The sequence below is a fragment of the Leptosomus discolor genome, chromosome 12 (genome assembly GCF_034619465.1).
Source record: "Leptosomus discolor isolate bLepDis1 chromosome 12, bLepDis1.hap2, whole genome shotgun sequence".
NCBI lineage: Eukaryota > Metazoa > Chordata > Aves > Leptosomiformes > Leptosomidae > Leptosomus > Leptosomus discolor.
The window spans coordinates 5860171-6000302 of record NC_141402.1 but is presented as its reverse complement, the minus strand read 5'-3'; the positions used below and the strand labels follow the sequence as shown (position 1 = coordinate 6000302).

The 140132-nt window shown below is 37.7% G+C and overlaps 2 protein-coding genes and 1 long non-coding RNA gene across 3 annotated transcripts; 1 reads left to right on the top strand and 2 right to left on the bottom strand.

The window, feature by feature from the left end:
* Positions 1–928: 928 nt before the first annotated feature.
* LOC147414603 (uncharacterized) lies at positions 929–5871 on the bottom strand. The gene is made up of 2 exons (XR_015183844.1): positions 5697–5871; positions 929–1101 (listed from the first exon to the last, which is right to left on the bottom strand). It is a non-coding gene; the product is annotated as an uncharacterized LOC147414603 (long non-coding RNA).
* A 17081-nt stretch (positions 5872–22952) lies between these two features.
* Positions 22953–112092, top strand: PDE3B (phosphodiesterase 3B). The gene is made up of 16 exons (XM_086471978.1): positions 22953–23981; positions 87768–87818; positions 88689–88937; positions 92838–92980; positions 96045–96151; positions 98476–98686; positions 99231–99304; positions 99830–99933; positions 100708–100842; positions 102983–103094; positions 103886–103999; positions 106621–106820; positions 108584–108787; positions 109160–109321; positions 110527–110776; positions 111106–112092. Exons 1-16 carry the CDS (start codon positions 22953–22955, stop codon positions 111330–111332), a joined length of 3372 nt encoding a protein of 1123 aa, XP_086328104.1. The 3' UTR covers positions 111333–112092.
* A 14493-nt stretch (positions 112093–126585) lies between these two features.
* Positions 126586–135294, bottom strand: CYP2R1 (cytochrome P450 family 2 subfamily R member 1). Its single transcript, XM_086472060.1, has 5 exons — positions 135043–135294; positions 131974–132115; positions 131047–131679; positions 128116–128445; positions 126586–126822 (listed from the first exon to the last, which is right to left on the bottom strand). The coding sequence occupies exons 1-5, from the start codon at positions 135292–135294 to the stop codon at positions 126647–126649; spliced, it is 1533 nt and encodes a 510-aa protein (XP_086328186.1). The 3' UTR covers positions 126586–126646.
* Positions 135295–140132: the final 4838 nt, after the last annotated feature.

Here is a 140132-nt window from a genome sequence, read left to right as displayed (position 1 = left end):
GCGGTATGGTTTAGGTTATACGAAATCCTTTGCTACAGATAGGAGTGCACGTGGATAAATTCAATCCCGCTTCAAAAGCTGATTAAAAAACGCCACACCGCTGCCAACTTGACAAGAGCTGCCTCTAAAACAGCTGTGAGGGTGTGCTCACCAAGCGAGTTTGTGTACAGGTGCACGCAGACACTCGGGTGCTGTAGAACCAATACCAGGTTTGTACTGTTTCTCGCCTCACTTGTTTTTTTCCTCTCTGAGGTAAAATCCGTTGCTGTTGAGAAAAGCGTATCTCTGTAGAGTGTACATGTGTCGCACCAATCCCATGTAGGTGGCAAGCGTACGAATGGCACCTCTTGCTTCAGGAGGCCATGGAGTCAGATCCTACCTGTTCTAAAACCGCTGGAAGAAGGTTTCAAAGCTGCATTTCAGTCATTGTCCCTTTACCACAAGCATGCAGTTTATGAAGTGGTGTGCTTCCCCAAACCGCAGTGGTGTCCGAGCTAACAAAGCTTATGAGCTGAAGCGGTTCAGGGCAAAAAAAAAACAAATGAAAACAGTTTGGAAGGAGTAAAACAGCCACTGTTAATCAGATGTAGCAGACTGGAAATCCTCTTACATTTCTATTTTGGAAAAAAAAGGTACAGGAAGTCTCTGAAAGCTAAACGAGAAGCACTATTATGAATTATATTAGAGAAATATTACTATGTCACAATTACAGCCGAGATGTGATTAAATTTCTAAATGGGTCTTTTTGCTCTCAAAGATAAAAAACTACAAGTGCTTAAGAAAAATTAAGTGCTTACTGGAGCTCTTATTTTGGACAATGTGAAATATTTTTATATAGTTGCAACTGAAAAGTGAGTTAAAAATTACTATGAGAACTCCTCTATAGGATTGCATGCCTCAAGCATTAAGACAAAAGAGAATCAATTAATACTGTATTAATATGGTTTATTGTTTTAAGCAAGTGTCCCATTGCTGAAGTCACAGTCATTAAAATCAAACCAGTATTCTGTCACCTCTTGATTACTGCAGGACCAACGACACATTTCTCTTGCCACTGGAGGATTTTCTGTTTTTTATCCCTGAAGAGGGCTACAGTGTTGGCTAGGAAAAAAAAAAAAAATCTAAACAAAGTGGTTTAAATTATCAGACCTCTTGTGTTATTTTTAAGCTTTCTGATTAATAAAAAATCATTTGATCTGAAATAACTTCCTTTCTTCAACCTTGTTTGGTGTGCGCTGGAACAGGATGTATAAACTTTTTATTAAGTGAGCTGAACAGCTTTCAAGTTTCACTGAACTTTCAGTAAATATTCCCGTAGTCACTGCTGTAATGCTATTCTGTAATAACTTCCTACAGCAATAAGGGACTCCCTGAAGATCGGTTTACTCCACCTACAGTAACAGAACAATAGACAGATATTTCCTCTCTGCCGGCAAAAGTGTGTTAGTTTTGATAGAACGCTAAACTACGCCAAGACTCTACTGTTCTGTATACGTACAGCAAGTAATGTTAGGAACCACGATTTTAGTGATAAAAAGACAGGATTTGTGAACCTTCACACTGAAAATTGGTGAAGGCTGTATAAATGAAGAACTTTTGGAAGCTATATGAACTATTGTAGAGGCTTATTAAATAACAACTCAAGTATTTTCCTGAGTAATCTTTTTTCCTTTATTGCATGGACAGAAAAATATATTCAAAACCAAACTAACCAGATGTCCAGCTATTCAAGATTTATTCTAAAGCAAACCAGTTCAGGCCATGTGACAGCAGGGAGGGTGGCATGGGATGAAGCTCCAGCCACGCTCCAGTGCTTCAGGCAGCTCAGCTGTTACCTATTCCCAAGGCAGCAGCGCAAGAGGATGTCAGAGGCAGGAATAATCTCGAGAAAGGGAAATGCTTACCGTGGAAGGAAGTCATTCACTTCCTTCTGAATGCTCCTGCTGGCCCTTCAGGCTCAGTAGGAGGCCTCTACAGGCAGGGCTAAAGCCAGCGGGTTTGTAACGTATTTCTGATGACATCTCAGTGTTGGTGTTCAAAAGCGCCCAACCTATTCCCCACTGATGTACTTGAACTGAAAGTATAACATGTAAATACAAGACGAGAGAAAGGAGTGAAGAAGGCAAAATCAAATAGCTCATGTTCAGGTTACAAAGGCATCAAATCAGAAAGGAAGCATTTTACATATATATTTCCCGAATATGGCAGTTACTGAAATCAGTGAAGTTAGTGGTTTGTCAGTCATCCAAAGTTGTTAGAAAAATTGAATGAATGCTTTAAATGAGAGTTTCAGTAAAATTGAAGGGATGCATAAGCATTATGTTGACCTCTGCACCTGAGAAAATGTCACCCTGGCTATATTTAATGGTGGTACAGTGGCCTGCACAAAATGAACTGACAGCTTTAGACAGCTTCATAGGAGATAAAAATCCACACGACAAAAGGCTACGGTAAGAGAGCTGCAGTTGACAGACACAGCAGCAAAAACAGTGCTGAGTGGCCAAGATGGTTAAACTGCTGTTTTCTCCAAGCCATGTCATGAGACACATCGATGGGGCAACGTGGGACACAACTTCACATTGATTTTGCCACTGCTGCATCTGATCTATTATTAAATACCTACAAAACTATCCCAACTATCCATATCACAGATACCACTTTTACAATACTAAAAGCTATAGGAAAATGCATCAAACATTTTCTTTGGTAACAGTCCTAACACCAGTATTACGATATGCTTGCATAGTTCTAAAGAACGTTCAAACTAATAGGAAAAGAGGATTAAAGAAATACAAATTTAATTGTAGAGAAAAAAAGTGAATGACAAGCAGCAATCAACATATCACATCAAGAAGTCACAATGTAAAAGACTACAGCACTGAAAAGTAAAACTAAAACTATCCTCATATTTAAATAATCTACTTATAAAACATCTATGTTGGGAGAAAATAGTGGTTTTTCACTTTTAGTTTCACAGTTGGGAATGTGATAATCAGAATCACTTCAGAGAAATGAATACACAGTTGACAGCTCTACGAAAACATGTTCAATGCTCAGTAACAGACAAATTAACTGTTAGGAATTATTAGGAAGGAGAACAAAACGTAAAGCATTACTATGCCACTGTATAAATCTGTACTGCATCTGACACCATTCAGACCTGAGCACTGGCTGTGATTCCTGTTTCCCACCTTAGAACGATGTGGCAGTACTGAAGGCACTGGGAAAAGATTCTGGAAAGAATTATTCAAATTATAGAATAGCTTCAGAGAAAGAATGACAGTAAAGAGTAGAAGTCTTCAGTCTAAATAACAGGTAAAGAAGGAAAGGTGATGAACGCTCGTCAAATCACAACTGGCACAGAGATCCGATCCTTCTCCCCCTCCTCCCCCACTGGTATTGGGCGTCATTAAAAGCAGCAGGTTCAAGCAAAGACAAGGGGCACCTCCTGAGACGTCATACCTGTGCTGTGACAACCTTTGCACCTGAACACGTCGTGGTCTTTTGGTCAAGTATTGAGAGAGCAACTGGACAAATTAGTGGAGAACACAACTTTTCAAGCCACCTTACAATACTGCTGATACAGTGTTTGAACTAAGTGCAGCAGTGAAAAAATAGCTAACCTGAAACATGCATATACAGTCTCAAGAGAAATTAATGATATTATTTTGTTCTATGTTATGTTTCCAGCATGGTTATAAACAGCATCTGACATCTGAGCAATGGCAGGCATTGCTCTGCAGGGATTAATATACAGGAACTAAAAGGCAAGGCCATTATGCTTCCTCTGCTGATGATTCACTAGAGGAAACAACATTCCACCAAGTCCCCTTTTGGGATGCCACTCACCATCAACCTATGTTAACCACTGTGTTGCTGTGTACAATACTCCTGTAGCTGCATGGAGTTTTTGGTAAAAGATTGGCTCCCCTGGGGTCAGGGGTAACACTCCCAGGCACTGCATGTTTTGCGCTACCTAGGCACAGCAGATTGCAAAACAAGAAGAAAACTTGGTTGTGCCAGAGTAAGAGATAGACTGAATGAAGGCAGTGTCTCCATCCCTTTGGAGAAGGGGAAGGACAGGTCCCAGGGAGATCACGGAGCCGCTCCTCTGGTCAGATGGACAAGTGGTTACTTGCGAACAGCAGTGCTGTTCCTGTTGAGCAAGAGGGAACGGGCATATTGCTGTAACACTCAAACATCCTGCTGTAATTTCTTTGACCTGTATTTTATAACTCACGCAGTACAGCTTCCTGCACTAAGTAGCTGTTTACGTATAAGAATAAAAGTGTTATCAGTTAATCTCAGTCTTCCTCAAATTAAAAAAATCCATTTCTTAATATTAGCAATTGTTGGGAGTTTGACTGTGACTATTGGGGGAAAGAAGTGGTCAGTATCAGCCTTAGGAGACTTGAAGGTGCTATTTGTGCTAAAGAGGAAGGATGAAGTAAAGCTCACCAGCCAAGCAGAAGTCAGACTGCTCCTAAAATAAGTGGCGTTGGCAAGAACACATGGTAACAAAGGGAGCTGCATTGGCAAAGTAACTCTCAAAAGGTTTGTAACAATGCTACCCCTATTTAAATGAAATGTGGGACGCTGTAAGAAACTAAGGACAGCAAAATCCTGAGACAGAAAGAATTTAATTTGTATGATGAATGTCCACTTGATGATCAATCATCTAGGCCAACATGACAGGGGGTGGAAGCCTTCTTCTGGAACAGAGTATGAATCTCTTAAAAATCGGGAGAATGAACTACAGAAGAGAGACCTTAAAACAGTGATGTTCTTCCTTCCTCTATTAAAAGGAAAAAACCCCAAAATAGCAAAAAATTGTCTTCTTGTCTGATGTAGTCTACAAATACTGGTGGGCAGAAATGGCAATCACATCTGTTTCAGAAGACTCTTCAATTTGATATGGTGTATTTAGTTGGACTACATTTACATCTAATTTAGTCTCAAGTCACCGCGGGTGATAACCACTTCACATTAAGTGCCTCTTACACTTCTCAAGCAATTGATTTGTGTATTTTGATTTTAACGCCACAAACCCAGATCTTAATCTGTAAAATAAAGCTGTGTTTAAATAATGGCCCAAACACCCTTAGTCCAGACTGATACACATACAAACATTTCAGCTTCGTGTTCATGGGTCGGTTTCATCAAAGTAAGATTACTTAAAATTAGATTAAATTGCATATTGTCATCATACATACATTCAGGACTGAATGTTTTGACCAAGTTTTTTTTTCAGAGCTGTCTGACTTTCTCAACAATGGGAACAGTCTATATTTGGATTTCATGCAGGTAATATATTTACTTTATTACTAGATATTTTATAAGGTGAAAAGACTACTTAATTGTAAGCATTAGATGTATGACGTTGGCCATATTTTCATCAACTGAGGGCAAAAATTTGACAGCTGCTATAAAGGTATATACTTGTCTTTAGAAAAATTTGCTAGTTCTCAGTAGAGGTACAGACATTTCTTTCTCTATGACAGCCCTGCATTCATGTTGCCAAAGGCACTATTTAACATTTTAAAACTACTGACCAATTTAGAACACTGGAATATTTTGTCATGAAAAATGTTAACTACACAAATTTTTAAAGTCTGTTCCTAATTTTTTAAAATCCATAGCTTTTGTGAACTGACATAATTTGTCCTTTTCAGGACAGGCCCTTCAGGGCAACTAACCTTGTTCAATGATCTAAGCTGGCGGGGAAAGACCAGGCAATGCTGAAAGCAGGCTAAAACAATCCCTGTGGAAAGAGAACTGCAGAAAAGGGTCTGGCTCTTTCTGTCCGGTCCTGGAACACAAAAAAGGCTCAAGGTTCAACACAGTAGAGCTGTTGTAGCATATCCTGGTCATGGAAATAGCTTTTATCTGTAATTTCTTGTTTGAACAAAACAAAAATATATTTAGAGGAAAATTCACATGGATATTATTGGTAGTTATTTCTTTGTTCTGAGTGAGGAAGGATTTCTGTATAACATACATTAATTGTACAAGAAAAATATATTTTGAGCTGTAAATTGCTTGCTAGCCTAGAGCTTGTGATTTAAACAGTGTACATAGTATTGTCCGAGTCCTCAAAAGATAACTGAAGAACTATTATAATTTATGGGAGGATTATGAGATACGTGATCGGAGTTTTATCAAAATCTGTTAAGCTTTTTATTTCAATGAAAAAGAATGGCAGTTATTATTTTAAGTTTCTGAGGATAAAAGATCAATTTCAGTGTGCATATAACTGCATAAACTCTTCCAAATATATTAATTGCTACTGTTGATTCATGTTGTTGGCATTATTTTTGACCAAGTATACTTGAATCAAAACCAAAGCATCATCAAACGTTCAGCAGTGGATATTTAACATTTTGAGACATCTATGAATGATGCAAAAGTTCATGAGTGAACACTATATCAGTTATATTAGTGATGAATTTTTTCAAAATTTCTACCTATGAAAGAATTAAGTATAATTGTTAGCACAGATTGGAAGTACCAGATAGAGCGATACAGAAATAAAGCCTCTGTAATCCATGAGACCACTAATGGATCCCATTTCCTTACGAACAGACATTATTGTCATATTAAATTAATGGCTAGACAAAGTATTACCTTCTTAGTTATGCATTTATATTCCATAAATATTTTACAATGAGCACTTATATCTAGATCACACAATAAAAATGTTCACAATGTTTTTGCCACATCTATTATTGCCAAAAGTTTCTGCTTGAAAAATGGAAATACATTCACATACAGAAGTAAATTTGCCAAAGGCTATTAAACTAAGTACTTAAAAATAAAAATAAAAAAAAAAAAGAGGAAAGAAAAGAGAGAGAGAAGACCCTAGGAATTACTATTCCTGGGAAGATATTAAGGATTTCTGTGACACTTCTCTTTACAGGCATTTTCAAGTTCTATGGGGGTGTTAAACTTATTGTAATAGTCAGTTACAATTTAGGCAACAATTCTGGTATTTGTGGACCACACTATTTGAAAAATCACTCAGTCCATTCTTAGCATGGATTCATTTTTTGATTAGGAAAGACTACAATACAGAATTAATATGCAGGAAAAAATAGATGTTTGACTCACTTTTAGTCTTAAGAAGCCTTGCTGCTATCAGCTAGGGTTTTTTTACTGTTTGCCAAGCACCTAATTTTGGACATGATTTTAACAGCTTTGCTGTCACGCATATCTCTGTTTTCATAGTACAGATTTTATTTGGCACTGCCATCTCTATCACACATATTCCTAAACAACAATGCAAGCAGCAATCTAAGCCTGTCCTGACAAATGTGAGAGAGCTTCTGGCAGCGTAATGTCCATTGTCTGCAATTGTTCTGACAGATCATTGAGCTCAGACAGTGCATCATACATGCTGAAATTATGAACAAATTCCACTGATGTAAGGATAATTCTAAATCCAGAGTATTTGGCGCAACCCCTGGCTTCTAAGCCTGGTCTGTGGAAGGATTCAAGTGATGGGCCTGAAGGGCTCTAAATTAATTCCAGACTGCCTCAATATAACCCTGCCTTGAAACTAGCCGAAGAGTATCTAAAAATCTCTGCATTAGATATCAGCATATCATTATATAGTCGACACATCTGCGCATCTGGTTTTGATTTTAAGAAGTATATCTCAAATTTGTGACTACGTATGTCTCATTCACAACAGATTCTGTGGCACCAACATATTTTTAAGCTGTGTTTATCACATCATTAAATGAACAGGAATAATAATTCTTCAGACAAAAGGTATTACGAAATGGAAGATTTCATACTTGGAATAGGGAAAGAACGAAAAAGACTAGAGAGAGCGTGAAATCATAAGACTATCTCAGCACTTGTATAGACCATTTCAACTGTTATAAGTAGTAATAAAATCGGGAAGGTGTTTTCCAGGTTGGAAATGGAATACAAACCGTAGGATTTTGAAAAGTGACCAGTGATAGAGGCTATCGATTTTTTGTCATGCAACTTGAAAAGTATTAAGGCAACATGAGAAATAAAATACCTATTACCTCCTTGTTTCATAGTGAGCAGTGAATATGGATGTATTTGTATTTCTCTTTAACATTGTGCAAAATCACGTAAGTGAAAGGTACAAAATAAGCTACTCTCAAACAGAATGCTCCTTTTATCAAATCCTGTATTCCCACTGTTAACTTTACACTATACTCAACACATGTTATTTAGATTACTTTCAGACAAAAATAGTCTTCTTACCACTAAAGCAAAACATTAAGTTAACTCATTTAGGTTCTTATCCAAAACCCACTTATACAATGTAATTTGAAGTATGCCCTGATACTGCTTCCTTATCAATAATTACCAATCTTCACCCAGGTATACGGCTTGCACTGTCATAATGTAGCTCCCTACTGAAGTGGTATCAATATATATTCCTAATGCACATCAGACTCATTAAACATTTCTTCGAAATATATTCAACCTGAGTTTAAAGATCCAGTTTCTGAGTTACAATCTTCCCGTCATTATCAATGATTTTTTTTCACTGACTTCAGTATAGCCACAGTTTTACTAAGATTTTGAACCTGTAGTCAGTAGTATCAAATCTAAATAAAATTAAGTAAGTATATAGTTTAATTCTGCTTTTATTGAAAGCTGGTGGGTGTGTATATGTCCAATTTTCATATCATAGTATTTTCCTTGTGAATGTAAAGGATTAATCTAGATACTGGGTATCAGCCTGCAGCAACATATTTGTGAATGGTCTTCTGGGTTTTGGCCCAAATCTGATTAGCCACAAAGAAGGAAAAAAATTTAAAAATGTAACAGGAATTGACAGAATAACAACTTTATAATGCATATTTGTATTTTTATGAAAGGTTTCAATAATACAGCATTGTGCAACTGTACAAGTAAAATGATAGCAGGAGTGGTTTACCTCTCCTTTAAGAAACTTTTGAGCATTGGTATCAAATTGACCAGCTTCCTCTGGTTTCTAGCCAGGGCTGAACTCATTATACAATGACTTCTACAAAGTGAAGTGAATGTAAATTTCACAGAATGTTTCTTAGCTCAGGAAATGCCATTTAAGTTCCACTGCTGCACGTACATACATAGCACCATTTTAAGGTCTTTTCTTTAAATACTTCTTTGGTAACAGTTTTAATATATATCTAGCTTTGCATGTGTTCTTCCATACTTTTTGTTTCTTAATGCATACCTCTTTCCAAGATTAGCATGAGTTACGAAGGATCTGTGATGAACATTCACAAGCACTTCAAAGCTCAAGTACCATTTCTGACCACTCAAAAAGTGTTCAGAAATAGACGAAACAACTATGATATTCAGATCCTACCTGAAAACTAGTACAGAAAAGAGTAAAAATATTAACAAACCCTTCAAGATACAATTACTATAGTATCAAGAAAACCAAGGAAGCCACCAGCCTGGAAGTGCAGTGCTGAAACAGCTGTCAAATAGATTGAACTCATAGAGGAACCCAGCGCCATCCAGGAAATAGAGCAAAATTGCAGACAATGAGGCCAAGGAAAGGAAAATTGGCTTTTCTCTGTATCACATGGCAAATTAAGTCTAAATTTGACTAAAAGGCCAACTAAATTTGCCTTTTATTTGTTCTTCTATTAATTAGAGTATTTCTCTGAAGGGGAAAAAAAATTCTCTGGGCATTAAAAAAAAAGGACAGACTTCAATAATGAAGTTGAATAGAGAAGTTCAACAGAAAAGTTGAAATGATGTGAGATCTGCCTTATGTTCATCCTTAGGGATCAGAATGATCATCATTATCCTACCTTATCTTTCCAAACAACTCTGAAGATTAGAAAACATATTCACGGCTGACATGAATGCGGCTGTCTCCTTTAACAGTTGATTACAAAAGGGTCTGGAAGACAGTCTGGAGTAAAAAGGATGGCATTTCCTATTCACGTCCATGGGAAGAATAAGTCTTGGTTAACCACATTCTTGTAGAAAAGTCTCCAGAACATTGTCATGGACTTCCTGCTTGTGATATGGATGCTTGAAATAAGCTAATCTCTTTTCCAGTTCATTCAAGAACCCAGGCAGTTTGCTAGCAGAAACGTCTGATACCTGATATACTATACCTCTGGGGAGGACAGCATACCTCCTTCTGATTTTAAGTCACCCAAGAACAACTTCTAGCTGAGAAAGGAAGCATCTGTTACAGACACCTGGAAAAATGGGTAATTAGAAGAGCATTCCAATCACAATGTTGTTTAGACTCAGCCACAAAAAGTCTATACTTAAAAAAAAAAAAAAGGGCAGACTTCACTGAACAACCAGTAGAAGAGTAAGCTATTCCTACCACTTCTGCTTGCTTCTGGTACGATAATCCAGCTCACACCCCTTTATGATCCATAATGCTCCTTTGGAATGGATGCTAAAGATTTTATAATTGTTTTATTTGACCTGGAAACACAGAAGCCAAAAACAATTGCCTAAGAAATAAGGAGGAGCTGAAAGCAGACTGCTGTCCCTGCTGCATGAAGTGAGGCTTGCAGGATGGTTCTAGATGACATATGACCCTCAATAATTGGAGTGTCAAACTTCTGGCAAAAACTCTTTGGGCAGTAATCTGATAAAGGTCACCAGATGGTCGAAGATCTTGTGGATGTAGTTTGAGAAGCACACAAGGTAGTTCCAAATGTGGAACTGAAGTGAGGCTGAAAAGTCCAGGCTTTTATGGAGCCAGTTCTTAGCAAAGTAGCCTTGGAAACTACTTATGAAGCACTGAGGGGAAGTGAAGATCTAGAGCACGTGGAGATCTTTTCCTTAAGAACATGATAATATGGCAATAGCCTGTGTTAGGGCTCTCTGGAAAACAGGTAGTGCGATGCTGCAGGTCTGACAAGCTTCTCCAATTGCCACAATGGTCATGGAGCTGACCTACTACTAAGGTCTTGATCAGGAATCAGAGGGTCCCAGGTATGGGCTTTTGTCTTTGCCTGGAGTATAGCTCTTTTCCACCCTGACTGAAACAGTGTTCAATTCTCTAGTTGTGTTGATAGGATAATAAGCTATATTTGATGCTGCTTGGTCCTGAAGAACCCACAAACCTTACTGACAAAATCTCCTGAAGCTAGTGCTAATGATCTCAGTGGGCAAAGACAAAGTTGGCCAGCAATATGGGCTATCAAAGCAATGGGAATGATTATCTGAGATTAACAAACAATTGCCAAGATCAATGCACCTCTCAAAACCCCCAAAGCAGAACCTAAACAAAGTAGAATAAAAATACCAGGAGTAGCTAAGACTCTCTTAGCCGTAAAAAATCTGAAAAAGTTTCGAAGTTGGAAGTCAGCTTTCCACACACCACAGATGCTGTATGAAATGAGGAATCATTTTGATTCAGTAGACATTTAAAAGCAACTGAGTAGAAACAGGATTGTGCTTATTGTCACATTGACATTATACAGGCGGTGATACTTGTACATGCTCCTGCTGCTATCAGTAAGATTATCTGGCCTATAGTGCTAGGTACAGATACGCTCTCAGTGTGAATGTAAACACAGATCAGCTGATAAAGAGACTATTGAGTCCTTGCCTAATTCAAACAAAGTATGTTTAGCTTACTATTAATCATCAAGAAAGCTTTTTAAGAAAGCTAGGCTTACAGAGTCCCATAGCCTGTCTATATGGAAAAAAGGAAAAAGGAGGGGGAAAAAAGGAGGGGAAGGAAGAAAACCAGATGACAGATTTCTTATCAAAAGAAACAGCTTTTGACTCTTGGAACATACTGTTTGCATTCCATGTCTAAAAATTTACATTTGAACTACGTTCAGTGATTAAGCAATTAGCAATACATGGGAAGTACCTGGTTCTATTGGCTAAGGTTCACCTAAGTTAAATTTCTGCAAGTCATTTTGTCATTTAAGACTAACTTTCCAAGTAACTGGGAAAGCACGGCCTGACTTCACAAACATCTTACAAGGCATCATGTCCCTTTATAAAAATAGTTTCTATATGTTTCAGATTAACACAAACAGAAAACAAATGTGCTTGTGCATACTGCTCTGGCAACTGGAATCTTGTTACCTTACATACAGTAAAATAAACTATTATATACTCATCTATGTCCCAAGTCAATATATTTTTGTATCTGCTATAAAAGCAAAGACTTTTAGCTAGACCTCTCCTGTTTATAGATCATTATTGCCTAAAGCCTCAGTATAAAAATATATATGCTAAAGTAGCACTCCTGCATATCCTCTCTAAGGCTTTTTTATTTTGCTGGGCAGTGTACAGAATCAGGCCTCTCAATGCAAAACATGAAAATTCCTTAGTTATTTTCATTTATATGCCAGATGAATATATTTTACAGCAACCCAATGTTTTTCTAGTCAGAAATATGTTAATGGCACCATTAGATTTGGTACAGACCTATTTGTGTTGGAGACCTGGCTGGGGAGGTGACTAAATAGGATACAACTCAGGATTTCAATGAACACCCTAACTGCCCCATGTTACAATTCCTGAACTACAAAGTATATACCTTGTGCCTGGAAAACGGCTATCTTTTTTCCCCCAATATATCAGAAAGCATTGAAAGTTTAACTGAACATTTCCTTAAAACTGGAATGCTGTTTTCCTTCTTCCCTCCACCCCTTTCAGAACTTGCACAAAAAATGCATCAATCGTGGGAAGGGGACATGTTGATAAATAAAAGCAAAACTAAATGTATATGTAAAGGACAGATTCTTTGCTTTCAGCATTAAAGAAAGCAACAATGCCAAGTACATAGTATTTTAGCAAATAGGGCTATTTAAGTAACTTCACAGTAAGCAATCAAGGCCAAAACTGAAGAACATAAAATCTTGTTTAAATCCAACCTTTAACAATGCTACCTGACATCTGATGTTCACTTTTTAACATAAAAGTGCCTCAGAATTAATAGCAGCAATTTGAATACATGATGTAAGGAACTTCAGTTAAAGTATGTTACCTAACTTCTTTGGTGTTTGGCTAACCCCCGGGTACACAGCTTTTTTGTAATTTTTGTATATCAGATAATGAAAGCAGTGTGTAGTGTTTTAAATCCCAAAGGTTGCATGCATCTAGGAGACCAACATTTAGGAAACTACTACACTGCAATACACCTTAGAATAATTAAGTACTAAAAACCAGAGTGGCCAGGATTCACAAAATTTCAAGCCATTACCAAGCACACAGCGGTATTAAGCAGTAATTGTTACGAATTTTAGACTCTTTGTAATTTGCAGCAGTCACACAGAAAGAGATTACAAATCAGCAAATTTTACAAATCAGCAAGTAAGTAAACAATAATAAAGGGTAATACAGGTACACGTTCACTTCATTTACTAACTGTACTGTTTGTTGACTATGCTTTTTTCTCTAGCAATATATTTGCATAACAGTCACATTTAATAAACATCCTAATTCCAGTAAAGAAGAAATTTTGGATATAGCAATACAAGTAATCAAGTAAATGTATAGCACTGCAGTGTGTTGTAGATCAGCGCTAGTGAATACTGTATCAGTGAAATTTATTATGCGATATCTATTCCTCTTGAAAAAAGTTATTTGAATGCTAAGTAAATAAAAACCTCTGTAACTCAGTTCGTGGTCAATGTTATGCTAATAGTTCTAATAAGATACATGCATTTTGTGTAACTTGCAATTGATGTAACATTTTTTCCAAATATAATTAAAGTTCCATCAAGGTTGAACTAGACAGATTTTCAGGTCTCAAAAAACCCTCAGGATTTTCTCCCATGCTTCCACAAACTCTTACATAATTTAAACAATGAGAACAGGAATCGTGTGGAATGCTACAAATGGTATTGCAAGTACATGATAAACAAGGAATCAGTTACTGATGTAGATGTCAATGTAGTTCTTCACTGATACGGTGTTTGGAGTTTCTGTTATTAAGCATCAGTCATTGCTATCTATTATTATTAATTGAGCCTAAGTGCAAAGATGATATAATGGAGACTTCTGGGTTTCATTAATCAGCTCTGGTAAAACCTATTGCTGTAGCCAGCTCACTCTCTTTCAAGGTCCTTTCCTCTCAGGTTGTTGTTAATCCAAACACAAAAACTCCAAAGCAACAGAAGAACCCTTCTAGATGTGTTGCTTTTGTTATTGCAGGTCAATTATTACTCTCTCATTGCAAGAGAGACCGAACGGGTGCACAGGGGTGATTGTTTCTGCACCGTTACTTTGTACCCCAGTTTGCTGGACACATTTTAGCTACAAATAAGCACATAAAATTTAATCAACTTAATACATTTGCATTACCTAGATTGAGAAAGTGTAAAATTTCCACAGCATACCCTCATTTTTGCTTATGTAGTCGACTCAGACATGTTAACAATAGGGGAGAGAGGCTTTTTATGATGGACTAATCTTTGCTGCTTAGGTAACCCCCCCATAGATTAGCACTATTTTCTAAAAGATACTATTCATTCTTACTCATAAGGCATATCACCTGACAAAAGCGAACATCTTGGAAACATTGAAATACATTTTCACATCCAGCTGTTCCTCCTTTTACCTTAACATCATGCCTAAAGGTAATAAGCACTAGTTTTGAGCACAAAAATAGCTCAGTTAAATGATCGAGCCACTTATGTCACTCGATCTTGTGGAACTGCTGTCCACTTTACCTATGTTTGTTTGCCTTTGACTAAATACAGGCCCTCAGTGCTTGTAAATAATCATGATGTATCATTATACCATTCAGAGGAGACCAAACCAGCAAACCCATCGGAGCTACCAAACCACTTCAAGTCTTTAGTTGGTGTGCAGTTTCTGACGCAGTAAATTCTGGCTCGGTGCTGTGCTCAGTGGGGACTGAGCAGTGCGGTGGGTACTGCTGTCGGTGAACTGTGAATGGCGAAAGGCAGCGGGGGCTTCCGCGAAGACGCTGAGAGCAGGCCGACACGCTACCGCAACTGCACGCAGTATTGATGCTGAATGCTAGAGTCCTATCGCATTAAATGAGGAAGAAAAGTAACTTTTAGCTACATAGACTTTAATAGGAAAGATTACTGAGACAAGTTGTTTGCAATTGGAACGCTTTCACTGTGTGCCATGACCTCCTGGACAACGCAGAAGGCTCCAGTTAGTACGATGAACAACTTGGTCTTAACAGTTAATAAAAACAACCTAAGAAATGCTGGTGCCATGCTTAGGTTTTAGAGCACACACATAAAACATACCAATTTATCATTTTAAAACCAGATGATGTCTGTCTGCTACCATACTTTATTCCTGTCTGCTTTTTAACTCAGATTAATTCTTTCTGTGGTTAGAATGACAACATTAATGAGTTAATTAGCCTAATTGCATAATTTTGCTATTTTTTAAATCTCATGTTGAATTTCCAGGAGAACTAGTTACTAAGCCACAATTACAGGATTCTGTTACATTTCTCCTTTGAGGGGGCAGGAGGAAGTTACATTTACGTTCTGTTCTGGAGACTTGCTTACACAGCCTGTTGTATTAGACCGTCATTACTTTGAATGCTAAAACCAAATTAATCTCCAAACATTTGAGAAGTCAAGACAATGATATAGTTTATGATAATCTTTGAATGCTTAATATTCCAGATGATAATATTTATTTTTAAATCAAGAGGTAAGATATTGTACATATTTCCACATATTTTCTGTCAAAGCACTATTATTCAGCTATCTGCAGCCTGATACTTCAAGTCAAAGGTTTCAGTTTTACTTAATTATGAACAAAACAAGTAGTGAATATGTTAATACTATTTTCTTGTAGATCCAAGCTTTTACAACACTCACCATAAGAAAGCCTTAACGATGATGAACTTCTGAATACATTAAGGCCTATAAGGGTTTCACACACATAATTGAATGAAATAATACAGCCAAACAAAATACTGGAGATTGTACTCAAGCATGTGCCGAAACACAGGCCAGACCCTGAAGACGTATAACTCAGCACGATTTCTTTACTGGGTTGTTTTATGCCTGCTGACAATATAATGTAATTTTAGCAATTTAACAGAATTTAAATGAATGTTAATTAACAAGGACCTGTCTTAATGATTTAGGGTCAATAAAATGGGTATCTGAAAGACATGGAAATGAGAGAAGCTGACTGAACGATTCAGCTCACTTCCCCCCCCAATAAATGACATGACTTGGATTAATTTTGAACTTTTTCAGAATATATTTATGCATCTGATGCTCATGTGTTAAGTCAGACTTCTATGAAAAAAATCAAACCAGCTCCCTAGTTAGATTTAATCTTTAGTGCTATTAATGAGCAGAGTCCATAAAATGCCTCTATTTCAATTCAAGACAGAAATTTCAATTAGCAAGTTAAGGACTGAATTGCCATCAAAATATTAGTATGTATTCTTAAGTTTAATGCTATTTCACCGAAGGTGTAGATTTTATAACAAAACATGATTCAGCATGAAGTAAACATTTTATAGAGAGATGCTACATGTGAAGAAAGTCACCTATTAGATGCTGGTTTATTATTAATCTTCAGTTTTGCTTATGCCATAGGATGACAAATTGAGCTTAAATAATCAGCTTTGAAAAAGTGAAATCTGGCAAACATTTCACATTTGACAAATTCCTGCATTTTTATTGTCAAAAAATTAAACTGTGCCACTATTCTCCAAACAAGCTTATGTACGAAAATCAGTACCATATACACTTACACAGTTGTCTAATATCTTAAAGCCAGAACTTTGACAGCCCAGTACCTTTATTCTTATTAGGAAATAAGCATCCAAATTCATGGTACCTTGGGGAAAAAAATTCAGCCAAAGACATTCTCATTTATTTAAATGGGTAATTTCTGAATGACTTCTTAATATTATTTTTTAAGTTATACATTATATATTGCATAAAAATGTTTTGAATAGTTATGCAATTCCATTAAAACTTTCCATAAAGCTAATATGAAGTATTAGACCATTAATGTTATTTGAAAGAATGCGCAGATTGTATGTGGCCTGACTATTGAAATCACATCAGCATAAAACATTCTGCTCATAAAACATTAAAAAATCACTGTCTATTGACAATTTCACCTTTATAAGTGAGAGCTAGGGTATGATCAAAGTACATCTCAGCTGTAGAGGTGCGCATCATAACATGCTTATCTGGAGGTGTACATTGGTCCATTTCAGAAGAGTCCAAGTTTGTTCAGATGAGGAGGCTGATTGCTTAGATTTAAAAAGTACAGTAGTAAAAGCATCTGGATACAGTACTAGAAGCCAGCATGCTGCTGCTTCTTTTCATGCAAACAACAATATGGGCACCAGAAAAAACTTCAGAGACCAGATAAAGATGTGTCCTTCTGGTTTCTGAAGACTTAGTGCTTAATCAGGTTGATACAGTATTTCTGCTACTCTGCTCCTCAAAGTTTGTCGCTGCTGAGCTACAGCTTGGTTCATCGCACCGATACTTTATTTTGCAGAAATGGGAAATCTCATCTAACAGTGGCATACCGCAGCAGCTCCATCTTTCTAGTGCTATCACCCACACTTTTTAAACTCACAAGTGGTAGAGCCACTAGAGACATCTTATCATACAAGGACCAACTTTTTTCCACTACTCCTTTCCAGTTTTCTTTGCCATGTGCCTGTTTTTGACAAATTAAACTAAAAGATGTAATTTGTAGTAACTTGGTCTTTGCTGCCACATGATGAAGATCAAAATGTTGTGACTCAGCTTTGAAACTGGCTGCTTTGCTTGATGTGGAATGCAAGCGGATCTCTTTCCCACCCTTAGCCATGACAAATACATTAACACCACCTCACTGCAAGTATACTGACATTGCGCATAGTGAACGAGCACACTTGCACTAGAAGCCTCTTTTACCTCTATTTTTTAATTCCCTTAGTGACACCATCTCGGCATCCTTCAGTCGCTCATTTCCCTTACGTCTGTCTGGTTGCCTATGTACCACCGCAGACCTCTCTTGGCCTCTTGCGCTGAAGACGTACGAACAACTTGGCAGTTGCTACCATCGCCTGCCTTTAAAGGATCGCACATTGCACCCGGATAAACGCGAGCTCATCCCAGCAGCTCGAGCTGCTAGCTGCAGCACGTTCCTACAGTTTACCAAACGGAGCAGCCACAATGTTTGCCACAATACAAACTTAGAAAGATAATATATCATGCTGGTGTTTCTCCAAACATTCATTCAAGTTTGGTCAAGACTTTTGATTTCCCTTAGTGAACCACAGTTGTATGGGTTTTCTGGAGGTGTAGTATTTCTTTTGTTCATTGGGGTTTTTTTGCTAACTGATTATGGGTGTAATAATGCCATTTCTTTATTTATTCAAGCATCTGATGCAAAACTGATAACAAAGTAGAGGTACACACAGACAGGTACTGCCTGCATCATCTTAAAAGTCTTTATATTAATTTACAAATTAATTTCTTACACTGCAATATTCAAAGAAAAAATAATGCAAACCACAGTATTCAGACATTAACTTCCTCATGGATATGAATGAAAGAAAAGCAGTAAATGCATAACATTAACTCAGAGCTCTAACACAAGGTATGTCCTCTGTTCCCACCTTTTTTTTTTTTTTTAACATACACTCTACACTACACCAGTAGTCAGGCAGTAGAACATTGTTCCCTAAACAAGGCACCAATTTACCCGTTCTTCAATCATACACAAGAATTTCTATGCAAATGATCACAGATTATGATTAAAAAGCCAAGCTATTCAAAGCACATAGCTGGTTTAAATTTGTTTGTTTCCACTCTCAAAGGATACTTTGTTTAAAGAACTTGATTACATCTAGGTCATTTTTTAAATGAATCTCAAACAGAACAGATGCATTTTGGACAGGACAAAGTTCAGTCCTTGAGAAAGCTGTCACCCATATCTGAGACAATTTTGTCACAGAAATACACAAAAAAAGGAGACTCCAGAAAGCACTGATGTGTCTCAATTTCCTGAAATATTACCCTGTGAAAGTTTCCAAGATAAGCACCATATTGTTAATCTCTTTCCCCAGATGAAAAAGGCGAGCATTAGTCAGGGCACAATTGCATACAATAATCATTAATCTAATTATTATTACTTTGATGAATACAGTATGGAAGGCTTGAAGAGAAACTTTAAAGAGGACTTCCTAGAATTTGATTAACCTTTTCATGCTGATACAAGAGAAAGCACAAAACGGTTTTCTGAAGTGAAGAGCGGGGAACTACATACAAAGTTATTAAACAGATGCAAAAGTTGTCCACATGGTAAGAAACTGATCAGAATTGCAGGACTAAATTAGAAAGGAATAATCAAATGTTTGCATTTGATGCATCTGAAGAACACGGTACAATAAAGGTACTTTGAGGTGAAAACCACAGCAATTTTGACCAAAGCTGGCCCTGTGCATACCAAGATTACAGGGCAGACAATAGCCAGGGCGCTGACCAAAAAAAAATAAAAATTGGGCAGTGCAGACAGAAGGGAATGATTAAAACTCAGAAATATTCAAGTGGATGTGGTAAGATTTAGACATGTTCTGGATGTGTGGGTCAAAGGAGAAAAACAGGCCAAAGAAGATGCCAGGATTACAGCCTTGAGCTAGGAGAGCCATGGCTATATTCTCTGTTCTTTCTAGTTATTCTGTTTTGGAACAGAGAACAGACAATGAAAACTCTTCAGAAATTTACCAAATAGCAACTGAAGATGTGTTTGTAGGTGGAGGCCGTAGTATCAATATCCACTGTTACACAGGCGCAGGTGTTCTACCATACGGTATCACAAGAATCAACCAACATCACTAAACTACCCCTCTCCCTTTGTTAGCCAAACTGCAAGATGGCGAAAGAATTACATTACCCTGAAATTAATTTCTTCGTTCCAATTTAAATGAAACACTTTATATTTTTCTGTATTTGTTTAAGAAATAGTAAATGAAATTCGAAAAATTATACTGTCACAAGGATAAATTAGTTAATGCTCTTCTAATTTATGATACATGCTACTCAAACCAAGTTTTCTTTGTAGTGAAATTGTTCACGATTAGATTGTAAACTCCTCAGGACAGGGGCCTGGAATATGCAAGGGAAAGCACTGTTAGGCAACAGAGATGCTATTAGAAAACAACTATATTCCCATTACATTTTGGAATGAATTGTGTATACATTTCTTCAGGGTGTTTTTGCAGACATACCACTGAAATAAAAGCCAATTAATTCATGATAAATGATCTGAAAACAAACAAATAGTAAGGTGGTGAAATACACTGTTGATAGTAAGTTAGTAAGAGTAGTAAAAATTGCTGGCTGAGGGAATCTGCGTGCAGCCTCACAACCCTGAGTGCACAGGCAGGTGAAATTTAGTGTAGATAACCATAATGTGAACAGGGCAAAAAACCCTATCCTTACCTCTAAAACTATCTAGTGGATGTAGATGTTAACAGTCAGAAAACAGATCCTGGGATCTATACAGTTAATGCTATGAAAACAACGTCCAATGTTTGTTCAATGTTCAACAGAAGAACATTCAACAGTGCTCAGTTGATCTGCTTTCTCACTTCCCTAACAAAACAAAACAAATAAAAGACTGGAATTATAAGGGAAGAACTGGATAGTGACATGAAAACCATTATTTGACTGCTCTTGTGCCTTGAATACACTAACTCCTCATCTTCAAAAGCACATAGTAGTGCTCAAAAAAAAAAGAAAAAAGATTTTAATAGTAGTGTGAAAAAATCAAATAGAGTAGAACTCTTCAGCTCGGAAAAAACAAGACTGAGAAAATAACGAGACGAAGAGAGAAGGCGACTAGAGAGCAACTGTTCATTGTTTCTACCAAAATGAGAAGAGTATCAGCTAAGACAGAAAGAAACTTAAAAAAAACCAAACCACATTTCACACAATACACAGTCAAGTTGCATTGAGCAAGGACCTCTTCCTGTAGCACACTGCAGATGCCAAAACGCTACATGGACTTAAAAAAAATTACTGATTGGGCAAATTTGGGGAATAAAAATCCACTGAGAATAGTTAAAAATAAGACACCACTTCTGATTCAGAAAGTGCTAAAGCCACAGATGGTTGCACTGAGCGTGTTAAGGGATCAGCTACTTGATCTTTAAGGTCCCTTCCAGCCCAAACCATTCTGTGATTCCATATTACTCTCTCAGGCACTTTCAGTGTCCACTGTTCAAATATGTTGTTTTAATTAAGACTACACTAATTATTTCTAGAATGCATTTATTTATAGCTGAATTCAAGGGAATAAAAAATAAAGGATATGCATAATAACAAGATACATCTCAGCCTTGAAAACATTTACATACATGACTGTGGTCCAACCGACATCATTAACCTATGAAGAGAAATAAATGTAAGAATATAATCCCTAAAGGAACTTCACATTTTCTCTTTTGGAAACTTTTTAACGTTGATTCTGTACCATCATGCTGGCACTAAGCGTATCAAGTCAGGACAGAACTTACTTTTTTGGGAAAGAGCGTAGGAGTGTTTCTAACAGAGGAAGGCGTACGACGGTATTAAAATCCCATCAATTTCGCCTGCCTTTTGAGAAACAAACCATTACTTATTTCCATCTTCTTAGGTACAGAAGTCACTTTCCCACTGCAGACGGTGTTTTCTGTCAGCAATCACGCCGGACATCTCTGCGTGCCGGCAGCTCCCAGGCCCGCACCCCGCAGCAGCACTGCCCGCCGCCCCGCAGCCGCCACCGCTCACACACAGCGGGTCACCGGCACCGCTGGTCGCCATCGGCCCGCAAGAAGGGCCGGCACCGACCGACCCGCCCCGGTTTCTGACCCAAGGTCGGTAACACGGTGCGGAAACACGGCCCGAGGGGCATTTCTGAGTAAACCAGGTGAAGACGCACCGCGGGAGCGCCGAAAGCGCCGGGCGGTTCCTGTGCCCGGGAACCCGCACAGGGTGAGGGCGCAAAGGCGTTACTGAACCCCCGCGGCTGCCCGCTCCCCCCGCGGCAGCCCCTGACCCACTCCGCGGGGGTCAGCTGGGCGAACGACACACCCAGCCGAGCAACGCGATCTGACCCGCACCTTCATTAGCAGAGGCTGGGAAAGAAGTGCCGAAAATGACCGCTCCGTACTTACTTTTCAGGTGTTTTAAAAAAAAAAAAAAAAAAAAAAAAAAGAGGGACGGTCCCAAAAGGTAGATTACTCCGCCGCTCGGCGCGTGCCGCACAGCCCGCACTACCGGCTGTCCCGCGGTGCCTCGTAACAACAGCAAAGTTCTCCGCGGCTCTGCCCCTAAACCTCTCGACCAGCTGCCCCGTCCCTTCCCGCCACGGCGGGGAGGGCGGTGCGCGGCCGCCGAGGCTAGCGGGGGCTCGGCCCGCTCCCCCGCGGCGGCGGCAGAGCGCCGCGCGGCACGCGGACGCGTTTTGAGGCGGCCCGTTCCCCGCACGGGGCCGGCGCGGCCCGCGGGGGGGGTGGGGGGAGCGCGAGCGGGGCCCCGCCCGCCCGCCGCCGGGCACGGGCCGGCGGGAAGGAGCCGGCGGCTCGCGCCGGGCGTGGAGCGCGAGGGCGCCTCCCCCCGCCCCCGCTACCGTGCGGCCGTTAGCGCGTGGCAGTTAGGGCGCAACCGCTCCCGGGGCGCGTGCCGCCGCAGCGGCGAGAGGCAAACGGCGGGCGGGGGCTGTTCCTCGCCTCCCTCCCACCCCCGCCGGGGCTCCGCCAGCGGCCGCCGCTGCCGCCGGTGAGCGCTGGGAGGCGGCAGCGAGCCCCGGCCGCTGGATCCGCTCGGGGAAAGCGAGCGAGCGAGACTTTTACCTCTTCTCTCCCCTCCCGGCTGCACCCACCATGCTGCGGACGCCGCTGCCCGCGGAGGAGAAGCGGCGGCTCGGCCCGGCGCCTTTCTCCTGAGGAGATGAGGGACACGCGGCCGGGTCGGAGCTAGCGCGACCCGCGCCTCTCCCCCCGTCCTCCCGCGTCCCCGACCACCATGAGGGAAGAGAGAGAAGCCGCGGCCGCCTCCCACCACGGACCCAGCAGAGCGCCGCAGCACGGCCAGCCGCCGGACGGCGGCGGGGCGGCTGCCCCCCCGGCGCTCCCCGGCGGCAGCGGCAGCAGCCCGGAGAGCCTGCGGAACGGCTACGTGAGGGGCTGCGCGACCCTCCTGAGGCAGGACCCTCCGAAGAGCTTCCTCTCTCTGCTGCTGTTCCCTGCCGCCGCCGCCGTCTCCTCCTCGCGGGCTCTGCTCAGCCTGGGCGCCGTGGCCGCCGCGCTCCTCTCGCTCCTGGCCTTTCACGGCCGGGGCAGCGCCGGGGGCCAGCAGGACGGGAGCAGCTGGCGGAGCCCCCGGCCGCTGCACGCCTTGGTGTGCCTGTCCCGCTGCCTCAGCCCCCTCTTCAGCATCGCCTGTGCCTTCTTCGTCCTCACCTGCTACCTGACCGGCGGCAGGCGCGGCGAGCGCGGCGGCGGCATGACCGGCTGGTGGCTGCTGGCCCTTCCCGTGTGCTGCTACTCGGGGGACTTCGTGGCGCTGCAGTGGCTGCTGCCCGCGGAGGGGCGCGAAGAGGAGCCCCAGCTCCCCGCCGAGCCGCCGATGGTCCTAGGCAGGCTCCTGACAGTGCTGGGCTCGGTGGCAGCGCTGACCCTGCTGCAGAGCTCCCTGAAGTTGCGCCGGAGCCTCCTCGTCTTGGTCTTCTCCAGCCTGGTGTGGCTGGTGTCGCTCACCAGCCTTCACTCGCTCCCCCCAGCCCTTAGACCGCTGCTGGCCGGCTTGGTCGGGGTGGCAGGCTGCCTCCTGGCACTCTGTGGCGTGGACCACGGCATCTTCTCGGCTCAGAGCCGAGGAGCGCACCACCAGCATCATCACCGCCCACGGCTCCCCAGCGTGGAGGAAAAAGTGCCTGTGATCAGACCCAGGAGGAGATCTAGCTGCGTATCCTTAGGGGAAACTTCGGCCAGCTACTACGGCAGCTGCAAAATGTTTAGGAGACCCTCGTTGCCTTGCATTTCCAGAGAGCAGGTAGGTTTCTCTGAAACCGGAGGGAGAAACTTTTTGAGGAGCGAGCGCCACTCGCTTTTCCTAACTGCCGTAAATGTCTGTGCTGGGTGTCTGCTGTCAAACCCCCCCTTACAGGAGTGAGGGAAAACGTTAGTCCCTTAGCGGGTTTCTCAGCTCGGTTCTGCAGCATCGATATAATCCTTTATGTCTGTATAGAAGCTAAATAATAATAACATGTTTGCTGCAGGACAGAAGGCTCGATCGCTTTTCATAGGATCTTAAATATTAAAAAGTAGTTCTTACTGGTTAAAACAAAACCCCAAACCAAACATCTTCAGCTATCAGCTACCTTGTTCTTTTTATTGCTTCTTTTCCAAAGCCCACCACCTCCTCCGCTTCTGGCAGACTTTATGAGAGACAGAAACCACAGATTTCTAGCTGCTCGGCACCTCTGGTTCTTCCTTCTTTCTATCAACAAAATGATTGCCAAGTGCTAAAGAAATATCAGGTTTTGAGGAATTGTATTTATCAAATGGAGTGCCAGCTGTCCTTCTGCCTTGCAGATTACTTCCTCTTGTTTCTCTCTCCCTCTCCTCCTCGCTCCACGTAAGTTAACATTAAGTTTGGGTTGATGGGATTTGAGAAACTTCTTTTTACTGAAGAGAGAGCTGTTCAGTGGAGTCTGGAGGGCTGCCCGAAACGCTCAGTTTTCTTGAATGGAACTCTGTTGGTTTCTACCTCCCGGAAAACTTTTCAATGCGTCTTATTTTCTGTAGCGCAAACCTCCGCGTGGGCGGCGGGTGTTTTTATTCGGGAACTTGCAGGTGAGCTGCAGGAGCTCCGGGTCGTGTTGCCGGTGGAACTGGCCCGAGGCCGCTGCCAGCGGATCGTCAGCCCGTTATAGCAGGGAGAGCCAGGGGAGCATTCAGTCAGCGTGCCAGTGAACACTTCTGGGAAGTGGTTCTTGGTGCCGGATCCCCCATCTACTGCTGTGGCTGCCGAAGTTCGTGGGTACTAAATGCAATTTTCTTATTTTGCTTTGACATATATTCCGTAATGCACTCCTTGTGACTGACTGTGAAATAGGTTTGAGGAAATACGAGGTGAATCGCAAACGGTGCAGCAGTTTTCGAGCGTTTCTTTCTCTGCATTTGCACAATAGAATAATACAGCGGTAATTGTTTTTGCATAAAAAGTTAAAATGCAGGTGTGCTGTAACAGGCTTCAGAAAGAACTCATTCAGTCAGTTTTAAATTGTCTAATGCATACTATGAAAGAAACATTAAAATATTGCACTAGCAGTTATGTAGGGAATATTGTATAATAATTTACTTTCTCTGTTCCCTTCGGGATAGTAAATGCTTGCTTCGCTCACGTTCGTCTACAAAAACCTCAGAAAATGTGGTTTCATTAACCTTTCTAGATGATAGAAGATATTTGTTCTTGTGCAAGTTACTAAATGCTTCCTTTGATATTCAGCTCGCTTCCTAAAGGCATGCATGTATTTAGAGTTAAGGCATTTATTATTCTTTAAGTAACATCATAAATGTCAACCATAACTAAATGCATAGAATTTATTGGCAGGACTTAAATCATGCGTGTTCGTAATGAAATGTAACTGTTTGGTAGACTTCCAGAATTTGATATCTTTGTTATCACTAGACGTGAACAGAGACAACAAAGAGCTCTGAAGTTCTTTGTTTTCCGAATAGTCTATTATGCTTTACAATAAATATTTGTGCTTTATTAAGCACCGTTTAAATGGGATTCATAGATGTATGTTCTGTGCAGTATTTTATATGTGATTTTATAAGGATAACACAGGTTAAATCCTCCGATCTGTCAGACTTGGAGAGAGATCAGACATTGCAGAGCTGATAAAACATCAATTATTTGGGTAGGAGGAGGGGGCAGAAGTAAGCCCATAATGTGTGACTTGATTTGAATAAACACTGCACGGGTTTTGTATTGCTTCCTTGAGGCAGAAGGAATGTATGCACCTCGTGCTTTTCAGAGAGCACGTATGTGAATTTTCTTTAAGGACTGATTACATGTTTTGTAGATCTTTATAAAATATTGTAATGATTCTTTTCCGATATTAATTTTTAAAGAGCGAGTTTAATGAGCATTCTTAGAAGGAGCAGTGGAGTACAAGGAATGTGCTGCAGGTCTGCCATGACAGGAATACTTTGGATGACAACAAAGTTGCTATTTTGATTCTATTAGATGTATTTCATATGATTGTTATGGACCTCTTATATGTAGAGGTTTGCACTAACTTCCGCAAGCAGGGGCACATAAGAATAAAGAAGGCAGATGTGTTGAATATTAGAATACCAGGTTGGAAGGGACCTCAAGGATCATCTAATACAACCTTTTTGGCAAAAGCGTGGTCTAGACAAGATGGCCCAGCACGCTGTCCACGTTTAGCACCCTGAATCTTAAAAGTGTCCTGTGTTGGGGAGTTCCCTGGCGAGATTATTACAATGACTGATTGTTCTCGTTGTGAAAACTTGTTCTCTTGTGTATATTTTAGTTACTCTCTGAGGACAATAGGGAATGCTAGTATTGACCTGAAGTTTTCAGTTACTTGTTGATTTGAAAATATGCCTGACTCTGGTTAAATACATGAGAAAATAATTACATACAGTTGGCTGTTTTTTCATTAATAGGCTTAAGCCAACAATTCTAAGGGGTCTGTGTGCATGGAGAGTGTGTGTGGGGGAGCAGGTACGTACCACCAGTAGCATGTGCACATTGTAATTGCATGGAGCTATCACTTTTCTGGGGCAGAAGTGGAAAGAGGCCCTGTGAGCAAGATCCTGGAAATGGTTTCTAATTTGAGCAATCATTAGGACAAATACTTCGATTATTGTTTTCTGTACTTGAACAGGTATGGCAACTAGGAGGCTAGAAGGTTGATCAAAATTAATTACCTTTATTCTTACCTTTTATATGAGTGTCCGTGCTTACTTTAGCCACCAAAATCTACAAATTCACGCTGTGTGGCTTTTCTGCAGTACATATGGCTAGCGATGTAGTTTGCTTGAATAGATTATATGTTTAAATTTTTATGTGACTACACTTAAATGCCATTATCAAAATATATAAATACACATAGAAGGAAGCAATATGGCTAAAATTAAGGCTAAAATTGTGCAAATGCAATGTCTTTTCTGAACTCTACTGTATTAACACTTCTGCTCACAGAAATTCATATGATTTTTAGCAGTAAACAGGCTTTTTGTATTCTTACTTCAGTATTCGTCTTGGACCTAGAGAGGAATTCTTTATTAGCAGTATCACTGCAGTGTTGATTTAGATTACAAATTTTGTGTGGATGATATTTTAATTGCATGTATTAGATGCTGATTTGTTATCTGTACTTACTGTTACTGGTATCAAAGGGTTTATCTTCAAGGGCCTCTTGCATGTTTAGCACTTAATTATTTTTATTTTTTTTCCCACATGATAGCCAAATCTGAATTTGGAATCTAAAAGGTGCTTGTCACTGTTGCAGATCTTGTAAACGTTCTATGTCCTGAAAAATGTTGTAGTAAACCTTTTTTTTCCTTTAACATGATGGTGGACATGTATATGAGAGCAAATAACTGTGTAGGAACTCATACATAGGATAGTCTCAGAATCAAAAAAGATTATGTGATTTCTAAAACTCATATTTTTCCTTGAGTAAAGAATAGGCCTTCCTAATTAATTTTACAGGATATAAGTTCAAAACAGTCTGCAGAGCTGATACTTTTCCTAGTTACCTGACTAGGTTCAAACATGTAGGAAGGCTGGGATATTTCATGGATAAAGACTGCTTTCACGTTGCACTCTGTTAATTACAGAAAGACTTGTCTTGTTGTTAGGTTGATGGACTGACCATCACCACTCCCCAGTTCCTGTTCCAAGCTATCTTGTACCTTTGATGCATTCCCTTAGGAAGACCAAGACTTGATTTCAAGAGTCTAAAATATTTATATAACTTGAAATTAATGCAGTTCCTTATCTGCTTAGACAATTTATATCTGTGTCTTTTACCTGTTTGTGAAAGAAATTATACTTTGTCCTTAAGTACTCAGGGTATAAAATTTCTAGTGAAGAAGCTGTCTGTTAATATGTATTTTACAGTGTCATAAAATTGTATTGTAAATTGTAAATTCAGATGCTGTGTGCAGCCTGGAAACATGTAAGCCTTTACCTGTTGATTGCAGCCATGACATAGAAAGTAACTTCTTGATATGCATTTGACTAGCTCTTTGAAATTTTAATGTTTTCCATAATGATTACAGTGACTGTTACCACAAGTGTACCTGCATGTCAAGATTTCTGTCTGTTGTTAACAGAATCTTTGTATTTCTTGGGGTTTTGTTGTTTGTCTTATGGGGAAAATCAAGGCAGAAGTGTGGGTGTGTTGAGCTGTGAATGTAATCAGTTTCAACGGGATGCAACTGAGTGTGGGGCATATACAAAAAGAAAGTCTACGTGGTGAAAGCAAGAGTCTTGGAAAAGTGTTTTTGCGACCATATTTCAGATAGGTAGGATCATATTGTTTCTGTCTGATTCTCTCACTTTGACAAAATGTTTAGCTCTAGATGGAATGTGAAATGAGAAGACGCTCGGTAAGAGTTGCGTCCTTTTTTATTTTCTTTCTTTCTTTTCATCCTGAAACTATGTTCTTGAAGTATTATAGCATTCAGAAAGGATGATTTGAGCATGGTCTGCCGATAGAGACCTGTAGGGAGGTCAGAGTTTAAGATGGTATCCTCTGGCAAAGTGACCACTAGGACCATACAGTGGTTCGCAGAGAATGACAAAGAATGCTATGAGGCAGACTGAGTGCAGTTCAGAACTCCCATTAGCTGAGTTTACCTTAAGCTGGTTTTTAATATCCAAGACAGGGTGGCAGTGCATGTTCTGGACAGAAGTAGTACAATAAAGCAGGGAAACGTGTGCAAGTGGTGAGTGTAGCAAAGTGGGTTGACTGTTTCTGCAGGTGTGGCTTCCTGGAAAGTAAATGTAAAAGAAGAAAGAAAGGAGATCAAAGCCAACTGCTGTGGAAATGCTGGAGAAGTCTGGAGGATGGCGAGGGTGGCATATTACAGGAGTGACCAGAGTAGGAAAAAAATGGGGGAAGATGGGAGAGAAGGTTCCAAGAACTGCGTGATTGACTGTGTCAAAGAAAACTAAGAGGATAAGTTGGATCAAGTACTGATTTTCAGCTTTGACTATGAAGACATTTTAATATTATGAAAGAAAAGTGTAGAGATGAGGAACAAAATGTTCCCAGGAGAGTCTGTAGAATGGCAGAGAGGACAGCCTCCACACTGCGGTTAGTGAGCAGTGTATTCTGTGAGGTTAAATGTGAAAGGGAAGAGAATTACAAGGAGCCAGGTATATTTTCCCAAGGAGAAGACTCACCTTTTGACACAATGTATGTGTGTGCATGTAGATGCCTTACAGTACCATCCTAATAGTTGAACTTGACAAACTGAACTGATTGAATACCATGGCCTTAGAACTTTCAAAGATACCAAATTCAAACAAGTTTTATGAAAAAAGGTGAGTGGGAAGTGGAGAGACCGTATGGAATATGCTCTAACACAGGGCAAGTCTGCAGTGTGAGCTGAACTCGTAAGAATCCACATGAGAGTGTCTCATGTCATGAGTGAATACTAGAACTGGGGCGTGGGAATTCTGTTAAAGCATGGGCCTTATTTCACATTTGGTTGGAAAGTTAGATTTTTAAAAAAACCTTTTTCTTCCTATTTTGGTTTTCTGATACCTAAAAGTGAAAACTTCTTGCAGCCTTACCGTCATTCAAACAGATCACTGAACAAAGCTGGCTCTAATGATCAAGTGTGGTGTTCAGAAACCAGTGGCTGAAGATGGAAAAGGGTAAATCTTGTACTTTTGTGCAAAGGTAAGGATTACAGGCAAGGAAACTGGGAGATGTAGTCCGTTCTGTCCTTGATGCAAAAACTTGTGGAGGAAAACAGGTGAGAAACTTCTGCCTGCCAAATGAGAAGGGAGTGCAGGCAACAGGAGGCTACAGCCATAGAATATTTTGTCGGAATCTCACCCATTTCTCCAGGATAAAACAGCGTAGAGAAAGAGCTGAAAGAATAGTTTAAGATGGGAGTAAAGGGGAGTGAAAGGAAATGTTGAACTTCAACATGACTTTCAGTGGGTGAAAACAATGCTTAGCAAGATGGAATGACACAACAGAATAAATTTTAATGGAAAAAAAAAGGGACTTTTCTGCAACTGAGTAGCAGGAACAAAAGCTTAAGGTAAAAGTGAGGGTTTAGATTGGTCAGGGCAGACTCTGTAAGAGAAGAGTGAATGTTAGTGAAGAACAAAACCAATCAATAACTAAGGATCCAGTGGAAGTAAAAGAGAACTAGAGCCTTCCAAACAGTCAGGAACCATGAATGCTAGTAAATTGGAGTTCACAGGGTAACAAGTAAACTGACAGATGATGGTATTTGGGAATGGGAAGTGTGACAGAAACAGATTGGAGAGATCCGTCCTTAAGGAAGACCAGTTAAGTGAACAGCCTTATTGCTGAGTGTGACAAAATGAAGTGCTCTAGGAACTAGAGATGGCATAAGAATGAAAGACTGCTGAAATAAAATTGTAGTTTCTGGAGCAGTTTTATATTTGAAAATGGATCATACAGCTTTGGGAAAGGTCTTATAAATACAGGCAGCTGGTGACCAGGAGTAAGTTTTGATGTGTTGGGCCATCCCTACTTTTTCATAGCTTTTATATGTAGCTTGTTCCTTTGAAAGAAGTGCAAATTTACTGGGAGAGGGACAGAATAGGACATGAAGATCCAATTTTTTTATATCACTCTATTTGTTTGATAGTTCAGTATTTATGAAAACCAGTGCTGCTATGCAGAACGTTCGTGACTAGCAGTGCTAACCTCACTTTGTACCAGAGGTGTGGGAAAAGCTGACGTATTGCCAATTAAATGACTGATTGAATGGTAATCCTGACAAATTTTCTTACCCAGAGCTGAGTTGCCAACCTTAATGATCCTTTATGCGAAACAAAATACCTTCACTAAGTTAAAAACATATTTGCAGCAAATGTTCCATTTTTTTTTCATTTGATAAATAAATGAATTATGGAATGTTAAAATGATCTTTTCCTGATGTAGTTTACTATTTTTAAGCTATTCAAGATACCATAGAAAATGTACCATGTGAAGCTGTATTTGGGTGCTTTGATTGTGAGAGATCTCCCCTCTTTTATGAGGAACATTCCAGGCTTTTTGGTATGAATTAACAATATAGATACATTGTTTTAGCTATATCCCTGTTGGTAATAGTAATTGAGAAATATACGCAGGCTTTAATTTGGGGTGAGTACTTTCAGTATGCCCGAAACAGTCAGTGCTGCTCTCCTGCCCCAGAGGAACTGTGCCACTGACAGGTAGTGATACAGCAAGCCTGGGTCACACCCACCCTTTTGTATCTATTGTCACTATGGTTTTATCAGCAAAGTTCATAATATGGAATAAACTCTTCTGAAAGTGTGTGAAACTTAAGGTTTGCCGAGGGAAGGTTTATCAGTTTTATTGAAATAACAGCTTAACTATAACTCCCTGCAATAGGCACTATGGTATTGCAGCGTCTCTTTTGACCTTCATTATTGGTCATGTTACGTTTTCTTTCTGATTAGATTAAACCCTTTTAACAGGATAGGAGCTAAACTGAAGGCTAATGAAGTCATTCTTATACTAGGCTTACAGTCTGCATCTTTGGCATGGTTTTTGTTCCAATGTGATCTAAAATTAAAGGCCTGTATTTACATTTAGGGTCTTCTTATTTTTTTATTGGAATTGGTTTAATATTACAGATTCAATCATAATGCATTTTCCATTTTTTTTAAGTTTATTTTTTATTATCCTAGGCATTGCTGGGTGATTACCTGTTTGCCACTTGAGGAATATAATTTTGTTCCTTCTATCTATTAGGATCTCTTAAAGGAATTCTAAATTTCTGGGTACTCTAGGTTACTAATATAGGATAAGAAGTACGGGGTTTTTTTAAGAACGGGTATCAGTGAGTTTTTCTAGTACTTTTGGTTCTCCAGAGGTTTCTGTCCTTTCACACAAATTGCTCGTGCATCTCCTGTTTTTCGACATCTGGTGACTGATAAGCACCGATCCTCAGATATCTCATTATCGTAAGTGTGAGAGATGAGTGGTGGCCAAGGAACCTTACGGCATGTGTGCTTTACGGAAGTGGATGGCCTCTTGGCTGGGCTTGTAACTTTGGAAGTGAACTGACTTTTTGTGAGCTTTCTCTGAGGCAGGGATTGAGCTCTCTATAGGACATCATTAGCAGTTAAAAAAAGTTCAGTGTCATGTGTGTAGCTTAATGATGCTAACTTTAAAAAGAAAGGAATGTTTTTGAGACAAGTCATAAGTGATTTTCTTGATTAATGTCCACACTAGCCTTCATTTCATTTGGTTTGCCAGCTAGACAGTGTAATGTGTAAATGAACTCAAAGGCTCTTTGATACCTGCTCTTGCAATTCCATATATCCTACTAGCATTCTCACTTCCTTAGAATTATACTAATTACGCAGCATGAAATTAAATTTCAGTTAATTTAAACAGCTTTTTTGTAGATACAAGCAGTTATGGTCTTACATGTGGGTAGTAGGGGAGAGAAATTTGTGTTGAAACCTGAAGGTGTGATTAGCAGACTGAAAAGTTTAGATCCTGCTGTGCCTGCGAAATGCCATCTGCCCTGGCACTGCCCTGAAGGAATTGGCTCAGACTGGAAGTAGTGAAGGCACACTAGCACATTTTCCTCCTGACCAGCTGAATCTGTGAGAAGCAGGCTTTATTTTGCTCAGGGAGAGGTGAATGTTGATCTGGGTTATACTGTTTCCATTGAGATTGTCCATACAAAAGTGCACCGAAACACAGATGTACCTGCTGTGTGTTGCTGCTTATAGTCTGGGGTAAACGAACAAAACCATTAGTGGTGACGGGGCTTGGTTCTTCCTAACCTGTTAGTGTAGGGTTGAGCAGTAACTTTCAAATCTTAACTAGAAAACACAAACGAGCTTGTGTTATCCGCCCTGTGCGTGTCCTCTTTCTGTCCTTGTTTCAACTAACTGCATTTTTGGGGCAGTGTAATATCATTTGGGCATCACTGAAGTGTGCTTACAAAGTGAACTTCACATGAAACTTGTAATGAGAGAATTTCAGTTCATTATGCACACAGATGTTTAACTAGGCATCTTCTAGTCCTTTTTTTTTTAATAGTAAAAAGCTGAGAAATGTTACTGAGGATCTTTCCAATGATAAAAGAAGTGGGATGTCTATCTGAAGTTGAAATGAGTGATTACCACGGTGTGAATAACAGCTTTGTGCTGTTACAGCAAAGCGCAGTTGAAAATATTTTGATTACAAGTATCTGTTAACTTATTTTTATGTAGTGATAGAAAAGCATTAATTAGAATCTGTATCAGAGTTTTTTGCTACTTTTTATTCACCATAACAGAATGTTTCCATGCCATGGTAACACTGAAAATCTAATATTTCCTTCTATTTGGAGTTTCTGGTTGAACAAGTTTGATTAAGAAAGAAGAGTTTGGAACAGCCTTTGTGTTAATGACCAGCCTTTTTTTGTCATTGCTTTTAATTAATTTATTTTTCATAAGTGGCATCCTGGTTATTAGATGCCAAAGAATTTTTAAAGAAACTTGAAAATAATAGGTTTGCAAGTGATTTTATGTGATGTCAAGATGAAAATAAGAAAATCGGAATAGGTGAGCAGAGGCAGGTACTGGCTCTTGCTTTTAAGGATGGCCTGTGTTTTAAAACCCTCTGAGATCATGACAGTCGCATCGGAGACATCTGCAGTATGTTCTGAAGAAGAAACTAGTACTTCAGTCTGTGTGAAGGATAACAATTTTTTTATAAAGACTGAAATTCAAAACTAGACCCTAAGCTTCAAACGATCTTGTTAAAACTGAGTAAAACTCTGTGCTGACGTATGATATTTGTGTAACCTATCAATAAGGGTAAACTTTCAGGACAAATTTGTGTAGAAACTGATGTTACATCTGTAAATATGAAATTTATGTCTTATTCAGGACAGTGTCTTTCAACTTTAAAAAAGATTCAAACTGTATTCGTATAATAGAGATGCTCTTTCAGGACTAACTACAAAAGTCAATACAGGTTTAATAATGGACCTATAAACTTACATAGTTAGTCATATAATTTTTCTTGTATGAGACTCGTTGCTGTTAAAATCTCATTGCTAAAGATTTGTGAGTCTTCTGTACTTTATTCTAGTAGGAAGCTCCCTAGAGTCAGCAGAGCACTTAAGCTTTCAAGTGGAAAAGAACACGTGTTTTACAGTGTTTAAGGATTGAGATTATAGTCCTTGTTTAAAAATTTACAGGGTTTAATGTAATTTATAACTTTAGCTCTCTAGTAGCAAGTGTTAACAATGTCAAATGAATACATTCCTAAAGCTATGTTCCTTTCACCTGTCTGGTGGTGGACAGGATTGGTGTGCTTTTAGAAGGCACATCTTTGTTTTTAATTATTTGGTCCTTGAAAGTGCAAGAAAAATAATTTCCCAGGAGATTAATATTCAATAGTAAATTGCTTGCTTACTTGCCTCTGTTGTCTTTTTTGAAACATCATTTTTCTTTCTCTTTCCCTGTCCTTACCTGTTCTTAATTTTACAATAATTTTACCACCTCTTCCTACCAGTGTGTTCTTTCTTTTTCTGTGTGTTACAAGATCAGTAACACAGTTTGGTCCAAAATTACAAGTGTCTTTCAGCAAAGACATAAAAATGTCCTGACTGAAAACATTTCAATTTTTTAGAATCTTAGCAATCAATTATTTAAAAAAATGTGTAGAATATTTGGTAACATGCAACTTATAAAATAAAAGAATTAAATATTTCTTTGCATTTACAGCATGAAAATGTTCCTAAAATCTCTTACTTGAGTACCACATGAATGTCCGTTATTGAAAAATGATACGTCAGTACACTGCATTTGAAAATGCACGTACAGTTATTTTTGACATACGAACCTTATGCTTTACTTTGATGCTATACAATATGGTAAAGTTCTTTTTTTTTTTCACTTTGTTCTTTTAGTTCTGTGAGTTAGATGCAAAGTGCTTACTCACCTGCTTCATTCTCTGTAAGCATAACTCCAAATTCATTTGTAAAATCTGAGCTCTCAATGTGCAGGCTTTTGTAGTTAGGAACTTATTCTTTGCTGCCCAGAGAGAATCTGTATGTCTTTGGTAGTTTCAAAGTTGAAAACAAACCTCTGTTTGTTTATTTCCTGGATAGAGGGGACAAAGGTTTTCTAGGTTGGATTTGTTTTGTTTGTTTGGGTTTGTTTTTTTTTTTTTTTTTTTAAGACCAAGCCTTTAGCTATCTTGTTTATGTTTTGCCTAACTCATTCCTATTGTAAGCAAGTAAGGAGGGAGAAATAGGAGTAGTATTGGCTTAAGTGCTGCAGTTGTAGCAAGAGTAACTGGCTGACTAATTACACTGTGCTTCAAAAAATAAATACTGAACTTCTTACTCCCTTCACTTCTCCTCCATTCAAAACAAAGGGAGACAATTGGAGGATTTGTATTTGTCAATGTACCTTCCTGCAATGTATGAGAGCTATAAGGAAAGTTTGCCTGATCTTTAGAATACTGATGTTCATATACAAATTTGAGGTATTTCATTCTGATTACTGCTTGGGTTGTAACAGGGTCAGTAGGAGGAGGAATAGTTTCTGTCCTGATGTCTTGAGCTTCATTTGCCTCCACAGGGCAAGTAAATTTAATTGGACGTTTGCAGAATTATTTTTTTTAAGGAAATTTTGAGCTTTATTTCCAATTTCTGAGTAATACTTTGGCTCAGTGTGTCTGTTAGATTCCCAGCTGTGTCCCAGGTCTTTCTTTTTCTTCCCATCAGCTCTGCTTCACTTTTTGAGATGTTCTGCTGTGGTACCCCTGCAGATTTCAGGAAGAGGGGTAAGCCAAGAAAAGCTGGAGTCAAAAAGAACAGTGAGTTCCCTGCATCTGTCTTGTTGTGAGCGTCATTTGGGAGGTTATCTAGCTTGGTGGACAGAGCTGTATTTTCCTTCTCATGTCCCAGAGTACAGCAGGAGATAGAGCTGGAGAAAAGCAGTGTATCGTGATAGTGGATCCCATAGTTGGTAGATTGTTATAAGGCAGATAACAATTCTGAGTGGTGCAAAAGTACTAAACCGTTAGTATTTGGATAGACTTCTAAGCCCTAGAGAGGCCAGCTTTCTATGGAAAATGGTCTGGTTATGTGTCAGTTACATAGCAGAAATGGTTTAGTCATTTGGTGCCTGTGTTCATATTTAGATATAAGCACTTTTTTAGTGGCGCTTGGATGTGGATGTTCCTCCGCTTGGTTCTAATCTAGGCATCTAAAACCTCATTTTATCAAAGACATCCTTAGCAACCATTTTATGTTTTAGTTTTGGAGAACCTGTCTGAACCTTGAATCCCATAACCTACAGCCGTCATGTGGCTCATGATTTTTCTCAGGACTCCCTGATCCATTGTTGAGTAGAGCTGGGGTGAGAATCCTTTGTATCCGAGCATAACCCTGCAACAGTAGTTTCACTGATCTGTGCTGGTTTGCTTCCCTCCCCTACAGGGATATTTGGGTTCCTCAACATGCCTTGTGTCGTCACAAGTTTTCTGCCTATCATTACCTCTTCATCCCCGAAACTTTTTGATCTCATTCTGGAATTTCCATAATCACATATCAGGCTACTTCCTTTATTTATTTTTCTGAGCTGGCTTTCCGTTCAGTTGAGGAAAATTGTCTGTTGGTGAAGAAAATATTTCTGTCTTTTTTTCTTCTGCCTTCTCACCTCTTGTGTGGGTACTGCAATATCAGAATGGAGAGGAATGCAGGTGTGTGGGAAGAAGCTAAGAAGTGATGCAGAGGAAAGCTATACTAGTAGATAGAAAAGCCTCCTGACGGAAACGTGCATTTAGAGAAAAACATCACTGAGATGCTAACAAGTGGTTAATTGCTGACTAAACCAGAGCATTGATCATATTGTGTAAAGACGGTAGCCCTTTTTGTGCCTTATTTTTTACATAAGTGTAGTTGCCAGTGCATACCTGTGTACTGCTCGGAGTTTTATTTCAGGCTGCTTGTTTGCCTGTACCCCTGGGTTTTCGGCCTAAAACTTTGTGTTTTGGTTTGGTTTTTTTTTGTTTGTTTGTTTTTTGGTTTGTTTTTTTTGAATATGGGTAAGTTATACTAGATTTGAACAAGGCAGCTTCCCAAGAAACTGCAGAATCCGTGATGTAGATGAAAGAATGAGACTTCCAGTTACTGGAAAATCAGGACTGTTTTAGATTTCCTTTTAGAGCAGTTCTAACTTGATATGAACCTGGCCTCTGCAGTGAGTAGGCTTTTGTGAAAGAAACAGTGAACAGTCCCTAATGTCACCTCCTCCCTGCACCTTCACATTTTCGATACCTAGTTCTCTTTAGTGGTCAGGAAGCTGCTGTGACAGGTTGTTCTGGCTGGTTGTCATCTGTCTAGTTCAGAATGCTTTAGGGGATTTCCCACTGGAAGTTGCCCTGGCTAGATCAGTCAGTGAAGGTGGGAGACTTTTTTCCAGCAGTAAATTTAGTGTGCATTTTGCCTTGGTGAAGCATTGCCCAGAATTTTTAACAAAAAAAATGTTACTTTTGTCTTGCCTTTTTGCTTTCTTTGTGCCCCACAACTATTCCATCGTACAGAGAAACAGTTATGTTTTATACCAGATAAGCATTGATGTCAGCATGTAAAAGCTCTGTGCTGGAAATAGTTTGTTTCATGTTTGTTCGTGTCCTGAAATGACCAAATTCAAATTCACATTTAAAAATAAACTGTAACATTATCGATTTTTTTTTTTTTTTTTTTTGTGCAATATATTGTCAGAAAGGCCAGCATTTGCGTTTTTTTATTAGTGTGCATGATTTTTTTTAATTTGCTCTAGAATCTGCCATTTCCCTGCAAGATAGCTCACTGATGAGATCCATGCTGTCTACATTTTTTTAGATCAAAATGTGGTTTTTGTTTTTCTTTGTGTATATAGTAACTGTTATGTGACACAGTTTAAAACATTCTTTCTAATTATATAAGAATATATATTTATTTGCAGTGAATGAGAAGTAATTTGATAGATTCTCCTGATGTTTGTATCTGATTTACTTTAGGTGTAGTATAAAATTAGGAAAATTCTGGAACTATAAAGTTAAAATCGGAGATACAAATCATTCTATATTTTATGTAAAATCTGCAGACGACTGGTTTTTTTTAAACTTAATTTGTGGCAGAAACTTTCAGTAGTGCAAATGCAAATTAGAAGATATCTGTTACTTTTTAATTTTAGACTTTTTCTGTCTCACTTTTCCTTCTTAATTAAAAAAATGCAGTGTAGGCAGCTACTGCAAAGGTGTGAGAAAATGAAAAATACATCGCTGTAAAAGTTAATTTATAGCTGGGAGAGGTTAACTGTAGAGCTGTTAGTCAAGGGTTAAGCCCAGTATGTTTCGCTGGCTGCCGAGTGAAACAGGATGCAGTGACTACATTGTCAGACTGCTGGTGTGAGTGCAAACAGATGAGGAAATGCTGGATCAGGCACTTCAGCAACTTGGGCTGTTACCGAGGAAACCGCTTGCGTCATACTTGCCAGCAATTAGCTTACAGTTCTTTTATTTTCGATAGTGTTGCAAGCTGAACTCGACTGTTACAGAGGAAAAGACTGGCTTCATCTCAAACTGTTCGGTTGTGACTCTGGCTATGGCGCTCATGAGAGTTTGCAAAGAGCTTCTTTGGATAAATTGGAAAATTATTTAAACTCCCCAGCTGACTTCTCCAAAGAACATTGTAGTTGTGCTTGATTCTGAAAGATGGACAATCAAATTTTTGTGATCTGTACAAAAATGATCTCCCCTAGTTACAAAAATTAAGTACTATACAAGTTTCACCAGTGTTTTGCATAACACCGCTTTTTTCTAGCAATTATATTGAAGTATTCTTGTGTATTACATATTAAAACATAGTTTTCAAAGTTAATGTTACCTGAGGTTTAACCTCTAAAGCAAGGCATTCCTCTTCTAAATACTTTTTCCTGCGTTGATTAAAATTCAGTAACTTCCAGTGGTTACGTAGCCACTAATATAAACCAGTTAGTGTTGAAAGCAGTGTGTGTTTTATCTCAGCAAATCATCATGTCTTCTGCATTTCACTTAAAAACTGTAAACAAATTCACAGCAACTAATTTAATACTACTGTATGTTGTTAGTATGGGCGTTGCCTTATGGCTAGATGTGGCTACTCATTTTTAATTTTTTTTTAGGGAAAAATCTTGCAGTGACCAACAGGTTAAACCAAGAGTGTTTGTGGTTTTACTTTTTTTTTTTTTTTTTCCACATAGGCAAACACATGAATAAACTTAAATTTTAACAAACTACTATTGTAGTCCATAGTTAAAGGCTAAACATGTTAAAATGTCAAGGTTAATACACAATACACTTGTGTTTCTCTCTGTGAAGCTTAAATAGTTAATATATTTTAAATGTTTGAATACTAGGATTTTCAAATTATTTTGGAAGAATTCTTCCATATAAACCCCCTGCCTTTTCTTCCTTGCTAAAAGAATAACTTCTGATAGATCATCAGTTAGAGCTGTGTTAGTATCTGAAGTCTATACACAAAGCTCTTTGGGGGAAGATGATGCCCAAACAACAAAATCACCAAACCTCCCCAACTCCCCTCTTCCCCCCCACCGCTCCAAACACCCCAAACAAAAAAACCCCACCCAACAAAACCCACACAACTCCAAACCAAACTTCCCCCATGCCCCTGAACCCTTGAATACAAGGCTTAGAAAGATTGAGTATCTCTGTTTCTGTACATTTATGACAGATTAACTTGCTGTGGGACTCTGGCAGCCAATATATTTAGGACCTTTTTCACTCTGTAGGCCAGAGCTGTCTATGGCTGGCTGGCACTGAGGCTGCGTTCCAGACCCTGATCACTGTCTAGCCAACCTGAGATCTTCCTACAGGATTCTCTTCAATTTTATTTTATTAAAACAAAACAAAACCAGTGTGTGTGGGTAAAGGTGGCTAAAGCACTGTGATGCCATTCTAAAGGAAGAGCAACCGTTTTTGCTGCTAGTTCAAAAGTTTTTTGACTTGTCCAACCTCACTAACACGTCATGCATGTGGCCACTGCTTGGTATGTGCTTTCTTTGGTACGTATTCATAGTAGCTCGATTGGAAGTCACAAAGTTTTACCATTGAAGTCAATGAGTACTGGGATTTAAATCTCAGTGATTAATAAACAGCTAATGTAGATGTTAACAAAGCAAGATCTGGAAAGCTCAATTTTGAATTATTAATTTTGTACTTAATCTTCTTTATCCCTTCAATTCCAGAAAATAAAATGGAAGTTATGGTGTTGTCAGGTCACTGTTGGGTTCCATGAGTCCAGTAACTTTACCATTTATTGAGGGCAAAGCCTACAAATTACGCAATACATTAAACATACTGAATATTTTGTTTTATACATTAAACATACCGAATATTTTGTTTTATACTCATTTAGTATTTTAACCCTGTAAGCCTTGTCAGTCTTCCTTCAATGAAGGAGATAGGAGTTACGTGATCACATACTTATTTTTCTGTATAACTTTGAATGTTGTTTGATTATCTGAATTTAATCCTCATTCTGGCACTTGTTAGGTATTTTCAAAGTCCTTTTAGGAGCTGACAACATTCAGTTGTTTTCTGAATGTGGTATTCTCAGCCAGACTGTTTGCTATACATGTGTGTTTCAAAAGATAAGTCTGTCATAACAGATGGAACTGCAGCGTAGTGGGACACTACTTGGCTGTTTAATCTTTCAGGCGTTACAGTAAGGGACTGCATTTTTTTGTCAGCAAAGTCTGTGAATTTTTGTACAATTCCTGGGGAAACATTTGGTTTATATCTGTCGTAGTCTCCTGACTTCGTCAGTCCACTTGTCTAATGCTGTACGTTCTGTAACTTTTAGAACCAGATAGGTGGGTGCTATGGAAGAGAAAAGGAATTAAGGTCTCCCGTCTTCTTCTGGTTGTGATTTTTGCTGAGGAAAACAGATCAATAAAATGTTCTTTGCAACTCTTACACTATGAAGTATTTTGTAGAAAATGCCACTGAAAACATCAGGAAAGTGGCTGACAGTCCATCGTTTCTTTATGTATGTAGCTGAAATGGCCGACAGCTGGATCACTGTGCATGGATCGTTTTGTGCATCAGGAATGTTTTCATGCTTTTGTGAGCAACAAGAAGGGGTTTTTTCTTTGTTTTGTTTTCTCATCATATGGTTATGTTCCTAAATGATCGTTAGAATCACCTAAGATGGGCAGGATTTTAAAAAATATTATTATTCCCATTGTCTAGTTTGAATAGCTTTCTTTGAGGTCTTTTTGTTTTCAAACAATCTTTGCCAGTAATGGTTTTTCATTTCCATGTAACCATTAAGATCAATAGAGGAAATGATGTAGACTCACTTCTGTTCACCATACCCTTTCTCCTGATATTAAAATCTTCCACTTTCCTCTGAATAGGAGGTTTCACTACGGCTCCACCCTAGGACGTCACAACTCCAGCCTGCAGTAAACCTGTCGTTGGGCTTTGTTTAGTTTGGATTTTCAGAGGATAAAAGCTAGGGGGAATTACAGAGAGGCATGCTTAGCTGTCACTAAATTTTCCTGACGTGTCACTGGTTTTCCTTTACTGTTTTGTGATTTTTCACTGTTTATTTATTGTCTGTGTCCAAGTAACTTGTTTCCGGTTTCTTCAGTGTCAGACTTTCTCTCAACTAGTTTGGTATCCACGTATATTTTGAGTCCTTAATTACTTGATAGAATGTAACTGTTCCCTAAGATCTTGTGGAATGGAGAGCTCCTTTCTCCTTTTCTTTGCCTTAGATTACAGTTGCAGGTGATTTTTCTCAGTCTTCACATCCCACTACAGTTTTCTTCTGACTTAAAACGTCAGAAGACGTGTGTACTGTAGCTATTTAGATGAAACTTTTTTGCTAAGGTGCACATTGGAGGTTGAGACTTCAAAGGCTTTTAAAGTCAAGTGATGTAGTGAGATCAGTAGCTTTTCTGTATCTCCTTCCTTTTTTTCTTTTAATTTTGTAATGCTGAGCTCTTGTATTTGTCTCTGATATCTTCTATTTATTTTTTTTTTTTCCCGTCCTCCCTCATTGTTCCTTCACATTTTGGTGTTCTTTGATTTGAGGGGGTTTTTTCCCTCTTTTTTTTTTTTTTTTTTAATTATTTTTTGCTGATAATACCAGTGGCAGAACTAACTGAAATGCATGGTGTAACAGCAGCTTTTGTTGACTGGGAGGCACAATTGCAGTGTGAGTCTTGATTAAAATTGTGAGTTCTAAGGTCAGAGCATGATAATTTTCTGATGCCAAGATCTATGTCCAATTTTGATTTATTTTTATGTAGTCACAAACAAGGAGTATATATTTTATTTTTTTACACCTTTGGAAATATCCTTTCTAATCTGAACAGTGCTACTCAAATTTTCCCGTTCCCTGAATGCTCTGTGGCGCTTCCACTGAAAGGAGCGGTCTGCTCGTCCCTGCCCTGGCACCATCCCCCTTTGTGCTGACACAAGCATTCATGAGACTACACAGTGAACTAAATTAGGGAACTAATCCCTGTTAAAAGTAATCAGTTCTTTTTGTAGTTCCTTGCCACGTGTCTGCATGAATGCTTTTGCTGCATAAGGGAGGGAGTGACATAGGGATGGGAATGAGCAGCTGAGGGAGGGCAGGACTGCTCCTTTATTGTGGCAATGCCAAGGTGTGCCGATTTAAGCGAACCAATGGCGCTGCAGTGTAAAGAATGGATGTGTTAGAACTTCCCAACAAATCAGTCAAGATAGCATAACCTCACACCTGAAAGCATCGACATTTTTGCTGTGTCTTGAGTGACCTGTGTATTCTGTGTTTGTCTACTTGAAGTAAAAGGAACAGAATGCTTCAACATTGGATATCTGAAATATGGCAAACAAGTACTTAAAATGTAAGATACTAAGCAATTGCAGTCAGGTGTGGTACCATGCTTGGAACATGTGACATTATACACAAAGTTTTTACAAAGACCTGAGTATTTGGCGTCCATTTAAAACAGTGCTTTAATACTGTTGTGTTTATGTGAAAACTCTTCATTACTTTCAGAGTGAAGTAAAATGAAAACATTAGAAAACTGTAACTGCTTTTGTGAGTCACCTTATGAGTCTTGGACTCTCATCGATCCATCATACTTCCATCTGCAGGACTAAATAAGTAATATGGTAGTGGAGAAAAGCTATTGCGTTAGAATGTAGAATTGGAAATCCTCTCATGCTGAGTCAGGGAGTGTGTCTGTCCCTCTTTGACAATTCTAGGTACTTTGACAACTTTTCTGCCCACTTCTGTGGGTATCTGAAGTTTCCGATAAAGTAAGTTGCTATGGTAAGGAAGCTTCAATCTAGCTCTTAGCAGTAACCTTCATTGGTTCTTCATTTTCATGTTGCCAAAAGTTCACATATATGACATCAAGAAAAAGGAAAATGTGATCAAAATGACAGTTTCTTATTAATAGTTCAAGCCCAGAACTGAACTTGATGGGAGAAATGAGTCCCGTGACATTATTCCTGCCAACTTCAGAGTTCTGTCAGGTTTACAGTTTTTTCTGATATGGAATTGTGCAATCCAGTTGTGTATCACTTATTCCTTTCATACTAACTCTTAGTCTGTAGTATGTTCATTTTATGGATGAGTCTGCTTATATGTTCTGTCCATCATCCCGGTAGAATCACCAGTGTAAAAGGCATTAGCCACAATGGTAATTTTTTACAGAAGGGGTTGGGAGTGGGGAAATGGAAGCAGGTGCACCACATGTCTCGTTTCAGCTTTTGAATGAATTCATCTGTTGAGGAGTACACACAGGTGACTTCAGGTATCTGTTTCTGTTGGGAACTTCTTGAGGTTTTTTTCTACCCTATGCTGGAGGTGATCAAAGAGAAAATCTTGTGAAAACACCTGCAGTCCAGCTGCTTGAGTCATTAGTTCTACCCCTTTATGAAATCCGAAATATTAGATCTTGCAGTGTGCAACTACCAATTCTTTCCTAATAGAAGAACAGTTTTTCATCACCTAATTAATTTTTATTTTTAAAAAATAAATTCAGGAAGATAAAGCAGAAATTTGCCCTTGGTTAAGTTCACATATTTTAGACCAAAACATTAACAAAAATGCTGATTATCTAGATGCTTGACAAAGATTAAACTCAAACACAGGAGAAGTGAGAGAAGTGAAAGGAATGATAAACTGGAGGGAAAGCTTTAATCACATGAAGAAGAAACAAGATTATAGAAGCATAAAGTTTGTAAGTAAAACCTGCTGTCAAGCTGAATTTGCTTGATAATTTTTTTGATCTTCCATACCAATTATTCCTAGCCAGAAGATGGAGTAAGAACGCATTATGATGATGATGATGATGATGTCAAAATAAGGATTTAGCAATTGTTAGGGCTTTATTTGCTAGTGATTGTACAAGATAATCTGTTCTAGACAATGCTGTGTGAAAGATGTGCAGGGTCCTCTTGTCTTTGGAATTCCCAGAATATGGTCTGTAAGATCTTTAATCTGGCTAGTTGGCAGAAATATACTGAAGAGCTAAAACAGTACAAAGACTTTTCAACTGGAAACATTATTAGAAATATATTGTAAGAAGAAGCTGAGGGGAATTATTCATTGCCTGAGACAATTTGGCAGGCACTTTGGGAGAGTGTAGGAGTGGCCCTTAGCAATCACCCACTCTAATGACTGCAAAAAAGTATAATGACCCTGCAACATGTGCGGAAAAGGGGTACAGTGACTACTGCTCGTGATGGCTTTAAAATGGCTATGTCTAATGCTGCCAATGGTACAGCTGAGACAATTTGCAGTGCACTGTGAAACCTGCTCAGGAAATCGGGTGAACATGGGTGGATATTTTGTGTTGAATTCCATTCTGCCATTTATCTATTAGATTAATTGAGCATTTGGAAAGGTAGCCCACAAGACTTAAAAATTTTGCCAAAACTCCTTTTTGTGGCTGATGAGTTGTCAAAGTTGAATGTTCTGTGAAATTTAGCCAATGTTTTCTGTAAATGGTTAGTGCTGACAGGGATATAACCCAAGGCCAGACTAAGCAATTCTAATCTGATTTCCCTCCTTTATTTTCCATGTCACGCTATCTGGGGGCCTCCAGTCAAAACCTGGTCTTTCTTATATGTTAAAGGCTTTGTTCTCAGTGCAAATGTACTGTGTGCTGATTTAATGAATTAATTAGCTTGGTTACGGTCCTCTATGGGTTGGGGAAAATTAAGGATTATGCTTCTATCTGTTGGTCAGAAACATGCATCGAACTGAAGCAATTTCAGAATCTCTTAAGTGTTTGATTGTATTGGTATTTAATATAGCTTGATCCAAAATAAGATTATAGATTTTCTTTCTGTGTTAAAATACTAAAAAGCTGTAATGCATTTGTATTTATTAGATTTCATTATATAGAATAGAGTTTTATTTGCTCTTTTCTTGGAACACTTGTAAAGCAAAGGATTCTTATTTTGTCAAAATGCTTAAAGATAGTACATTTGAAAGATAATATTTTGTCAGAAAATTGCAAGAAAGTATTCAAAGTGTTTCAAATTTTCAATATGAAAATTAGAAATATGGAGTTTATCATGAAAACTCTTCAGTGAACTGATGTGGATTTTTTTTTTTTTCCTGTTCATTCCATGACTACTTCTAAGTGCTTTGTGTAGCTTTGTTGGTTTTATATGATTGAAGAATTGCTGCATTCTGCTGTGCTGGTTACTTAGTAATGATAGAACATTTATACTTCAGAGTTTAAAAAACAAACAAACAAAAAACAAAGAAAAAGCAAATCCATGTACCCCCAAATTCTAAGATTTTATAAAAAAGAAAAAAAGCAGAATGCCAAACATTCACAAAATGTGTTTTACCCACCCCATTTTCGGATCTATGTATTTAATGACTGACTTGTTATAATGTGTCTAAATGTAAAATGTCCTGTATGTTCACAATGAAATCGTGTAACTTCAAAGCAGCTATGCTACTTTATGTTAGCAAAATTATTGTCAATGTCAAAGATATCATCAAAAATGTTTGGAATTAAATTTCAGCTTTTGGATTTTGACATTTGAAACATTATTTAGTATTCTGTCCAGTTTCATAACCTATATGAACTGTACAGTATGGTTTTATTTAAGCAGTTGTAGTCATTTTTAGAAACCATTTATATAAACTGAGAAACTGCATTTTCTAGTTTGCATAGTAGCAGCTCATTTTCTGTGTCCTGAGGCAATTAATTAAAACTGTTTAAGTATGATAGTGAAAGTTAACATTGTTTAAACATAATCCTGTGAGTCAGTTATACGGTGTTTGTAATAACAAGTTTCCACATCACTTTTTTAAGCACCAATATGATTTTTTTTTTTTCATTGAAGAGTAAGTCAATTGAACCGTTCCATTCTGCAAATGAATCAGCATTTCTTTTATAAGTAGCTTTTACTAGTCTTAACCAATTCATTATTGTGAACTCCAAGTTGAGTTTCCTCTGAACACCTTTCATTGTTAAAGCTTTAGTCCTGAACTTGCACTACTTGAAATCATAGTCTTTACAAGAAGCTAAAGGGTCTTTTAGCTATGTAAATGTATCCCTAAAGTTCTAAAGTTTACGTTAAAAGACAAAAAGTGTTTAAGAAATCATTTCCTGTCTCCTATTTCTTCTTCCTGTTAAATACTAATAAAAGGCACTGTCCCATGCTGTAGAATATCTGCACTTGGTGCGGAGTTTTTGTTCCCCTACCACAGATGTCTGTTTTCCAGGTCATCTCCAAAGTGGCAATTGCGACCTTCTTTTTGGGTGTGCTTCTATAGGTTAATTTATTGGCAATATAACCTTGTATTAAATTATGACTGCTACATTTTGTAAATGTATACACATTTATGGATGTGCATGTACATGTGTATGTGTGCACACATCATAGTTTAATTCAAGTTCCCTTTTGTCATGCGATCATCCATCCTTAGGATCTTTGAGTTCATTGGCTTATTTCAGTTAAATTTGACAGAATATGTTCATCTTGAATAATAAATTTCCTGTAATTTTCATGAAAATCAATAGCCAGCAAGAGAAGAGAGCCTGCTAGCGCCCTTGTTACAAAAGAGTCTGAGGAAGCCACAAGATAGGTGGAATGAGTACTGTGAATACAAGAAAATGGCGCATTTAGAACTTGCAACTCCAGGTTGCCAGGTAATCTAGTAGTAAGACAGAAGTTCCAAGGATTTCATCATTTTTGCTCCTCACAGAGCTACGTGCCCCTTTTTCTGAAAAAAATGTGTTTACTATTCTGATCTTCCTTGTTGAGATGTTTTATTCAAGTTTTGGGAAGATGGTCTTCTGTGTAGTGGAACACGGCAGTGTATTTCCTGACATGTTATAGGACTTAATTTACTTTTCTTCAGTCTTTACCAGTTACAGAAACAAACTGTCTAGCGATGACAGCTCCAAGATAAATTAAATGCTCTCTCATTTATTGGTTGATTTATTTATGCTCTGGGCCTTTCTCACAGTAGGCTATAACTTTGTGTAACAGACTAGTAGATGGGAATGGTCATGGCCATTCTTTGACTTGAAGCACTCAAACAGGTTTTTGACTTAGCATGAGGCATGCTTCACTGCCATTGCTGGGATGTGAAAGTGGGTTGTCTCACTGGTATTTTATTTCCTGTTGTACCTATTCAGAAGTAGAACAACAGGTCACAGTCTATTCTTGTGGAGCCCTGAATAGTAAAATGAACAGCAGATAAAAGGATGTAGCAAAGAACCTTGCTTTTCAGGGAAAAGATGAATTTTCATAGAATTTCTTTTCTCAGAATGACCAGAAAGCTTAATTTTGTTAACATTGATTCCCACTCATTTTCCTCACAGTCTTTTCTCATGCTCCAAGTTATTTTTTGCTCCCTTTAAGAAAAGTAACTTACGTGTGAAGTGTTTCTTGTTGTATCTCCAAGTTCATGTTTTGTTTGCAGATCAGATGGTTTGTATGTTTATCATTTATTATATTGTTCATGTGTTGTCTATTACAGCAGTGAGGTGATTTTTTTTTTTTTTTTTTAATTAACTAACATTTATGAAGGTGAGGGTGAACAAGGAAAAAAAGGCACTTAAAACTTGGCCATTTCCAAGACCAGTTATTAGAACAAGCACAACAATCAATCTCCCAGTAAGTCTTACCTCTTTATGGGATGCAAAGCTGGCATTGTAGGAGCATAATTCTAACTAGAATTCTGCAAGTACATTGGCTGCATTTTGCTTCTGGGTCTTTGCTTCCTATCACAAGTTACATTGAAAAGATCATCCAGGTGGCTTCTGATGTCTCTGTATGGGAGGTTTACCAGCAGTGAGCCTCGGACAACAGAGTTTCCTGCTGGTGCTGTCTATTGAAGTACAGTTGAGCTATGTTCTATCCCCTCAAAAATTCTCAAAGTATAGCAGTTTGAACAGCTAGCTGTTCCCTTTGGCACCTTGATTGTTTCCAGATACAGCAGCAGAAAATGATGCTTTGTTTCCCTAGGATATTAGAAAACCGGCAACTGAGCTGTCATGGTGGGAAGTGTGACGGGAACTAAATTGAGAATCCTGGAAAAGTTGACTTAGAGTCCCTGTACAGGAATATAAATCAGAAGGCAAGCTGAAGCAATTTCTGAACTACAACAGAATCAATGAGGAAGGCATGGCTGAGTTTAGTAGAGCCAATTTTTTCTTCAGAGCACTCTGCTTGACTTCCAGATAAACTACTTAGACCTTTGGCTGGTGTTGGAATGTTTCATTTTGGGATCAAAAAGCTGGTTTGGGCCCAAATTACTTCTGGACATTGTCCAGAGACAATATTCTTCAGGACTGCATTAAAATCGCAGAAACAGTTTTCTCCCACTCCTGGTCACAGACTAAGGAAATACCGTGAGGTGAATGAAACCACGCATTATCTGCTTCAGATCAAATTGATGTTACTTGCTCCTTTTCCTTGTCTTTGTTTTATAGAATTTGGGATTGAATTGTGTAATACTGTTTGCATGTCAGGAAGTCAATGTATAAGAGAGCATTAACCTTGTTGACTGTCTTTTATTGTAGTTTTTCCTCTTTGCATATTGATGGTGGGTTTCTTTTGGTAGGGTGAAGGGGGAATATTATTGATTTTGATCACTTCATTTGCTATAGCTTGTGTTCCGCTTAGCCTTCCCAAATTTACAGTAATTCTTATGTTACCTTAAAGGAAGAGGCAGATTTTGTTCTCTTTCTGTGCAGTTTTTTGATTGGAGATATGTACAGCAAAAAAATGTGATAAATGCATAAGCAGCTTCTCGTGTCTGAGTAACTAATTATAGTTCAGGGGTTGAGAGCGACTGTTGAACGTGAGGTTTCATATTGAAAATATGTCAAAAGAGTATGAAAATAAGCATTCTGGTTTTTGTAATATCGACTCATATTATTCAGGTTTTTTTCTCTACAATGTCTTTTTTTTGGGCCATTCTAGTTTTAGCTTCTTCCTTCTTGTTTTCTCAGAGCCAGCAGGAGGAATGTGAGCACACAAGGTACAGACTCTCTCTGTTATGATGTCTGACGTTACAGTGCATTCCTATTAGGCCCAGCTCTAATGAGAAAACTGCTGAATTTCCATAGCCTGAAGCTGGAGAATGCCTACTAGAGGTGTAATACGTAAATCTAGCACTGAACTTTCAATAACATTTTTTGAACTTGTGCGAACTATGCACACTCTTTTTTTCTTCTTCAATAGATTTCCAAAAATGTAACAAGTGCTTAGAAACTTTATAATATTATGTTACAAAATGGAAAGTATCAGGCTACTCAAAATTTGGGCTTTAGTTGTAAATTACTCTGGACCAATAAATACACCTGTACATGCAGTTTTCATACACATTCTTTCTAAATTAAAATTCTGTAACTGTAAAATTAAGTTTATTTGGGAAGCTGTCACAAACAGCTTTGCAGCTATATAGTTTTATGTTGTTTATTCTTGGGAGTTATCAGAATAGTTTTTGTATTGAGTTATTTAAAGTAGAGCACTTCCAAGTTCCTTAAATGCTAGACTTTCTAAACATCTGACTATTTAGATAATAGCGATGGGTTGATTATTTCTACTGGTGCAGGTTGTTTTGTGAGTTCTTTTGTTTTCCTGCTGTGGGAACAACAGGGCTTTGTCCATGTAAACAGTTACCCAGCAAAGTTGTTACTGGATTTGAATTTTTGTTTACAGATTAAACAGAAGTGAAAGAAGCTCAAAGCTTGCATTCCAAAAGTGATGACTATTTTTTTTGGGGGGTGGGTGTGTGTGTGTGCAAATTGTACCATTTAAAATATGGAAAAAGAAATCCGTTACTCTTGGTATTCACTGCAAGATATTTAAGCAGATAAACATTCTTTGAAAATCCCATGAAGTTTTAGAAAATATCTTTTGTAGTTTTTATTTATAAATTTGTATCTCTCTTCCTGAAGCTATGGTGAGCCCTGCGTACTGTCATTCTTTTTCAATTGTAAACATAGTTTCGGTACTACCACTTTTGCACCAAAGGCTGTTCCTAAGCGACCGCTGACGTCAGTTGGTGCAGCACAAGGTTTGTGTGTTTATCTGCTGTGGGCAGACTCTTAGAAAAGACGAAAGTATGTAACTAGATTAGGCCAAAGAGATTGCTACTTTAAATAAGCATACACACTGTTTGCAATGTCATACTTTATTTTTTCTGTATTTTATTTTGATTAGCAGTTGTATCTTCTGTTGCATATGCCACAGTATCTAGTTTGCAGGAGACGATAAGGAGGGGTATGTATTCTCTTTGCTATTGCTTTAAAGGGGTAGCATTTTTTCTTCTTTTCTATAGCAATGAGAATGTAAAAGGAGTATGTGTCATACCATAAAGCTTTCACATACCTGATCTTCAAGGTTAGAAATAGGACTATTAGAAATGAAAGCAGGCATACAATTTCCAGTTCAAGCGAGACGTATTTACTTAGAGATTTTTGGCCAGAGTCTATACATTTGAAAAACTGGAATGGTACTCTTGGAATATTTTACTGCATGCCTTTGTGTCAAACAGAGTTGGTGTGGAGCTGGCTTAATGACTTTAGTGATTTTTTTTTTTTTTTTTTTTTTTTTTTTTGTCCTTGATTATACTTGCAGCACACCCACACTGAATAAAAAGTTACCTGCAGCAAAAAATCTTTGTATGAAAATCTTCTGATGAATGTAAAGGAAATAATAGTGGGACTGCAGTCATAGTAGGCCAAAGAGTGAAACTAAAAGGCTTATAGGAAGTAGTAGTACTGGAGGGTTTAATAAGGCAGGAAGAAAAATTACGAGCATAGAAACTTTTCTTCAGGTTGAAGAATAGAAAGAGCAACTTTCAGAACTCAATAAAAACTGATAACAATTGCTTCAAATTAACTTAGATTAGATTAAAATAAAAGACAGTGCCTGTGGGACAGAAGAGGATATTAGCAAGCATAAAGGTGAAAAGGTCAGGCTAAATAAGGTCCCCTTTGAATGTGGCTGTTGAGATGGTCTTACTGGTCTTGAAGTCCACATCAATCTTTTTGTTTTTCCTGTACTGTTGTGTTGTGCTATCCAGTCTGGCCTTGAAAACCATCAAGGATGGAGACTGCACAGCTTCTCTGGGCACTCTGCTTTACCTTGTCCCACTGCTTGTGTGTCCTCACAGTGTGTGTCCTCATAGTGAGAAATTTTTTCCTTATGGCTAGTCTGAACTCTTGTTTCAACACTGCCTCTAATCTTCCCACTACACTGGGTACAGTCTGGCTTTGTTTTGATGGGCTCCTCTTAGACATTGGCAGGCTGCTGCTAGGTCCCCCTAAAAGCCATGACTTCTCCAGACTGGATGAGCCTTGCTCCCCCAGTCTCTCCCCACAGGGTAGGTTCACCAGTCCTGTAGTCATTTTGGTGGTCTTCTGCTGAACTTGCTCCATTTTATTGGTGTCTTGTATTGGGGAGCCCAAAACTGGATGTACTGTGTAGGTACGGTCTCACAAGAGCTGTACAGAGGGAGCAATCATTTCCCTTGGTCTAATGCCTGTGCTTCTGGGAATATAGACCAGCAAACTCTTGGCTGCCTTTGCTGCCAGGTGACACTGCAGGCTCATGTTCAGCGCCTTCGTCCTTTTCGGAAGAGCAGCTCTCAGCCTGTATCATTGCAGGGGACTCTTCCTTCCCACGTGCAGGGCTTTGTTTATGTCGCTGTTGAATTTAATAAGGCTCCTGTTCACTCGTTCCTCCAGCTTATCTAGGTCCCTCTGGATGGCAGCCCTGCCCCTGCATGTGCTGCCTGGTTCTCCCAATTTGGTATCATCTGTAAGCATGTCTTACAAACTTTCATTGTTCAAAAAACATAGTGGGTTTTATTTCAGGTTAATAGAAGTTAAGTAGCTGCAGGTGCTATTACTCATTTGCCCTTACTGCTGCTTCTTCTAGGTCTTTACGGAGTTTTCATTCCCTTTAACTGTATTTTCTTACTATAAGAATCTTTTCTCCAGTTTTCAATAGCAAAGGTATAGTTAGGAAATTACAGTTAATTCAGTAAACTGTTCTTAAACAAATGGTGAAGTTACTTGTAAGTACACATTAGTATAAAAGCATAAAAATGGCTCAGATTAAGAGTTCATTTAGCTTAATATTCTGTCTCCAATTTTTTATCTTTGTCTCAAGTCAAGTTTGACATCCGTTCTTATCAGTTAAGTATCTTTTACATCCTTGACTTAAAGGTGTCCTATTAAACAAATTTTTGGGATCAAAAGATGGGTTAGAACTTTTTCTGTCTATCCTATCCATCTGCCTGTTATTGCAGTATCTCCAGAAGCAGCACACCAAGGGAAAAATCAATAAACCCAGTAATCATAACTTGCTGCTTATCATCTTCCCATCCATTACAAGGGCTAATGTGCAATTAAGTGCATTAAAGATCATGGGGAGCTGGAGGGGGGGGGGAGAAAGTAGCCATAATCAGAGGCTGATGGAAGGATAAAAACATGATAACATATGATACTCTTTCTCCCCCCTGCCATACCACCCTCCTACACTCTTCCAACTGCCACCTGATTTCAGCTCAGGGGACTTCCTAATGTGTTTTAGCTATTTGGTTACAAGGGCCTGGTCAGCCTCCTCTATGGAGTTTAAACTTCCTACTGACCAGTTCCTTGGGCAGAATGTGCAACAATCATGAGTTCAGTGTAGCAATATACATGACATCTAGCAGTGACAATAACTAACTTGTTTAAAAATTATTTCAAGGTGATTTTAGAGACCAACTTGATATGTCCTAGTTCATGACTTTGTATATTTTTAGACTGAATGTATTGCAGTAATATATATTTTTGCTGTTTCTTGGAGGTTGATGAATGTCTGCTATTAGGATTTTTTGTTGCAGGATGATGCCAATCAAAATTCTGCCCGATGATAGCAGAAGTTCTTGTGCAAAACACCTGGAGACAAAGGAACAGCAGAAAAATCTGCTGACTGAGAAATGATACGATGCTATTACATTCATTTCCTTTTGCAGGGGAAAGTTGTTGATTCTGTGTTGTGTGAGATCAGCTGGAACTACTGTCTTTGCATGCTTACAAAGAAATGGCTGCATCTTGGACATATGGTTTGGGTTTTTACAGGTATTTGTTCTGTAGGTTCTGCCTTTGTTCACAAAGAGAAAAATTTGTATGTTTTTGTAAATAAATTGATTATTCCAAAAATTACCCTTTCAGTGTCACTGACTTCAAAAGGCAGCCACAGCAGAGATCCCAAAATACAGTTTTATAGACAGAGAAAAGGTCACTCTTTCCTTATTAAGTCATGTGTTAACAGTAAAAATAATCATAAGTAGTTGTTTAAAAAGTAACTCATTGTTTATGACTTATGATCTCATAACAATCCTATTTCGAATTTAAAAACCTGTTGCTCTGGGATACTATACAAAACACATTGAATTTCTAGAATGATTTTTTAAAAAATGAACCTGTTTAATTTGTTACACAGTTTAAACAGTTACTATAATCTCTCCTTGAATTGAAGGTATAAAATATTAAAATGAAATTTTCAAGAACACCTGTGGGTTAACCATAATTATCTTAATTTGATACAAAGCAACAGGCTTTTATTACATTTCCTAATTGCAGTACAACCTATAGCAACCATTCTTGTCTCAGGTTTCTTAGTTACCGTCCTGTATGTTCTGTTAGTTTGTGAAACTGTAAATGGGCTCTGATCCAAGAACTTATCTCTGTAAACTTATAATAGACAAACTGAGAAGCATTTCTTTCAGGACTTGCAAGAAATACCTGTGCTGGTTCTTTATAACTTTTTCATACGTTATTTGCTGGATTATTTTTAGCAATCCAATGTTACTTTTCAAAAAATTACATTTTCAGTGCAGCATCATATTATAATAAAGCTGCATTATTTTTATCATCTAGGCTTTTTTATAGGTTTAGAATACATCTTAAACTGGCAACAATTTTAAAATTCTGAAACACAGTGTAAGGTCAACAGAACTTTTCATAATTCTTGCTCATTTATGTAGGAAAATTAACGTTTAATAAGGAAATGGAATAAATTGGGAAAATGTGTGATGTTAGTATGAGATGCTGGAAATGGAGCAGCCTTTCACTGATAATTGACTAACAATAAGTTTTTGTTGTTTTGCTCATTGCTTATACAAATACTATGAAAATATAAATTTGGTCTAACTTTGCTCCTGTAAATCTCTTCTTCCTACTTTTCATTTGACTCTTGCTTATATTCCAGATGTGAAGTTAACAAGTATAAAGCCAGTATCTTCAGAAATATCCTGAAAGGCTAGGAGACTTCAACGATACAGCTTGATTTTGGTCCGCATGTGTTATACAGCAGTTAATAGGAAAGTTGGCTGATAAGGTGCATTTATAAAGTTTCAAATCAAATATATTTGTACATAAGCAGTGATGATGCTTCTTGTATCTGTAGCCCAGAATGAACATTTCTATAATGGATAGTTCACATATGGCTGCCAATAAAAGGAAAGGTTTGTAGATAAACTAGGCATGACGTCTGAAAGAATTAGTTTCAACTCAAATATGGCAACGGCTAATGTAGTCTTTCGAGGCAATTTGGACACATAGGCTTTATTTTGTGATTTCCTTTTGAGTTGTTCTTTTTTGGAGGCAATGACTTAATGTGTTTTTTCCCAGAGTGGATTCATAGTGTATTTTGTGAAATATTAGTTATTCTCTTTCTGCTCTTGGTAGCTTTGCCTCATTGCCTTCTTTCAGAAAATGACCATTCTTTTTGGCCAAATAATTGGTTCCCTTACATGTTGTACAGCAGTGGTCCCCAAACTGCTTAGGATGGTTGGTGCTTACCACTCCACTTTAGGTTATAGCACCTGCAAGGGGATTTCCATCCCTGATGTAAAAACTTAACTGCTTGTTAATATTTGGAGTTCTAACCCTAGCAGAAATGAGGCTTAAAATGGAAATTATCACAACAAGGGAAATAAAATTGGCAACTGTTCCTTTTGGTATGAAGGTAAGATGGGGCTACAGGATAACGTTGATTCTTTCATCGAAAACATCTATTATTAACTTATTATGACTCTATGACCTCTTGAGGTTCCTATCAAATGGAATCATCCTCGAAGGCTATGTATCTGTTGGTGTGAAATTTTATGTAGACATAGCTAACTAGCTCAGGTACTGCGGAGGGCATGTTTGCAGTAGCACATAATTCTTCTCAGGCTGTGAATCCTGGGAAAGGAGCTGAACAAATATTTAAGTACTGGGTCAATGTTGAACTCCAGCCACTGTGGCTAGTGAACTAGTACTACCTAAGTTTTTTAGCTTGTAGTTCTCGGAGTTTTCTAACATACTTCCTGCTAGCTTGTATGAGTGAACTAGAAACATCTCAGTGCCTTTGACTTACTACTCATAACTCTCCTGTCATTGTAAAAATAGACCATGCAACTTTATACGTCCCTTCTTTTCTTGGGATTTAAGATTGCAAAAAACTAGGGAGATCCTTGTTACTTTAACCAGTACCTCAAACAGGTTGTTAGCTTACTGTGTTAATATAAATTTATCAGCATGTATTAAATCTACGTTTCAAAAGGTGGTGGGAGCAGAATAAACGTTTAGTGTTCTGAAACATGTATTTTAGATGCCTGTAATATGTTCTCACTGCATAGCACAGAAGTTATAGCAACTGTGTGTTCAAATCATATTATGCTGTTAAATATCATTGAAGCCTGAAAAATTCTGGTAACATGATGTGTCATAAGTTGCACTGATGTTTAACTTAGCATTTTGGTTAAATCTTGTGAATTTTGGAGGAAAATGTTCATATGCTTTAACGATATGTTGCAATGCTCTCTGACTGCAGTGTTAGTTGCCTTTAATGTCAGTGACCAAACTCTTCAAAAATCAAAACCTCTTGTTGATATTTTTCATTTAGTTCTCTTGTCCCCACAGTGGTGTGGGACCTTTACTGATTTTGGATGCTACTGTTTAGTGCTGCTGAAGTAATTAATGATAGAATTAGCTTCAAAGTACATTTTGCTTAAAAGCTTAAGTCTGTATCTTCCTTTAAAGAAGTGTTCTGTGTGGGAGAATTATCAGAAATTTGCACCTCTTAAACTGGCGAAATAAGTGAGACCATATAATTCTTGTCCTTTATTAGATGACATCAGAAAGTACATAGTACAGAATGAATAAATTCACGTTAGAATTTTTAAACTGTTTTACTCTGTAAGCACAAAATCTGTTTTAAAATCATATAAAATTTTGTTGTCTTAAACAGGTTGCAGGTAGATCTTAAACCCACTGATCTTTAGTTTAACTGCTGGTGCTTTAGCTAAAGAAATAATTCTGAAATCCATCTGTAGACCTGTTCGTGAAGAAAGATTTGATGCATGTTTACCCAATTAATTAATGAATCTTGGGGGTTTTTTGTGAGTGAAGAACCGTGCAGCAGAGGAACCCTGGAGTAGGAAAGGTGCTGGATCACACAGCAAGCTGAGATTTCAGTGCTTAAACAGGTTAGCATCTGGTAAGGCCCTGCTAGATGTCACTCTCCTCCAACAGGTTGAGATGTTACAGTCTCTTTTGATTGAAGCTTGTTAATAGCTTTGTTAACTATTGTAAGGGTTGAAGCAGCTGTTTGATGGACTGGAGCACTGAGAAATCATTAGTAAACATTCTGTAACAGAAAAATGTGCTTCTAAGGTCTACAAGAATTCCTCATTGCATCAGTAGTATACTGGATTTGTGTTATAGGACTTAAAAAATTGGGTAGTCCCTCACACCAGGCTTTAACAAGAAAGTTAGAAATGAATAGTAGTATTATGGGTAGAAATAACACAGTAGAAAAGTTTGCAAAAGCTATCTTACAAACCAGTCTGAACAAAAGAAAGGACAATATTGCTGGTTTGGTTTTTTTTTTACAACTAGTCATCTGTGTGTTTAAGTGAAAATCTCACAAGACTAAAAAATTCAGATAATTGTAAATTGTTGGATATTGAGTGAGTTGGAGTTAATATCAATATTAATTTTAAATGCCTGATGAAGAATGAGTTGCATATCATGGCAGTAAAAAAGAATAAAAATCTTGGAAGCTAGAATGAGTATCTCTTCATGAAGCTGTACTGTGCAACATCAATACTGTCAAGAGTTGTTACCAAATATTGAAGTAGATGGCTTATGTGAGTTAAAACAGTAAATGTTTCATGCAGATAATGTGAATGTGTCTTCAACTGAGGATACGTATGAATAATTATGGAAAGTCTTGCAGGCACTGGTCTCTTCCTCTGCTCTCAGCTAAGAAATCGGATAAATAGCTAAGAATTGTTAAAAACATTTCAAGAAGGCTTTTTCTCCCTTCAGGGATCTTGTATTTTGTGGCACCTTAAGAATTTTAAAACTACATTAATGAAATGTGTCTTTATGTAGATTGTTTAAAATTTGCATGAGGGTGGGGTGCTCAGATTGAATTTTTAGGTACCATCAATGATTGTTTATTGAGGCAGCCAATCGGAGAATCCAGAGAAAGAAAAGCGACTGTTAACTTCATCCTGAGTAATATTTAGGAACTGCTTCAAAACAGCGATCGGAGAGCATGTCTGTAATGATTGCAATGTCAGCGATCATTCAGAATGTATTGGAGCAACAAAACCCAAAAGATCCGTTACACTTCTGTTCAGAATGGTTGTTAAAATAAATGGGGGAAATAAATAAAGTAGAATCCCTGCAGGCGGCATAGAGACTATTCAAAGACATCATACTGGAAACTTAAGAGAAATGCATGACATTTATCAAAAAAACATATAAAGGTAAAAAGAAAGATGCCATGATTAAACAGGATGGTAAAAAAGGCTCATAGGAAAAAGTAAGCATTTTTGAAAAAAGTTGAGCTTGTATCTAGAACAGACAGATTAAATGTAATAGTCCAAGGCAAATCAAAAATTACCTGAAAACCAACTTGTAGAAAATATAAAAAAATTATTGGTAATATTTGTACAAATGCATAAGAAGCTTGATGCCTCCTGGAATGCCTGTAGGTATAGTAGGTTCTCAGAAATAGAAGGAGCATCCATATAACATGATTCTGCAGGAGGAAAACAAAAGATTCTTTTTGATAATGTTCGCTGTGGGAGACCTGGAGAAAATTCCTGTGCTGGAAGTTTACAGGCCGTGTTTCAGACAGTTAAAGTCAAATTTAAGTGTGGTAAAAGAAATTTGTTAAAGGGAAACCAGCAAAATGTGAGGACCAGATAATGCATGTCAAAGGTACTTGAGTAACTTGAGGATGAAACAACCAAATTGATGAATATAATGTGTAGCTTTTGACTTGAAATTGATTAGGTCCCAGCTGACTGCAAATTGGCCGATGTCATGTCACTTTACGAAAGTTCCCAGGAGAGCTCTAAAGAACTGTTGGCCAATAATCATGACTTTCATAGAGGGCAAATTTGTAGAAATCATAACAAACATTAACATTACTCATTTCAGAGAAAGATGATGCTTTGGGGAAGAGTCAACACTGCTTTTGTTAGTGAATCTTGCATCAAACAAACTTTCAAGAATTTTTTTGAAGCAACCACCCAGTTTGTAGATAATAAAGATCTATCTGATAGTCTGCTTGGATTTCTAAAAGGGGAGATTAGAAAAGGGAAGAGAAAGAGGTAACAGGGCTAATCAAAGCTATTGGAAACCCTTTTGTACAAGGCACTACGAGGGCTGTTATGGGGAAAGTTAACTCCGCCCCAGCCAGACTCAATACAATGGGCTGTGACTGCAGCATGGAAAAAGATAGCTGTAGGGAGGATGACAGTGGTCTGTGAAATCGTGAATGGCAGAGAAAGCCATAAGAGGCTAGGAGTATCAGATGTTTGAGTCTGCTTGAGATGGTGTGTGTTTTAAGCTATGAAACTTCTTTTGATAAGACATTGCAGATGCCAGAAGTTAAAGGAAGAATATTTATTGAGAGCTATTACATACAGTACCACTTTGAGGAAGCACTTGAACTGCAGATTGCTGGGTACTAGGAAGGTTCTGGAGAACAGGGTTTTTTTATTTCTTTGTAGGAATCTTCTGTTGACTTGTCAAAGACGGGATACTGGGACAGGGAGGTTTGTGATCTGATCCAGTGTAGCTAGTTTATATTCTTGTTTAAACCAAGTGGACAATGTTTGTTACTTCTGTCGTAATTTAAGTGGGTATTCTTAACTGCAATTGCATATAGAAGAGGAGGGAAGAAATCACAGGTAAATTAACAGTTTTAAAGTCATAATCTGGTTTGGTGGTTTTTCATTTCATCGGAGAGAGATTTTGGTGTCAATAAACTTAATTGTTTTTTTGGTAAATTTACGTAAATGAAAATAACAGTAGCCAAATTCCCAATATAAACCTACCTTCTTTTAACATGATTATGGAGAATCTTCTGGCCCTAATAGTTAATAACTAACTTTCATCTCAGAGCAAACTTGAATTCAAAAGTAGGCTACACAGTTACCCGTTACTGTAAATTTGCTACAGAATCCATTAATGCTTCTACAAAATATTATTCTGTAGATCTGATTTCTAGATCTAATGTTTAATTTTGCCAAATGTCCCCCCCTCTCAATATTTAATCATGGTTTTTCTTTTATCTTCATTGGTTTACAATCTCTGCATAAACTGAACCACAAAGAACTTTTAGGGGGAAAAAAAAATGACTTCTTCCAGTTAGAGTTCTCAGAAATTGATTCTGAGTATTTATACTGTTTGTGCACTTTCCACTTTCTCACTTGAATTACTAGTTATTAGGAGTTTGAGGAGCTGGAAGAATTTGGTTTGATTGGAATGCCAAAGGCAGGGACAGCTGGTATATGTGGCAGCAAGTATTGATACAGGAGTTGCTTTTATTTGATGTATTTAGTTAGGGTGAATGCATGGGGTCCCTCTTGAGGAACTCAAATTACAGGTAAAGCTAATTTTTATATGATGCTGTAGGTCATGAAAATGCAAAACCTGGACTGAATATAAATATATTTGAGCAGAAATTTGTATTGTTTATTTTTTAGCTCTGCACCTGGGAGGTGAACATTTAGGTTAGATACAGGGTTCTGAAATGAAGTTGAATTTTTGTTAAGCCTGTCTAGCCAAAACTGATCAGTAAATTAATTTCTAAATTGTAATCTAACTTATCTTTGTCTCCCTTTTCCAAAATGAAAACTACTAACTTGGCACATAGACTAAACTTACCTTATTCTTTCTTTCCTGTTTTTATTTCATTGGTTTAAGACCAATGTGCTCTCAAACTCCACTGTTGTAGGACAAGACTGGAAGTTGAAGAGAAATGGTCTTGATGGCAAGGATGTGTGTATTGTTATCTTTGTGAAAATTTGCTCTCAGATCAGCTATATTTTTCAAAATTGTATTCCACATGTGCTCAATAAAACTTCTTTTATCTTTATAGCACAGTACCTGAAGATTCCACCATAATGTGTATGATCCTGCCTGAAGTGGACTAGGCCTATAGTTTCAGCTTTGAGCTTGGGCTGTGCCGCAGAGCTGAACAGGAGGATGATTTCTTCTGTGCTTTGTCTCTCCCTTGCCTTGTCTTGCCTGATTTGATTGCAGTAGGGATAAGAACTGGATGTGGGGAAAAAAATAAGTTAAAAAGTTTTGGTAAGCAGAAGGGAAGAAGTTCGGGCTGAAGGAGAGGAGGTTTAAATGGCGGTTTATGTCTGGAGTAATGAGACTGATGTGCTAAACAAGGAGGTTATGATGAGAAGCTTGAGCAGTAAATGTAGCTGGAGATACCTGAAGAATGAAAGTGGAATAAGGAGGTAAGGGAGGGGTCTGGTTTAATGCTGGAAGGGGAAGGCTGTAAATGTTGTATTCAAGAGAACAAAATCTGTGCCTGCTGAGGAGGCACAATCAGGAGCCTGAATGACGCCATCTCCCTCTGCTGCAAGCAAGCACCTGAGAAAGGCTCTTAGTGCTTTCTAATATTCATCTGAATAAAAGATACTAATCTGACTTCTATCATTGCTTGCTCTGATGGGACAGATCTTCTGGTGGCTTGTCACTCTGACAGTGTGATGGCATATGATGAAAATGGGGAGTTTTGGTTTGCGTTCTTGAGAACAATTAGGCAGCACCAATAAAAAAGCTAAAATGTGTTTCTGAAGGAATTAAAAACTTAAATAATTCTGGAAATAAAAGTGCCTATGATTTTGCAAGTTCTAATTACATAATTCCATACACATCTCCTGTCCCCCCCTGCCCCCCAAATCCTGAAATTTGTGGTGCACCACAGTGAATAATGAGAGATTTGTTTTGTTTTGTTTTCCCACTGTAGTTCCCAGTTCTCTGTGCCCCCAAATAAGTGACAAGAATGAGTCGGAGGTCAGAAAAAAAAAAGAGGGATGGGCTTCAGCTTGAGGCAGTTGAACATCACATTGGAGAACTGACTTTTATTTTGACTTTGTCACTGAAATTTCTTTGTGTGTGTGAGATTCTTGGTGAATCACTAAAATCTAACTTTTCCCAAATGGTTACTAGTTGTATGATTATATGTGTGTGTTTTGGTTTGTTCTTCTTTTTTTTTTTTTTTTTTTTAAATCTGATTTGCAGTAATAGTAATCACTCTTTGCTACAGCGAAAGACTAAAACTGTACTTTGAATGCCTAAAATCTATGTAAGTGGCAAAAAGTGAATAGTCAGACATCCAAATTTATCAAGATTATTTTTAATTTTTTTTTTTGAGTTACTAATCAGTAAAATACTCCAACATTTTACAAGCATTTTGAACTAATTTTGTAGCGGTTTGTGAATATTCAGGTGTTGTCATAGTAAGTGCTATACCAAAGTCAGAGGAAGTAAATAAGTAAAAAGAAAAAACTGAGTGGTTTTGGACTGCATTCAGCAAGTATGAGGGCCATGCACTGAACAGTGACGAAGCAGAGTACTGTGCTCTTTCTGTGGACCCGATCCATTGTCTTTCAAGTCTGGCAACTCATACTTGCTATATTCCTTGTTGGACAAAATTTCTATCTCATTTACCCATCTGTAAATCCCTTAAAACTATGTCATCTTAGTATATTGATTGTCTTTCTGTCTTGGTCTGTCTTTAAGATATTTATCACAATGCTTTGATCTGTCTTGGAGAAGATGGGGTTTTATAAATAACACTATAGAAAACTCATTAGAAAATTAATTTGTATTCTGTGCGCAGTTTGGAAGGTCTATGGTAAAGAACATATAGGGTCACACTAAATACATGGAATAGAAAGAAATACTGAATTGTTTCTTTACTTAATATGGTCAAAGTTAACCTTTTATCCCTTAATCATTTAGACGTGTGGGTGAGTGCGTTACTATGGCCTGGTTAGTTTATGATACCTCAGCTGTTCTTCAGTAATTGCTGATGGATTTGCTTTTATTTCCAGTGTAGTAATAAATTCCTAGTGTATTTTCTCTGAGGGGTGATAACTTGAAGTATTTTGTTTTTTAAAAACAGTAAGACGCTTCAGATGGAGCGGCTGAAAAGTAGCAGCTTGCACCACACTATTTGCCTAATGGATGGGTCTGAGAGGGCCTAATGGTTTAGAAAAATGTCCCACTTCACTGGGGTAGATTCAACTGTACATGGAACTGCAGCAATTCTCATGTCTGGAGTTATGCATTATGAACCTGTTTCTACCAGTTGAGAATCCAGGTGATTCACGTTTCCTGGAGTTGAGGCATATGTATCGAGAGCTTCGTTTTTATCAGATTGCTTCAAAAGATGAGAATAATTTCAGTGCTTTTATTACTTTATTCATAACTTCCAAGAGTTTGCTTTGCACTTTCTTTACAATACTGCAAGGAAATTTGGGCTACTGCTTGCACAGCACACATAAGAATGTTAAATGGGTTGATTTAATTTATTATAACATTAATATTAGGAATCTCAGCATTTATATTTGGTTTGAGTACAGGTTCAGTTAACATGATTTCTATCCCCTTGATTTGACCCAACAGTTTCACATGCTGACTGGCAGTTTTAAACTGATGATAAATTTGGACTATTTTACCATTTTACATATATTTTGGAGATTTAGGCTAGAATTACTGCAGTCCAATGAATATCTAGTTGGAGACCTGTCTCCACTGCTGTGGCAGGCAACTTCTGTCATTCATCCAGTGGCATTCAGGTTTTTCTAAATTGTGAGTGAAAAACAGTCTCCCAGCCTTTCACTGCCTATGTTGGTGTAAACCTGGTGTTTAATGACAGATTTTATCTGCTTACTACCTAGTATCCTAATTTTTCCTTTCCCACGAGCCTGCAGCAATTTGGTTCAAGCATTTGCATGTTAATAGTCTAAAAAAAGTCAAATTTGCATCTTTTACTACCAGTAATCGTTTCCTATACAGACTGATGATGCAGTCATGAACCAGTTATGAGAGGGCAACTCATTAATATAAATAGTCCCATTTTACAAGTATTTTGCCAAGGTCAGTGAGAGAGGAGGGAGGTCAGAAGTAGCTCCTTAGTCACAATCACATCTGGAGCTGAAACAAACACTTTCTCTGTCTGTAGAAATTTGGCAGTGTTTTGGGGTTGCCAGAGTTTAGATGCTAAAATCTGGGACAATGGCAGAGAACTAAACTGTGCATACATAGATTAACTCTGAATGGAAAGTACAATTTATCTGCATAATAACCGCTTTTTCTAGATGCCCCCGAAGCCTTGATTTCTGCGTGTTTGGGAAAACAAATGTCACAACAGAAATACAGGAAAAGCCATATGCTATATGCTTTTCATAAGGCGTTGGATTTGACCACTAGAACATAACATCTTAATTATACAAGACATCTGGCAGTCCTGTGAGGTTCAGTCTGCATTTTTCCTTCATCACAGAAGAAATATTAATGCATCAGCAGAGGCATTCTTTGGATACAGTGATTATTGTTCAAGATAGCACTACTGGCACTTGGTTTTGACCTCTAAACTTGTTTCTGCTTGGCAGTGGCTTTTGGTATTGTCCAAGTGCAGACTGGTGTCTTGTCAAAGAAAAAATATTTTTGTTTTCTCTTATCTGTCAATCTGTCCACTTAAGTAGTCTCTGTTGTCATGATATTATAAAATGCAACTCGCAAATTGCCTCTGAGTGGAGAAAAAAAAAAGTATGTCTGCAAGTTCCAAAAAGGGTGGTGCTTATGTGATTCTCTCTGCAGTTTCTCAGTTTAATACTGGATTTTAAGGAAACTGTCTTGGGAGCATAAGCTCTTCGGGGATAGAGGGCACAGGTGGTCTTAAAAAAAATTTAGCAACTCAAGAGGACAAGAAGTTTATATTATTGCCACAAAGAACACAACAGCCAAGGGACATGGTGGTGGGCGCTTTCTGGAAAGTATTTTCCACAATAGTCTTTTTTTCATGTATACAGCAGTTATTTTTCTTCCGTATCCAACATGTCAAACTGATGGAGTACACAAAATTTTCTGTAATTACTGACCAATCTTGTAGTTTCACTGAACACATATTATATATTTGACAGTCATTATACCTAATCAGTCTAGAATAATGCTATAAGGAGGAGTCACTGAATATATGCTTGAGGAGTGAGATCATGGGACCTTAGCTATCAGCTGATGAACAAAACAAATATTGTGTGCTCATGCCACCTGAACCCTTCCCACAGGTTTGAAGTACTGTTTGGATATGGGACTTACCACTTTCCAAATTCAAGGCCCTTTGTTACAGTTCAGTGTAGAATTGTGGTGCCACATAGATTTGGGAAACTTGAAGTACTTTCAGATTACCTAATGGCCATGGTGATGTCCGAAATGACAGACTTGTGGTAAAAGGTTTTAAATGTGTGTATTTTTTTCTGCCACAGCAGATGAGGAGTGGTTCATAATCTGCTGTTATCTGAGCTGGAGTGAAGGCAGGAGCAGCATTAGCTTCCTGTGGGCCTCATCTCCCCAGCGCAGTAGCCTTAGTACATTACTGATGAGTCTGGAGAGAGCATTAAGCTACTTATTTGATTTCTGGTGTCTCAGTTTGTCAGAATGATAATAGGATTGAAAATAGGATACATTCTTAGACCTTTAGAAGTTTCAAATGATACCACTGTTTGAATTTAGTGTTCAATAGTTGTGTAAGGTTGTGACCAGCAGCATGGCACTAGCCTCAGTGGTGTCAGAAGCTCTGGCCATTTTGAAGTGGGAAGGCTTTTCAGGAACTTCTTTGTGAAGGGCATTGTTAGCCTGCTTCCAGAGAGATTCATTCAGTGATGAGAAAGCCATGGTGTCAACCATGTGGATCTAATAACTATAAGCCATCGAGTAATTTTTTTAAAAAACTATTTTGGATCAATGCCACAAATAGTGGAAGAGGAATGGTGGAAGGAGCTGTTGGAATCTTTTATTGAAATTGAGAAATTGGTGATGAAGAAATTTGCCTGTAGGCTTTTTTTGTATATTTTCATACCACTGGAAATATCTATTGGTTGTACTTGTTTTGTATTTTAATAGTATTTATATACTCTCTTTTTTATTTCAAAATGTAATGCCTGGTATAGAAAAGCAAACAAGGCAAAAAGCTGCTATTCAAGCAATATGTGTGTGTGTGTGTATATATATATGAATAAATAAATAAATATATATATCAGTGGTGTGACCTCTTAAGTGGTGTGTCACTATCCCCCAAAAAGTTCATAACCAAGAAATTTATTTCTATTCTAATTCTAAAGCTATTCAACACGTTCAGTTATGGACATACAAGCAAATTGTTATAACTTTTCCACAAAAGGATATGATGAAGGGAAAAAATATTGGAATTTACTCAAAATGTTAAAAATCTGTTGGATCTCATTTGGGACTACAGACTCGTTGTGTGCCAGTCTTAATTGTGCGGTTACTGGTTGGGGTTGGATGGGACCTCTGGAGGTCATCTGTTCCAACTCGCCTGCTCAAGCAGGGCCACCTAGTGCCAGTTGCCCAGGACCATGGCCAGATAGCAAATGAGAGCCTGGATTGAATGTAGCTTTTTGTCTGGGAAAAATAATAATAGGACAGCTATTCTTGTTGCGGATTTTTCTATAATAGACTGAAGTTTTTTATTCTATTCATTATTTCTTATGAAGACCAAACGTAACATAGCTAAAAAACCTAGCAGAATTACTAAGTATTTTCAGTCTTTATTTTAAGAATTAATAATTTTTTGTTGTTGCTGCTCTATTTTAGGAAGATTGTGTAACTCAAAATATACAAAAGATACAGCTAACTTGTAGATTTTTTTAAACTATATTGGCTATTACATTGAAAAAACTGGTAAAATTTATTCAACTGGTTTGAAAGGTGATAGTGAGGCTTAAAATGTGTCATTGTAGAATAAAGTTCATTTCTGACGTAATACTTTTGACCTTCCTCAGTTTGTAGCACTTTGATTTTCCTGCAAATGTCTTTGTCATTGTTTTAACTTCTTTAAACACACAAGGACTCATCATGGAGGGGTGTGTTCATGTTTAATTTTTTTTTTTTTTTTTTTTTAAAAAGGAGCTTGGCATTAGTATACATAAAAAAATATCGGAAAATAATTTTTTAGTCATTTTATACACTTTAGTATTGTTACATGTGAATCATGTAACTTTCTCTTCACTTTTCAAGTTAAACTTGATCCTTGCTCAAACGGACTTCATTACAAAAACTGAAATCTTCCTCTTTTTACCGATTATACAAACCACATTTATATTGTATAAAAATGCATTTTCTTTTCTTTAGTTACTATACAAAATGATTATTTATGGCTTTAAACTGCCCATAAAATCAGAAGTACTGTGAAGTGGAATGGAAAATTCCCTAGGTGTGCCCTGGGATGGCTGACTCAAGATGTTCATATAGCCCTTCAAGCACTTGTGGTGTGTTAGTATCCGACAAATGGCTGCTTGTTTGTTAGATGGTCTGAGATGGTCACTCCTCAGCTTACGGTTCATGATTCTATTACTGCCCATTACTTTGTTAAGTAAATGGCAGGTGTTAATATATGCATTTCTGTCCTGTCCAGTTCACTTGCCGTTCCTGGTGAGTGTTCATACCGTTTGTATAAGTAGTGAAGTAACAGCATGCCTGTAGGAGATTTGTCCAAAGTCAGTTATTAGGCAAATCTTGTGTCCTAAAAGTTGGCAGAGTTATTATCTATTTAAATATTTTTAAAAAAAGTTGTAACTGGTTTTGTTTCATTACTTAAAGGTGGCAAATGTATTTGTAAGTATTGTCAGTGCACCCAGTATCAAAACGTATTAAGACTTACAAAGCTAAATAGAGGATGGTAGAGGTACCACAATTGTGCTATGGCTGCGGTCAGAGATAGCTGTTGTCCTGATCTGAATCTGAGGGGTGACTGCATGGTCTCAGCATTTCTGTGTGATCCGGGAACAGAAAGACGGTGCAGTGGCAGGAGAGAGGCTGCAGGTCCTTTCTAACCCTTAAATGTTCCTCAGGAGCTCGCCTGACACTTCAGTATGTGACTAAAATTTTGACATTCTAGGTTCATGCAATAGATAGATTTAAACTGTTACATTTCATTTTTTAGAAATTAGTAGAGCAGAAAGAACAATCCCTGTAAAGGAAGCAGTATGTTTATTCAGTAAATAGTATTGGAGGTATAACACGTATTTTAGCTCAGTTTCCAGAGGAAGTGAGGCTTATGTGATTCTGTCCTGCAGGCGGAAAGGTGCAGGAGGTTGCTTGTGCTGTCCGTATTGGCCTGTGCATCTGTCCTCTCTTGCCTACTAGCTTTTGAACCTGTTGCATCATTTCAAAAATATTGATAGGGGAGTAGTTATTTTGCTGATGATCCAGATCGTGTAAGTTTTGGGATTGTAAGAACTAAGGATTTCATTGTAAGCTTCTGTGTGAGCTCTACTACTTGATGGGGAAAAAGACCTCACAAACATTTTAAGTGCATGGCAATCTCAGTTTCAATTTAAATTTTTGGTGTGGTTTTTTGACTGTTCCCTTTTGCTTTTTTACCATACAATAGTTCATTAAATGAGTTTTGGGGTATTCGTATTGAATTTTGGGGGTTTTAACTTTCTCACTTCAATAGTGAGCCCTTTCAAAAAGATTTGCTAAAATCATAAGGAACACAGTTCCTTTCTGTAAATCTTTTAACTACGTTGCAGGTACCAGGTAATCAAGCAAGAGTTTCCCTTCTGCCTTGTTATCCTGAGGCTTCTAAAGATGAAAGGTTCTTTATGGTTCTGTCTTACTCCAGCTACTCCTTGTCTATTCTAAACATGTCTTGTTAAACCAAGTAGCTTGTTTGAGTAGGTGTATGACTGTTATGCACCTCTTTGAAGTTGTTTACATTGTTTGAATTAAAATTTACCAAACTAATTTTGATCTTACAGTTTCTAAAACATTACTTCATTAAACATAGTTAAAATTAGTCCTTTTTTTTCCATTTTTTCCCAAATGTGAATAAATTAATAGGCTTTATGAATAATTCTATCTATTTAGGGGGGCAGGGAGAAAGTAAGAAGGTAGAGAGGTGACTGATTTGGGTATCTCCTCATTTTTTGTAGTTTTGAAATCAAAACGTAACTTTTATACACTTATTTGGGGAAGTAATGTTGGGATAGGGCTCGTAACATAGGTGTATAGTTGTATTCTTTGTTTTTAGAGTATCTTCTACTGTAGTGATGGTTGCCAAGCAGTGATACTGTAATAATATTTTGACAAACAACTATTCTGCTATGTTAGGAAACAAAACAGAAAACCACCACCAGTAAGGTATGTTTACATGTTTAATAATGCTTCTGTTTTGATTTTTCGATTATGGCTGTGGATTTGTTTTCTTTATAAACCTGGAGATAGTCTCCTAATACATGGCTCCTCCAGTTAATCTGTCAAAATAGAAAGTGTGGACTAATGTTTTTAACTCTAACATGGTCCGACTTTTTCCTGGTGAAGAGAAGGCCCCCCAGAGATTGAAACATGTGCAAACCTTAGATTTCATACACTTTGACAATCAGTAAAAAAACTGCTGTCAAGAAAAGGGCATTAAAAAAGTTAATTTGATATAATACAACTGTCAAAACTTACTCAGATGTGCTCAGCTTGAATCTTGCTTGCTACCTGCCAAAAAAGTAGCCCTGAATGCTTTTCAGTTCGTGGCTGAGAGAATTTCTTTAATACATTCTTAAATTATTATTTGTTTTAAGAACAAAATACATGAAAGAAGACAATAGAAATAATGTTTATTTTAATTCCCTCACATAAGTAGGGCAAAATAATGTCATTTGGGTAAATACTTGTTGACTCTCTTTTCTTGAATGAATACCCTATGCTTTTTTGAATGAAAGATATGAAAGATAGCGTTGCGTGAGTCTTGGGACTTAAGCAATTATTTAAGATATCTTCCTGCAATTTAAATATTGTAATTTAGTTTCATGTTTTTAAAAAAGCTTGCTAGCTTTTAGGTGAAATTTAATTTCTCACTTTATCTTGTGTGAAAGCTGATAAGGAAAGGTCAGGTGGTGCTGCATCATCCATACACTGTAGTTGAATGCTGAGAGTTCCTTCAGGCTGTCTCATACTCCCTCAGCCCTGTTCTGAGCCCCAAGATTCAAAAATGCTTGCATAATTGGGTACTGTTTTGTGACTTATTAATTGCTCTCTTGGGTATATAATTGCATGTGAGCCAGATTGGCTACTTTCCCAGCTTGCATCACTGGCAGCTGTTTTGCTTGAGGCAGATGGCTTGTAAGAGAAGCACCCATAAATTAGGGTATTGCTACTTTTTTCAACCGTTCTGTGAGATGACGTTTCATAGTGGTTCTTGTACACACTGCTAAACTTCTTTGTAAGTGCCTAAATAGCACATTTTACAGTCATCTCTATTTTTTAAAAAACTGTTAGGGCAGTACAGAGTCTATAATGTAGTCAGCGTGAAAATGTTAAATCATATTAAGAACCATTGGTGATGTTTTTTGTATGAAAGTAAGGTCTGAAAAAAAGAATTCATGTCAGAAAGAGGAAAGAACCTTTATACTCTTTATATAATGAGAGTAAGCATTTTTAATGAGAGTAAGCATTTTTAATGAGAGTAAGCATTTTTAAGGGCAGTAGCTAGAGAGGAAATGGAGTAGTGTCCGACAGGAAAACTTCAATGTCTATTCAAGTGTTTTAGATGTATTTGTGTGTAACGTATTTCTTATTATTATTCTATTATCGTCCTTCTCCATCCATATGTTCATTCTATAGGTGTACATATACTACTGCTTTGGAGACTGGAAAATTTATTGCATGAGCAGGATTTATAGACACACACACACACAAACCTTGCCTTTCTATGTGTCTCCACACCAGCATAAACTAAAAATCTCATCCTAGAATTATCATTTCTTAAAACTACATAGCAATTTTAAGCCAGAGCAGTTTGCTACTTTTGCTGTCTGTTGATTCTTTTGTTTCTTTAGTGCTGTATTTTGTAAATGCAAATTACTTTTGGTCTTTTCTGCACCTCAAAGATTCTTCTTACTGTTGACCATGTGTGCAATCCTCCAGTGAGTTTTAAGAGCTAACTTTGCTATAAAGACTGCTTCTGAAAGTCATGTCTCCGTGTACATCTTTGCAACAAGGCATGTATTTGAGAAATGTTCTATTTGATTTGGACTCATACTCCAGAAAATAGAGGATTATTAGAGGAAACTTCTATCTTCCTCCAGTGAAGTCCTAAGCTGTCATGCTTTGGTGGCAAGTTGGGAAGATTTCTAAATCTAACTCGGGCCCAGTTAGGACCTGCTATAAAAGAGGGAAAAATAAGCTCTGAAAAAGAAAGGGTCTTTAACCAAATTTAGCTCACAGAAAATAGTTTTTCCTTCTTCCCTGGGGAAAAGGTCCTCTGAAGTTGAGCTATGTCAGAGCTTGTGACCTACGATATTGGTCCAAGCTGCCTTCATACATGGACTAGTGTTAAACATCTGTGTTTCGTTGCCTCCTTGCCTTACTGTGAAGGGAGCAGCTCTGCTTACAAACCAGCCACAGAACCAAAGTCTGTCTGTCTGTCTTTATCGTGCTGTTATTTAGAAATTGCTTTTCAGTTGGTAAAACATTAAAATAGTTTAGCTTTTGTGGTTATGACAGGTGTCTGTTGATTCCGCCCTGCCCCCAATATTTTTCATTTTCTTGAAATGCTAGATTTGTTCATTTTACTACTGAGAGGAAGTGCTGACATGTAACGATGGTCTTCTTGCTCTGCTAAACTTGCTAAACTCCACTAAACAAAATTCCTTTTTGTACGTGCAAAAGATATGGTAGGTATGTGCATATTCTTTTCAAGGAGAGAAGGAAGTTGGAATCTGAAGATAGATATGAACTGTCTCTTGCTGTAAGTGTTCAAATCAATTGTGTTTTACAATAACATTAATTTTGGGAGGGTGAGTTGTCTCTGCTCCCACATAGTCCATAGAGATGAGATAATTTAGAGCACTCCTAGTTAGGCCGCATATGACATCATCTATATTGAGATAATCTATAAAATATTTAAAACGTTTATTCACATATATTCTCTTTCAACTAAAATTAGCTTCTGTGAAAAGACCCAGACATTCTCATAAAAAATAGGCTCTAGTGTAAACCAGTTGGTAGTTATGGGATGGATGCAGAAATTACTACAATCTGTTCTGTTCTATGTAAGTAAAGAATAAAAATAGTCCCTTTGGGCCTAATATTTCATAAATTTGACTGTGTATCCTGTTTTATCTTCTACTGTTAAGGCTTAACTTAGCTGCTCTTACTTCTCCAGTGTTAAAAGATACTCTCAGTAGTCAGTGGCATCATCGAAGCACAGGAAACACAGGCAACTGCCATCACAGAGGTCCAAAGTAAGAAGAGTATCCTCCCTGTTTATATTAACCTGGAGTTAGTAATAGGTCTTTAATGAGCGTGACTTTTTCTGACTGATACCTGTGTAACTGCCTTCACTGACCAAGAAAGCACCATTGCATAGGTAGACCTAGAAAGATTCTAGTCATAATGCTCTGAAGGAGAGGGGGGTTGAAATAAAGGCAAACTGTTGTGTGGGTTTGGGTTTTCTTCTTGTGAAAATGTGAAAGCAGGAAAAAAAGAAACAGCAAAGACTGTTGGTAGTTTTCCGGTGAGTTGGGTTTGTTTATTATTTTTTTCTAATAAAGTCTGACTTCCTCAAAATTTGAGGGAGATTTTTATTTTGTTTTCTTTGGTTTTCTTGCTGTCTGCTTCCTACTGACTGATCTCTGGGTCAGAATCCCTGGTAACATGTATGGCAATTAGCCTATGTCTTGCTGATCTAATTGCCCTTATAGGCCAGCTGACTGTCCTTGTCAGAAACAAATATAAGGTTCTATCAATCTGTTTTTGCATTTCTGAGTTTATAGCTGCCTGACTTCAATCTTAGGTTCAAAACATTGATCTGTAAAGCATCTTTGTCTTCAATGGCATCCATGACATATAAACTTACATGTCAGCGTTACATTCGACTAGCATAAACAGAATTTTCTCTCTATAAATTTGGTATATTTCTGTCTTAAATGCAGCTGCTATAATATAGTTGGAGTGAAAAGGCAAATATTCTGTATCTACTTACCACTGCTTTTCAGGGGAATGAGATACTGGTTATTTTGGTTATCCTTACTTCAAAACTTTTGGGCTCGAATGCTATTTGCAGTTGGGCAAAAAAAATGCTATAGGGATAGACATGAAGAAATCTAGCACGGTTCAAAAGCATAAATACCCTTCACTTGAAGATTTGCTGTTCTCCACTTTCCCTGTCATGTGACCATCTTTATTTAAGAAGACATGTAACCTTAAGTTTAAAAACTGCTCTTTCTGGTTATTTGATCCAGTACAGTGGAATGCACTCATGTGATCATCAGCCATCACCATCAAATTGAAAAATAAGCAATTATGTAGATAGAGCAGATCATGGACCTTTGTGTGACAATCTGAGCAGTCTGGAAAATGCATTTAAAATATTAAATAATCCTTTTAAAAGAAAATAACATGTTAAGGAATAGTAATTTAAAATCTCACCAGAATATTAGTCCTCCCTTATTTCTCTTTTCCCCTCCCTCAAGCTGCTGCTCATCTAGTTTCTCTGCAAGCAATAATAGTAAAATTATTGGAGAATAAAGAATGGGAAAATAAATGAACTTGTTTTCATTTAGGATTTAATTAGTAATAAACACCTTTTAATTTAAAATTTCAAATACAGCTTCTGAAGTTCACTAGCTAGTTTTAAGGAAAGTGCTTATCTCCTCAAGAATTCTTAGACATCTTTTCTGAATCTGGTTTCTTTTAAGCTATTCAGTGATAAAATGTTCAGTTAGAGGCATATGTCTTTTGATGCAGGTGTAGTTACGGTACTGACAGTGCCTGTCATCTTCAGATTAGAGTTGCAATTCTGATCTTGAAAAAGTAGGTTCAAATTGGATATGCTGATAGGAGATTCATCAGTGGGTTTGTTTAGTTAAGTATAATTGTAAGCAAGTACTCGGCTTTATTGGCTTGCTATCTGCAGCTTGGTTCAGTTTTGTGTTTAATTTAATATTTGATGTTGCATTCTATTACTGGGAGATCCATGCTGCTGGAAGTGCTGTTCTTCTCCTTATTTGTCACTGTTGAACCTTCCTAATTATTTTTAGTCACATTTTGAAAGTGTAAAGAGAAATAAAGTTGAGATGCATTAAATGAAAAAGAGAAAGTTCTGTAGCTTGCTTTTTTCAATGGATTCTGAGCATTATGCAAGATGATGTTTTAGTGTGTTTCTGCATTTATTTGTTTGCTGATGCTCTAGTATGACAGAGGTGATAATATTGTTAGTGCAAAGGATACATTTTGAGAAACTTTCGTGATGTGATTAGATACTTTATATATCCATTTCTGTAGAGTTTGTGTGTATATACATATATATATAAAAATATTAAAAATCTGAAAAGGAAATGTAATAGAGGTTTCCCAAGCTCTTTGACGTGTCTTATATTTAAGCTTTGAAGAAGGTACACAATTATTGGTGGAGATCATTACTATCAATTATTCTGCAAAAGGAACAAATGGATTAAGTCATATTTGAGCTGTAATATAAACAAATCTGGTGGATAGGTTTTTTTTATATATACTCTAGTTCTTTAAAGGGAATGGCTGGGTCACATGGAACTATCTGGGGGAATCAGGAGACTGCTGCTGCCCTTGGGAGCATTTTGGGTGGGGGGAAGAGAAGCTTCCAGACTACAAGAGTGGAGGAAGAATGAGGTTTACAGAAAGGAGCTGGAGACCTGTAGTTCAAAGACAGAGATGGATGAAAGGGGTGACTTCATAACCAGGCCTCAGAAGCAAACTTCCCAAAGATACAAAAGGATAGTACAGTTTGCTGCAAGTAGGAAATTTGCTAAGATGGGTCCATTTTTATAATTATTTTATGTTAATTGGAGATGATAACAAACTGGTCACTCAGCCCAGGTTTTTATCTTTAATAATAGTCAGTAGTAGCATTTGTTTCAGAAGTGGGTTTTTTTTTTGCCTCTCTGGGGCTCTGCCATGTTTTGTCAAATTACAGTTTGGGCTTTCCTTAGCTAGAGGGTGTGTCTGGGCTGTGGTGAATAGTCATGGATTGATCGGTCTCTGTGAACTTTTTTTAGCATCTTTGTTTACATATAGTTTCTGTAAAAACCTGCAGCAATGACTGCAATAATTTAATTATGTAGTGTGTGAGAAATACCTCCTTTGGCTTGTCTTAGGCCTGCTGCCAGATGATCTGATATTACATGGCCTCATTCATGTGCTTGTGAACACTACTGACTAACCGTTCCGTATTTACCTTCTCCATAACATTGGTAACTATAGAGCGTTGTTACAACCCTCTGTTTTCCTCATGCTTGAGTGATCCTAGTCTGTGTAGCTCCACATAGTAGAAGCTGCTCCATATCTTTGATTTCTATTAGCCTGTCTTTTCTTATTTCTTCCATACTTCTGTATCTACATGCAACACTCAGACTATGGGTGCAGCATGGATTTATGCAGTTACACTGTTTTCTCTGTATTGTTTGATGTTCCTTTTCTAATATGTCATTCAATATTTTTGAGAATTGGGCTGATGCAAATGACTTCAAGATCTCTTTGCTGATTGCTATTGTAATATGAGCACAGCTTTCTATATAAATAATTTAATTTTTTTTTTCTCAGCATTTATTCATTAGTACTGAATTTAAGCAATATCTTACTGCCTATTTACTCGCTATATTAAGATCTTTCGATGCTTTTTCACAATCAACTATTTCTGACTATCCTCAGGAATTTTGTGTCATCGGTGCATGTTGACACTTTTCTATTGCCTTTTCAATTCATTTTGAGTGGGTTGATTAAGATAGATCCCACCTTGAATCTTTGAGGAAATCTTTATTGGCAATTATTTTCTTTTTGTGGATTTTGTACTCTTATTCTTTGCTTTCTGTATTTTAACAAATTGCTAATCCGGAGGAGAGCCATCCCTTTCTCCCCATGTAAATGTGATTTCTTCAGGAGCATTAAGGGGAGACCATGTAAACTTTTCTGTTGTTTTTATTGGTGTTTGTTTTAAAATCGAAGTACACTGGCTGACTGGTTCACTTTTTATTGGTGTGTACAGTCTGTTTCAAAGAGTCCAGTAGATTTGTTGGGCATAGTATCCATGTATTAAAATCCTACTGATTTTTGTCAATGTTACATTTAAATGGTGCGTCTATAAATTCATTTTGTGGGGCTTTCTTTTTATATTCCCCCACCCACTTTTTGTCCATTTCCTTTGACATTTTCACCATGGTCTTCTAGATCCCTTCAAAAGCTGATGTTGGAGGTGCTATTTTCTAGTCCTCTGGTATAAGACGCAACTTCTGATTGGTTATACCACATTGTACGGATTTAGTCCTTTGAAGGTTACTATAATAAAATCTTATCTTTCATGTGTTGGATCAGGCATGATTAAATATTTGATTATTTATTTTGGCCAGCTATCTCCTAGTTTAGTTTGTATGTGCTTTACAAGGGTATTTGATTAATATATACATTTTGAATGTCATAAGTTAACTGGTCAATTAAAAATACTCAAATAGAGAAAAAAATTGCAGTTGCTACATTTCAGTGTAAAGATGGCAATTAAATGCTGTAGAAGATAATTGTTATATATATTGATTTTAGATTGAAATCCATAATGCCTGTAATGGATTACAGTGGTCTGATAGGTGTTGTAAAAGCTTTTCTGCTTGCCTTGTTGGGAGAGTATTTTTCTAGTTAGATATTGCTGGGAATCTTGGCATCCCGTAGTTTTTCTAGGGTTAGTGTTAGCTTTAAATTCTAGATATTTTCCCCTTTTCTGCTTTAAAAAAAGAAATCAAAACACATGCAAGTTCTGGAGATGCTAGTCCAGAGTTGAATTTGTTGATAAGAACATAGAATTAGTCACAGATGAGTGTAGACTTGTTTTTGTTAGGTTCATCTCATTAATAGCTTTTTTGAAAACATAGTCTGAAAGAGACTTCATAGAAAACCATTGAAGGCTATTAGAAAAAGGCTGAGAAATAAAAAAAATTAGTGGTATTGCCCAAGGAAAAGTTACTTTGCATGCATTTATAATATTTGATGGATTTATTGGGCATGCTACACTGCAGCTTTGTTGTAAATAATACTTGTCCCAAATGGCAAATGGTATTTTCACTGCCAATGTTGTTCTCTGTAGGCATTTTTGTAACTTTCATTATTGTGATGATTTTGCTAAAAATGTCTTGAAGTTTAAAAGAACATCCCAATACTTTTCAGCTTGTATAGAAAAGGCTGGCAAGCTATTCTCACAGTCACTGGAAGACACTTGACCCATCTTGACCTCCTTAGTTTCTCTGAGTCATGCTACCAAAATGAAAGGAAAAAAAATAATTGTGTTAAGTGTGGGTGTTTTTAATACCAACTCAACCTGATATATGACAAGGTTTGCTTTTGGGGGGGAATATCAGTTTCACTCATCAAAATCACAGGAAAACCTGTTATAGTTTATACTGTAGAAAAAGTCAGTAGATTACTTAGCGAAGTGACTTGTTCCTTATTCTATTCTTCACAATTCTCATTTGTGCTAGAATTCCATAGGCCTACATTCAGACACCTTTGCAGTAAGAATGTTGGACGTCACTGTAACTTGTGCTCTATGAACAATGTGGCAAAGTGGCTTAGAGAATAAGTTAAAACACTGACGTGAAAACAGGCTTTTGGGTACGGTTTTCTATTACCTTTGCCTGTAGTAGGTTATACACTTATGTCTCCAAGTGCGGGAAAGTCCTGTGATAGTTTGAACATCAGAATGGAACGTAATTTATGAAAAGGCCAATGAAGAAAAGAACCTGTAGTTTTGGAGATCTTGATTGTGGGACAAAGATGATTTTTCTTTCCTGGAAGCATACCTTTAGTTACCATGTTAGCAGAGTGTGAAATTCAGTTTACACCTATATAAAGTGAATAAATTTCAGAAGGATGTGCTATTAAATATTATAAAACCCGTAGCATTTCACGACAAGTTCTAGAGTTTTAGAGTGGTGGAGATTCTTTTTCCCACTTCTAACTGAAATCTGAACCTGTTCATCCACCAGTTTTTTCATAGAGAACTTTTTCAGAACAAGATTAGTAACTGCTAACAGCTACCAGAGGTGTCTAACTGCGTACTCTCTTCCTAGACAGATGAGTTTATGACAAAGCAAGGTGGAATAGTGTGTGTGGCCCTCCCTGTACTGCTCGTCACAACTCCTTTGTTCACTTTGCACGTGGAAGATAAGCACAACATAGACAGCTATCTGTGCAAGACTTGCCATTTGGGGGACAAAGTGGATCTCCCCAAGTAGTTTTGTTTAATCTAGTCATCATCTAATTTTACAACAGGTGGGAAGGCATCACTGTTTTTTTCTTTTTCATTTAGAAGAGCATTACAACATTACTACACAGAAGAAAATTTTCTACATTCTTTCAAATCTGCTGTGGTTTGAGGTTTTTCTCGGCTGCTTACGAAGCTGCGAACTGAAGTACTACTTAACATGAATACATTAGAGAAAAGTAAACTGGTACTTTCTGCAGAATGCAGTGATTTGCATTCCGTTGTTCTCCTCTATTTCTGACAGCAATCTGTATTACATTCTTCAGAGTTTCAATATTTTTTGCCCCAAGAGATCTCATCTTGTATTTTCTGGCACTTTAACGAGAAACTTGTCCATTAAGATATATATATTTTTTTAATACTGATTTAACTTTCACTACCACAATTGCTCTTGTAATCAGACTCATAATTATACTCTCTCATCTGTTTTCAAATTATTGCTTTTAATTCTTTAGCTTGAGCAACTGAGAATCTACTTAGTTCAATCCCTGTGTATAACTTCCAACCACAGCACTGCAGCAATATTTTCTTTCCTTTATGACATAATATCTTCTTTGGCCTCGTGACCATTTTCTTTCAGCTTACTTCCTGAACTTCAGTCCCTGCAATGTTTCTTTTTAGGTCATCATCAAGTTATTGAAAGAAAGCAACACTGATTTGTGTAAAGCTTCTACCTTGTGGTAGTTTTATAAATAAAAATCCTTAAGACAATTAATGTAATCACATAACAGAGTGGTGGTGGTTAGTGAATTAGAGGCTTTGTTATTCTGAAGGTGCTGTGTCTCTGAAAGAACTAGCCTGGGGGATATGAAAATACAGCCTCATAGTCTGAAAAATTTGTGTCTTGTGCCTGAAGTTAGCTGGAGACCAGCTTTAAGCTTTTGCAAAACCAAGTCATTCAGTGGGTAAACTGCATGAAAATGTTGCTGGTTGTTTGCTTCCTCACTGTACGACTTTGGCATTGACAGATTCAGAATGAAAAAGAACTTTGCATAATCTGGGTTTAATTTGTGAAATGCTTTTGTGTGTGACATTGGATCTGTCAGGTTACATGGTTTCTGAAAAGATGAACAGAGAAATGCAAAGGTGAAAAATCTATTGACCTTTCTAACATACAAAGGCATACAACCTATGGCTCCTCGAGCTGTGTTGTAGAGGCTGAAAGAATATTCTGAGAATTAGCACTGCTCACTTAAGAATACACTTATCTTGAGGTGGCTCCTGTTGTCAGTGGCAAGATGCTGAACTAGATAATCGTTTGGTCTTATTCATTTGATCTGAGCCATTCTCACATTCATGTTAGTTTTTGGCTGAGAGAGTTGTACAGCTTAATTTTATGCTGCTTCTTTTAGAGGGGGACTTGGGGAGAGCAGAGAAATGGAAGTATTTTTGTGAGATTTTAAAGAGAAAGTTGTGCTAAAAATCTCTGTGAAAAATTCAGTGTCTCCTTTTCTTCAGCTCAGTGCTGAGAAAATGGTCATATGAAATAGTTTCTCTTTGCTGAAAAGAAAAATATCTGAGATTCATTACTATATAGTGTAATAGGGGGGAAAAACCCCACCTGATTAAGAGATTTAAGTCAAACGGGGAAATTGGTTCGTGTCTAGTAAAGGGTTTTAGTTACTCCATAAAGCATGTATCAGCATACAGTAAAATGCTTCAGCATAAGATTTGTGCACATCCTTCTGTTGCAGAAAGGTAAAACTTCGGGTTGCTCTCCATCTGTTCCAACGCGATACATTCACAGTGTATCAACAGAGCAGAAATGCTTTTATTATGTATAATATAAAATAATGCCAATAGGTAAATGTAAAAAGAATGTTTTAGGAACAATTTCTAGATTTTGCTTTTTGTAAAATAAACACAACTTCAAAAAATGGTTTTAGGTTTTGGATGACAGTAAAAGAAGTACAGAATGCCAGAACACCAGAGCAACTGTACCAGATCAGAGCAGTAATCCACCTAGCAGGATTCTTGTCTTTGATGGTGATTAGAACCACATGCTTTAAAGGAAAATGCTTATAATGGGCAATTAAAGGATCTGCACATAGCAGGCTTTTTTCCTCTGCCCTCCCTCCCCCAGTTGCCATAAATTACTGCGTGGCCTTTACTCTGACGTGCAAGTCTGACAAAACCTAGAAGGAACAGGAAATGACCTCAGTGTGGTTTTAGACAGGTTTTTTTTCATTACCTACATAAGAAGAAGAAAAGCACCTACTTTCCCTTGAGAGACAAAACACCTTTTAGAACCTTTTTGAAACATTTGAAGATCTTAATGTTAAAAGGAAGATCGTAGCAAACATAACAAACAGTAAGAAAACAGAAAGCTTTCTCCGGCAGACAAATTAGAAGCTGACCTGCCCGTATTCCTGGTTACTAAAGCAGAAGTAGCATGTCTTTTTAAAAACAAACAAATGAAACAAACACCCAAAAAAGAAACAAACACCCAACCAAACAAAAAAATATTTTTCCGCTTGCAAGGAGTAATATTAACTTTAAGAATAAGTCTGTTGAAGGCTTATTTCAAACTTTTTTGCTGTGTTTGTGTATCTGTGCTGAGGACAAAGTTGTTGAAGACAGTAACTAAACACATGAAGACTCTAAAGTGACTTGTTAAAGTTTACTTAGGTGCAGCTCTTGTCAAAGATTGGTATTGCAGGGAAGATCAGAATACTGTGGAGTCTGGTGAAAGAGTTATCGTGGCCAGGCACCTGTATGTTCCAGTGTTTTTCTTATGTGTCCAGCCAAATATGTTGCAGGTGCTATTTAATTTATAGAATAGTATTTACTAAAGCAATTAAGTAGAAGCAAGTCTCTTTCCATTGAAGGAAGAGTTTACACTTCTTAAAAAAATAAAGACAATGCCTTTTATGAAAGAGTTCAGGAGAGTCAACGACAGAGTCCAGGGTAGGGAATATGGCGGTTTCCTTCAGTGCATGCATCCAAACCTTGGAACCATGAAAGCACACTCAGTTTCTGTTCAAGATTGTGGCTATCTGCAGACTTCAGAACCTGTTAGCCGTTTTACAACTTTGGATAAATAAATTGTCTAGAGTCAAGAAGTGATAAATATTAGGATTCCAAAAATATCCAAGTTTTTTCATGTCCCACTTATTTTCAGGGGAAGGTTTAGTGGGTGAAGAAACATCATCATGACTCTAAATGCCTTAAGTATCATATTGAATGCTTTTCCAAGTGATGTATTTTGTCTTGATTATAATAATCTACTCAAGTAGTTGTTGTTTTGGCCCGCAAGATTTCACAACAGAATGTTGTCTGTGTTACCTGAATAATGCTACCTCTGCTTTGACAGAGTCATTCTTTGGTTGCATCACCTTTGGTCTCATACTGAATACAACTTAACTACTTAATAACATACTGTTTTTCAAAACCTACCTTTTCTACACAGAGAAGGGAAAAAAACCTAATAAAGAAATAAATAAAACAAGACTTTTAAGTTGTATACTACTGAGTTTGTTTTTCTATCATTAAATTACGTGGGTTTAAAAAGATAATGGATTATAAGCTGTTGCAAAAGACTAATTTAGAAATAAAAGCAATGAATTGAGACGTTAGTCTTGTTTGAAAGGCAGTCCTGAAAATAAATTGATACGTAGTGTAACCTTTTTCATATTTTACAATAAATTAGTTTCTCATCTAGTAGTAGAGTTTTGCTTTTGAATGAGGTGATTTTTTACAGAGTTGATTTTTGAATCAAGTTGCTATGGTGTTGGTTTCGTTGTTTAGTTAATTCTGTGCTTGGTTGCCATGGAAATACTTATTTACGGAGCTAATGCCTAATGGTGTCGAACAGATGCTACTAGCAACTACAAATCTTTTATATTTGATCAATGAAAGACTCGGTCAGAAGTAGAAACTCTGTTTTGTACTCATTTTTTCTCCATTAAAATTTTGGAGCATGGAATGTGAATGGGTGGTGTCAAATAGGACAAGTTTTATTTTCTTAACAAGCGTTAAAGCACATGCTGAATCTCCTGAATAGTATCATCGTTGAAACAAGAACTTCCCACTTACCTAGGTTAGGCAATCAAGCAGCAATGTTACAAATCTTAACACTCTGTATGGCCTTAGCTGGTGTGCACATTTCAGCTTAGGGTATGGAGCATATGTATTAGTTATATTCTAGTTTTAAAATAGATTTTAGATTTTTAAGCTCTGAAATGCTTTTTTTAAGCCATTTGTAAATATTGTCCTTAGTATAACTGTGCAAACAGAACTAATTCTTGAGTAGCTAAGATGATATGATTTTGTGTAAGTAAAATTATGCTGAAAATATCATTACACAGTTATCTAGCCAAAGACAATTTGAGTTGAGCATTAAAGTTTAAAAAAAAAAAAAGTTTAAAAATGCTTAGTGTACTTTTATAGTAATCTTAGTGGTTTATTACTTGACAGAAGTAAAACCCATGGGCTTTTATTGTGCTTAAACTTTTAGAAGTTTAAAATACTCCTCAAACATGGCTTTAGCCAAATGGAGCTGTGGTGCTCATGCAGAGAAGGTCCAGAAGAGCTTCACTCTCTGTGGCATCACCTTGCTCCTGAAAGACACCTCTGTTACAGGCCCTGGAAACACTGGCTGCGCCATGACAGGAAAGGGAACTTTTTATATAGAAAAATCATTAAAAAGTAAAACAAAAAAAACCCTTAAGCTCCACCGGTGTTCATTGTCTGTCTTCTCCCATTTCTCGTCTGTTTTTAGTTTATTTAGATTATAAGCTTCTCAGAGGGGCACTTTTTTCCTTTTTTTTTTTTTGTAAAAGTTAATATTGCTTGTTCCTGTTGCTGTTTGAACTCCAAACTGTATTAGGGCAGGCCTTTATTACTGTTATCTTGTGTATGTTTTTAATAAGTGTTTCTGATGTTGCTAATAACACGTGCTTTGCAAAAGTACCATCATTAAGTTTGGCTAATTTGGGCGTTGGTATTCAACAATTAGGGCCTTCGCGCCTCCCCCCCCCCCCCCCCCCAGTGAATAGATGAATTACAAAGTGTCAGATAAGCTGATTTTAAACATCCATAGAACTGGATATAGTGTTCATTCTTCAGAACAGCAACTTTGTGGAGAATTTGCTGAGCTTTAACTACTTTCTTAGCCTTTAAACATGTATTTCCAGTGGTCTAAATGCCCTCTATTGATACGTTTAGCCTGTTTTGAGTGACATGTTTCAGTTTGACCTAAACCCATTACTGGCTGATGGCAGCCAGATCAGAAAAGGTCACTTGTACTTAAAGGGTTTTTGTAAGCTGGCTTGTCTTTTTAACTGTGTTGAAATTTATTTCATAGGCTAAATAGATTAAATTATTATAGTTAACCGTAATAGAGTCCTTGACTGTTAAGGAACAAGGCATAGTACTGTGTTATGTGTGGGGTTTTGTTTTTTATTAATTGTCCTTCAAAACCCTGGTCGGCTTGACAGGCAATTATATGAAACCAGAAAAGTGTGGTCATTGCCCTTTGGATGGTCTGGGAGACTCTGGGGTTTGAGTCAGACTGATACGAGAACTTCTCCTCCAAGCTGACCAGTCACATACATGGTTATGGGGGGAGGGTGCCATACATTTCTCACCTTTTGGAAGCTCATCTGCAATATCAGAGCCCACTGGAGTTTTATCTTCAGAGGAGCTCACAGATGTGTGATGGCTGCGATGTTGGCACTGACAGTGGATGCTCAAAAGCCAAAGTGTATGAGTTGCTAAGCAGAGGTTTAAGTTGTAGCTTGGAACTTTTCTGATTCAAGGCCCTCCTAGATCAGGTGTTTCTTGTTGGAGGAGGTGAGGAAGAACGTTATGTGCAATGGGTTACAAAATCTTAGTATTACAGAGTACAGATCTTTCTGCAACAAGTCTCGTGGTTGCAAAATCAAAAATTGCTGAGGCTCTGCCTAAGATTTATTTTAAGGTCTGTTGGTCTGTTCATATTAAATCAAAATAAACTGTATTCTTTTTACTCCTGTTGTAAGATTAATGCAACTCTGGGAATACTTGGTTGATGAGCCACAGTAATTAATAAAAGCTTTGACTGTCAGAATCTCAACAAAAATAATGTCCGAAATGCTACTTTTTATAGAATTCCAGTTTTAACTGACAAGGCATGGAGTTAGTTTAATTAGCCTAAGTCTGGTGGGTACTGATAAACAATTTCCTTATACTTAGTATCTGAATAGCATGGGAAAGGAGTAAATTCTTCTTCAAACAGAGAAGTTTTTGCAAAGGAGCAGAATTTATCAACTGTTAACATTATAAACTGTCACCCCCCTTGTTCCTCAAACCATTTCAATTCTGCAGAAGGTCTGTTAAGGAATATGCTGCTGGTTTCTGTTCCTTTCTCCCGAAATTGGTTTTGTGGGGGAGGCTTTCTGAATTTGAGTGCCATCTTGTGGTGTGTTGTGGGATCCAAGGAAAGGTAATAACCCCCCTTTCATTATTAACCTGTTAGGATTGGATTGGTATAGAGATGTACCAAGTTGTAGTCACCAGGGAAAAATATTCATTGTATATTTCTGTGCTTAGAGAAGAGATTGCTACTTTGTGCCTAAAATTTTCATCAGCTCATTTGAATTACTTCAATGTGTGGCACATGGAATAAGCCCTGGAAACTTTACAGCTAATATAGACTGTGGTAGCCTGCTAGCTGTGTTAATTAATTAATGGTGATGTATAGTGAATTTAAAACAAAAAATCTGTTCGCAACATAAAGGTAAACTTAAATTCTGTTTATTTCAAAACTGTTTTAGTTTCTTTGCTGCAAAATTGGTGTCCATGGCAAAGCTGAAATCTGCTTTAAATGATAACAGAAAATTTTCAGTCATGAATCCAAGCTGTGAAATTTTTCATTTAAATAAAATTATGTATGAAATGGTGCTCTGCCATTAAAATATCAAGACGTTATTTGCCTTGGAAGTAGATTTTGTGTGAGCTGTGCTCGTTATTTTGCCTTGTGTATACTGGGTGAGTACAGGACACAAGGTAGAGAGCAGTTACACATTCCACTGAATATTTTCTGCCTCTGCAACTTTGAGCTTATTTCTTTAGCAGGGCTAAAGCCAAAAGGAAGGTTTTGAACTTTTTTAGCTGTATAGATTGACACCCCACATTAGAACAGCATATCTTGTATGAGCGCACATTTGTGTACGTAAGTGTACATGAAAGCTCCCAATGGCTTAAAGGATGAATGAAGGAGGTTGCATCAGTAAAAGCAGTTGCAGCTAAAAGTTTGGTACAGAAATGTTCTGGAGATAGCAAGAGCATAGGTATTTTATTAAGATCTCATTTAGGACAAATAAATAAAATAAGCTAACACACCACATATTTAAAAGAAAAATAAAATATTAGAAGAGCTGGGGGAAGGGAAATCTCTTTTGTGTCCCCTAACGGAGGTTGCAAGATTGCAGGCTGGCTGATGCAACTTTGCAGACCTTTAGTATCAAAGGTTGCTAATACAACTAACAAAACTGATGTGGACATCTGATCTTTGTTGCTGATTGAGTCAAAAGTCAATGAAGCAGATTGATGCAGTCTCTACGTCTGAGCTTAGGAGGACAGAATAAACCCAAAAGATTTACCTAGGTTTGATACAGTAAATAAATGTCAATCTGTGCAGAGAAACCCAAGAATTAAGAAAACCAGAAAAACCCATCTGGCCCAGGTGGACAACTCCTTGTAGTTTGTTACAGAATAAAAACCCTTCATCTTTACAGTGATCATGCTAAAACCAAATGCATCACACAAAATGGGTATGGCCAGACAGCATTGGTCATTATGCTAATACTTGTCACTGACAGGCTAACAGTCACCTCGTGCTTAGGTTTTTGTTTGTTTGTTTTAAAAAAGATGAATGAGGAGATGGTAGCTAGGTTAATCACATAAACCCCAAGAACCTTAAATTCTAAGATTCTTAATTCTTAATTTAGAACTGCTTGCTTTACACAGTATGACTTTCTGATACAGCATAACTTACTCCCAGCTTAAGCTCATGTGTAGTGGTAGATCTCACTTTTCATAGCAAGTGGGTGTCATAACTATTAACTTTAAACATGGTTTAATGGTATCTCTATGAAGATAACAGGAGAGAAAAAGAGCCTTTATGTGCCACCCTTGCCTGGGTACTGCCGACATGTCAGCCTGTGTTTCTTTACCGACACTTTCTGCACCTTCTGCTGGACGAGTGCCAGCCTGGAACATTGTGTTTTCTCCATGAAAGAGCTGTTAGTCTTAGAGGAACAAAACCAAACATAGTTCTTGCCTATAAAAATAAGCAGAAAAACTTATAAGACTGCAGAATATGAACAACCGAATGGAGTATTGGCGCTTTATTTGTGCTCTGTAGCTATGGAAAAGAGAAGAAGAAAAAAAAGGTTATCTTTGTATTTGTTTACCTTGTGAATGCATGTTGTGCAAATGAATTAATTGTCAGAGAATAATTAGAACCTGTCAAGAAGTCATGAAGACTGAACACTTTTGAAACAAAACAGACATCTGAATTTAATTTCTTGTATGTTGTTTCTATTTTTTGTCAGTATAGAAGAAAAATTATGTGAGTGCTGTTGACGTGGTTGAAGCTGATAGTATCTTCAGGTTGTGTTGCTGACGTTCTTTTGTGGGTTTGGTGGTTTTTGTGCAGTTATTCAGAACATGTAGATTTCTAACCATATTCAAGCAAAATATAACAAAAAAAATAGCAAAACCTCCTGCAGGAAAATGCTTTTAAAATTACGAGTTTTAAGCCTGAGATGTTGGGGAGCTTTTTGCCTGTTTTAAAAATAAGTGATGTCAATGTAGTGCTTTCTGCACTGCATTTACGAAATTGCTACTGTTTGAATGGTTCTGGAAAGAAAAAAGTTATGAAGTACACTGGAGGTTTTAGTATAGATTTGCTTTTGTAAGTTGAGTTGAATAGAAACAGGAAAGCACTGTCACCACCTAATCTAGTGTACATGTTAAATGATTTATAAACAATCCAGAAATCTTGGACTAAGACCATATAATTATTCTGTCATCAAAATATCTGTTGCATGCAATTTCTTCAGAATCTTCTTTCAGACTTTTACTGGGGTAGCATTAGCTGAGAAAATGGCTTAAGTTACATATAAAATGCTTCTCTCTCCCTTCATGTTTTTATATTACATCACATAATCAAGATTTATGCCATTGTTGTTTTTCAGAGGATACTTTGGGATTGGGATTTGAAGCAATGGTACAAGCCCTATTACCAGGTCAGTGTATTATGAATCTAATTATTCTTTTGTGAAATGTGATTGAGTGCAGAGTTCACTATAAATGTCAGATTTCAATTTTTCTATTGTTGTTTTATTTACATAAGTTGTCCTAGGACATTCTAGCTCCATGTAGCAGAGGCTTGATATTTAGCAGTTCTGACCAAGTTGACAGAGATCTATGTTCTGTGGTGTATATGACAACAGTCTCGAACCTAAGATGGGAGTGGGTTTTTTTGAAATATCCATTACCATAAGGTTAGGGAGTGATTTCCCCAGCAATGTCACCAAACTCAGGTGTACCACGTTCTCGCCCGTTTTTGTGATTGCTTGTTTCTCCTCCTCTCTCTTCTATCAGTGGTGGCATCTAGTCAGCTATTGCTGTTCCTGTTCAGAGAATTATGCCAAAAACAAACTAACCACTTTTTTGATAGAATTATTAGGATTTGTTTCAGTAGAATCAGATTTAATAAAAGTAGTGAGGCTGTGGAAATTGCACCTCTATAAGGGGCTTATAACAGTTTGGCCACTAAAATTTCTGTTGATACTAATGGAAGAGATAGAATACTAAGTTTAACTCTGAGACAACGTAGTGAAAAATTGAGATTAAAAAATTGGCAGCAGATCTTTATTTTAAATAAACTGAAAGCTAATATTGAATTTGAACTATTTTTTATTGCATGAAAAAATGCGAAAAATGGTGTCTAAATAGGTCAATATGTATATATTTTCTTGAAAAGAAAAATACATTGCATTGGGGTTTTTTATTAATTTTTTAAATTTGCAATAGATAAAATGCTTATTTAAAACTTAGAATACCGTGAAATGTTTTGACATGTTAATAGTTTGCAATATTTCCATCTATTCTAGAATGCTGGCAGTGGAAGTGGAGTTGATCTTTCAGTACTAAATGAGGCTCGGAGCATGCTAACAGACCTCCTGACTGTCCCATCCCTTCCACCACAAGTGATTTCTTCCCTTCGAAGCATTAGTAGTTTGATTGGTGCTTTCTCAGGCACCTGCAGGCCGAAGGCTAGTCCCTTCACACCATTTCCTGGTTTCTTCCTCTGTCCTGAAATAGAGGATCCCGCTGAAAAAGGAGATCGAAAGCTGCTCAAGGTCAAATTACTTTAATTTTCATTCATGTGTGTGTGTTGCAATTTAAAAAAAAAAATAAATCAAGGCAGATTCATCTGGAAAGAATGCTCCTATATGGACAGTAGCTTCTTTACTGAGTACCTGTGACCTACATTTAAGGTTAAAAGAGGGCAGCTGTGAAAACACATTGAAATGTAGATAGGTACCAAACTGCAAATTCACGTGGTTGATGGATAGGCAGGTAAGAGCACTGGTCTGCGCTCTGAACATGATTCCTTCAGGTAAATGCTGTATTAAAAAAGCTGAAAGCAAATGCAAAATAAAGATGTTACATTCTCATGATATGGCACAAACAGGGCTGTTCTTGATTCTCGCACATTTTCTTGATCTAACAATTGCTATCAATGTGGCTTTTTCATTGACTTTTTTTTCCAAGGAAATTTACTCTTGTGAACATCAAACAAGCCATCATACAGAAGCAAATCAGCTCTGCAAAAGAAAAATATCTGTTCTTTCTGTGCAGCCCATCACATTATGGGACCAGTGTGTAAATCTGTGGTCACTTCTCCATTATCTAGGGTAAATAAGTGAAAGCAAGAATGTACTTGTATATGACATGTTAAGGAGGGTGGTGGAAAAACATTCAAATATAGAAACTGAGCTGCAGTGCAGCAGAGCTAATAATTCTAGGGTAGCCCGATATTGACAGCTTGACGCTGTTCATTGTGGAGGCTGGTCTGGGACATCCGTGCCCTGTAGTTGCTTTCATTTCCAGGCAGTGGGCAAATTGATCAACTTGTTGGCTTAGTGTTTTGGAGACAGATAAACTGCCTCAAGCCAGATTCAGCCTGTAAAATGTCTATTGGGAACCATTGTCAAGACTAATGCTTTTGGGGAAAAGCTCAGTGTCTACAGATTACTCTGTAGAAGATCCTGCAGGACCATTGCAGTATGAAATCCCTTGGAATGTCTCACGGATATCTGCAGAAGTTAGTTGCGTGGGGATCATAATCATTCAGCATATGTTTTTCTTTGTGGATTTTTTGAAAAACTGCTGAGGATTAGTATACCAATGTGAAAAATATAATTTATGTGAATGTGAAAATGATTTTTAAAATGTCTATATAGCTAGTCAGAATTGTTTGAAATGAGAATTATTCATTGCTGAAGACTGGCTATAAAGATTATATGAGATTGAAAGATTATATTTTTTCACAGCTGTTCTCTTTTCCTCCTTCCTAAAAGTAACTCTTCCTTTGAGTTTGGTGGGTTTTATGTACATTAATTTACCTGGTGGATAAAATAGCGCTTGTCGCTGTCATTCAATAAATGTTTGACTTTGGTATGTGTTTAGGGATAAACCAAAAGGTCTACCCCTATGTGTGTTACTATAAGATTTCTCTTTCTGTCAAAAACCAGGTAAGTCAGCACAAACTCCAGGTTATGACACATCAAAGGAAATCACAAGAAAGTATTTCTTCAAAATGGGACCTTTCAGACTATATTGAAAGGTTCCCATTCTCTCTTTCCTGAATGTGGAACTTCCTGTTCTCTTTGGTAGAAAAAAAGGAAAAAAAAAAAACAAGGGAAAGAAAGAAGCTGAAACTGGGCTTCAGCCCTTGGGCTAGCCGTAACTGGTTATCTAATGCTAACTCTTCACTCTGAGTTTCTTGATAGTCAACAACTTGGAAAGCATAAACTGCCCAGTTGGTGCTGTTTACTGATCAGTCTCTTTAAATTCCTAAAAAATAAACAGGAAATCTTAGTTAGACAAAAAATATCTCAGGGCTGCTCTGCAATAGAAAGACTTTTCAGTGCCATCGTGACAGAGCTGTCCCCAGATTTACTAGCGTATGACAGTAGACTGCTTGCCAGACTGGTGGATTTCTGATGTTATCAACAGTCACGATTTTAACAGTTTTCACACTTTAGGCAAGTAAAAGTTGTCTAGGCAAGCACTTGAGTGTGTATCCACATTCCTTGTCTCCTGGCCTTGTTATTGCTGGTAACTGAAACTCTTTTCATAACAACTGTGATTTCTGGCACAGTCTAAATTTTGTTTCCAGAGCACCTTTTCCCCTTTCTATAATGATTACCAGGGACTTTGCTAGCATAGAGTGATCCGGAGTTCCCTAATCCTTTGCTGCCCATGTTTTGTTTATTCTCTGCTTCTTTAGTAGGGGAAAGTTCTGGAGATTTGTCATATCCCCAGTGTCCTCTCATTCTTAGAGTAGCCAAGAAGAAGAAAAATTAAGTGCAGGTGTGGGGGCCATCTTTCCATGCTGTGCTAACGTGCACTTGTGTCAGGGAGCAGACCTTTCTTCTCCAACGTCGGGGATTTTCAGCTGCGCTGCCCATGCTGTAGAGAGCAGGCAGGTGAGGCTGATGTGGCCCACTGACAGGGAAGTCCACTGCAGCCCGAGAGCGTTACCCCTGAATGACGGCACGCAGAATACGCTCCGCCGGGTCGCTTTCAGGAGGGCTGGTTAAGGCCTGCTGCATGCTTCTGTGGGCGAGGTGGCGGTCTTACTCGGCCTGTCCAGATCCACCTTTGTGGCTGTGAGTGTGGCTTTGCAGCAAAGCAGAGTGAAGGTACATCCCATCTCAAGGACTCAAAGCAGTCTGATTTTTCAGGGGAAGAGGCTGTGCTCTTTTGTGTCAGCACTGTTTCTTTTTTTTTTTTTTTTTGAAATATGTTGTAGCTTTGTGAGTTAAGTATGATCTTTGACCACCTGATGAAGCTTAAAATTGCAAAGTAATTTCTGCCAGACTTTTGAAGTGGTAGTATCCGAGGGTCACATGTCCTCGCACATGACCCTGCAGACCTTACTCAAGACTGCAAATATTGCTTCGGATTTTTTGTTTTAAACATTTTTTTCCTGGCATCCTTTTTACTTTGCAAGATCTGTTTACGCACATCTGAATTATGCAGAAGAATCTTCCCCCCCCTTCCCCCCTTGAATGGCCAAATCTAGGGCTAAGTAACATGTGGATTGTGGACTGAATGCAGTCAGAGAGGTTTGGGTTTTTTTATTAATTTGTTTGAAATGCAATGTATAGGTTATCTGTGCAATGGATGCAGATATGCCAGAGCTGGCTTTGCAGTTTCAGTCCGGTGATCCTACCCTTTCTATTAGTTAGGTGCTACTAGTTACTGTTTAAACACGGGAATACTTTTCTGGGGGTATTTCGGTAAGGCAGAGTAAGGCAGTCCTGAGTTATTTCCGTACAGCACTGTTCGAGTGCCATCACCCTGCTTTACAGAGGGCTTTGTGTTCAAGTACAGTGGTGATTCCCAGTGTCTGGGCTGCAGTGTGCCTAAACGAACACAGCTTCCAGGCTGGGAGTGGTGAGGTGCCTGGGAAGCTGCCCAGGTGCTGTGGGACTGGTATGGAAGCAGAGAGGGAGGCTTGACGGACCAGAACTGACCCTGTGCATTGTGCATCACTCTTTCCACAGGTTCCACAATGTTGTGGAATATGCCAATATTTAGCTTCTGAGTTACCAAAATTTCAGGCTACCCTGAGAGCTGGAGAGCTGACTATGTAGTCATATGATTGGGATAGGTAGAAAAAAGAATCTATAATCCTATAGCAACTGGCTGTCTCTAGAAGATCTCAATTTTTAAAAGGTCTGAAGAGTAATCATTGGACCACATGGATTTCAGACTACAAGTATCTTTACATAAGTTAATTTGGGGAAAGAAAAAATGAGATATGAAAAACAATTATTCCCAGTAAGCAAAATAATTTGATTGCATCTTTTTTATTTTCTTGAGCAATAAGAGTGAATGTAAGATATCGTACTTACTGATTAGGACTGTAAAAAATTAATAATAAATAGTCTGCACAAACAATAAATAAAATTTTAGTATCTATTTTTAATTATATAGATTTTAACCATGGATAAATTACTCAACAGGGATTAAATAGCAGGAATAGCCTGCCAACACCACAGCTGAGACGAACTTCAGGAGTTTCTGGCATTCAACCTATAGAATCAACATCTTCTAGATGGGACCGGAGTAACAGCAAGAGATCTCATCAGGAATATAACGTGTCAAGGTAAGCACTTAGCCACATTTTAAAGGCAATAATAAATGTTGGAACTTGGCAGCGGAAGTATTTAATGTAAAATCTTGTGAATTAAGTCTCCAAATTCTGCCAACGTAAACTGGAAAATGTTTCAAGTTAATTATATACTATACTTTATAACGCTGTTTGATCTCAAGTATAAATCGGGTCATTCTGAGGCTGAGTGGCATGCTCTGTCATACTAAGTAGGCCTGGATATCAGTTTTAGTAGGAAAGGAAAAAAAAGTCCAACATACATGATTGCAAAACAAACTACTTTAACCTCTAAACCTTTACTGACTTCCTCCCTCTCCCTTTTACTTAAAATATGTATCAGTTTCCAACTTCCACATACCCCAAAATGTGTTTTCTAATGAAAAAGATGATATCACTTTCTTGCTTTTGGTAGCCACTGTTGTGTTTGTTGCAACATTTATTATTCCTACAGTCATCAAGCAAGCAGTAAAGGTAGATCGAGAAAGTCATCTCTCTCTACTTATTTAGTCAATATGGTGCAAATAAAGCTTTTATTTCCAGAATTAAGATTATATTTTAAATTAGGATTAAAATAAATGTACATTTTTTCTTTTTGTTTAATGTTGTACATGAGTTGAACTTCACATATTTATTCAGATGTGTAATAGTGTATGGCTTTCCTCAATATCTTGTAAGAAAAGTACAACAGATGTTTGAAATTGTGTTGCAGCTTAAATCCATAAAAATGTGTGTGGTTTTTCTTTTTTTCTTTTTTCTTTTTTTTTTTTTAATGCTTGGTAGCCATTAAGACTTTAATGGTTTTACATAGGTCATAAGGAAAACATAATATACGTATTTTTTAAATATGACTTAGGCTGATAACCGATTACTAGTAGTGGATGAAACTTTATATACACATGTCTAAGAATTGAAATTAAATATAATATTGATAAATAAAAGTAAACCATTTAAATAATTTAGCCCTTGTCAGTGGCTTTTCCCCCTTGAATAAAATACACTTTTCAGGCTTTTACATAGTAAACCAACTGTTGTTTGTGTATAAAATATAATTGAAGACAGTAATAGTAGCAGTAGTAGTAGGTTAAAGATTGTGTTTTCATGCTGATTTGGTTATCAGTGTTTGGCAGAATCTCGTCATTTGTATCCACTGGAAATAAGCAGAGACTAGAGAAATCACTTTAAACTTACAAACCGTGGGACTTCAGTGTCTGGTGCAGAGGCAGCGTATGTTTACAGAGGATTTCCTCACAGCTCCTGCTGACCAAAGACTCAGGCTCACCCAATTAAAAGCAGTGATATGGAAAACACCCTCGCTCATACTCCATCACATTTAAATTCTCTCTTGACCCTGATGACTGGCACTTCTAGTTAGTCGTGTTCCCCTTCCCTGCTCCTGTCCACCCCCATACAGCCCTAGAACATGTGTTCGCTTTTTCGGGGTTTGTGCCCTGCCCTTCAGAGTTCTTGCCAGTGCTTGCAGTGTCCCTGTCTCCTTGCATCTTCCAGGGGTCGTTCTTATCTGGTTCCCTTGAACTCCTAACCCGTCATCATCTCAACCCCCCCCAGGGGTGCTTACCTTGCAGATAATGTTAGATGAAATAGCTGAACGCTGTTTCTGCTGCTGTAAGAGTCAGTCCTGCGTTCCTTGAGTACTTCCTGCCATTGCCTGTGGCTCTTGAGTCACCCCTGTAAATTGTCAGAAGTCTCAGCAATAAAAAGACAGTTTTCCCTGCCTTGGGGAGCTGATTCAGCCCAATGAAGGACCCAATGAATGTTAGTAAAAAGGGAGAGTGAAACAGCAAACTGTTCACTAGGAGGAAAGCTTATGAAAAATCAAAACTTTTTTTATGTACAATGAGTGCTTTCAACTGAATTCTAGCTGAGTTGAGAAAGGTAAGATATTACATAGATGTACAATAAATTAATGGGGCTACAAAATTTGATTTAATGTTCCAGATTTTTTTTAATCCATCCAGACAGTGTTCAAAAGTAACTCTTGAGAGCTGCTGTTTTATTTGCTTGCAGGTTCTTCATTTGGTTTCTCATTCAAACACTGGTTCAAGATGAACTGTCCTTGCTTAATATATAGTCTTCCTACACTAAATACTGTTGCAGCATTTTTATGTGCTTTAAAAGCATACATGTACGCTATGATAGCTAATAGCGTGAAAAGTTCAATCTAGCCCAGTTGTCAACCCAAACATTTTTTTAAAGTTGACTAACATGTCAACATCAGACTTCAGAAGAATAAATCTGTGTTTATTCTTGAACTTATTTTTTGTATTTATATTTAAACAAATGATGGGAGATCAGGTATTATTTCTGTATTTGACTTTTATTTGACATCTGACTAAACAAGATTAAATCTGTTTCAGTAGATACTGTTTTCCCATAGTGAAATGAAATGATTCGTTTAACATAAACTATTTTCACTTTAAAGTATGCGTATACAGTTATTTTTAATGGCATATCACATTTTTGTTTCATAAAGATGCAATTGGAATTTCGGAGTGCAGTTTCATGCTTAGAACAGCAGATGGCATAATTCAACAATCAAGTTTAACGATTTAGCTACTGATGTGCAGTGACTACGTGAAAAACAGCTTTAGTTTTAAGATTATAATAAATGGAATTATTAATTAACTATAGAAAATTGATTTGAAAAGCAAGCTTGGCTGCCTAAGATTGTAATGGTATTTCCAAAGCAACCAATCTCAGATCTGTTAGAAAATATCCTGCATTGCTAAAACGTTCAAGAACAGCAAATAACATGTTAGAAAGTAAAACCTATGGCACGTCGTCTGAATATACTTATTATATCATTTTAGGGCTGCATAAAGTTTTCTGTTGCTCTCACCCAATACCCAGCAGCTTTTATTCCATATGATTGACATATATTGTCTAGCTGATCTTGAATTTGACTGCTTTTTAGTACTCTCTTTTTGTTGAATGGTGCTGGACCTCTAACAGAGCAGTCTGGCTGCTTTATAAGCATTTTATTTAATAAAAATGGAGGCCAGGTAGGAAAGAAAAAAAATTTTCACTGTTTTATTTTCAGCCAAGGATCTCATTCAAATGGGTCTTTTGGTGCAAACTTGCTGACAATACCAAAACAAAGATCATCTTCTATGACATTGACTCATCATATAGGTCTCAGACGAGCAGGTAAGACCGTGCAATTTCTAGCTTAGTGGCAGAATGTCAAGGTAGTAATTAGTACATCATGTATACAATTGGGGTTTTTTTTTGAAGTAAATGTAGTACTAAAATAACATCAGCATGTTGCATATATTTAAAAAATATTCCATTTTTAATCGGCTTCTAAGAATACTCAAAACTACAGTGAACATCAACTTTGTAGGAATCTCAGCTATTCACCCAATGCTGTGTAGCTGCAAAACGTTATAATTTTGTGTGGTTGGTACCTGTTGAAAATTGCAACATTCACATACATTAAGGGACCATTTTTAGTAATTATGCTTTTTGTAATGGAGCAATGTAACTTCGACACTCCTAAATACCTGATAGTCATCTGAGATTAATATTTACACAAATTTTGGAAGGAGTTGGAGTAGACTTTATTCTAACACTGTCAGTGTAATAAGCTAGTAGATACTATAACAGCAGTGCTGAAATAATGTGTATATCAGTATTTCAGAGATTATAACTAGTCTGTTTGCCCATATTAAGTGAAGACTTGAAAATGACTTCTTTTGACATTTCTACCTATCCGTTTTAGCATGATTTAAAAATAACAACCTCTCTAATTTGTTTTATAAAAGTTGAAATATGTACGTTGGATTGAGAGAGATGAATGCACTTTCAAATTTTTATTTTTTTCTTTTAAAACCCAAAACCTCACCAGTTTTCTCTGTATTACTTATTAATGATTTGGTTGTTTCACTTTCACTCTTCTGAACACCAAGAAACATGAACTCACACCAGATCCTCGTGTGAACACGTTGTTGCGTATTCTCAATGGTTCTCTATTCATAGAAAGCTGGGCTGCCTCCTGCACTTTTCCACTTTGAATCTTGTGGAAAATACAGAGCACAATGAGATGCATTAAAACCTGCTGAATGTGTACATGTGGAAGGGATGAAATTAAGTAACCGACATTAGAGTATTAGTATGTTTTAGTTTTGGGAGGGAGTTTGCAAATTGCTTCTAAACTTTCCAGATCTTTCTTTGCAACAGTGAAGAGACATTTGCTTTCTGAAACTTCTGTCTCTGCACCTAGCAACGTGGACTTCAAAAATGTGTCTTTTATTGTAACAAAACATAATTACATATTACTCTTAGGGTATGTGAGTCAAGTCAGTGTAGCCTATGCCACTGTTGAAAGTGTATAATCTATGCATTCCTTATTTAAGGGCAATACTGTATATGCTCTTAGTAGTTTGTTATCAGGCACTGTACAGTCATAAAACTGATCTTTTGCTTCATAGTTTGCTGCAGAATGAATGATTCAGCTTTGGAAAGTCCAAAGAATACCTCATTATTTTGCTCATACGCACTTTATTCTTTTTGATTCAAGTGTATTTACAATGGCTATAACTTACCTTGGGCACTCATAGATAACCTGTCTTTTGTATATTTTCACAAGGGAAAGAAACGATGTTTTGGCTTAATGCAAAATTTTGTTGTAAGTTCATGTTAGGTACAGAGTAGCCAAAGTCCAGATTTACCAGCTTGCTTTCCTAGATTTCACAGACAGAAGCCTGAAGTAAACCCTAGCTTACTGTTTGAACAGGAATGGGGAATTTCATGGACCTAAGGAAGATGGAGTTTTGTGGTTGGTTTGTTTGTTTGTTTTTTATCTCCAGTTACCCATGAGAAAACTTTAGATTACTTTTTTTTCCCAATCACTCGTTAGGCAGATTTAGCTAGATTATCATGCCAATGAAAAAAAGGTACATCATTGTGAAAAAAGGCCACTATCTGCCCACTTTAATACCTTGCTTCAAAAATACAGTTATAACATTTTGATTTTTGTACTTTGTTTTTGGAAATGTCTCAGGCATGATTTTTCTTTATTGCAAAGCAATGAGGTAAAAGATTTTTTTCTATGAACTGGTTTTGATTTTTGATTTCCCACCCCCCGCCCCCCGCTCCCCCCCCCCCCCTCCCCCCCCGGAAAATTTAAAAAAGCAATCCTGAATCAGGAAGGAATATGGAAAGTTTCGGCTACTGACTAAATTTTCCTAAAGCTGAAACTAAAGCCAAACATTTGAAAGCCAGATGTTACAACACGTTACATAGTTTGCTGTTCAGATGTGTAGCCTAGACTGCTGCATAGTTTTAGATCTCAAAATTTGGAATAGATATAGCTACTTACTTTATATGTGTTTGACAGGGCGAACTATACACTGTGTTTTAAAAACTTGCATATCTTTCACAATTTATAAAGGTTCTTGTAGTTTAATTTCAGTCTTTCTAAACAGTAATATTTTTATTGTAATCTGAATTCATAATGTTTGTTTTGGAAGGTGCTTCTCCTGGCCTGAGTCCTGTGGGTTCACCTACTCATGGATCTGTCTCCAGTGGGGCTTTCAGCAGCTGGTCACCTGTAGAATTTCCTGATACTGCTGATTTTCTTACAAAACCAAGCATTACTATACATAAGCCTCCAGGACACACATTTAGTTCTCCAGATTTTCAGCAGCAAGTTAAAACACCTGTAGGTTATATGTGTAGCAGGTACTGTAAACTCTGTTACATTTTTTAGTAACTTCATATGCATTGAAAAGAATACAATTAAAATGAAAAAAATGTAACAAGACCTATCCATCTACTAGTATTGAAAAAAGGGCATATGATCTCATAATAATCTGTAACTGTATTATCTAGGGGAGACTGAAGAATGCTGTATGTATGCCATTGATTTGAAATGGCTCATCCTTGAAAGCAGCAGTTACTGCAGAGTAACAATATTTTATGGATTTTTAGAAAAGGAGGACTTCCTACCTGGGAATTGAATTCTGTATTTTTGAATACTTTCTAAATAATTAGGTCTACTTTATTAATTCATGGAGGTGAGTCCAGGGTCGATTATTTTCTAAGTACAGTCTAAATCCGTGTATGCAATATTTGGGAGAAAATACTGAAGGTCACTTGGAGGAGGAACCTTCAGAAGGATGCCTTTTTAAGCAAAGTGATTTGCAGTTATTTTTCAGTACAACACAGCAGTAGTAAAAGAAGAAAATTACTGAATATTGTAAATATTTTTCATGTATTCTGTAAGCTGTGGACGTCAGATGCTCAAGCCTGTTCCAACACCAGAACCAGAATTTGCAGAAAATAAAGACAGAAAACCAGGTGGGATTTAAAAATAGACAAATATTTGATACCAACTTGCCTTTTTCTTTTAAAGCAAATTAAAATAAAATTTTTATATTTCTACATGAAAATTTTCCTATACTTAAGGTAACTCATATGCATTTATTTTATTTTCATTTGTGACTCAGGATAATCAGGATAATCTAAAATATTGCCTGCTTCAGAGTGAGGATTTTATAATAGGCTTCCACTTGTAGCTTTATAGTTCTGTACTTCATATGTCAAACGAGTTCTCTGCCATCTCGGCTAAACTAATCACTGAGTCAATTTTTTGCAAGTAAAGTTATGGTTCTAGCTTTTCTCAATCTCCTAATAGGTTTTGTATAATAAATTTTGTCCTTTACAACTTTTTTGTTCTTAAATTCTGAAATAAAAATGGTTTAGAAATAAGTTATCTCTTATATTTCTGTGAAGAATCCCTCTGATCAGTTCAAGAATTATTAACACAGTAGTAACTTAGAAATAAATTATTGATATAGTATTTATGTATGTATTTTCTTTAAGGTGAAACTGGAAGTACTAGTCTTACAAAAGAATCTTTCCACCGTACAGAGAAGAAAAAAGATGAAAGGAAGGAAATGATCGATCAAACACAAAATAATCTGCTTGTAAGCATGTAATTGCAAAAAAACTTGCAATAACTTACCGATACAGTATTTATCATTTCTAACATGCCATCGAGGTCTTTGCATTACTAAGAAATGTAATTTCTGAAGGGAAATGGTGCATCATTGGAATTCCAGTTTTCGTTTAACAATTGTGTATTTCCAGCTTGTATAAATTTCATTAGCAAATTACAAGAAAAATGGTGATTGTATTAATTTTTTGGTGACCAGAATTAATTGGTATAGATTTAATGTTGATAGCATGCTCAAACACTGATTGACTAGTATTTTCTCTTGGAAGGTTATGAAAGATGTGGCAGTTTCAGTGAGACTTACAAATGAATGTTCATACTGTGCAGTATATTGGAAGCACAGGAAGACAAATGGTTTAGGCTTTACTAATGCTTTGGGTTTATATATCAAATTTTTTAAGGCTTGTTCAATTAATGAACTGTTAAAGCTCAGTAAATGTTTTGTTAGTCTGTGCATACTTTTGCTTTGTTTTATTCACTCATCTTGTTTAAAAAGAAATAAGAATGAAAATTTAGCACCATCTCAGAAAGCCCTGGAATCTGCTGCCTCAAAATGTGGAGTCAAGCCCTTAACTGTGCTATTTGTACTATTGATTTATGATTTGTACTATTGATTTATGATTACAGCACCGTTCAAAAACTTCAATAATGATTTATCATTTTCATGTGTTTTTTTTTCAAGACAACTGACAGGTGAGATTTCGTTGTTATTTTAGAGATGATAAAGTACCTTACTCTCATACAGGTGGAGCAGAGTCCTACATTAGAAACAACGTTATTAGACCATGATTCACTGATGGAGAAGATGACCAATTGGAATTTCCAAATTTTTGACCTTGTACAAGAAATGGGAGACCAGTCTGGAAGGATCCTTAGTCAGGTCTGTTGTCTTTCATTATATGAGGGAGGGTGTGTAAAGCTGTCATGCTTATATATTTTATTTAAACTGTGAAGAAATTCTGCAGTCAACATATATGCATGAATGCTAACTTGAAAAGTAGAAATATCGTTTCTCATGTATTCCATTTCATTGTAAACCATAAAAAGTGATATATCTATAGACAACTTGCTCCAAATTTTCTGCATTTTATTCTCAATGTAAAAAATGGTCAGATTCACACTTACTAGGTTTTGTAGTAATATGCCATTTCCTATGAAAAATTGTCTCCTGCATTCAGAATTACTACCTTGTTTGTCAACCATTTCTTTTTTCTTTATTTCAGTAAAATATTTCTGCCAGAGCTACACCTGTGGGGGAAGAGAAGTGATCTTTTAGGCAGTCTTTTGCCTCTTGATCCTACAAACAATGGGATTTTTTTCCATGCTGCTTTCTGCATGTAGTATCCCTTTTATCTCTTTCTGACTTATTACTAAGCTCTTTCGTGCATTTTCGTGTTGTGCTGAAGCCAACCTACTGGCAGGTGCAAAAATATGATCCTGTTTGCTCTTCCCCAGCCTCTCCCATTCATCAATGTCATCTGGAAGCTTCTCTCTCTTTCTTTATACTGGATTTAGCAATCATGAAGCTATAGTATGAGCTGGATTTGCTTCTGATCTGACCACAAAATATTTTTATTGCCAGTACTTTTTTTCCTACCCTGGGGTAGAATGCATGTTACTCTTGTTCAAGGGTAGTGCTAGGAACAATCAGCTGGAGGGAAGGAAACAGGTTAGAAGCACTCTGGTGCAGTGGGAAGCATAGGCCTGTAGCTATACTGAAGAAAGGAGAAAACAGTGGGGATAATTTCATTTTTGTCATTAGATACTGTCTTTTTCTTCACAATACATGGTATTCTGGATGTGGTTTTAAATCTTCAATTAGTTTTGTTTGATCAAACGTTTCAGGTCTCTTGTCACTTCATTTAGTGACGACAGTTAATGTACAGACTAGAATCCACTTCTGAGTGGATTTCACTGCAGCATACTAGTACTCTGTGAGCCACCGTAGCTTGCATTTCGTTTGAGTGCAAGCTAGGGGACAGTTCAAACCTGTAAGTACTTAAGTGTGCAGGTTTCTACGTAACTCTACCAGAATTACTGGATCAGTTCTTCCTGATTCGGTGTGTGTGCGTACTACTCGTCCTTCTCTTCCCACCCTAGTCCTTTTGTCTGTTCTGCTGTAAGGTTCTGATACAGATCTTACTTAAGAGCCAATTAAAAACTGTATTTTGCCATCATCGGTTGTAAGGTTTGCAGATTGGGTATGTGTAAGGGGAATGGCTGGGACAGGTGGAAGTAGGGATGTCCCCTCGGTTTGCCCTCCTGTTCCTTTGAGCACCTCCCACACTTCAGAACTTATTCTTTCTCTCAAGTGTCTGGGAAAGAAGTGACAAAAATGGGTAGCAGGGACTTGTTTTGAAAAGCTTTCTCAGTATTTGCAGCCTTGGAGGGTGTTAGGTCTTTGTAGTAACTAAGTTCTACTTGTAAATGATAATACGTTTGCACAGTATATATGTGTGTGGATGTTCTGAGTGTGTTTTTGAAATATTTTTTCATTTACTAGCTAGCTTTGTTAAAAATATCCAAGATAAGTCATAATGAATGAAAGAAATAGGATTGCTTTGCCAAAGTCTCAAAAATAAATAAAATGTTGGGTTTTTTATCTTAATGGCTCTGCTACTACAGTTAACTAATTTGAATTTTTGCATAATAAATAAGAATATAGATTTCTTCTTTTTAGGTCACTGATGGAATAAAGCATAAGTTCTTTAACACTACGAAAATTTTGGAGAATATTATAAAAAAATAATCAATTGTGCATAGAATTTATCAGTAAAGAAATAAAAGCTTTTCTTATTTTGTATTTGAGAGGATGATAAAAATCCACATTTTTCTGATTAAAAAAATCATTAAATATGTCTCCATGACAATAATTTTCAGATAATCTTTAATGGAATTTCAGTAACTTTCAGCTATGTCAGCAAGCAAAATCTTAAAAGCAGGAATATTTTTAAAGTTTAAAAAGCAGAATATGCTTAGGTATATTTTTCAGACTAAAATTAATTTTAATATGTATTTAGGTAACTTATAACTTGTTTCAAGACACTGGTTTGTTTGAAATTTTCAAAATCCCAACTCAAGAATTCATGAATTACTTCTGTGCACTAGAAAACGGCTACCGAGATATTCCCTGTAAGTACTATCCAATTACAAATGTTTTTCTTTTATATTAGTGTATCTCCTTTTGTGTGTGTATTAGTTTAATATTTAATACAGAGGTAGACAATGTATGAGCTTAGTATATTTTTAATTAATACAAATTTGTCAGAATTTAGAACTGATTTAATGAATTGCAGCAAAAAAAATGGGTGGACTCCAAAACTGAGTGAGTTAATGTGTAGGTTGAATATAACCTTAAAGAATTTGAATGAGTAGTTGAGTCAAACATACTGAAGTCAATGAGAGAATATTTATTGATTTAATAGAAATTTGGTTTAGGCTTGTAATAGAATAATAAGAAAATAAAGAATTTTGACAGTAAATATTCATCTTGCTGTTTAGGGCAGCCAAATTTATTGGGAAAGGAAACAAACAAAAAATACCTCCCCCCCCCCCCAGCAGCACCCCCACCCCACACCCCTAACCATGTCACAGATGTTTGCACCGACCCAGGTACTTGCAGGTATCAGACTAGAAGCAATGCTAGTGGCTCACCATCACTGACTTAAAAGGCTGCTTAATCCCTTCCTGGCTCTCAGGTAGGATGAAGGAAGTATGCTTAGAGGATGTTTGATGTTTAGCTAACTTCTTTCTTAAAAACATTTGGTGATATAGCTACTCTACTAAAAATTTAAATTCAATTTTTCCTTTAATAAAGATCTCCCTTATAGTAAATTGGGTACATTACATTTCTTCATTTTTCTTTTTGTTCCTTTTGATTATATTTCAGATAATATTTTTTATTATATTTTGATAATTTTCAGATCATAATCGTATACATGCCACAGATGTTCTTCACGCAGTATGGTATCTGACAACACGTCCCATTCCTGGATTTCAGCAAATTCTTAATGAGCATATAATGGAAAGTGATATGGGTATGTAATCACATAGGTTATTTTTTTCTTTAGGTGTAAGAATGTTTTAATCAAACTACAATAGGTAAAACAACTTACTTTGGAAGAAAATATCTAATTATTCTTATCACTCAATATTTTTTTGTATTTTAATATAAGGCAGTAGAAATATCACAATGTTAGTACACACCATCAGAAATATCATACAGTAAATTTTTAGAAAGATTATTAGATGAGTAGTGGTTAGTTTTTTAGCCAAGAATACAGGTTCACTTAATAAATTTTCTATGCTGAATGAAACCCCTGTATACTGCTGCAGTCAGTGTATTTTTAGTATTTGAAATACATTAGATTAGTATTTCGTAACTTTATTGGGAAATTGAGTAGAGCAAAGGGAAAATACCAAAGTCAAAACATTTGACTTAAATTAAGTTCTTCTTAATTGTTTCAGTGTAAAAATAAGTATTTCAGAATTCTATATTAGATATCACATGCAGACATTCAGGCGTTGAAGTGACTACCCTATACTGCAAAAGAGCATCCCTGAAAGAGAAATAAAGACTCCAAACTCGAATTTTGTATGACATTAGCTCTAATGAAGCTTGCTTTTTTGTTGTTTGTGACTTCATGGAATTAACTTTTAAACTTAGAGTTGTAGTTTTTACTAAAATGTGTATTGCAAGTAAAGTATAATTATTTTAAATATACACTTTTATACTAAAATGTATGTATTTAAGAAAAATAAAATGGAGAAGTCAAGCACTCCCTAAGAACTCTGTTTTATATGTGCAATAAAAAAAAAAGACAAGACGCTAAGTCATGTGGCTTTTAAAGGGCTGTAATTTTAAGAAGTAATTTGTGAACTCGACAGAACGTCGCACAGTGTATGTTATTTCTTCCTTACTAATTAGCCCCTCTGCTGTAATCGTTCTCTTTTTTTCCAAGTTTGTCCATATCCACTGATTGCATCCTATTGCATTTTCTAAGTGTTAAAAACGTTGGGACTGGAGACTTGACTGGAGGACAGAAAAATTGTAAAAATCCTTTCTTTTCCCTTTACAAAAAAAAGTATAATTAAAATAAGAAATTATAGTCTTTGGGAATTCTTCCAGTATAAATGTTACTGGGATTTTTAATCCTTGCTTATTCTATTAAGCTAAGGAGCCCCTTTTTATTATGCAGTGACAAAATAAGTACTACTGCATTTTTTGGTTTTGGTTTTTTTGGTTTTTTTTGGGTTTTTTGGTTTTTTTTTTTTTTAATTTTTTTAAGTAGTGACTTTGTCCAGGGGAAAGAGGAGAATAAAATTGTGAATCTCCTTATTGTGCAAATATATCTAACTTAGTGGGTTTAGGTCCTTTTGCAGTAGTTTCCACTGTCCCCCAAGATTTTCCTATATGTCTGCAAGTTCAAGAAATGGGCAAATTATAGAAATACTAAGGGAGATGCTGATTGATCCTTTCTTGGCCTTGTTGAGGTTGGAGAGAAACTGTAGAATGCTCTTTTAGTGCTGTCATTTTAAGGAGGAAGTGAAATTCCAGGTCTGCGTAACAGCAGGAGGTCTTTAGCAGCATGACAGTAAGGGGAAGGCAAAGAATTGACAGAGACCTTAACAGGAATGTGTAACCATTGGTATTCCCGTGGATTTTCCAGGATCTGTAGTTCGAGATGCACATCTTTGCTAGTTTTTCTCCTTCTCCTCATTCTCTCCCATGGAACAAATACTTAAAAGTGCATTTTAATAATTAAAAGTTTAGATTGTTATGGTTGGTTTCTCACCTAAGTGACAATTCTACTGCAGTCAAGAGGCACAGACTAGATGGCCGGTGTCCCTTGTTCCACTAGATTGCCTTCTGTGCTTGCTGAAATGTTCCTCAGAACCAGCCTTCTGCAGCACGAGTGAACTGTAGCTGCGAAGAGAGTGACTTCTGCTTTGTGTCTTCTAAGGCACCATACAGTTTCAAGGACCAAGGCAAATCTTTTCTTCTTTCCTCTCCTCTTCTGCTGAGGGCAGTGAGCGGATATGTGCCCCACACATACTGCCAACAGTGTGAAGTCTACATTTTTTCTTCTAAAATTGCGTGGCAAGAGTGAGCTCTGACTGCAGTGAATTAAAAGTATTTCTTTTTATGACTGTTCAAACCTCCTCTGAAAGTCTCCTGTATTTGTGTGAATGATAGTTATCCCTCAGCATTGTGAAGGGAAATCTTGTCTGAAAAAATGGATCCTGAGGTATATCTGTGTGTAGTGCTAGGTAAAGAATCAGTTTTAGAACAGAAACATTCCACTTTCCAGTTTGGGGACACTTACTACAGGCTCCACAATGTCTTGTAGAAAGCTGAAGCTTTCTATGTATTTGTAAAAATGCACCTACCCTTTTGGGCAACTGGTGTGTGGCCATGACGAATTTGCAACTTATTGGCATTTCAACTTTTCTTCAAAATTGCTGGTTTATCTATAAACAACAGTATGAATTTTTTGTTAAAGTATAAGTCTCTTTGCCGATTATTCAGCTCCACAATTACAAGGTTAATTATATTAAGATTATGTTTGCAAAAGTATCTGGCTGAGTAATTTAAAATGTATTAAAAATATAAATGAAATAACGTTCTAAAATATTTTTGTATTTTCAATTTTCTTAGAGGAAGTCAGTGGTATTGCCCCTGTTCAAGTCAGCTATATTTCTTCAAAAAGTTGTTCTATTGCTGATGACAGTTATGGTTGTTTGGCATCAAACATTCCTGCTTTAGAATTGATGGCTTTATATGTAGCAGCTGCCATGCACGATTATGATCATCCTGGTCGTACAAATGCTTTTCTAGTGGCTACAAATGCACCTCAGGTAAGAAATTCTTTAACCAGAATTTTTTTGTCCGTATCTGAAATCAGAATAATGAAATTTTTGCTCTTCTATAACGCTACTGTAGCCTGTTTAGGATGATTTGCCCAATTTAAGAAATGGAGAAATTAATTTGTACTTCACTTGTGTAATACTTTTTTTTCCATGATAAATTCTGATATGTTTTGTACGTATTGGTTGTGTAGGTGTGTAAAAATAATTTTCAATTTAAAAAATAATATTAAATCAATGCAGGTTAGAGTAAAAAATTATTTCATAGAGACCTGGCCCTGGGACTGTCTAAGCAGCTAATTCATGGATGTCTTACGTTTTGGGAGTCCTCTGAAATCATAATGGTGTCTGCAGTTACTGTGAAAACATAGATGGATTTCTCTCATAATCCAATTAACTGCATTGCCTAGTGTCTGTATTTCAACTTAGTCCTTTATGGTAAGTAGCCATTGCCTTTAATGGAGGGTGAGTAAAATAAGAACAAATCAGCAAGGTATCCTGGCTGTTATCTCCCATATTCCACTTTGTTGTTAGAACAGAAAGTAGAAAGAAGGGAGTTGCTGTGCTCTTCAGTGTCTAAAAGGCTGAGATGAAAGAGGTAAAGGAAAGTAAAGCTCAACAAAATAGCAGATACGAAAAAAGATGGGGCAGGGAAGTAAAGCACCCAAGAAAAGATGCCTAAACTGCATGGTGAAATATTTTTATCTAAAGAGTGGAATATTATCTGAGGAAGAATATTTGTGATGGCTATTTGGATCTCTCTTAATAAGTTAGAGACAAGAAACTTAAATAATAACAACATCATCAACAACAATTATCACAGAAAACCAGAAATCAATACAACTTGTCAGGAGATGGAAACTTTAAAAGTGAACTTCCCAGGCAGTTTTCAGGAATTCCTTATTGCAAAAAAATGTTTAGGATGTAGGCAGTTAGGTATTTCTGCTGAAAATAGTGTACAAAGAAGAATAAAATAAACAACACAGACATTGAGCTCCCATTTTCAAGAACATACACATTCATATTGTTAATGATCTCTTTGATTCCTCAAAACATGAAGATTATTTTTGCAGTTTTCCAACAAATTTTTTTCAGGTCCTATTTAATTGATATTCAATTAGTCATTTTCTAGGATGTTTTGTATAAACATGGGAGTTGTAAGTAAAATCTACTACTGTTTTAATATTTTAGTTAACTCATATGCAGTTGAAATGTATTCATCAGCATTAAACTAGCACATTGAAAACTAGTGATACTCCACACCGTTTCCCATTAACCACAGTTTTTAAATGCTTTGGAGTTCTTTTTGTGTTTATGTAAATAATACTGGAACTATGAAGAATTAAAAGCATACATTTAGGTCTGGATTTTTTGTTGTTGGGTTTTTTTGTGCTCCACACATACTGCCAAGAGTGCAAAGTCTACGTTTTAAGTGGCTTGTGTATGTGTGCCTACAGCGTGAATGTAGATGTCACTAGAACATATTTAAGGACTTTCAAGGAAAGAAAAGCTTTGCTAATTGTTTGGGCTTTTTTCCTCGTCTGCTCTTTTTGTTTCACTTTAACCCTCAAGACTAGAAGGCAAAATATAATTTCCAATAGTTGCTTTTTTTTTTTTTTTTAATTGACTTGTTTGTGATTAGCCCTTAAGCTTCAGAATATTTAATTATAGTTTTAAATTGTTACTCTGACATTTACGAATATCTCTCTGTGTGGGTGTTTTTTTTTTTTTCTTTTCTTTTCTTTTTTTGGTAGGCTGTTCTCTACAATGACAGATCAGTCTTAGAAAATCACCATGCTGCTTCTGCCTGGAGTCTTTTTTTATCACGACCGGAATACAACTTTTTATCAAATCTTGATCATGTAGAATTCAAGCGTTTTCGTTTCTTAGTGATTGAAGCAATCCTTGCCACAGATCTCAAGAAGCATTTTGATTTCCTTGCAGAATTTGATGCCAAGGTTTGTTACATTTTATTGTCTGCACTGAGCTGGTCACGGTATACTGATGTTAGTGTGGCTACTCGGTAGTTGTTAGTATTAATACCTTGCATTTAAAGTTTTATATTGTTTAAATTGTATTTACTAAAAAAAATATTGTTTTGTAGATTGCCTAATAAGCCTAGCAGATGTGACCTAGGGATCCACAGGAGACCTTGATCATATCTCACATTTCCATCTTCTGACAGATAGCAGATGACCTTTTTTTAACTATATGAGACAAAAAATTATGTACAAAAATTAATGCAAGTGTCTGTTCTGCAAAGCCTGAAAAAAAAATAAACTGATGAATAGTTTTAACTTAATTTTTAAAAATGTGTGTGCTCAATCCAGGTCAACGATATCAACAGTCATGGTATAGAATGGAGCAATGAAAATGATCGCTTACTGGCCTGTCAAATATGCATCAAACTGGCAGATATTAATGGCCCAGCAAAAGTTAGAGAGCTGCATCTGAAATGGACAGAAGGCATTGTTAATGAATTTTATGAACAGGTGGGTATGGAAAGTGTGATTTACTCTTTTGTTTTGTTTTGTTTTGACAGGCAAATGATAAATTCTTTGCATTACAAAGTGTACAGCTAAATTAAATGTTATGTTACTGATAAACCGAAGTAACTTCTTCCACTTTGGGGAGTTCACTGGTGTGTTTCTGGGTCAAAGAATATGCATAGAATCCATGAGACTGGAAATGTCTATTAAGCTAACAGTGCAAAGACAGAGGGTATTTCAAAACTTTCAAAATTAAATATTAAAAATACTCATTAGTAACTAACAATATTAAAATATAAATACGATTTTTACACAGGAAATAATCCTATCAAGATTAACTGGAAAAAAAGTCTGAAAATTTGTTGCCTATTTTTACATTTACAACTTCTGTAAGCCCCCTCAAATATATTCTACATTTCTACTCTGTTATTTTCCTGTAGTCAGCTTTCTGAGGAGTTAACTATTTTTGAGGCAATAACCAAGGATTGAAAAATATTTTTCAAACTAGGAAGATAAAAGTGAACAACAAAATTGCTAGGGAGATTTAAGCAATAGCAATAATAATCTGAAGCGCTTATGCTTACTGTAAGGTAAGACTTCAGTATTCTAAGTTGCTCCTTAAGGAAAAACTTTTTTGTAAAACTGTCTGGTCTACGGAAGTGCTGAGGTAAGTGATTATAACTCAGAGTTGTGTATGAGCAACGGTTCAATTTTTTCTTCTCCGATTCATAAAATGGGAAAAAAACCAAAACCAAACCACTTTATTCTGAATCTTATAGTTCGTTTCATTCTTCTATGACTCTTGGGGGAAGCCATTTACCAGAGTGCCTTACTCTAGCTGACTGCTTTCCCACTTTCTCTGTTCATCAGCTCAGCAATTGAAGTCAAATCTCTGCCTGCCCTGAAGCCATCCTGTAAAGGCAGAGGAGTAGCAGCTGCAGTAGAACTAGTTCTCCACCCATGCACAAGGGTATCTCACAGCAAAGCTGAAGGGAGGATTATGGGCTGTGCAAGTCTGAGCCATAATGTGTCTTTATTTTAAATTGACCTAATTACATTTTAATTTGCTTAGTCTGTACTATTATTGCCTCTAGTAAAAAGATACAATCCCTGTGATGTTTACTTGGTTTCTTAAAAGTAATCTTTAAAATAAAAACTTGAAGTAATTGCGTGAGAAGTTCTGACAAGTTTTTTCATTTCTTTTTGAGGGTGATGAAGAAGCAAGTCTTGGATTACCGATAAGCCCCTTCATGGATCGTTCTTCCCCACAGCTTGCAAAACTGCAAGAATCTTTCATCACTCACATCGTTGGCCCCCTTTGTAATTCCTATAATGCAGCTGGGTTGCTTCCAGGGCAATGGGTTGATGAAGAGGAGGATGATGCAGAAAGTACTGAAGATGATGATGGAGCACAGTTAGAAAGTGATGATGAACAAATGGAAGATGATCTTATTTTAAGTAAGTTTCTGTATTTCAGTTGACACATACGGTTGTCATTTAAGTTTCAGATATAGCAATGATGGTCGAAATTGCATAGTACAACTGTTGTAGATTTTGCAATTAGGCTGCTTCATAAATTTTACTCTTTTAATATAATTTTTGTTAATACCAGAAGGATTGAAATTTGAAACAGAAACTCATTGTTATCCTTTGCCATGTCACTATTTAAATATTCTGAATAAGCATCCATGCGTTTTGCTCAAATTTACATCTGTCTCGCAATGTGGTTTTGTATGTGTAAAATACAGTTACTTTAATCTTAAACAAATATGCTTATGATTTTACAGAAGCTCAAAGAAAAAAAGGTAGACGGATATTTTGCCAGCTAATACACCATCTCAGTGAAAATCACAAAATATGGAAGAAAGTGATTGAAGAGGAAGAAAAAAATAAAGCTGAAGGAGCTAAACTGCTGACCGAGATCTCATCTTTACCTCAAGCAGACGAAATTCAGGTTATTGAGGAAGCTGATGAAGAAGATGAGCGACAACTAGGAGAAGACAAGACATGCTAAGAAAACTTCTTCAGTGGTGTCCAGTATGATGATAGCCTAATTTTTTTTCCACTGTGCTGACTTTAGCCTGACACAGTTCACATAAAATTGAAAGGCCTTAATACTGTGAGAGGATTCTTTCTACTCTAGTGGAATCCCACTCCTATGCACTTTCGCCGCACAGAATATGAGACTTTATTCAGAGATTGAGTATTGTATACCCTGATGCAAAGTTCTTTATGCCTTAGTTGGTATAAAATATCCTGATATAATGCTGCCTTGCTGAATATGGAACTCTTCTTTTCCTTGAGGTACCTGCAATTTTTAAAAACATTCAGTGACTTCAATTACCAAAGTGGCAAGAACTTTTTGGTAGCAAGGGATGAATCCTAATATTGTCTTGAGTTGTTTATTTCATGTTGTTTTGAACATGAATGAGAAAAAGTCTGTGCCTGTATGAAAACTATGTTACTGTTGCAGTGCAAGCCTGTTGTGGGATGTCTACTTAGTGCCGCAGCGTGCTTAATGTAGTCATCTCAGAGCAACTGTTCAAAGACTGTGACGTAAATGCTGAATTCTGATATTTGTGGTTTAAAAAAGAAAAAAAATCCAGGTGCATCTATTTCTGATGCTTTTTATTATTGTGCATAATCTGATGTTTTATTTTTGCAGAAAATATTCAGGTTTGCAGTGGGTGTTCATGATAATTCATTGAATACAAGGCCATTATCATCTGTTGCCTTGCTGTTTTGTGGTAGAACATTAAAAAACAGTTCAGCTACTTAAATTGTTAAGACATGTTATTCTTGTAGTCATAATGCTATATTTCCTGCCCTTACTCAGGTTCCTGTTTAAAAACAAGTCAGTCACATCATAGATTTTTATCTTGCACCCATTTCGGTATTAAATTTTAAGGAAATAAGAACGTATTTCATTTGTTCTTTGTATGTAAAACTTTAGGAGAATTAAAGATTTTTTTTTTTTAAAAAAAAAAAAAAAAAAAGACATAAACTACTGTTTCAAAATGGCTAGTGCATTTTAATGTGCCCCACATCTTTTCCCCCATCACAGACATAGTTTATATTGCCTTCAAGTTTGGTGTACATCCTGAAATATACCTACAGAAAGCAGAACGTGAAAACTTCGGGTAAAACTTAATAGTAAGATAAACACCACTGTACTATATTGCATTTTAGATTGTTGAGTTTTTAAATAAGAAACATAGACATTCCACAAAAATGTATTTTTAGGAACACTGCCATTGTAGGTCTAATTTAAAAAAAAAAAAAAAAGGCATAAATTAGGTTACAAGTATGTAAGCAAGCCACAAATAGACCTAGTTTTAAAAGTGCACCTTTTAGTACTAAACATTTATATGCTGTGCAGTTGAACTGAATAAAAACAAATGCACACATGTGCAAGTTGCTAAATATATCTTAGCATATTTCTGTTTACATTTATATCAGTTGACTTGAAAAAAGGTAACATTCCTAAGATAACCTTGTGTAAATTTTATTGCACTATTTTACACAAATTTTTATTCTACTCTTTGATTGGCCAGTTTAAATAACTGAAAGGAATTCTTTTTTTATTTTCCACTAATAAGCTTTTTGTTGATCCATTTAGAAGACCACTGAGACATGCTTTTGCTATTTTATATATTCAGTGCCAAATCCCCTTTTGCTGCCATTACTACTATCACTGCATTTTTTGTAACACAAGCAGTGTTAAAAACAGATATTTCTGTGATTAATAAAATATTGCACTGTTGAAGCTGGCACTTATTGATCATTCACTTGTATTTTACATTTGTTGTTCATATATTTTCCTAACAGATAGTTTGAAGACTACAGAAATTACGTTGTTTCAGTATGCTGTATTCTCAGCATTTTGTGTTTAGCCTATGTGTTTGTATATAAAAAAATCACTTCAATGCTGTTTAGTTTCATTTTGCTTTGACTGAAAAAAGCAAACAAGCTCGTCTAAAGTTACTGTTATGTTATTTTAAATGACAGTTTTCCATTTAGTTTCCTTTTAAAAAATTATTATCAAAAACTAATATAAAGAAAGAGTAAGAAAGTAAAAATAATGTTTTTATCTTTTACTAAAGCATTGGCAGCATTTATATCTGGTGACAGCTTTGCCAGCAACTTTATCTCAGGTTTCCCTTAAACTCTTTAGAAATATTGAAGCAATTTTTAAATTCAGAAACAAGTAGTAAACCTCAGTGTTTAATAAACACTAGTTTATTAAACTGTGTTTCCAATTAGATATTTCCAAGTTATAATAGTTTGCTTCAAATATATGTCTAATTATTGATGTATTCAAAATCCACCTGCAAATGTCTGTTATTTATGTATACATAATATGTGACTAATTGTTACTCTAAGAGCAAGGGGAAAAAAATACATAAAGGTCATCCAAGGCTGGTTTAGGGCATGTTTGCAGAAGTGAATGTAACTAACTGAAAGTGTCTTAATCTTTCAAAAACAGTAACAGAAGGACATTTGAATGTTGATTGGGCTGTTGTCAACAATAATATATCTCCATATAAGGCATATCATTCTTTTGCTGGTAACAATCCACTGAGAAATTGGAACAAATGTAAATCTCTGATCACATGTCAATTCACAGCTACCAAGGGATGCTAAGGAGCACAGAAAAGAACATGCTTAAAATATTTCTAAAGCAATGCTTACCACTTTTTTTTTGTCCAGAAGTAGGCCAAATTAGCCTACACTGAAGTTTCTGCTGTTAGAATAGATATACCTTTTATGGATAGTATTCTCAGGTTTAAGTAAAGTCTTCAGCCCCTTTCTTATCAAGAGTCTCCCATCTCCTCATTGCCTTCTTTTACAATGTATGTTGGACTACTTGCTGCTATTCATATAGTGCATACAGAACTAGACCACAAAGTTTTCTGTAAGGACCCAATTCCCTCCATGCCTCTGGAGACCTCTGGATGTTGTGGTGGTACTAAACTAGTCAAAATGAACTACTTGGATCCTCTTCCTATTAGTTCTTCCTCCATGACAAAGTTAGACTTTGATTCAAAGGCTAAGATTCAAAATGAAAGGACTGGTGTAACATGACTTAAGGTAAGTCCAAATTAACAACGTTCATGCAAGACCTGATTTGCTCTGCACCTAGAACCATTTCGTCTCTGTACTTTTTGCATTCAATTTTAACCCCAACCATTGGCAGGTGAATCAACAAAAGGAGTTAGCAGAATTCAAGACCTCACTTATAGCTTTAGTGCTTCCTCCTGGGCAGACATAGCTGAGGCTGGGCTTCTGGTTCCTCTAAAAGTATACACAGAATTTGAGGTAATCCAGTGTGTGACACTAACATTCACAGGGCAGTACTTTCCCTTTTGTCCAAAAAAAACATTTAAGAAGGTGTGAGAGGTGCAGTATTGGAAGTGTCTCGTGATGGTGAGTGTGAGATCAGGGATCCCAGTCTGTGTGACATGCTTTGGAGTAAAAGGATGGAATTAGCTTAGGTGATGAGAATTAGAGACGTAAAGATGGTACACACGCACACATTAAGAGATGTATTCCTATTCAGAAGAGAGACACTGTTTATTGTTTTAAGCCAGTTCATTCTCTTGAAAAGAATACAGAAACAGGCTATCTTTGGTAAGTCAGAATATTTGGATTGTTAAGAAATTAAAATTAAATTACACTACTAATAATGATACAATTATCATAACTTAAGTTTTGATGCAAGTTTAAGAAAATTGATTTTTCTGTGGCCAATAGAGATTAGATGAGAGAAAATAAGTATACAAAGTTGATTAAGGTACAAAAAGTATGATCAAGGCAGTGCTTTATTTTGGTTTTTTTTCCTGCAGCTTTCTTCAGAATTTCTGGACAATGTCTTCTTTGTGTCTGTGTTAAGGCAAATAAGATAATGAATTGCTTTCATTTTTGCAGTGAAGAATTTTTTGATACCTTCTGAAGTAAGCCTTTAACTTGCTATAAGAATCATACTGCAGATTCTTAGAGATGAAGCTGGCAAAAGAACACAACTGTTAACTGGTCCCTATCTTAATTTAATAGGGCCATAAGCAATTAGTACTTTTGTCCTCTGCTAAATGAGAAAGAATAACATTTTGTATTTCAGAGGAAAGAGGAAAGAAAGCTTATGGACTAAGCTGCTACAGGATAAACATTCCAGTGCACTTGAGTTTCTAGTTGGCAGTGACCCTCCTGGCATAGTGTACATCCCCCACGTCCTTATGAATCCAGCTAATAGATACATAACTCTTAACTGGGCAATCTGTCTCAATGGGGTTTTTGCCCACTTGTTACTCTCACTTCTCTTAAGACATTTCTGGCTTGACTGGAAACAGTACTTCTGGTTACTCTCCTCTCTGTTATCTGCAATACTCTAAAAACCAAAAAAAGGGTAACTGGCAATTGCTTGGTTTGTTGCTAATAGCGTTAAGCTATAGCAAGTGGCTCCAGTAAAGAAGAAACTGTTTTCCTTTGGTACTGAGACTGAAACATCTGTCCAGAAATTGGCTGGCTTTAAATGCTATTGTTTTGATACAGTCAGGATACTGAATAATGGATGCTTAATGTATTTAAGTGATTGACACTTATTTGATTCTATGTGACACTACAGACACCCTATAAAAAGGGCACAACACAAGCAGAAATGTTTGGCCGGAAGGTTTCTTTTGGAATCTGTACACTGTGAGTCATCTTTTGATTTCTGTACTTCAGGAGATCATAGGTGATAGCAACTGGTGTCTATGATCAGTTCTGCTACGCAGGCTGTATTACCTGGCAGAATTTTATATGTGAAATCGAAGTAAAGCGAGTAGAAATCTTACACAGAGGAGAAATCTTCTGCCTTCTAGTTTCTGTGAGGTTTCAGAAAAATGGAAATGTGTAACATTAAACCAAGAGCCTTTAAACAATGGTGAGAGCACAGCATTTCAAATAATTCCTAGCATTCACCTTGTGATTTGTCCATGTTCTAAATATCTTGCCAAAAAACAGGTGATGAGTCACTTCTGACTCATCTCTCCAGATCAGCAGAACCCTTTGCACCTTGAATGAGATCAATGGCTTTTCATTTTACTTGCATATAAAACAAAGACTAATGCTTAGCTTAAAATGTATTATACCAAAAATCCAAAGGGTAAGCTTGACCTTACTTACTGTACATGGGGAGCAGGCTGCAGACTGTCACCTGTGCCAGGTAGATACGAAAACTTGCTCCTATATGTGGTCACTCAAAGGGACTTAGTATTACCCCTCTTTCTTTTATCATGACATTCATCCTACTAGAATTTATTAATCTCGGTGGTATTGCTAATTTATCTGGCTCATCTATTAACTAAGCTTTCTGTCAGTCAAAGTGAATGATGAAGCCCTCCTATTTATCTTTGAGAATGGGTTTGTAATCATTTTGTTCTATTCATCATAAATAAGGCATTACCAAAATACTGTTTCTAGTTTCAGATGTCACACCCAGGAAAAATACCTGTCCATTAGACAGATTGCAGAATTCCAGTACAGACCAGTGAGACTGACCAGGAATATGGGTGACATGGCCTAAAGAAAAGGAGAAAGATAAATTAATTTTAAGAGGTTTTTCTGCGTTTAGAGAAAATGAGACTTAAGTGAGATATTCTGAGGTATTTAATACTTTTTAATATGGCTGCTTCAAAGAGCAACATGGTCAGAATAATACTTTCAGTGTTCGTAGTGTTTAGGGCAAGAAGTAACAGCTTTAGATTGTAAGAAGGAAGATTTATGCTCAACTTGCCTAATTGTCTAAGGATTGAGGGGGCTGTGACTGACTGAAATAGATTGTCTTGGAGAATTAAGAACGTCTTTGAAAATAAAAAGTCTGAAAAACAGCTTTCAGAAAAAATGTTGCTGGGTCAGAGGAGTGAACTGCATAACTTACTGAGATCCCTTCTGGACCTATTTTTAAAGTGTGGGTATGGATCACCTTAAATACCAGTAAGAAAACGTGCACAATGATAGAAAATCATCAAATAATTCAAACAACAGGAACTGGATGTGTCAACTGAATCTCTATTTCAGTGACTATTAAAAGCTTTTAATTTACTGAGTATTTAACTGGTAATGCATCTCCCACCAGAAATGGTCTTTTTATTTGTTAAGGGAGAGAGTTAGAGTCCTTTTGAAAAAACAGACATGGTTTGAAGCTCAGCCAGAGTTAAGATTCTGTCTAGTTGTCAGCATATGAATAAATGAGAATGCAGTAGCCAAAATGCTTTAGAAAAAATGATTGTCTGAAGTTAGTTTGCTAAAGCTTATTCTATTTTAAATATTTATCAAGCTACATGATTCCCTCTAGATCTTGAGAAAGTGCATACTTAAGATACTGGGAGGTGTTGGATGCTTTTGAAGATGCTGTAATTCATATACTTACAAAGAGGATTAGTTTAAGCAAGTGGGGATTTTAAAATAAATTTTAGCCCTTAGCACTGAGTTTTATTGCCATCAACAATGAATACTCCATAGAATATATCTACAATTTGTGATGAAGTAAATGCTATATTAAGGTATGTTGCATTTCCCTCTATACCATGACAGTTTAGACTGTACATTCTTAGAGAGAGAAACACTGTGTCTTTATACAGCATAAAATATAATGGAACAAGATCTGAGGATGCCTTGAAGGGGCAACTTTTATGCTTCCAAAAAAGAGCAATTAAATTAACTTCCCATCTTGTGTAGGCACAACAAGGGCCATAAGTACCTACGTTTTTCCTTACGCTTATAAAATACTGCTGTGCTGCACGTTCACCAGCATTATTATTTTAACTTTGCTTATTGTGCAAACTGAGGAGAACCAAAGGGCAATTTGGCTCCTTAAACAGGCGTGTGTGTGGAGAAAGGAAACATAATTACCTGAGAATAACGGAATTCTTTAAGATGCTTTATCCATAGTGATTCTATTAACTGACTTTCATTCCTTATTGGTATGAAACTCTACCTAGATTACCTATATTAGTGAAGGACCTGAACAACAATTGAGCCACCCTTTATTCCCTCATTTTAGTGAGGGTATAAGAAGTGTCTATGGGGCATACAGTGTGGACCCTGTTACCTGGATGCTAATGGTGGGACTAATGTGGTTAAGCATTCTAACAAATTAACTCTAATGTAAAAAGCTCTTTTTTTTTTTTTTTTAATATGTAAGATTTTTTTCATGCTTCTGATAAGTCATAGTTTGTACAAATTAAAAATATTTCTTTTAATATTTTTTGTACGAGCGTAGAGAAGGAAGTCAGCACATGAAAACAGCAAGGGAACAAATAGTAAGTTTATTCTCTTTTCTGGTGTATTACTATAGGTTGGTGTGTATCACATGTAAAATTCTAGGCAAGCAGCCATCTGCTGCGGTAACAGTAAACTATTGGATTAGATTGCACATTCCTGATGTGCTCCATTATTTTAATGGATTTAATCTATTTGGAATGTTACTTATTAATGTCTCCTGAAGTCTGGCAGTCTTCCTAAGAAATGACCACTCTGAGTGTGGGTTCTGCCTAATTCTAATCACATCAACATCGAGATAGTTGACAGTCCTCAAAAATACCTAAAGGGATAATCTAGAAATGGAAGAATCTGCTGATTCTGAAATTGTATTGTATGAAAGGACAGAATAAGCCATAATATTTCCAAAACAGAAGTTTAATTTGATCTCGATTAGACAAAGGGTTTGAATTGTAAGGCCCAATGGCAAAACCATACCTCAGACATCTAGCTGCTATGAAGATGCATGTCTGTACCTTCACGGGCCAACTTATACTAAGAGTTTACCTTTCAAAGGTAAACCTTTCTTATTGAATAGTCCACTGTATTTGGCTCTGTTATCTTGTGTTTTCATTGTTCCATCTATCTCACCTAAAGACAAATTCTCATCTGGCATCTTCACCATTATGATTTCTTTTTTCCCCTGTTTATCCTTAATCCTTATATTTTCCCTTTCAATGCATTGTTGCAAAACTCACATAATCTTATTTTCACCCTTTTTTCAAAGTGATTTGACTATTGTGTTCTCTCTGAACTTAGCATCATAGAACAGTTTCGGTTGGAAGAGATCTTCAAGATCCTCTTTTCAGGTGAATGTGCTATCTTAATGACAAAATCTGCCTCATCTGCTAACTAGTGCTTGTACAAACAGCTAAAATTCAAGCTAAAAAAAAGAAAAGCAGATTAATAGTTTATTTTCACTATTCAAACAGCCTGAATCAGAATTAGATTCAGAATCTAATTGTGCAGCAGAACAACATACTAAATCAAGAAAAGATCTGCTTGCTCTGTGAGTTCAGGCTGCTCTGACACTTGAATAGCTAGCGGAGGTTTGGAGTTCAGGGAGAACAGTAAATTTTATAAGCTGATGATTGAGACAGGAGGGACTACTGTAAACTTCTGTAGTTTACTTCTCATGCTGAAGACAGTGCAAATTAGAACCAGAGCACAGAAGAAAGGTTGATAATTGATTTTAAAATTACGGTAACAATCCAAGAATAACCATCCTCACTGCTAGTTATAACTGATTCTTCATCTAAAGCTGTTCAAAGTATTAACCTGGTTCCAAGTTTAAAGATATTTCACCTTGCCTTCTATTTATAGTCTTGTCTACTTAGTGAAGAGATCTTTTATCAACTTTTTGTTCTCTGTTCAGATAGCTGTAGACTGTAATCAAGTCACTTCATCATGTGTTTGGTAAACCAAGTAACTGAATTGTCTTGAATGTGTCACTAGCCAGTATATTCTACAGTACATTTCTGTGGTGTATATTCTGGAGACATGCTTGAGCCTCCAACTTATCCAAAAAATTTCTAAAAGTGCCAGTGTGTCACCAAGTCTGAAATAATAAATCATTCTGAAATGGAAGCATATTAGCTTGGACATGGTGCTGCCCTGATATGATCACATACTATTCGGTCACCTCATAAATCAGTAGAAATACCTTGCAGCAATCCAGAATATGTGGTCATTTTTACAGCTTTTAGGAACACAACCAATTTTTTTAAATGCTCCTTCAGTTATAGACAACACAACAGACACAGTATTCAAGGAATGCTTGTGCCAGCACCAAAAACACATTTATAGCTTCTGTATCTATTAATGATTGGACTCAATGATCTTAAAGGTCTTTTCCAACCTAAATGATTCTATGATTCTGTGATTCTATACTGACTCAATATTCTGTCAACTCAAGATCATTTGGCTGCACAGATGAAGTTCATGGTTAACAACCCACCACGAATCCCAGGCTCTTTCAGAATTACAGCTTTTCAATATAGATTTCTGTCATCCTATGCCTGTTTTCTGGGTCATCAGCTCATAGGCACCTGAGTTTATAACTGGACAGGTCCAAAAAAGCCAGAGTCCAGAAGTCCTTCTATTGATATTGGATTTGGCCCACAGGAGTTCAAAAACATATTTTGTGAAATGAATAGATTTTAGTGTGAGTGTATGAAATGAATGTAAATCAACTGAATTGTTTTCAGAGTTACAATTTTATAACTTCAGCAACCTTACTAGAAAATAGAGTGATCTTATATTGGAAACTTACCTGCATGATGATGATGCTTAAGGAGGGTTCACCAGAACAAATGCAGAAAGATCCATTTCTTTGCTTCAAGCCCTGGTCAAGTCTAGTTACAGGCAAGGAACATTTGGAGAGAGATGCTGAATAGCACTGAATAGAGACTATGCTAAATTCCTGCAGTGTGAAGTCAGTGCATGTCAGATCATCCTGTGCAGTACTGTCATACTAGCTGCCAACACTGCCTACATTGTGGATGCAGAATTACTCTCCCGCTTGGAGTACACAGAAGTTTCCTTTGCAAGAAAACCTGGTGTAGAGGAAAGGGAGACATGCACATCTGTTCAGCAGTTTTAGATTCAGCAAATATTCATGTCAGTAAGAAGAAAGGGCAATGAGTCCACAAGCGGGTAGGATGCTTGTTAAGGGTAGGTTGAGTTAATAAGCAAAGAAACTGCATTAGCGTGATGGCCATTATACAGCAGGTACCAATTAGGCTTCTCTTCCCTTGCAGTCTGTCTCTGCAGTTCTGCAAGAGCCTGTACGGCTCTACAGCTAACCCCAACATCTCATCTTGGACACTACTAGGAGCTGATTTGATATCCTATCTAGACCATTTGTTTCAACAATCCTTGTTGAATGTGATCTGCAAAGAAATGAGCTCATCTTAAGCACCTTCACACAAAGTTGCCTAGTTTGTCCTTGGCATGCTGAGTAACGTTGGAGGTTTGGACCAGCAAGTAACACGTTATTTTGAATGACATGTTTGTTCTCTCAACGTACACAGAAACTACATAGGGACATATTTCCGTCCCTGTGGTGACAGCTATCCTCAGCAAAAATTTACCTGAAAATTTACCAGCTGTTCAGCCACCCGCAGGCTAAAGATGACATTGCCATGGATCTCCAGGCCCCTCAGCTGATGCCAGGTCATGGGCTCACATAACCTAAATTATTCTGGTCTACAGAGACCATATTCACTTTGCTTTCTTTAAAGATTTCTAGGTCTCCTGGGCACCATGTTTCCCTTTACCCATAAAATAGTGGCATATCCCCATAGCAGAAGAAACTATTGGTTCTGCCCAATGCAAAGGCAATTTTCCTTGCAGGTTCAGTTCGTGTTTCCTGCAGTGATACTCAAACCATGGACAAGGGAGATCACGTCCTCCTGGCATATTCTAGCTCTTAAGTCACTACAGATCTTAAAACATGAGCAACTTTTACTCCTTTCCAACTCTGATTCTGTACAGAGTTAAAAATTACCACAGTTCTTTGATACATTTAGTTTGAGGATGAAAGAAGCAGGCTCTTTGTAAATTCCAATCTGAAATAGCACTTTGACTGATACAGATACAGTGATTTCTGGTAGTTAGTCTGAAAAATTCTGCCAATTCAATCCAGAAATGTCATTGAAGAGCTGTAATTATTTTTCCAGATAAACAACTCATACTTCATAATGATTTGTAAATAATTGCAAAAATTAGAGCACATTGTCTTTTTACTTTCAATCTACTTTTTCTTACTCTATTTATAATTTTTCTCTTTATTTCACTGCCTCTCATTTTCCAGATGATATAACCAATTCTCTGGACAGTTATTAGTTTCCAGTTAAAACATTACACACTTGAAAGTGTGTACATAACATTAAAATACATGCTATATTGTAAGCAAGAGCTATAATGTTCTCCTTTTCCACTATTTCTATTTCATCATTCCATTATTAAGAGAAATTGAGATCTGAGACATGAGAGATTGTTCACTGAAAAAAGACACAGCTACATCCTGGCATATAGTCCAAGTTAGCTGAACTATTTCTAGTATGTACTGGCAAACTAACAAAAAAAGCATTATTATGATTCTCTAGGTCTTTTTCTTACCATGTATTCTAGATATATATAAAAATGTATCACAATAAATTAAAACTATTTACTTCCAGAGAAGCAGTAATTTTTCTGAACTTTTATGAAATCTCACTTTGTATAGTAAATTTCTGAAGGCATAAATTAAGGAACGTTCCTGCATTTATTAGGTTCACACTACGCTTATGTTCACCAATATTATGGAAACTGGTGGAAGATCAGGAAATTAAGTGCTAAAGAGCACGATTTTCTTAGGTGTTCTTGCAGTGTCATATATGGCATGATTGTAGTGTTCTCTTTTCAGTTTCTTGGGTGCTGGCATGGCCACAGTTAACCCAAAACTGTAAGTTTAAGGATAGAGTTTTAGAAAGGAGCATTCAAGATGCTATGATAGTACTGACTGCAGCTCTTCCGTCTGTGTTAAGAAGGGAATCTCCTACTGGATAGCAAGACGAAAGCCCTGGTCCTGGATTTAAGTTTAGGAGTAGATCTAGGACTAGACTGTGTCTGGCAATAGGGCAGAAAACACCCATTCTCATGGTACAGAAATGGCATGAAAGAGCAAAGGCACAGAACCACTTCTAGAGTTTCTGATTTAAGACAAATACACAAAACAGAGCCAAGATGGAGAAAATCAATATAGGAGAAACACAGAGCAGCTCATAATCTTCCTACTGGTAGCTGGCTGTGAAGACCTTTGAATGGGATATAGTAAGTTAATATAATGGTGAGTTGACTATATTTTCCTCCAATTAGCAGAATTTCTGTGATTATACTCAGAAAAGACAACTCATTGCTGCTCAAGGAGAAATTAAAATAACTAAGTAAAGAATATAAAATCAAGCCTTAAACCTAAAATTCTTCTTTCTTAGGAAAAACTAGTTTGCATTTACAAATACTGAACAAGACTGCAAAATAGCGCAAAGAACATTGCAATAATTTCACAGGAAGGGAAAAGCTGAAGTGGATTTTTCCTGGACAAACTAGAAAAAACAATGATTCAAAGCTGTACAGGGATTGAGAGCAGCAAAGGCAAGCTGAATATGCATTTTTAGCTGCATTTACAGCAAAAAGTCCTTCACTGGCTTTGGGAATGGCAATGGAGTTACAGAGAAGGTATGTGGAAGTTTCTTCTTCTGGTTGTGATACACCTGTACGTGGAAACAGTGCTTCTAGTTCTAAACTATCATGAATTCAAAGAGCTAACTCTGCAAAAGACAAAAATTAGAAGACTATAAATACTGGAGGGAATACAACTTAGGCAAATGGTGAATCCAAGAGTGCAATAAATGGCATTAATACACAGAAACAGAGAGGTTATGACTTAAATTTCAAGCAATCTTTCCATCAGTATCTGGACACATAGTTTTATTCCAAAACATTAGGACACTTAAAGCCAGATAGGAAAAACTTCTGCAAATGGGAACGATCTTACCTCGACACATTACTTAATGTCTTTTTTCATCCTTAAAGTCTAAAACCAGGAAAAGATACCAGGTTAATATATCAACCTTTAATCCTAAAACAGAGTTAAATAGCAGCCAGCTATGCTAGATATTTCAGCTGTAGAAAACTCTCCCCAGTAAATTCTGAACATCTGGCTGGCTACTGATGTTCATTACTAATCAATCTTGATCCAACGTAGAAATTCCAGAGGACTGGAAAAAACTATTATTATGTCAGTATTTCAAATTATTAAATGGAATCATTAGGATACTTCTAAGTCAGAGGGAAAATAATGAAAAAGTTTATACAGAATGAAACATGTAAATATAACTAGTACTGATATAGATTTATAGAAAACAGTTTGTCAAATGTATTTAATTGCTTAAACAAGACCATAAGTTGGCAGATAATGGTAAAAGTTTGGATTGATAGTCTGAGGCCTTTATAAGGCATTTTGATTTAGAAACCAGAATGACATCTAATCAATATGGTTCTTATTAAATGGATTAAAGACTAGCTAGGAGTTAGATCTCAAAATACCTCAGCAAAAGGGAATTCGTACTGGCCAGCTGCCTTGAGCATAGCCCCTGCAAGAACTGGTTCTTGATTTTTTTTTTTTTTTAATCCTTCCCCCCCCCCGCCCTTAAATTAGGATTATTTGAATCATATTTTAACCAAAGGATGTCCTAGAGTTCTTGCAACCCAGAAGGCAAGCCTAGATACTAACAAAACTCTGCCTGTCTGATCAAAGAGCACAGGGTGGAATATAGGAATAATTAGCATGAGTCCAGAACTGTAATGCTGAACTCTTCTGTTTGGTATTGCTTCGTGCTGAAGGCACCTAAATTCAGTAGATTCCACAATTTTTACTAAAGCATTTCACAAGCACCCAACAGCTACTTACGCAGGTATCCAGAAAAGCCTCAGTCTTGACTCCTAAGCTCCCCTGTTTGCCACTATCTTGGGAGTGGTTTATTCTGTGCTTTCATGGTGTGCGCAGTGCACACCGGTCAGGCTTACCCCCTTCCTCTCCTTTTTGAATCAAATCTTCTCTACAGAAAGGCAGTTATTCGGCACGAGGAATAGCCTGCCCACCCTCTTCAGAGTACTAGGAACATGTATGAGTGCTGTCTGTTGGACATGGGGGTCTGACTACCCTCAGACCGAGTAAGTAACCTAAAGTGGACCTGCTGCATCTTAAGTCAATAGGCTATTATATAAATGGACTGGTATTAGCTCTGTTTGATCCTTCTCTTTTGCTGCTTCAAAAAAAAAAAAGAAGTATTTCTGCACAGTATAAGCTGAAAACATCAGGTCAGCACAAAACCACCAATTCCTGCCTTTGAAATTTCCTGCGGCTCCAAGTTGAAATATAAGCTGTATAAAGAGCAAGGTCTAATACTCAGCCTTGTCCTTAAGTAGCTGCTTGCTCTGTGTGTGCTTTGTTCTGAACACTGTTCTGAGGCCCTACTTCTCCCCACATGGTGGGAACTGAACATACTGTATTTAGAATATCAGGTTCTCCTGTAGGGCCTGCATGCATAAATCTTTATCTACCAATAACCATAGAGCAACAGCTGCCAAGAATAAAAAACGAAGCTGGCAAAAGACAACAATAGCTGTTTTGCCTAAAACTTGTGCTTAAAATCCATTCAAAACTTTCTCCCCACCCTATGCCACTCCCCCTCCCAAAAATGTCTCTTCTCTGGCCAGACTCATGAGCCACTTGTTTTCTTGATCTGTAGTATAGCTGCATGTGACTTTGGTGACACAAACACTGTTTTTTGCAGACTACTTAGGCAGAGATTAATCATTACATAACGCTTTGTGTTGGGAGGCAATGGTGGACGTGTCTGGAAATGCAATAAACTGGCAAAAACCACTGCTGTACTGGTCAGGAGTACGGCAGTGATTGAACACTTCGTATATGTTACTGCATAAGAAGCCATAAAAGATCTTAAAAGTGAATTCACAGTAATCTGACTCACTAGAAAATTATGACCAACTGGGAAGATGGGGCAAAGAGAAGGAAGGATTAAAATGCTTTAGACAGTTTGTTTGTCAAGGCTGGAAAAGATAGTTTATTCTGAGTTACAGAAATTTAAATAGATACCTTTAAAACCTTTTTAGCTATGTAAATTTAATGGAGAATTATAACGAAGAGCTTAGCTGGAGTAATGTAAATGAGATTTCCACAGATTGAGTATAAACATATTCTCTCCATGCTTATAAAAATAAACTCTCAAAGTAAAATGGCTTGCTAAGTCATTAAAAAGCTTATTTGATTGAAGGGTTTTTTTTTTGTGAAAACCAAGTAAAAAGATACTATTAACTTGTGCACAAATAGTCAGAATTTATCTGCAAGTCCTTTAAATTTTTGTTCTTCTGACACGAACACATTTAGAAATAGAAGGTAAAGTGGATCCTCAGCTGCAACGTGGAGCATTGTGCTCCGCCTGACAATCTAGGCCCTTCTCTTCACCGTCTTTCCGCACAGATAAGGTATGGCTGTGGTTGTAATGTCATGCCTAATCTTGGTTTGAGATCTGGAATCACACCATGAGGAAAACACAGGTGAAATCGTTGTAGTAATGAAGTGAAAAACAAAAACATTTCCATTCGAGCTAGTTGTTCTCCAAGACAATGTCTTCTTCCTGGATTGAAAAGATTTTGAAAAGACATAAAATGTGTTCTATTACATTTTCACTCTTATTATGAATAAGAATGGTCATTTCTGTGTTCTAAGAGGAGCTGTATGAACTTGGTGACAGCATTCTGTAAGAGAGGATAGGTGATAATTTACAGGAAGAAACAGATTTTAGATAATTTGTTCTTCTTACTACACAAGTGCCATTGTAACTAATTCTGTCAAATTATTTAGGTAAAGTATTAGCTGCAATTTATCTTGTCTTGAAGTGCCAATACAGAGAGAAGATGTTTTAAAAAAATTGTATTATGAATTTCAGCCTTTATCCCCTACTGTTTTCTTAATAACATCTACTGTCAGTCATTATTGCAGTCATTATTATAACTTGCTAAGTAGAAAGATATGAAACAGGTCTGGATAATGCTTTTCAATATTAGCTCACATTCCATGTATGACTAGTTACAGGGAGTAAATGTGGTTGTGGAAGACACAGATGAATGGACAACAACATCTGGAACTGGCAAGGTCCAACAGGCAAAAAGAAATGTAATAGAATACACAATAAAGGTGGACTTCATCAAATCTAACTTTGGCCATTTAGATGTTGTGCATCTACTCCACAGGAATTGTCTTGTCTTGTCTCCTTCTATTTTTTGGAGAAAGAGTATCCCAGATAAGTAAACTAAGTCACCCTCCACACAAGGCTATGTCTTTCTATGGAGTACAGAGGTAGCCCTGGCAGTTAGCTTACACAGAACACCTAATTTTTTAGGTTGATAATCATATGTAAGGTAAATTATCCACTCTTACAGGCTTCAAAAGACAAATACATAATGATTTAGGACTGCCAGAATATTTCCTCAGGACAGAAGGCAGTGCTACGTGCTGACCCCCAAGCTAGTTCTGAATAAAATCTGCAATTTCTGGTGGTGATCTAAGTGCTGAAATTCAAAAGCTGGTTGTATAAATCACCTGTATGTAATGGCTTTAGCAGCAAATGACTATTAATTGTGAAACGAGTAACAGTATGCACTGCAATGATAGAAAATGTATAGACTCCTCAGAGAAGAACATATTGTGCTGTCTTTTTTATTAGTTTATATATAATAATGAACTGATTTATATAAAAGATATTATGCTAAAATGTGTTATGTCCAGGGTGCATTATATTGAATATCTTTAAAATACCTGTTTCATCAGAACAGTGGATTTTTTATATCATTCTGTCCTTATTGCCATCACTTACGTGTTATACATCTCTAGATTTATGAAAAGGAACAGCGCAAGGCATCACTCTTACCTAGTGAGAAAGGAATAAATGCATCTTTCTTGACAAACTGCCCACTGTTGTCCAAAAATCTCTCAGGAAAAAACACTTCTGGATTGCTCCAGTATTTTTCATCAAAATGAACGGAGTAGAGGTTTGTAATGACTGTAGTGCCTTCAGGAATAGAGTAACCACGCACAACGGTATCTTTAGAAGTGGCGTGAAAAATCCCTAGTGGAGCTATGTTACAGAACCTTAGAACTTCGTGTAGAACAGCCTCAGTGTACGGCATTTTGCATTTCTCTTCTAAGGCAGGCATTTTGTTTGGGCCGATGACTAAATCGATTTCTTTTTGAACTTGCCCTGTTAGGAACGGGAATAAAAGCTGATGTTTATTGTGTAATATCCTTTTCTTTTTTTAAGCTACAAAGTACATACTTTTAAAAAGATGCTGAGAGATGAAATATATAAAATAACAGTAGCTTACAATCTTTTAAATTTAGACTCTATATTCCTTATCCTGCCAGTAGGAATTATTACTAGCATATATACCAGTAATCTGCATTTCAAACGTACTTGCTCTCAGTAACATCATGTTTTAACATACTTCTCTTTGCTTGTGTATATTTTTATTTCTGGAGCTCTTCAAAACTAAAGAAACAAGCAATACTGCAAAGATGAAGTACATTAAATATTTGAGTGAACACAGATAACACTGAAGTTAGCCACTTGAACTTTCCCTTGTCTAATTCTGCTACAATTCTTTAGAATAGTCACAGTGCAAAATCATTCACCCTAAACAGAAAATATTGTTACAACACAGTGAGAGTTAAGAAGGACAGGAGTCTGAATTTAACTGAAAAGGAACAAATTCAATCGCTGGGTTTTTTAAAGCTATTTTAAAAATTTAGTTCATGGGTTATTTAAATAATCTCAAGGGCATTCAAACTGCCTCTTCATGTTCTTCCTGATACACTTTCTTTGTTGAAACTGCCAAACAGGTCCTGTGTAAAACAAATCTGGACTTTTACAAGTCATATGGAACCAATAATGAAAATCTGGGCAATGGCAGTAAAATTCTACCAGAATCACCAGGTTTTTCAGCCTGAAGTAACAATGTTTCAGATCAAAATAAAGAGATGAAAAGCAGCTCAGTGAAAGTACATTTTGTGATGTAGTGGTGTATTGGTGTATATCGTCATACTTGGAGAGAAAGTCTAAATAAATGAAAGGTAACAGTAATTTTTATTTTTATCCAGATGAATTGATTTTGATTCCAAATTCAGAAACTCATTATATTGCAAGATCTGAGATCAGAAGATTATTTCAGGTGAGTGGATCTCTACAAAATCAGCCAGTGCACAGGAGACACAAAACTACAAAGTTTTCTTGATCTTTACAGAAAAACGGTGTCTTGGTCAGATCTTAATAGAGAAGGAATTAAGGATGTTCTTCTTTTAAGATATGAATATTGTTTGTGAGCCAGGACAGCCTGATCAGAAACTTTGATTTAAGTGGACCTTTTGCATTTTGGCTTTTTATATAATGTAAAGCATAAATATATCCTATTGACTAATTATATTTATATTTAGTACATATTACTAAAATATGCAAGAGGTTATGGCTCTCAGGAGATATTTGAGCGAACTTTGGTTCTGCTTGCTTAGCCAGATATTTTAACCAGCTCAGTGAATATGGGACTTAAAATAACGATAATAGCAGCAGCAAAAGACCTTTGGCATCGACTTCTTTATTTAATCTGAATTACTTTCACTGTTTATAGCATGTCGGGCCTTGACATACATTATCATCATATTTTAATTTTCATTTTTTTCAAGTAAAGCTTCATTTACCTTAAACATTAATATAAAATTTTATCTCTAATTTGAAAATAGTAATTGCTTTTTGTCTACCCAATTTAAATTAAAAATTGTTCTAGCTGAGAAAATCAGAAGGTATAGTCATGCACCTACTACCATCAGAAGAAAATACAATCTTTCGTACATAAACATATCTGGTTCCTATGCAGAGCTTCAGATCTCAACAGCCTTATAGCTACAGGCAGTGTTGTTATCCCCACTCTGAAACGATGATGATGGTGGTGGTGAAATCGATGTTAGAGCAATATTCTTGGTCACAGTATCAGTAGTAACTTTGCAAATTATCTAGGCTGCTGTTTTGCCAAATACCGGCAGTCCCTAGCTGAGCTCAGCACTGCTAAGGTTTGGGTAGGAAAAGCAAAGTGGAGGCAGTGAAACAAAAACCATGACTGTTCACTTCTAAAATCCAAACTTTTGCACAGAATGTCTGGGCTGACACTCAAACATCTATTGCTGTCTTACTTCAGAATGATTGTAACACATCTTTTTATTTTCATTTTTAAATGCTATTTTTGGTTTTCCAGAAGTATAAATATACATGTATATAATATGTAAATCTATTGTGAATTGAGGCACTTCAGGATAAAAAGAAATTGTACCTAAACTGTTAACCACAACCTGATTTATATTTTTGCTTTATATATTTGTTTTTATATTTTTAGTTTATTAATTATTTAATTGCATTTGCTTATTATTTATTAACTACATAGATTAGTAATCTGCCAACCAATATTATGCATCACAACGCTAACTTATTTATCTGATTATATTATAAATACTTTATTAAAAATATTAAAGATCCATAAAAATGTATTCACAAAAGAATACACTAAAATTTTATCCTCATACTTGGCTTTTGATATTCTCTTCATCTGCACATCAAATAAGCTCTTCATATCCACCCATCATATGTTTGTCACATTTTTCACTTGTTCATCATATATTTGGGTAAATGATGCAATAGAATAATATATACAAACCTTCCTTTTTGGTTACAACTATGGATCACTGCACCACTTTAAAAAAGGATTTTAAATTTGCAATAGGAAAGTGGATCAGTTCATCAAAATGTCAAAGTTCTTACCTTGAATGTTTGGATAAAGAGCCATAAATAATACTGCCCATCTTAAAACATTTGTTGTAGTTTCTGTCCCAGCTATGATGAGTTCTCCAACAGAGAAAATTAAGTTTTCTCTTGAATATGTAGATTCCGGATCATTTTCATTGCAATCCATCTCATCTAAATATGCATCTACAAAATGTCGAGGTGACTGAGGCTTCCTGTTTTCAGAGACACGTTCAATGAGCTCATCAAGAAAGTCATAGACTTCAGCTGCATTTTTAAACAGCTGCTGGTGTTTCCCAAATGGCAAGATACCAATCCAAGGAAAAGCATTATATAAAAATACAGAAGCACTAGCAGCTAATTCAATATTTTCACTAAAAATCTCAATCATGTGCTGAAATTCAGTATCTTCGTATGTAAAACGTTCTCCAAAAATAATTAAATTAGTAATGTTTGAAACAGCATTTGTTATCAAGTGCTTAAGATCAAATGGTCTGCCTTTGTATGTGTCAATGGCATCAAGAAAAAACATAGATTCTTCGGAAATTTTGTGTTCAAAGGACTTTTGACCATATCCAAAAATTCGAAAGGTATTTACAGCTAATTTGCGGTGTTCTGTCCATCCTCTGCCATATTTACTGTTCAGTAAGCCTGAAAAAATATTTTGACACAGTATTTTATGCAACGCTTTATTTTTCCTCCATATGATAACAAAATTATTTAACAAGACAAAAAAAAAAGACAAAAAATTACACACATCTTGCTATGCAACATAGTCCAAGAGCGACAATCCTTTCCAAATAATATCTTTAAAGATACACATCAAGTATATTATGAAAGGAGATAGAGAAGTAAAGAAAACAGCTAAAGGGAATGTCTCATGTGATCACAAACCCATCTCTTGGACAAAAATTACATTTTTATATGAAAGACGTTAGCACTTACCTCCCATGTTTGTCAGCTTCTTAAACAAGGGAAGAGACGGTCTGTCTGCAAAAACTTCGCTTTGATGAACAAGGCATTCTTTTACTGCATCATAGCCATTCAGTACAATAGCAGATATACCTCCAAGATCAAGACTGAAGATCTTTGGGGGGGGAAAAAAATTGTAAAATACTACTACAACCAAATCTTAAGAACAAATAATGAAAACGAGTAAAAACAAGTCATGAAAAAGTGAAACAGCACTAAACATCAATGCAAAATACAGACTTGAATAAACTTCAGTAGGGCACCGAGGTGATACAACCACGGCATTACACAGTAGAGTCTGTTGTGAGCTAATTTACTCTGTCAAAAGACAAAGCAAATTAGCCCCGCTGCATTCTGTGCTTTGTTGTGCACCTAAAGTGACCAGCTCTCCGAAGCAAGGACTGGGGATGCTTTCATATAATCATTAAAAAAAAATGTGAATTTGGTACGACAATGCATATTTTTCAGAAAAAATGTGCTGTCCCCTAACAGTAGTGTAGATGTAAGTAGATGTTAGTATAAGTATGCAATTATAAGTATGTAATATAACATCGTTACATGTAAGGTATAGCTTTTATATAAGAACTAGAAATAAAATACATGTATCATCTACTTTCCTAATGCGCTGAGACTATTTCCACAGGAGGGAGGAAAGCGTTACTACTGTAGCTGCTCCTCCTCCCTGCCTGAGCAAAGGTAGGTCCCCAATTCCTTGACTGGGTTAAGGGCACTATGACTGAAGCTGCAAGTTCGTATCACGAAGACTTCCAACATGTCACTTAGTAATGGCAGACATGGAAGTGGTGTCAGTTGTGGAAACAAGCAAGCTGCCCCCAGTCCTTTCTACCTCTGAAACTGGACACCAGCTTACTTTGCACAGGCTCCCAAAGAACCATCAGATGACAGAAGTGAGAGCCAGGATGACAGCCAACAAATGACAGCATAGCCCAGCTAGTCCCATCTCCCGTTTCCAGAAGCGGTTAGCACTAGATGCTTTGGAGAAAGGCGCAATACATCCTGCAGAAGGCACATACAGGATAAACAAAATGAAAATCTTAACCTAAGTTTTAAAATTAAAACCTAGGCTAAACTCAAGATTGAAGTCCTATATCCCGTTCCATACTTTTCTCAGCATTATAAATCTGTATTTTTACCTATACAAATCTCTAGTTTTTCCTTCATCTCAGAGCTGTGGACCCCCACAATATGAAATAATGTTAGCCTAGTTCTACATTCGATGACTGGGTTGTCACTGCAGGGGTCGTCAGGCACTGGAACAGGCTGCCCAGGGAGGTGGTGGAGTCACCATCCCTGGAGGGGTTTAAAAGACACGTAGATGTGGTGCTCAGGGACATGGTTTAGTGGTGGACTTGGCAGTGCTGGGTTAATGATTGGACTTGGTGGTCTTAAGGGTCTTTTCCAACCTGAATGATTCTGTGACTATTTTGTTTTAGCAAACTTGGTATTTTCACTGTTATATTGGCTCTTCTTTTTCATGTGACAAGAAGACACTCCCAATGCATTTCTGCAAACCATTTGTGAGTTTTGTATACTTTGATCATAGCTTATTTATCTTTCTTCCTATGTCATACATAATTCTTAAAAAAATCCTTTCATTGTATTTTTCCAGAGCCCTCCAAATCCTGATACGCCTCAAATTCTGCAGGATCTGACAGCAGGTGACTAGAACTACATACAGCATCCCAGGCAAGTAGAACTTAGTTTAATTGATGATACATCCTCCCTCCAATTTCCATTCTATTTGCCCCAGTATTTTCCTTGAAACACATTTATTTTTTTTCCTAGTGCCAAAATAAATGAAACAAAAGATAATCCTATCCTTTTGTTTCTGCCATTTAGCATGTTTTTAATTCACACACTCTGCTTTGCTTCTCATTCATGACAAGACTGTGACTTATTCTGTTTCTGCTGTAGGTTTCATGAATGATCTGGCCAAAATCTTCTGACAGACTTAAGTTCTAGCAACATTTGCTTGATAGGGGTGTTATAGTTAAAACACTTCCAGCAGTTTGAAGGACGTGATTTTCTAGACAAGCTATGGTTTGTTGGATGGAAAGCTCAGTCTTTCACAGACCTGCAGTGACAATCCTCAGTAAAACCCCAGGGGTTATAAATAGTGCAGAGATGCACAGGCACCCCGAGTGGCTGGCAGGGTGTGGGCGCTGACTGGCCAGCCGCTACCAAAACATGTGTGTGTGTGTGTGTGTGTGTGTTTATGTATGTGTACATGCACTTACAAATGCTAACACCTGCCGCCTTCCCCGCTAGATCTAGTTTGGGTTTAACTTCTATGAAGCTTCTAAGAATAGATTGGTTGCTTGAAATTGGATGATGAGAAGAAACCTGATATATAGGAAAGTATGAAAAGCGGAAAAACTCTATCCTTGCATAACTATACTAATCGACTGCATGTATCCCAAATATCTCACTAAAGCTACTTTGAAGCAACGTCTTTTCAGTGAAAATGTTGTATTACACAAGTGCCTGCTATAGGTTGTTGTAATTGTGTTAGTTTTAAGCCCTTTTGGCGGGTTCCACACTTGTGGCTATGAAACAAGCGAGTGCCTGCCCCGTTTCAGCGCGGTACCGCCCCCACCCCCTCCCAGCAGCACCCCGGCCCGCAGCCCGCTCCTCTCCGCCTCCACCGCCCTGCAGCGGGAGCTCCGGCACAGGCAGGCGAAAAGCTCCTCCGCTGCCCCGGGCCGGGCCGCCGCAGCACCGGTTCTGCCCGAGCCCTGTGCTCCGGGTACCGGGCCCTTCCCCTGCTCCCGTTAGCCGCCGGGGGTGCTCCGCCCACGCTGCCGCCGCCGCCTCCTCCCCGGGGCAGCCGCCTCCGCCGCGCTGCTCGTTCCCCCGCCGGGCCGGGGCCAGGCGGCGGCACAGCTCCCCCGGCCGGACAGGCCCTGCTGCCTTTCCCCGGGCACTGACTCCAGCAGCGCTACCCACCCCGATCCAGCCCGCCCCGCTCCCGCTCCGGGGGGGGCCCCGAGGAGGCGGCGGACGCCGCCGGAGCGGCGGTACCTGCCCGTGGATCTGGCTCTGCCGCCGCATGTAGACGTGCGGCTGCTCCGCGCCCAGGGCGTGGATGTTGCCGATGAGGGGCAGCCCCGCGGGGCCCGGCGGGAAGCCGGGCGGCCGCCGCTGCTTCAGCAGCTGCCGCACCACCAGCGCCAGCACCGCCGCCGCCAGCAGCAGCAGCGGCGGCAGGAGGAGGCAGGCGCCGCCGCCCCCAGCCGCGCCCGGGCCCGGGTCCCCCGCCGCCGCCGGCCCCATCGCCCCGCGCCGCTTCCTCCTGCCGCCGCCGCCGCCGGTCCGCCGCCCTCATTGGGCGGTGGCAGCACCGGCCCGCGCTCATTGGCCCGCGGGGGCTCCGCCCCTCGCGTCAGGCGGGGGCCGGGCCGGGGCCGGGGCCGGGCTCGGCGGGGGGCGGCGGCGCTGGGGGGGTGCGGGAGTCGTGGGCTGCGGTTCGCGCCCCCCTTCCCCCCGCCCGGACACGGGTGCTGGGAAGGGGCTGGCAGCCCGCGGGGTGGGGGGGTGGGGGGGAGAAGGGAGGGTCGCGGGCCCGGCGCGGGTGGGTTCGCTGCTCCTTTTCTGGGGTAACGCTGGAGGTTGTTGCCTTCGGGCTTGCCAAGTGCTGGGAACCGCTCCCGGCTGTCCGCGGCCGTGACAGCTGCGGAAGTGACCCGCCGTTACCCGCTCGTTGTGACGTCGCTGTGGGAGCAAAAATCCAGAGTTCGGCGGTGTCTTTCCCAAAGCCCCTTGGGGTCCGGGAGCCTTCAGCCAGCGAATCCCGCGGCCGTTCCCTCTCCGCCCGCCCCGCCCCCCCCCCGCCCCCCCCCCCCCCCCCCGCCCCAAAGCACGGCCCCGGGCGCGCCGGGCGGAGTCCTGCCGGCGGGTGGGCGCTGGCAGCTCCGCACAGCGATGCCCCACGCACAGCGGTGCCCCCCGCACCGCCCGGCCGCAGCGGTGCCGCCAGCCAGGGGCGGGGACCCGGAGTCCCGAGCGCCGGCGGGAATGTCCCCAGTTCAGTCAACCGCGTAGGTAAGGTGCGGGGGCTGCTGGTGGTCTCAGGAAAAAGGGACCAAGGCCAGTGACTGCAGAGCTAGAAAGCAGTGCTGCTGTGGAACGTGGCGTCCTGCTGAAACGCTTCATCAAAACCTCAGATTTGTTTCCACTCGCACTGGTTTTGGTCTTCCTCGGCTGCCGTTTTACAAGCAGTTTTAGGCACGACAGAAGTTACGACAATGGGCCCAGCGTCTTGTGAAAAACAGGACCCCGCTTGTGGGACAACAAAAGCATTCCTGCCTGCTAAAATTTCTGTGCTATGTGTTTCCAACTTGAGATTTATTTTTTGTTGAATTCAACTGAGTATCTCTACATAGATTCATAAGAATGTTGATAAGGTCTAAAGTGATAAAGAATTTATGCCAGTGAAGTTCATTGATAACCTGACTGATCACTACGTACTTGATAGTCTAACCATTGAATGTTTAATTCTCAGTACGTTCCTGTGATGAGACATTCTGTGTTGGATGTGGTGATACTGACATGAAAATTCACGGCACAAAAGCCAAGGAGGGCCCCAGATGTTGCTCAGAAGGCCCACGGTCAAGAATTAGGTAGAGCACAGAAAGGAGGTAAGAGCTGTGGGTACAACAGGGGAACAAGGAGGGGAGCTGCGAAGTGAAAATTGCAGCCTTTTGGTTGTCAGTCGGGCTGTAAGGCATCTGCGAGGCTTCGGGGCAATCAAACTGGCTCTCTGGGTGTCTGCCAAACTGAGCACGAGGCTACGAGGTGTACAAAGAGAACCAGATTCAAGGAGTGCCCTCGCTCACCGCTGCCCAGGGCGGGCAGGCTGCGATGCTAAGGTAGCTGTCGCACGTGTGTTACAGAACAGCGCCCCAGCGGCTTTGAACGAGGGCAAGGGCAGCAGCGCTCACCCAGTTTTCTCAGCCAGAGCGGCTCATGCCCGTGTGTTGTTGTGCTCTGCAGGCTGGTTGGCTGGACCAGGGTCTGTGCTGGTTTCCGTGGGTCAATACAGCGCCAGACTCTGCCTTTCCAGTGAATGTTCATTCAACCAGCAGTCAGTTTTATTTGCCTCAGCGTCTTTCTGTCCTGGCTGCAAGATGCCTGTAAAGCACGTGTCAGGGCCAGCATCCTATAGCAAGACCTTACCCGGTTTGTCACAATACAAAGCAGCAGCTTCAGTCCTGCTGGAGGTTTAATTTTTTTCATTCTTCTTCCAAATTATTTCTTCATCCTTTCTTCCAGTATGATACTACCTGGTGTCTTAACTGGATTACTTGGGTCATACCCACAAAACATTTCAGTATTTCAGTGTCAGTGCCTTGAGATATCTCACCAGAGGGCAAGAGATTCGGGACCTCAGCTTGGCTCCAGCCGAGGCAGAGTAAGGACAAATGGCCGAGGATTAAAACAGGACATGCAATGTGCTTAAGCAGCTGTGCTGAAGCATGCAGACTCAAACAGATATGTTTAAACCGAGTTATTCACACGCATTTAAATCAAGAGGGTGTCTCCAAACATTTCAGCACAGCATATTCAGGTGAATAGAGGTACACAGACTGGCTGGTCAGAAAACACTTCAAAACAGTGTGAGAAAGACAATTACAGCCTACAGACAATTATACAGAGTTAACTGCAAGATGAAATTGCTGTTGATTATAGGGGGAGTAAAAACGTTCATGTGCCAGACAGATCATGCAGTTATATGGTGCACAGTGTGGTGTATGTGCATACGGCTATTATCGCAGCCTCAGTTAGAAGGATGTAAACTGTTTCTGTACGTAAGCTTCTGGCTTTGGAAGAAAATAAGTTGGTACTTTTCTCTCCCCTCATCCTCCCTCGATGATGCTTGAATAGTTCTCAAAGTGTCTGAGGAAATACAGGAAGAGGCACTATTGCTTTGGCTGATGACAACTGACCTTACCGTCATGTCTGAGCCTTGGTGATGGAGAGGAGACGGGGGTGTTATCCACTCTAACAGAGGAAGAGAAACCGAAGAGCATGATTGCAGAACAGTAAAATCTGCTTTGGTCAAGCCAAATGCGAAAAGGGGATGTATCAGCCAAGATTAGAGATCCGAGAACTTCTAAAGGATGCATGATTAAATGGAGACAAAAGGACCAGCACGGACAAATATGACTGGAAGTTGTCAAAAGAAAGTGATAAATAATGCTCGTGGACAGATGAAAGCACTTAAGTATGCAGGTTTAGGGATGCAAGACTCCAATGGCCATCCAAGGGTGGGATTCCTTGCCAGTTTATGACTGATCCTTTTTTTCTTTTTCCTTTCATTCCTTCAGAAGTGTGGGGGCAGCTTGTGCTGAATTGCTTTTTTGGGAAGGTTTTACTCATCTTAATCACGGATGATCAAATGAGCAAACTCATAGGATGAGTAAAGGTTTTTGGATTTCAATTATAAAAAATGATGGCTGAGCAAAGAAACCCATTAAAGTATGTATCTTTATTAAATTCTAAACCATTCTCATCATCAAGATTTACAATTACTTTGCATTGTAAATTCTGTAAGGAGAAGTTGGAGACAGTGAAGTAACAGGAAATGATTGTGTTCCTGTCTTCTCAAGAAACGCAGAAAGCAATTCTCTGATGGGGAGTGACTACACATACATATACATAGCTTTGACTTTTGAAGAAATAGTTTGACAGATGTGGCTGTTCTTTTAGTAAAAATATAAAGATCCTGATGATAAAACTATGCACTCTTGTGCGAAAAATTAAGTAGTTCCATTAAATATCTCAGAAGCTTGTAGTCAGCTACAGTTTGAAACAGGCTTCAGCTTTCTGACTCTTCAGCGTTGACATCATTGCTGCACTTGTAGAAAGCAAGGTAAACCTTTATCAGGCCGAAGTGCTTTCCATTCCTATAGGAATGGCTCTTGGCCGGTGAAGTCGTGACTGTATTTATAAAATGTCATACAGGAAACCAACTTCTTTATAGCCAGAAATGCAAAGATTTTGCTCCTTTTCTTTGAGGGGGGGGGCAGGGAAAAGAAAGAGACCCGTATAGGTGTATGTAACACAGGCCATGCCTTTCATCGAAGAAATTAACTTCGTAAGCCCATGGACAAGTTGAGAGTCACGTGCAGATGTTATCTATCGTACTCACACAGCTTTTCAACACACCTATGTGATCATAGCGAACGATCAATTTCTATGTTACAATTATCTCCTTAGCTAAGCCTATAATGGTGTTGGTACTTTATGGATTTGCTAAAACAGAAAAACGCATCTAATATTTTCCCTTGTGAATTTGGTGATCGGTTGCTGATCACCACAGTCCTGCTGTGCCTAAACATTTTGTGTTTGTCAGGCAGGCTCAGAAAGCTGTGACGCTGGCTTAAAGACTGTAACTTCAAAGCCAGTTTTGGCTTATTTTATTTTCTGGCTCTTAGGTCAATTTTATGCATAAATTTAGAAATTTATCTTTTTAATTCGTAGTGTCATATGACTATTGGTTCCCAGAAACTCTGCTGTAAGTAGATTAGCAAATATTACATCGTAATAACAGCCTTTGCCTTCACGTACTATTTACCAGCACTGAAAGGAGAGAAAACTTTTTGGGTCCTCGATTTAGCTGAAGGTACAGGCTAAATCGTTGCCCTTGCACAAGTTCCTTTTGTCAAGAGTCAAACAATTGAACAGCCAGCTGAGAAACAATTGCACCCGAGCCTCCTCACACAGAGGGCAATGCTGGGAACAGCAGGGATGTGTAGCTGTAACACCTAACGCTGCCAGGACCAGTCAATGGCCTGGGAAGGGACTGAGAAAAACACTAAGTAACACTGTAGCTTAATCAGCCCTCAGTACCACCAAGACAAGGAATGAGATGATGACATGAGATCTTCCACCCTTCTTACATCTTGTAAAGAACCAGCATGGGATTAACTTGAGGATTTAGGATATAGTTTCTCACCATATTTTTGCTGATACGCTCTGATGACATAGAAGATAGCAGCATAGCACTTGTGCAAGCCATCAAATCAGAGTTTTGTAACTAAACTGTTGCTTAACAAGGTTAGTTTTCTGCTCCGAGGTTGTTTTCCAGAGAAGAAGTTTGTGCAACTCTT

What these genes read in the sequence shown, in the direction of transcription:
- PDE3B (XM_086471978.1), top strand. Translation starts at nt 22,953, where the DNA reads ATGAGGGAAGAGAGAGAAGCCGCGGCCGCCTCCCACCACGGACCCAGC. An exon ending in GAGATCGAAAGCTGCTCAAG is followed by an intron (nt 88,938 to 92,837) that starts GTCAAATTACTT and finishes ATTACTCAACAG; the next exon opens with GGATTAAATAGCAGGAATAG. An exon ending in GGAAGATGATCTTATTTTAA is followed by an intron (nt 110,777 to 111,105) that starts GTAAGTTTCTGT and finishes ATGATTTTACAG; the next exon opens with AAGCTCAAAGAAAAAAAGGT.
- CYP2R1 (XM_086472060.1), bottom strand. Translation starts at nt 135,294, where the DNA reads ATGGGGCCGGCGGCGGCGGGGGACCCGGGCCCGGGCGCGGCTGGGGGC. An exon ending in AGAGCCAGATCCACGGGCAG is followed by an intron (nt 132,116 to 135,042) that starts GTACCGCCGCTC and finishes CCCCCCCCAAAG; the next exon opens with ATCTTCAGTCTTGATCTTGG. An exon ending in ATTTATTCCTTTCTCACTAG is followed by an intron (nt 126,823 to 128,115) that starts GTAAGAGTGATG and finishes TTTTCAATCCAG; the next exon opens with GAAGAAGACATTGTCTTGGA.